At 38.9% G+C, this 137,827-nt stretch overlaps 2 protein-coding genes across 8 annotated transcripts; one reads left to right on the top strand and one right to left on the bottom strand.

The window, feature by feature from the left end:
- The first annotated feature begins 239 nt into the window (after positions 1-239).
- On the top strand, positions 240-64,817 carry ICA1 (islet cell autoantigen 1). 4 transcript variants are annotated; one of them, XM_069859681.1, is made up of 16 exons: positions 240-302; positions 9,586-9,685; positions 11,859-11,896; positions 14,441-14,612; positions 16,589-16,661; positions 18,099-18,222; positions 20,463-20,661; positions 39,804-39,929; positions 40,118-40,216; positions 48,718-48,812; positions 50,676-50,725; positions 54,098-54,160; positions 54,277-54,318; positions 57,207-57,488; positions 62,549-62,644; positions 64,314-64,817. In XM_069859681.1, exons 3-16 carry the CDS (start codon positions 11,880-11,882, stop codon positions 64,433-64,435), a joined length of 1,560 nt encoding a protein of 519 aa, XP_069715782.1. In that variant the 5' UTR covers positions 240-302; positions 9,586-9,685; positions 11,859-11,879; the 3' UTR covers positions 64,436-64,817. The 4 variants fall into 4 exon arrangements, with proteins under 4 accessions (XP_069715782.1, XP_069715781.1, XP_069715784.1 ...); XM_069859680.1 differs by lacking the exons at positions 240-302; positions 9,586-9,685 and adding an exon at positions 10,043-10,097 and having other exon boundaries at positions 11,860-11,896; XM_069859683.1 differs by lacking the exons at positions 240-302; positions 9,586-9,685; positions 54,098-54,160 and adding an exon at positions 10,043-10,097 and having other exon boundaries at positions 11,860-11,896; positions 54,286-54,318.
- A 14,384-nt stretch (positions 64,818-79,201) lies between these two features.
- Positions 79,202-136,002, bottom strand: GLCCI1 (glucocorticoid induced 1). 4 transcript variants are annotated; one of them, XM_069859685.1, is made up of 8 exons: positions 135,404-136,002; positions 116,465-116,616; positions 107,726-107,812; positions 99,033-99,149; positions 95,841-95,993; positions 88,692-88,902; positions 81,999-82,119; positions 79,202-80,933 (listed from the first exon to the last, which is right to left on the bottom strand). In XM_069859685.1, exons 1-8 carry the CDS (start codon positions 135,801-135,803, stop codon positions 80,585-80,587), a joined length of 1,590 nt encoding a protein of 529 aa, XP_069715786.1. In that variant the 5' UTR covers positions 135,804-136,002; the 3' UTR covers positions 79,202-80,584. The 4 variants fall into 4 exon arrangements, with proteins under 4 accessions (XP_069715786.1, XP_069715785.1, XP_069715787.1 ...); XM_069859684.1 differs by having other exon boundaries at positions 99,033-99,146; positions 135,404-135,897; XM_069859686.1 differs by lacking the exon at positions 81,999-82,119 and having other exon boundaries at positions 80,707-80,933; positions 135,404-135,900.
- Between the last annotated feature and the right edge of the window lie 1,825 nt (positions 136,003-137,827).

The raw sequence follows: 137,827 nt of genomic DNA, 5'->3' as shown, positions 1-137,827 counted from the left end.
CCCAGCGGTCCTGCCTGTTCAGATCCCTTCGGAGCCTCCCTGCCCTCCCGCAGATCGTCCCTTCATCCCAGCCTAGTCTCCTCTGCAAACTCGATCAGGCTTCGCCCCTATCGCTGTCCGTGGCAAAGTCACCGGCCGGGGCTGCCACCACACCCAGCCCCGCCCTCCGCGCTCGCTCCCGAGGCGGCTCTCGGCGGGGACGGTGGCGGCTCCGCCCTCCCGGGGGCGGCTCCTCGCAGTGTGACGCCGCCGGCTCCGAGCACCTCGCGGGCGGTGGCGCTTCGGCCCTCTGCCGCGGAGAGGTGAGTGCCGGGCGGCGGGGGGATCCGCGCCGGGCCCCCGCGGGGAACGAACGGGTCCCGCCCGCCCCGCGGTGGGGGGTTGCCGGGCCGGACCCGCCCGGGGCGCCGCTCTGAAGGCGCAAGATGGCATCGGCGCCTCCTCGCCGCGCCGCTGTCTCGCCGTGATCGCTCCCCGCATCCTCCCTGGCTCCCCGCCCGGGCACGGGGCGTCGCGGGCTGCGGTTGGGAATAATAAAAAAAAGCAACCCCATTTAGAGCTTATCGTAGAGTGGTTTGTGTCGGGGGGGTCCTCAAAGATGACCCAGTGCCAACCCCCCTGCCGTGGGCAGGGACACCTCCCACTGGATCGGGCTGCTCGAAGCCCCATCCAGCCCGGCCTGGAAGGGATGGGGCATTCACAGCTTCCCTGGGCAACCGCTGCCAGTGCCTCACCACCGTCGTTCTGAAGAATTTATTCCTACTGGCTGATCTAAATCTTCCCCCTTCCGATTTAAAGCCATTCCCTTCCTCCCCGTGCCCTTGTAATAAGTCTCTCCCCAGCTTTCCTGGAGCCCCCTTCAGGTACTGGAAGACTGCTCTAACGTCTTCCTGGAGCCTTCTCTTCTCCAGGCTGAACAACCCCAACTCTCTCAGTCTGTCTCACAGCAGTGGTGCTCCAACCCTTTGATCATCTTTGTGAGAGGTCGATCTTGATAATCAGATTTGATCTGCACCAGGCACGTGAATATTGTTTATATACTCCAGTCATTCGGAAGAGGGAAAGAAAGAAAATTGCTTCAAAGATCAGGCCAGTTTTAGTAAGAGGAAAGGGTGAAGGGCACCGGGTTCTTTATTCATCGGTTATCATTGTGTGTATTTTCAGTGCCAGATGTAAATAACCTCCTGCTCCGCACTGTTTTGGGTAGCACTGATAGCCTCAAGGTCCAGCATGGACCCTCTTAACACAGCAATTCAGTTCAAATTGATAATTGTGATGCTGAATTGGGTAATCTGGAGTACATAATTTGCGGGTATTTTGGAAGCTTGCTATTGGAGTTGTTCATCTGTTCAGTTGGTTGTTATATTTTGCCCCTGCCTGCAGGCCTTGCTTTAAACCAAGGTGACACTGTATTTCCAGGAAGCACCTGTTTCTTGGGAGTTTTTTTCCCCCTTCATGTTTCATTCCTCTTTCTTTCCATTTCTGGATGGATTTTATTTAATTTGAGCCTTGGAAAGCAGCTGTCACTCTTTTTGCACAGCAGACTTATTGGAAATAAACTGTTCTTGTGTTTCAGTCTAGCAGGGCTGTTGTTATAAGGAAAAAAAACCTTTCTGATCATTCTTCCAAACTGTTGATCAGAGAAAATGGCAGGCTGGGTTTTGGAGTCTGCAGTGCCGGCTGTGTTTGGTGTTACTGTCTTTCGTCTGACTTTTCTAGTAATCTACTCTTTTTCCCCTTTGTGTAGCAAGGGTTCTTGAGGAGTGAGCGGAAGTAGCGCTTCACAGTGCTGTCTGTCTGGCACTGATCTAGGAGTTGCAGTTCTTAGTGGGACTTAGCATGAAGTCCAGGAACATTTAATTTAGACATGAGCAATTTTTTTTTTCCTGCCCTTTGAATAGGTTAGCCTATTGATTTAAACTGACTACCTTTATGATATAAGATTTGTGTTAATGCCATGAAAAAAGGAGTTTAGTGTAAACCCACAGAGATCCTCTCTTGTATAGTGAACTACCTTAACTGGTATAACCAGTCATGCTTTACCAATGGCTTCTTCTGGAAGATGATGTGGCAGTTAAAAGCTGCCAAACCTTGGTCTAAATGAGTTTTTAAAGTTTCTTTAACATAGTGTCTGAAACATTGTTATTTCCAGAAAGGTTCTAACAACAGAATACTTGGGAGTTATATGCGAGTAGTTGGAATTTGCTGCATTCTTAATTGAGAAAGAAATAAGTGCTTTTTAGATAACGGCGATTCCTTCCATCGCGCTCATGGGAGTGGACATTCAAATCTGAGCGTTACTGGAGGCTTGCGGGCTCAAGGCAACCCATTATGACTGTATGGAAGGAGGAAGGTCTTGAACATTTTTCTTCCACAGAATTATCAGGGTGTGGAAGGAATCACATAGTGCAAAGTAAAAATCTTGTGGAACCCTACTATGGGGGGAGGGGTGTGTTTCCCCTTAGTAGAGTTTCAAGCCCACCTGTCTTGCCTATTCTTTCTCTGTTATCTGTACTCTACAGGGCTGGTAAATCGTTCTGACGATTTCCAAGTAATCTTGTCTGGAAGAAATGAATAATAACAGCTCTTTTCACTCTTAAACTAGTGTTGAAAGGTGTTGGTACGAGTTGGCAGAATAAAATGTGCTAATATCTCAGCTAAACTAAGAGTCAAGAAACGGCCTCAAAGGCTCTTTAATACTTTTTTCAAAATCTCCTTCAACAGTTTTGCACTGAAGTAGTTGATTTTGCAAGGTGTTTTGTCACTTCTTAACCATAAAATCACTCTAAAGACAAAATTATGTCACATGATGCAGAAGCATTAAAAATACAACAGCCTGGATAGTCAAGAATATTAAACAAAAGAGCAGTCAAGAACAGTGGAAACATTTGACCTTTTATGTGTTGCTAGCAATAATAGTCTCACGGTAGTTTTTCCTGTGGCTATTGTTAGCCATGGCAAATTGGGGGGCGTTTTGACCGGTTATGCAATCATTTACGTCAACCTTGGGAACTGTTCTGAGTCACTGAAACAGCACTTAGGTACACCTTGTGAGTAGCTTCATGGGGATCACAGCTGCCCTAGGAACACACAGCTGGTGTGCTAGGCTCTGAGAGCAGTAATATAAATTTGAGTGGACTATGCATGTGTCAAGAATATGCAGCCTGTATTGATCATGGTATTTACTAAAATGGCGGTGAGAGATCACCCTGTATTGTTGTTGTTATGCATGCTAAAACTGTTTAGTTAATCTAATATCTTATCCATGGATGTGAAATGATCTCCTGAGGGAATCTATAGACAATTACTTTCCCCTGTTACCTCCCCCAGCATGGTTTCTCCTCTGGTATAATAACACTGCTTACTGGCTTCTGTGTGGATGAAAAGGGAGGCAGAAACTTGAGAGTGTTAATTGTCAGCTAGTAGGGTATCTAAATAAGAGAGTCATTAGTTTGGAGTTCTAAAACCATATTTGTTCATATTTATTATAGTATAAATGTGAAAAGGGTTTCATGATTTTTTTGTGCATTCACTGCTTTTCTCATAGGTTCTACAAAGGGAAAGACTGATTACGGGTAGAGTGTGTCACAAAACCAATCTTCATATTGTCTCTTATAATCTATGCACAGCAGGTGTTCCATCTGGCATTTTCTCTAATAGCATTCAACTGCTAAGTTTAAAAATACTGTTTTTTAAACTTAAGAGAACAAATGTGTATTGCAAAACAATTTGATAGTCATTTCAGGTGAATGAAGCAAGTCTCCATTTAGAATGAGATTCGGTACCGAATTGCATATATCCCCAGCTTTGCCCATTTGCAGAGACAGGTTAGATCTGCTACTTGGGAACTCATTCCAATTGTTCTTCCACAAAACATACACAATACTTATGATATTTACGAGGTTCTTTTGTGAGGACATTCACTGAGTGTTCTTCACAAATAGAAGTGGAAAACTGGTAGTCAAGTAAACAGGCTTGTGTGAGGGCAGACTGATAGTATGTGCTGTTCTTATATTATTTCACAGTAAGCAGCTGAAAAATCAATATAATCTGAAAAAGCAATTTAAAATTAATTTTACATGTAAGTAAATACATGTAAATGATGAAGTTCTACGTTCAAGTTAACTTATCTAGAAAGGGCTATTTTTTGCTCATCAGTCTTCCAACTGTGAATCTACCAGCATTTATTTGAAATATTTTCTTCTGAGACTACATGTACTCTGTCATGACTGCATGTGCCATTCTTACCAGTGTTTTGGAGATAAACCACCTTTTGGGGTGGGGGGAATTTGTCATTCAAACATTTTAAAAATGGGAAAAAAACCCCAAACACAAAAACCAAACTATCTCGAATTGTAATTTCAGTGTGTATTATGTTCTAGAAAGAAGATCACTTATGCCCATAAGTTTATGACTTGTTAGTCTTTGGATTATGACAAGCATATAGTACTGAATAGACAGAAAATTGCTTTTTAGGGAAGAATACTGATGGTTGACTTGGTTCTTGCACTTTGTGGGAGCAAAACCAGGCTTTAAAAATCATCTTGACATAGTGACGAATTTTCAGTTTTTCATGTTGGCTAAAACTTGTCTCTAATTACCCAAGTACTGAAAACAAGTGCAGTTCAGATGGATTGATACTCATTAAGTTCTGGGAGCAAGACGTTGCCAGTGTGCAAATTTATGTTGTTTATCTGCTGCTGTCTTCTGTTAACTTGTACATATCAGAGTTGGGAATAAAAAGCTAAAAGACTAGCATAAGAAACAGGGCTCTGGATATCATCCTCTGTTTATACTACACAACGAAATTAAGCAGAATAATTTCCTAAGTTAATTGTGTATTTCTGAAATAGTTGTTCCACATTAGAAGCATGATAATTGCTTTTGGAGTAAAGTAACTTAACAGTACTCTCTGCAGTTAGCTATCAGTCATCTGGCCTGTGCAAGATAGTACAAATGTGTAAATTTCAGTGAAAGGCAAATAGTTACTCAATGTCATTAGTACTACTCATTTTTGTTGGATTTACTGTTTGCAAGTAGGTCCCTAGGCAGTGCTACAAAAGGACAGGAAGAAGGCCTAAACATCCACATTTCCTCATACCTTGTACATGGTTTCTAATCACACAGTCTTGTATTACTGTGATTTGTTCTCCATGCAATTTACTAACTGGAAGAAGGGAAAAGAAATGTTGTATTGGCTTAAACTATCTCCTTGAAAAGCAAACTCCGATTTCTCCAATACTTCTGCGTTTTTGAGTGCATGGTTGGGGTTTTTCTGCATGTGAAATTCAGGGTAAATAGCAAAGCCGTGGATCTTCCCAAGGCAACGAGATAGATAAAAAGTTTTAGTGGATGGAAGGAACTGCTAATGCAGCACTTGCAGACCAGGTCTACAAACTTTCTGAATTAATAGACAAGTGCATCGATGAGTAGTCAAATAGAGTAAAAATACTCCTGGATTAAAAGCTGTAATTTGTCATATTGATATAACTAAAACTCAAGATTCAGTTTAGCTGAATTTCAGTGTTAGCTGTTCAGGTAGTTAGGGTAGGAATACTTCTAAGTCTGTGTATAATCTTGATGTGAAATGCCTATATGGACACAGACTTCAGTTTTCACTCTGTTGCTGCGTTAGCAACATGAGTAATTCAGACCAATAGGCTGCTGTTCTCTTTTTCTAGGAAAAGGTGAAGTAAAACACAGTTTGTAGCTCCCAATGCTGTGTGTTTATTGACAGACCAGAGAAGATATAACTGGCTTGCCTAATCTTCATCTTTCAGTGAGACTGCTTCTTGCTTTGGAGGCCCATTAACTAGATTCAGTTAGATCACAGCGTCCAGGGACAAGAATGGGGGGAATACAGGTTGTCAGCCAAGAACTGTTGCAGAGGCACAGATGGCATTGAATCCTCACCTAAGCGCATTTTCTTCCCTGCAGAGTATTTTACATAAATGAAACTATCACTTCTACCTTTTCATATAGAACTCTTTAAAATTCTTCTTATTTTTTGTTACTTAGTACCATTCTATTACCATATTAAAAATTCGTTGGAAGCTTATTCATTTTAATAATGCTGTTATACTAAGTAGATCAACAGCAATTCATGATTCTGTCATATTTGAAGTTATAAGTTGCAGAATTTTTAAGGTGCAGAGAGTTTGTTGGGACTCAAAGAACCTCAGAATATACTAGATGGCCCCAAGGGCCCCAAACCATGAGGACAGTGCTGTCGGTGAAAGTGCAGACTCATCTGTGTCTTTTCTGATGAACACGTTACCTTCATATAAGGCTTCCTGAGTTCTGCTCTGCCTCTCAGTCAGTACCCTTTTGTTGTTTCTGGATGCATCTCAGAAGAATGTGTTCAGTCTCCTGCCTTCCTACATAACTATGATCCATCTTTGGATGTCAAATTTGATCTGTAAATCACCATTTATAATGTTTTTTTCAAAGACTTTAGCTCAGGTCTTGGTTCTGAGCAGTTGTGATTAGATCAACAGTTTGTTCTAGATTCACAGTAGTAGAGATTCTTGTTTGCTGTGTCTGGTTGCTTCCTGCTTTATTCTGTAAGATCTGTTGTTTAAGCTGTTAAGAACACAGTAAGAGCTGTGTAACCAGTGTTCAGCCAAAGACAGATATTTTAATTAGGGGAACTGTTTTTTATTTATTTATTTTAATTGTTTTCCCCATAACCGAGGAGAGCATTAAGATCTGAATTTCACCTTACCACATAACACTTCTTATATTTATGGTCACTGTCAAAGAAAAATTATCTGTGACATTGATATACCGAATTATTATCAATTTACCTATTGGACAGAAGGCACTGATAGTGTCTTATAATTAGTATTCAGATACTGCTTGTATGAAGTTGTTCAGCTCTTGGGAAACTAGACAAATTATGTAGCAACAAATTATAATATAATAAACTACAAAAGAGAAGAAAGTATGTACAAATGTTGTACAGAGCATGAGCTAGAAGGTAAGCATAAGTTTTGCTAGAGTTTGAATCAGTCAGAACACCATGACAGCATTTTCCTCTTTGCACAGAAAAGTGTAGTTGGTGTATTTGAATGGTCTTGGAGAATATAGAGAATCAGAGGATTTTCGATAGGCGTAGAAGTGCCATTTGATAATGAGGATGCCTTCCCATCAGGTTTCATTCCAGCATCATGGCTAGTAAAATATCTCAGTAAGAAAACAGGATGACGCAGTATGCCAGAAATATTATGAAGTTCTGTGTGCATTCCAGCTGTTTGGCTACCCATGGGAACAGTTTGTCGGTAAATAGCCTACAACCCAGATGAACTTAGCCACAGATGCAGAGGTGCCACAGTTGGCTGTTTGCAGGTCCGTGTTGGTTCCAGCATGTCTTGTTAGCTGTGGCAGAGCTCTGTGTGAGTGCAGCTGTATCATGCCTGAAGCCAGGCTGAGTCTAGAAGCAGTTCGTCTGTATTTTAGTGTTCCAGGCTGATAGTCTGTGCCAGTCCTCTCTGGTGTAAGTCTGCAAATGGACATTTGTGGAATATGATGCTGAGGCTTCTTGGTGGCACCTCAGAGAGACAGATCGGGTTTTTCAAGGTTACAGCAGGATTATGAACCCACCTGGTTCCATATGGAAACAGGTGTTTCAGCACTCTAGTCCCTTGTGTTCTGGTTAGATTTGTTATGAATTGGGCCAGCTCAGGTGTAATGCTGAAACTGAGATAACACGCATCTGTCTTAAAACACTGGGAAGCATTTGCAAGGTTACTGGAGATGCGTGTGTACTTCTTCAAGAAACATTAGATCCAACCAGCATTGTGTAGCAATAAACATGGATTAGCATACAGTCAGCTATAATGTAGCACTGCTTTCCCTAGCATGCCCCAAAACTGGACACTATTCCAGATGCGGTCCCAGAAGAGACTATAAGGATTCTGTAGGACACCTACGACAAAAGTATTGCTAAAATCAGCATACAATGTCCACTGCTCTCCCCTTATTCACCAGAGGCAGTCATCACATAGTAGAAGGCAGTTGGATTAGTGTGGCATGATTTGTCCTTAATAAATCCGTGATGGCTGTTCCCACTCACCTCTTTGCCTTTTCATTTGGCTGGGAATGGTTTCCAGGAGGGTCTTCTCCATGATCTTTCCAAGAAGTGAGGGGGAATTTGATGGGCCTGAAGTTTTCTGTGCTCCTCTTTTCTGTGTTTTTTTGAAGATGGATATAGTGTTTGTCTTTTTCCAGTCATCAGCCACCTCATTCGATCACCATAACCATCTGGTCTCATGGAGTTGTATATGTCCAAATGGCTTAGGTACCTCTTAATTTAATTTGTGTAATATGGGTAATGATATAAAGTCACTGACCCTGACAGTAGATTCTGGAGAATGAGAGAGCCACAAGGCAGACCTTCCAGTGAAAACCAAGGGGAAATGTACCTCCGTCCTTTCTATATTCTTTGTCATGCAGGGGGCCTGTCTTCCTTAGCCTGCTTTTTGGTGCCAGTGTTCTTACAGACCACTTCTTTTTGCCCTTAGCGTCCCTTGCTAGGTTGAGTTCCAGCATGGCCTTGACTTCCCTAATTCCATCCGTCAATACTTAGGCAATGCTTTTGCATTCTTCTGAGTAACCTGGCCCTGCCTCCATCTTCCATGTGCATTAGTTTTGCATTTGAGTTCATTGAAATCATTGTATCCGGGCCTTATACCACAGGTGCTCAACTTTTTGCCCATAGGAATGGGCTGTTCATGTGCTTTGAGGATGACCTCAAAGATCCAGCTGTTGTCCTGAGCTCTTCCTGAAAAGCCAGTTAAGGATATGAACCTATCTAGTAAGTCTGGATGATTCTTAAAAATAAAATCCTAACATTACAATCTAAAAATTGATACATTTGCAATAGAACTTTTTTAATAACATGAGAATTCCTGTAACAGTGTGTCGACTACGTCCAACTCAAGCAGATATTCACTATGTTCTTTACCTTTGTTCCCAGTTTTAATACCTGTGTTATTATGTACTGTTTGCATTTCAGTAGAGCTTAATTATGATGCTAAAACTTGAAATATGAATTTGTTTACAGTTCTGCAAATATTACATAAGTTTATCTGATGTGAAACAAGGTCTGTGTGAATGAAAATAATTTAGGGTACCCTTGAGATCAGTGGGACCCAAACTAAATGCATGTTTGCAGTCTAAACAAACAGAATGGCATAATAGTACTGGGCATCCAGATTTCCCAAAGTATTCTCAGTCACTGAGAAAGGTGAAACTCAGCTGGCACTTCTGAGGCATAACTGGTTTTCTTGAACATAACTGCTGTTCCTTGAACAGCAGCTGTACTGGATGAGACCCAGGAACATTGCTTGATGGAAATTCTAGGTGAAATACCACAAGCCTTATCAAAAGTCATTTGATTCTTTTTGAGCAACCACAGTTCTGTTTACTCAATGCCAGTGCTTACTAAGCTGTCAGTACAAGCTGAATTTTCATTGGGATCAAATACTAGCTCTGTACTGGAAATAAAATGGTCATGGGATTGAGTTTGATGACTGGGCTGCTTCTTGTTCACGGTGTTTAATGGCAGCAATCTCCTTTGTATAGGTTTTGTCTACACCACCTGGAGCTCTCTGGGACTTTTTTCTCTCCTGGCATGTTTTGGCTGCTACTGCATGTCAAGAGCCATTTCCAGCAGGCAGCATAGGTAAGACTCCACTTTTGTTTCCTTCCACCCTATACAGCCATACACCACTATCCAAACAGACCTTGTAGCCTCAGAAGCCATCATGTCACACAACGGGACATGCCTTCATTTTTATAGCATGAAAAAACTGTCCTAATGGCTGTGATACAGTCCTCACTTTGAACTAAAAAAATCACACGAATAATATCTTGGGCAGTTTAGGGTACTACGTGGGACTCAGAGAAGTGTAACAAAGATGGCTCCAGAATCCAAATATAAGGTCAGATGTTTAGGAAGAAAAAGCGTGAGCTATGCCTGCAAATGAGCTTATTTTCTTTTTTTATTTTATTTATTACTTTTCTTGTTTTCTTTTTTTAAGACAGTGGTTTCTAGGAGATTCCGATGTGTATGTACACATGTACAGTGTGTAAGTTCAGTGCCTCAAACCTGTTCCCCATGTTGGTCGTTTACACTTTGTTCCACATAATATGCATGTTATTCCGTTTAGACAGATTGTTCTTTGCTTCCTGTCAGACCGAGCATGCTGCTGAATAACTGAGTCATGGCTGTGTATACAACCTAAATCCTGTGTTCTTATCTCACTTGCACACACCCACAGTTGACTTAAGGAGGACCAGTATTAAAACAGTGAAGTCAAGCATAAAAGGTGTTAGAAAACTGGAGTTATTGTTGCCTGTGCCTTATGGCTCTAGAAACTACAGCAAAGCCATGAACAATGCTATCCATTCTCTTTATGGTCTGATTCAATGGTGCACACAAAAACCAATCTGAAACAGCCCTTTCTTCCTCTTAGTTTGTCTGGCTGTTGTCCTTTACACTTAAACTCTGCCCTGAAGACAGAGTTACGAATTTTCTTAATGTCTCTCCTGCAGTGCTTATGAGCACTTCACAAAAATTCCAGAAGATTTCATGCTCTGATATAATTTTGCAGCATCTCATGAAACTTTGCCAGGAAGTTTCACGGGGACTGATAGTGGAGAGGTTAGAATCTCAGATCTGGGATTTGGCTCCATGCGGCTCCAAATGGAAGTGCTTGTGCTTCAGTTGCAGGAAGCACTCTGGTTGTTTGTTCAGGTTGCTGCAATCTGTGGCAGTCCCTTTGCTGCTCCAGTGCTCACCTTACTGTCTGTAAGCAGTACCTTGCTAGACACGTTTCCAGTGTCACATCTTCTCATTGCAGGCTCTTTTCTGTTGTCCAGCTTAGTGCCAAAGGTCAGTTTCAGCACCGTTACCTTCCTAGCTGCTTTTCCAGTTACTGTTTTCTCAGTCAATCAGCTTCATATCTTGGTGCAGCCTGCTGTCAGGTTCCTTTTGTGCCTGGTCTTACCAATGGCCATTTCCTGGCAGCACCGTCTGACCATGTTCTATTTGGTCTCACCTGTGATCATGCTGCAGTGCCTCTGTTTACACATCCTGGCTGTATGCTGGCAAAGTCCTCTCTGAAAGCGGTAGAAGAGAAGCCAGGTGCTCATTGTTATTAAGACATGTCTGGCTCTGCTCATATAGTAAATTTGGTCTGGAAGGAGTATGCTCATTTACTGGTGCAAAGTGATGTGCATGCCGTCTGGTCAGCTCAGGGTATAGGGGGAGACTTGAGTATCCAAACTGGAGATATTAACTTTTCAATTTAAAGTCCAAATATATACAAGTCATAATTCTTTCCTCAGAAGCTGAGGTGTCCCTCATAGAAAAACTACCTGGTGGTTAAATTTTTCATCTGTGGTTCAAAACATGATTTAGCTAGTGTTTTTAAAAATAGATCAGTGGGACGTGGGCAGAAAAAGTTGCTGGACTGTGTTGTGGTTCAAACTTCAGAGAAGAAAACTTGACTAAGGCAGATGCCTAGCATGGAAACTTTTGGCTTGTCTTGTCAAAAGTCACTGAATTTATGCCAGGTAAATTTGCTTTTGCATGGAAAATTTGCCGACATAATAATTGCCAGCATCAGTGACACCACTTAAATGTGTTTGTCATGGATTTAAGCAAGAATTGTGTGTTACATGAGGAAAGCATTTGGTCCACAGATTGAAAAGTTTTCTGTTGCAATATAGTAAACAAGGTGCTACAACGTAGTAATTTTCTTTGTGAAAAGGTAGAGGTTTTCTAGTGTCTAACTTGAAAATTGTATTTCGAAGATGTTTGTATTAATTGATAATTTCATGTTTTATTAAAGTGTCTGAAGAAAGCAAGAAACATGGAAGGTCGTAAGTAGTAAGTACTTTGATCATTTTTTCTTATTCTAAAGAGCTAATGGGTTTTGGCGTGTTGATTTGTCACTGCCTGAGTCTATCACACGTGATGTTCTGGCACCTAGTATTTGTATGACTCACTGGTAGACATTCTGTTTAAAAAGAATAAAAAATAAAAATTTTAAAACTGCCCAAGAATGGAAAAACAAGTGAATTGACTAGATAGAAAAATAGCATATGTTATCCATTTCCTGCTTAATGGAAAGAAGTGTATGAACTGTCGTATTTCATGAGGTTTATCTGTGTTCATCAACTTCAGAATAAAGTACATACTTCTTTTAGTTGTGTTTTCTAATTGTTTAACAAAACCTAAATATGTCCACAATTGCTTAACACGCTCCATTTTAAAAGGCATTGACGGGGTTCTACCAGTAAAAATTGTCCAGTGTGTATTTCAGTAATGTGATCATAAATCTTTTATTATTTTCAGCATAAAAAGGAGCCCATAAATTCTCCAAAGTTAGAAACTGAATTTGTCTGTGGTGGTAAAAGATTATATTCCTCTTATACTTTAAAATGGTTTATTAGTCTCTAATTAAGGAATCCATATTAGTCCCAGTGTAGCAGAGGAAAGGATTTGTGACCTCATATTAATAACTCATTTTTGTGCCTTACACCACGCCTCAAGAATTTCTGATGACCCCAAGTGAGGTAGGTTGACATCTGATGAATTATTGTGTTTTCTTCACTTGACCACTGAACTGAGATATCAGTTATTTGCACAGCTGTAGCAGAAGTTAAAGCACACAACAAGCCAGACAGCTGGGGTCTTTATACTGCCTTATGAGTGGTTTGATGTTTTTATTATTACTATTTTTAAAATAATGCTATTTTTTATTAAACACTTATATTCTGTTTTCTCATAATATAGGGGATCTTGTTATTTATTAAAAGCAGAAGCTGTAGACTTTGTCTCTTAAAGGCGCAGCGTGTGTTAGGTTGATACAGGCTTCGCCTAACTTGATAGGCTGTTATCAGAGTGTGTAATGGTTTGTGCAGGATTCCACATGAAATGTGATATGTTGCATGTATTGTTTATTTTGTGCTGCAGCACAAAAAAAGGACTGTATTTTAATTCTAATGAAATTCATAAATTAAACTCTTGGAACTAACACTTTGGTGAAATTAAATGAGTGAAGTTTGGGGAAGTAGCCAAGATCTGCTGTATATAGGTGCATTTTGAGTTTTGTCCTTACTCGCTTCCAGTTTAATTCCTTACCATCTCTTTGGTAGTTCAGGCACTGCCTCCTAACTTGCTTGATTAAAAATAGCTAACGCAAGTAACAGATCGCTGTGAAATGAACTTCCTTTTTAGGTCAGACTGTGTCACTGGTAACCATGTAGGGCAGAAGTGCCACCCTTTTGGGGAACATGCCCCAATTGCTTGTTGTCTCAGAATGGCCGTAGTATTTCATAGCAATCACATATATGTGTGTGTATGTGTGTCATGTGTGTCTCAATACATGACTTGATGGGTATATTGGGTCTGAAAACCTCCTGGGATACCATCCCTGAACTCTGTGTGTTGTGAACAGAACTAGTGGGTAGTGTCTCAGGAGTGAACCACAGTTTGTCTCTCCACAGGTGGAGGATAGCTATTTTCAAAATAAAGGCCAACTCTTTCATTTTCCTGGATTATTTAACGTATAAGTTTTGGCAGCCATTTACTTCTGAAGATCTGCAAAATCACTGCAGCCTTTTATATATGCATATAAGGGAAATGGCATTTTTTGCAGAAATTAATAATGGTTTGACTCTTCCTGATAGAGATCAAGATTCCACTGTGAATTTGTATTTTCTATTAAACCATCTTCATATGGTTTAAATATTGTGGAATATGGAGTTTCTCTTTAGATTGCACTTTTTATTAGGCCTGCAACATGAATGCAGACTCATGTATCAGTAGAAAATAATCCTTGACAAAAAGATTACTTGTTATCTACCCGAAGTTTTCATGTAGTCATTGCATAGAGCAAAATGTGAGCTAGCTGTCTTGCAGACAGCATGCTCAAAAGAGATGAGTGTTCCTCTAATTCTTTCCTATACTGTTGTAAAAATGGGCAGGCAAGTAGTCTTAATTCCATTCATAAAGTGAAACTCGTGAAACCCTGCCACTGTTGAAATTGCATGAAAATTGCCATGTGCTTAAGCAACTCTGGTATTCACTTGGAACTCTGTTATTAGTGATACAAAAGTTTAATTCCATGGGCTATAAATCATTCCATAATGCATTGGGAAGAATTCTTTGCAGCTGCTTGTTTGGCACTATTGCATGCTAAAGACATTCAAATTGAAAACAGTGTATTGTTTTCCTAAGTAGGGAGGGAAATATTTGTGGAAATATTGTGCTATTTTTATTCACTTTGTTCTTAATATATAATGAGGAAGTTCATGTTGTATGCGTGCAAGTGTAATGTTCTTGATGGAATTGTATTCATGTAGCATGTTGCACTTATATTTTAAGCATCTTATTAAAGTTTTATAATTTTGTTTTTTAATACCTTAGCAATTATCCAAGGGAATTTTATGACCAGTATGCTCAAAGCCAAGAAAAATCTGTGGTCAATAAAATGCAACAGAAATACTGGAAAACAAAACAAACCCTTATAAAAGTCACAGGCAAAAAGGAAGATGAACATGTTGTGGCTTCAGATGCAGACCTGGATGCAAAACTAGAGGTTTGTAATATCTACGTAATGTATATTCTTTGTATGTTAGTCTTTAAAGTGTTTTCATTTCCTTCGAGCATCTAGGATGTGTGCACATAGATAATAATGTATGCTCATTTTTATCCTTATTTTCTTATAATATATTTTCCAATTTTTAACAGAAGTGCTTATGTAAATGTGGGCAATATAGTGGCATTTGGTAATACACAATTCCCCCGGTGTCCCTCAAAGTTTGGGAACCTAACATGTCTCCTATGTATTTTCAGGTTTGGGGGGCAAATGTTTTCTTTCTTTTTTTTCAGTGGCAAGAGCAGTAGGTCATCCTTTGTGCTTATATCAGTCATCCTTATCCTTTGCTAATACCAGTTCAAAACATGTTTTTTAAATAGTAGTCCATAGTATATACAAGTGACTTTCTCCCCTATTGTTACAAAATACCACATATAACAGAAAAATATGAAGTATACAAAGAAGGAGAAAGGTGTATGGTGCATTTCCTTCTCTGGAGCTTTTGTGCAGATTAGTGTGTTCTGACATGAGCAAAGACAGCTTCTAAATGTCTGTAAAGTGTAACCGCGAGAGAGGATCCTGCTGTGTAACAAATACAGTCCTGCTGTCAGTATCTTTAACCCCACTGGAAAAAAATAAGGCTGTACAAATGGAAGAGCTTGAGTGCCTTTAACACAAACCTAAATATAGAAAATGGGCTTCTAAAGTGTAATAACCAAGTTAGTGTTGTGCTAAGTTGTATCAGTATTGTTTTGTTTTGTAAGGGTAAATGTTTTGCCTTACTCTTTTTGTTCAGGTTCTTAGAAAACTGTTGAGTTAGGATTTTCAGTTTATTTGTGTTTTAGCTGAAATACAAGAGGCTGGTTTACAACAAACAAATCTTTGGTTCTAGCTATAATAGTGATAATTTTTATAATATGACGATTCTGGCTGTGAGGTCTCCATGATGGGTTATAAATCAAGAGTATGGATGCAAAAAAGCTGTAACGATGACAGCAGTATTTTACAAATACATACCTGAGTTCCCACCATGTTTACTGTGTTGCAGATTCATCAGGAAGGATGCTTTGTTAGCTCAGGTGGGATTGAAAATAGGGAAACTTGCACTTACCAGATAGAAAAGTACAAGCATATTTTCCCTTGGACAACTTCCCAACTGCTAGTCATGCTCTCAATTTAAAAGGCAAGAACTGTGTAAGTGTACAGGAAGTCAGGCAGATGTGAAGGAAGAGAGTGACTGTGCCAGAGGTCCATTTTGCTTATATGTTTGTGTAATGCTTGATACAGTGAAGGTTAGTTTTAAGTTACAGTTTGGAGGGTTTTAGATGGTCAGGCAGAAAGAGTAGTAGTTTCTCTGTTTCTTAGAGACAGCCGCCAAACCTAGTGAAGTGACCTTTTTTTGTTGTCTTCCCTCCCTCTACTTCCTTTGGAAACTGTTGCTTTACAAATTCAGTTAGAAAACCAGAAAAAAATGGTTATGCCAGTAAAAAGCCAGTTTGAATCAGTAACTTTCTATGTTGACATACCTGTGCGAGTTTGTTCCGTTAGACTTTATGGTATTAAAATTCAAAATGCAAATTGCCACTTGACACATGATAAACATGACAGACATTTTGGTAAAGTTTTGCTCTGGCATACAAATATTTGTATATCTTCATATGTATCCAAAGATATAAAGGAGAGAAAAATCATGAATAGTTTAACTATCCAAATATTTCCAAATTATTTTTGTCTTTATTTTTCTTTTTTATGTTATGAATGGTCTGCCTGTAGTTTCCGTCGACAACTTAATTGGAGGAAAAGTGCAATTGATAAGGAAAAATTACTTTCAAGCCAGAAAAATTAGTCATTGGTCAAGAAGGAAATAGTGATTCCTAATGACTTCAGAAAAAATATGAGCTCTTTTTTGCATTTTAATCATCGGTGTTTCTTCCATATGCTTATAAATTTTTGTGTGTGTTCTGTTTCAATACCAGCTCTTCCATTCCATTCAGAGAACATGTATGGAGTTGCTAAAAGCAATTGAACTGTATCAAAAAAGGATTTGTTGTAAGTATGATCAAATACAGTAGTTAAAATAGTAAGAAGGTCTACAATATGGAATTGTTGAACAAGCGAAAAAAGTAAATATGAAAATGGGGAGCCACTAATTTCATTCTCGTTAAAAATAATGATAAAATTCCTTGCAGACAGTTAAAGACAGACTTGCTTGCTAAACTGAAGATCTTCTAGTTTATAAGTTTTATATTTGATATATAATGATTGATAGCTATAAATATGAGTGAAAACTTGATTTTAAGGATTGAATTTGTTTTATGTTACTCATTTGGTCTACATTTGGAAGTGCCTTGTCTTAGAAATCCTAACTCCATTCTGAACTGATTTGGCTTTGTTTTTTTTCAAATGAGGATTAACTGTAAGGAGTACTGGGCTTATTGTTAGTTTTATAATTAAGCAATTCATGCTATTGGTATGAATTTGATAATGCTGATGTGTTTGTACCAGGTGTACAGTGGCTGTTATTAGTGAGAGACAGGAATCACATTTTCGAAGTTTCAAACTGCAGGTTGTATTAAGTGATCTTCAAGTCTTCTCTCCAACCAGCATTGTTTGATTCTCTGCTGCTGTGATCTCTGGAAAAGTGAATCCAGCTTTGGAGACGTCTCTTAATTTACTTTTTTTTTTTGGTGAATATATTGCATATTTTCTTCAGTCTTTCCTTTTTCTTTTGCCTGTCCAAAGAAAATCAGAAGTAATTTTTGAAGATATGGAGATAAAATTATAATACAGAATAGTAGAGTTCAAGAAGTCAAAGATGCAGCCTGTTCTACTAGTGTATGCTATGAGTCTGCATTGGATTTAACTTTCAACATTTGGAAAAAATGACAAAGAGGGCTTCAAAAGAATTTTCATTATATTAGGCCATTCTCCCTATTGCTTGTGGAAAGAAATAGGTTTGTAAGAAAGAGCCACTTTGGAAGACTGGTATATTAGGCCATAATGAAATGTTTTTGTGAGGACGTGAGACTGTGAAGAACCCTGTTCCCAATTTGGAAGTAGTCAACAGGTAAAACACTTATTTTTCTTCATCTTCTTGTTCAGAAAACATTCAGTTAGTCTGAAATAGAAGTATTTCACATATTTGAAATCTAAAGTTAGAGTAGAATGTGTGGTGCTTAGTTGCTAGCTGGGATTAAACCATAACATCAACTTTGTTCTTTTTTTCAAGAAAAAATAGCATCTTTCTCCTCTTGTCTTCTGGTACTGATGGAATTTTTTTACTCTTGTTAATTACAGCAAATTCATCAACACATGTCTCAAGCAAATCAGATCTTCTGTTTAATAAATGCAGGAATTCCACAAAATTTCATTTTTGCTCTGCTCCTTGGATTTGGATTTACTTATCCTGTTTGATATTAGACCAGTTTTATAGCTGTTAGGTATCTGTTAAATAATGTGTTTGACCGCTCATTTATTTTTCATTAGTTCTGTCTCAGGAAGAAAATGAATTGGGGAAATTTCTTCGATCACAGGGTTCTCAAGATAAAACAAGAGCAGGAAAAATGATGCAAGCCACTGGAAAGGCTCTCTGCTTTTCTTCTCAGCAAAGGTACACATGTCAGAACTACTGTCTGATTTATAAAGTACATGGGATAATGGTAGTTGATTCACCATTAGCTTAATTCATGCCATTTGACATGTGCGATGTACCAAATGATATGAAAGTTGTTATTGCCCTAATTGGCAACATTACTAGATTACTCTATGTAGTTTTGCCTGATCCTGTTTTTTTGTCACATGGACCTGCTATGGCTGTGCACCTACAGATCCTCCGCCTGTGCCTCTCCAGCGCAGCAATTCTAAAGTTGTGGAGGTGCATTTGCATGGCCTCTCTAGCAATGGGGTTGTAAAAGAGCTATGTCAGATCCCTCTCCTGCACGGTGGCACTTTCCACTCTGCAGACAAATGCTACTGCAGGCTCAGTGTGGAGATTTCTGGGTCCTGGGAGCGCAGGTAAGGGAATGCCTTTTTCTGAGCTATGGAGTCTCATACTTCAAGCAGACAGAGGAGAAAAGAGTCTGAATGCCATTTTTTGCTTTAACCATGAAGTCTTCCAGAAGATCTAGGTCCCCATTGAGCTCATGTAAGGTGGGTAGGAGCAAATCAGTAAAACATAAGGAATACAGAGGGACACACACACACAGACACATACTGTTACCCAAAGCTCATGATGTCTCACTGACCCTGTGTTTGCTCACAGTTTAGAAGTAACAGTACTTGATGGCATTATGAGTATTATTATGCCTTTTTTAACAGTATCATGACTATGAAAGTTTGAAATTCATCATAATTTGCAAGGGAAAATTCAATTCATTATGTTTTACAGAATTTTGGGGGGCTGTTAATTATTGTAATCCATGCAACTGTTTGGCTCAAAATAAAACATTGCATATAGAGCACAGAGAATTTCATGTGTTTGTCTTGGGCTACAGTTTGATCATTGGCACATCCAGTAACAGCCATAAGTGGGATCTTTACAAGACATGTAAGGCACCTTTGAGTAAAAGCACTGATGATTTGCTTCTTTATAAAGGTTAACTTTTTATAGAAATGCCGCTGTGTGACATGTCTACATAAACTGAACTTTCCTTCACATGGCTGGGTGTAGAATGGAAAAAATGGGGGGGAGGGCAGCAAGGCCACATTAAGAAGTTCACATTTTATTATATTTCTTACTCAATGCATTTTTAAGGCATCTTTTAAAATAAAATGGGAGGAGCTTTGGAACTATGTGATCTCTAAGGTCCCTTCCAAGCTAAACCATTCCCTGATTCTATGATAACAATAAAACCAATTATTTGTTTGTCTTCTCTTGAGCCGTCCTCAAGCTCACCTTGAAGGTGGGACTGCTCTTATTTACATGGCATGGCAATAGCTAGCTCAGTAGCTGGATGTCAAGAAGATACAATTTGCTATCTAGTGGAGCTGAGCTTAGAAATTCTCTTATGCCTGTGAAGTCTCTCAGTAGCACATTAAACCAACTCCACACTGATATGGAACTGATTGAAGCCATTCTGGTGAGGTGGCTGCTGGCAACCAAGAGGAAAGCAGAAGCAGTGGGAGGAAGCAAAGCAAGAAGTTGAGTAACTCTGTCTGTTTCCGAGATCCCATTAGGAGCCAAAATGATGGCATAGGGAAGACAACAGTGTACCCTACTGTCTTACCGAAGTCTATGTAGTTGCTGGAAGAAGCACTTATAAAATGCCTAAATCCTCCCAAAAGGTAAATTTCTTTCAAAGGAATTGTTCAGATTCCTTAAAAAAAAAAAAATCAGATCATTATCTACTTGACAGATAACCTCTTTATTTACATGTACATCTGAAGATTTAAAGGCTAATGAAAGTGCTTTTTCTGAGGTTTAATATGAAAATCCTTATATATATGTGGCATATATAGTAGTAAATTACCTAAGGTCCATATTGAGAGTTGTTAAATGCAACTTGCAAAGAAGAATGTTAATAGCATACAAACAAGCAGCTTGGCTAACTAAATTACATATACGTATTAGAAAAGGTTCCTTTTTGACTCGTGCATTTAAGTGAAAAGTCACTTCTTGAATCGGAAGGTTGCAAACGCAATATTCGGGCAAAATTACCCCATTCATGTGTGCTCCCAACCAAGCAGTAGAACCATCTCAACATGCAGTAGCACTTAAGTGAATTGTTTTGACTGCGTGTGTTTTCTTGGTTGCTAGAAAAGTGTCAGTAATTGTATTAACCAGTCTGCTTTTGTGGAAGAACTTTGTTAAAGTTCCTCTCCTTCCTTTCTTTCTTTGATGCCTTCCCCCAGATTAGCACTGCGTGCTCCTTTGAGCAGATTATATCAAGAAGTGGAGACTTTCAGATATAGGGCCATCTCAGACACATGGCTGACAGTAAACCGAATGGAACAGTATCGGACTGAATACAGAGGAGCTCTGCTCTGGATGAAAGATGTGTCTCAGGAGCTGGATCCAGATCTTTATAAGCAGATGGAAAAGTTCAGGAAGGTATGAAGTTTCCTGTAGTTTCCTAGGAGAGGATGCCTGATGAATGACAATGAAGTGTGGTTTTCATTCTTCTGAGGAAGACATAATTCAGCAGCACTAATGATGCTATTTATCGTAACTAATCTTTTCTGTGTGACAGAACTCCAATTAATCTGATACAGAATACAGCATCGTTCACAGAGTAGGTTATAAGGAAAGATACAGCAGTAAGAAACAGCATTTTTCTGTAGTCCTATTCAACTTCGGCCTAAATCTTCATAATTTAAATAATATATATTTTTAAAGAAGGTTATCAAAATTTACATAATTACCTGTCATTCCTGAATGACTAATGAAAAATGTCTCTGCTGTCTGCTGAGGAAGGAACAATTGATTTTTGCAACTAAAAAGTACAGAATTATAGAAATGGTATAGCATCTGTGCTAAATTTTTGAGTGCAGTTAAAAAACATTTTCAAAATTTGCTGTTGTTGGCTTTTGGGGAATAGTTTTGAATTTGGAATTTGTGTTTTAAGTTCTTCATACAGTCACGTCAGCTTGACTGACAACTTCTAAACACTAAAATTGCTAAGAATGCACTCTCCGCAAATCATCTTCATTCAACATCACTCAAGTTTGCTATACTCCTCCCTTCCCAAAGGGGTGGCAATCTGCAGATTTACTACGAGGTGCGAGTATAGAGTTCACGTGGACTGATCCTGGCCCAGTCGGTTCAGGAATGCTCATGAGATTTTAAGATTTGCTAGTGAGGCTCTAGAACCGATTTTGTTAAAAGACTAACGTTCACAGTTTGCTGTTGATAAATCTTGACTATTATGAAGAGTTAGGATCCTAGATAGAACGTGGTGGCTTGTGCTTTGACTAAAGGCAATACAAAAATTTACAGAAATTGTGTGGTAATTGAAAGCAGAGACCTAATAACAGAAATTGTATTAAAGCACATGTCCATATATTGATATTAGAGATGGGTAATGTACGAAAGAGAATCTCTGTTCATCCATGGCTTAAGCAGTCTGTGACTGAAGGTGTTTGGAGATGAAAGATACTTAATTTGGGGTTTTAAAAGCTTGAATAAACCATCCTAGCAGGAAAGGAGTGGCATGCATTTAGGCTATGTTGCTTTTTGTAAACTGAGGTGGTGACAATAGCAATTAAGGAAGAGTGGAACAAATGAAACCTCAGCTAGTCATCTAATCTTTTCTTAATGCTTCAGTACAGGATATTCCTGAAAGTCTTGTGTCACCAGACATATCTTTTATTATGCCTTATGGGAAATGTTTATAATGGCAAGTGCTTGCAGGTAAAATAATTGGTACAGTCTTGGCCTCAGCCAATTGCTTATGTATAATGTTTGATTTATTAGAAAAACACTTAAAAAATGGAATGTTAGAATGAATAAAGCAGCACTGGTAATGGTCATACAAAACTGATTTATAGCTTTCTTGCAAAACAAATGCTATGGAAGGTAGAAATTATATAAATGGCAAAGTAATTAAAATAATGTATGCTTTGTACAGTGAGCCGCTGTAGTTAGAAAGTTACATGTTAAATTTCAGCCATCCTGGGCTGCTGTGCTTTAAGGTCAGTAAAAATAAGATTTGTTTAAAAAAAAATCTTTCACAAAACTTAGTCATAAAAGTGTGGAAGTACTAAGTCTTTTGAAATATTTCAAGGTCTGAAATAAATTAAGTTGTGACATAGCAAAATAATGAATATAGATTCTAAATTTCTGTAGTGTTACTTCAAATAGTTAAAAAACCCCAAACCCTTGGAAAAGGTCTTTTGAAACTTTCTGTCCTCTGACTGGCAGTCAGCTGAAAACTTTTCAGATCACGTTGTAATGCAGAGAACAAAAAGCTTTGTATTCTGTAGCTAACAAAGAAGTGCCATGGGTATCCACTTCTCTACACATCCCATCTGTGCAACAGGCATATCAAACTAGTCTTTGAAGATATTAACAGTTGCTGAAAGTAAACTTCTTTTATTCATTTTGAAAAAAAAAAATTAAAGAAATAAAATCCTTGAGCTTAATGTACCTATAATGTGCTGAACAAGACACAACAGTTTCTTTTTAGTGCTTTACAAATGCAGTAGGCAAACAAAACTAATGGTGGATCCTATAGTCCTAAATAATTGAAGTAAAGGAGATATTTTTATTGTCTTTTTGTTCTATTCTTGCTTGCAGATCTTAATTGTGCCATAGCGTGGCAGTGTAATGCCAGCTTTTTAGGGCTTATTTTGGATCTGTAACAGCAATTTAAGAAGTCGTGTTAGTTTTGTGTTGAGAAAGATATAATTACTGATGTAAGGTTTGTGGTTCTAAAATCTACCAACACTGGAGAGAAGTGTTTGAGCTGCAGCTGCACGTCTAGCAATACGTCAGCAAGTAGTCAGTGAAGCTGATCCCGTCAGAGCACTTGATGGAAAGTTTTCTTTAGACTTCTAATTGTTAAAAAAACCTAAGTATTACTTCAGTAAACATTTTTTTTTATTTCAAGTAAATAGTGCTGGTTTAGTGATCTTTATTGCACCTAATGCATTAGCAGAATTTATATCACTTGGTTATAGGGCTATTTTTCAAGTATGTAGCCTTCTATAATGTAATCCTAAATGTATCATTATGTATACAGATATGGTACTTGTTTTTGGAGACCAAAGCTTAAATCAATCCAGATGGGGTTTTTCATACTTTCCCTCAGAACAGCTCAGGCTAAAAGATCAGTAGTTGAGTTGGTATTTTCAGAGCTGATAAAATCTGAGTTAAAACTTGGGTGTTTTTGTAGCTCTCTTTGAAAACAATGAGGTGCAAGAAAGAATTTTCTAATGCTGTTCTCAAGGCATCAGTCTAAATACATGAGACCCAGCAATATGCAAGACCTACTTTCAAAGAGTCTTGGAGCACTGCAGAACAGCGTTCTTACGTTGTTATTTGAAGATATCCATGTGATTGTAGCTGCTTGAGTCAAACCAAGGAAACAGGTGAAGTATTTACTTTTCTCTGCAGAGTTCTATAAATGCTATTCACATTCATTCTCCTTTTTCTATTAACAAGTTTTATGGCTTCTTCAGTGCTGTTCTAGATACAGAGCTCTTCCATCCTAAGTTCAGAGTTTGAAGTGTTGTTTAAGAGAATCTAAACAGTGCCTTGACAACGCTGTGATATTTTTAAAAAATTCAGGGAGTTATTACCCCTTTACCATTCTCTCCACCACTGATCAGATTGATCAGATTTTTAAGGTTCTTAAATCCTGTTTTGTCTGTCTGATGACTGCACACTGTAGCATGAGCTCTGCCATGATAATTGTAAAATTATGGACCAAATTGCTTAAATGCTGATAGTCTCCCAGTATCCTTCCTCCAGCTCTGAAAATGTTAAGCTTTTCCATGGATGTCCTGAGAAGGAATGTGCCAATGTGCAGAGTGGTAGGCAATGCTATGGGGCAACCACCCTGACATGTATAGTCTACAGGAACACAGAAGAGGCTCTGCTGCTCCGTTTTACTTGCCAAGCTGTCTCAGGTGCATATACAGCGCAATATAGACTTTCTCATCAAACCTAGACATCACGGTGCTGCCCATAACAAGTAAAAAAGAGCTGAAAAAGTATTTTGCTCGCCTTTAGGCTAACTATAAGAAAAACTTCATCTGTGACATGGTGGGATATATATATCATGGTACATTAGCAGAGCAAATTAATCCTTTCTGTATTTGTTTTTTGCTTCCATGATTTTTCTACTCCTCTGCTTCCCATTCATTCTTGAACCAAAGCTGGAATCGCTTTATAAATATGCAGTGGCCATGCTGGGATCCATGAGATCCCTGCACTGCAGTGGTGTACAGAGGACTGGGTGCCTGGAGGGTTGAACTCTGTTTCTCAATGTTGTCTAGTCCTTTCTGCTTTGCAAAAGCTGCTTCCCTTGGAGCTCAGTTTCTGTGTGAATCAAATGAAGTTCAGATGCAAGAAAGAGGTTGAAGCTGTGTAAGGATAAGGAGTGATGCATTGGCTGGTTGCCACAGAGCTTTGGAAATTCATCTGCTTGGAATACATTACAAGACCTGTATCTCTATGGTACTTGAAGTTTACAGCAATAAATATCTGAGCTTGTAAAACATGTATTAGATGTTATACTGTCTGGGGAAAAGAGAGTTCAGTCTGTGGGATCTGTGGGGGAACAAATAGCATGGTTTGTGCTAGACCTCCTTGTTCTGGAAGATTATAAAAGCCCTACTCCACAGTGCAGAGCCCTGAACTACTTCAGCAGTGTTAAAGAAGTGCAATAGTTCCTGTCACAAAAGAGATTGTTGGAAAATTCCCCAAAAGATCCTAAACAATTTTAGGACCCTTAATGCCTAGCTGTGATTTTGCATGGAGTTGTTGAGAAGCTTGCAGCTGAGTTCTTTGGGCAAAGTTTATCTCCCGTTCTTCCTAGCTGTAGCACTCTATATACTTGAAACAAAATTAATGCCCTTAAATGGCACTTTAAAGATAAATCTCACAAGAGAAAAGGAAAGGCAGTGAGGAAAAAAGGAAAGTTCAACAAGAACTTGTAATGCTATAACAATAGCTTAAATTGTTGTTTTAAGAAACACAGGGAGTGGCTGGCTTATCTATGCAAGTTCTTTGTTAAATATGTTTTAAGAAATTAAAGCTTGTGTAGACAGCTGAGGAATAATGAGGATCTAAATAAATCCATTTATTAAAAGCTCAGAAGGGAAACACTGAAGTATATTTATTTATTGTAATGATCTCAGGAAGCATGGATAACATACATCTGCTACAGACTTATCGGGAAGGCTGAGGACCTCTATCTATGTGTCCCTGCTGCACCCTTGCCTACTGGCACTGCCTAGTATCGGTGCATTTTGGCTTGTGTGATGATGAAGGGGCTGTACCATGTTACAGCATTACCTGTTACTCTCCTTCTACTCACCTATCCATTAACACCCACTGCATACAGCCCTGTAAACCTGGAGGTGCTGTGGAAATGTGCTGGAAGATTTTTTCTTTCTTTTTTTTTTTTTTTTAAATCCTCTTAAATTTGAAAACTCCTGGAGAACTGAGAAAATGCAAAAAGCCTGGGAAAGATAGAAAAACAAATATGATGGCAGTTGCCATAGCTGCAAACTTTATTTCAATTCTGGTGAAAAAATGAAAAGGAAATCTGTAGGCATTTAGAGGCTAACAAACTGTAAGTAAGCCACACAGGTTTGTAAATAAAATTACAAATATTTGTTTTGTTTTGGGGTTTTTACATTTTTTATCAAATTATTAAATTAGTAAGAAAAGAATTGCAAATCTTGATTGTTGCAGTTCCTTATGAGTGATTACTGAAAAACTGAATTCAACTCTGCTAGAAAAATAAAGAGCTCTCAGGAACTGAGAGTTGAGAATATTGGCTGAGGGACACTAAACAAAGTTTCAGGGGATCATAGAACATAAAGATGGAAACTGCCTTAAAGATCTACCAAGCTTTCTTCCTGCCAAGACAAAATTGCACATTTGTAGTATATCTTCCAAGTGTTTTTCTACATCTAATAAATATAATTCAGTTGAGGGTGACACTCCTTAGAAGTTTCATGGATATTGGTGAAGTTCGAGTTCAATTAGTAAAATGTCATCCAAAAGAAAATGTGCTAATGATAATTACATCCGCAGATGATGCTGGGCTGGAAAGTCTTTTGGTTTTCCAAGCAGCGAAGTGTATTGGAGTCTCAAAGAAAAATGTCTTTGGGTGTTGCAGTCAGTGGTGTAATCAATATACTCTCAGCTGCCATAGTTACAAATAGCAGTGTAAGTGATTGATGTTTAGAGCCAGCTATGGCAGTCACTGCTTACCAACTCTGTATTTTAAAAATATATTAAAAAAAAGAAAAAGAAGTTGTCTCTGTTTCTTTTTAGGTGATACTGCCACATTAAATTCCAAGGCTAACTTCATCTGGAAAAGTACGTTTGCCTTTAGGAGAAAAGAATGTAGGCCTTTGCATGTGAGAGGGCAGATGATGATTGTTATGCTCTGGAAATGTCAGAAGGATCTTAACAGTTTTATTATACCACACATAATATGTGTGATGTATGGCATTATAATGTGAAAAATAATGCTGGGTTTCATCATACCTATTAGGAGTGTGAGATGGTAAAAATTTATAAATTTGATAGTCCATCTTTATCACTCTTGCTTCAATATCATCCTTTAAAAAAAGCCACTCCCCCCAAACCCCCCCACTTCCACGATCTGTTTGCTGCTTTGGATTGCTTCTGCTCATTAAATGAGTAGGTGAAATTCCAGCAGATCAGATAATACTAACTGCAAGATAGCTGCATACTCTAAAATTAGTAAGATGATGTCACACTGCACTGAGATCTATATCTTGGTGTAGCAACATGATGGCAGAGATAGAGAGATAACAGCATACTCTTACAATGTGATGATAAGAAATACCTACACATATCAGTTCTTGTGACATGCCTGTGCCACCAAGAATATGTTTGATTTCATTCTGGTAGGGATTAGCAGTAAGAATGTTATTTTCAAGTGATTTTTTTAATATGAAAGCATGTGGAGTTGGAAATGCTAAATTAATTACTTACCTGGAAATTATGATAGTGAAAAACAAAATGCATGAAAAAGTGCTCTTCAGACTTAACTGTAGGTTTTGCTTTGTCATTAGTCTCTCTCCTTGGAAAAACAGATGGCATTTCAGTGCTGAGCATGTTTTCTCTGTGCAGTTTCAGCTGTAATGTTTTTTTCCAGGTTCTCCAATGTCAAATTCAGTAATGTTTAGTGGAGAAATCAAAATGTTCCAACGTACTTTACCTATAAAAAGCTCAAGCATTGTAAAGCAGTTGTGGAAGATCCACCTTTTTTGAAAACATGACCATAAGCTGAAATGTTCTTCAAAATGTAATAATTTTATAGTTTTCCAACTTTAAATTGCCATTTCAAGTACCATTTGTAAGGATCAGGGTAGACAATAAGAGAAAATCAATTTTCTGAATCCATTTAATGTATTTTAAATATCACTGATGATTGTTAGTGGGTTAAAAGCAAAGTAACAATCTGTGATTGGCATCTGTGAGATGCCCTTTTAAAAGCATAGTAAGACTATGCCACTTAAAAATAGAAACAGGCATATTGGAACAGATTACATCACCTTAAGAGTTATTGCTTGTGGAATATAGTTGCACTGAGAGATTGATGCTTGCCCTTGAGAGGCAGTTATCATCTGTTCAGTTATTTTTAAGAAAGGCAAGTCTGAGGTGAGACTCAGGAAAATGGCTGTAAAACAGAATAAAATGAAGTGCTAGGCTGCAGGTACAATATATTTTTAACAACCTTGTTTCATGTAACTTAGCTGAAATCAGAAAAGGTAGACTTAGTTGTGTAGTTTCAGACTTCTCTTTATTTCAAGAAAAGGCAGGCAGACATATTCTAAAAATTTCTTTTCACATAATTAGCAGAACTTGTAATGTTTCAACAGAATACAACAAATATTTAAATCACTGAGGGTTTGTAAATAAGTACTAATGCTAAGTCAAACTCTAATGAAATAATTGTTGCTAGCCCCAGTGTTAAAAAAGGCACTCTCAAATATGTGACAAAATTAAACTCAAAGAATTTTTCTCATGTCTAATAATTATATAAATGTGTAATCATTAAATTCAATATTGGATTTTTTAAAATAAAATAAACAAACAGCACTTTTCACCTTATTATTCTGCTGTGTTCTGTCTTAAAATTAGAAAGAAAAGATGATTGCCTAGACAATTTCTGTTGCTCACATGAAGACTTTAACCCTGCAAACTGGTCTGTGTGGGAAAAGCCCCTAACCCATGTGGATCATGAGTTCAGAACCCATGTGGATGTGAGTTCAGAACCTGAATGAAGTGTAAAAATGTAAACAGAATAGGTTGTGAAAGGAGAAATGAGATTTGGAAAATTCCCTCAGCCTTAATAATCTGAAAAGGCTAGCAAAATAGTTAAAGAAATATTTTTAAAAATAAATTAAATACAGATGTGGCCAAACTGAGAGAATTCTGCAGGAGAGAAGGATAAACAGGAAGGGGAATACAGCTCTGTTTACACAAGAGTACCAAGTTTTTCTATGGTTGCCACTGCCCAGGCATTCTTCTTATACTTCCCCAAAATGCCTGGGCACATACATAATGTAGTCCATCTGCTTTTATTTCATAAGGCCTTTGTTGTTCAGTTATATGCTACATAGTCTCTGAATGATTACAAAGATGCTATATTTGATTTTTTCCTTCAGTTAATGAAACCAAACTGAAGATAGGATTTAAAAAATAAATAAAACCCAAAAGGTACTGTTCTAACTAGAAAAATGGTTAAAATGTCATTTCATCTCTGGTTTAGGGATACTTGACCAGAACCCTGCTTAGCTTTCATATGTTATTTCTGTGATATCACAATGTGAAGTCTGAAGAGCGTGACAGAAAGATTTGGGGTTTTTTTAATAATTGCAGTCATTCTGAGTTTGTATCTGAACAAAATGTAATTCAATTGTTTTGAGGGAAATAAGGCATGCATATTGATGTATTAAATGCCAACCAGTAAACTTAATAATCATCGTGTGTTTATTTTTGTATTTAACAGCATTTTCAGTTCAGGTAATATCATTTATCTTAGTTGTGTTTATCGCTGGCAAACTGGAGCAATAACAATGCACAGAATTATGTATAAAAGACGTTGCCTTATAAATGAATCGGGATTTTTAGTGCTATTTCTTATTCTGTGCTGAAAGAGACTAAATGGAAAACAAAACCCAAACCCTCAACTATAGGAATCCTACTCCTGCACTGTAGACAAAGTGGCTTTGCACTCAGGACAGTGAGAGTGTCTAGGGACTAAATGTTAAAAGCAACTTGGATCTTGTTTCAGGTATCTTTCTTGGAGTGTTCGTGTCACATCCAGATAAGAGCTGCAGTGTGTGTGCTAGTGGCTTTCCCTGGCACTTCATATACTGACCCAACTCACCACCCTTTGCAACGGCCAAGAGAATCTTGCAGGCCAGCTTACTATTTTGTGGTGCTTTCACTGGGGAAAATGGTACCACACCTGAACTTGAGCTTTTCATATCCCTTTACCTAATTCCAGCTTATTCACTCTTCCTTCTGCCTTCTCAGTAGGGACTCAGAATCAAGTAACAATCTTGCTCAGGCCCTAAAGAATTTAATTTGGATGAAAGAAATGAAAGAAATCTTTAAGGCAGTTTCCATCTTTATGTTCTATGATCCCCTGAAACTTTGTTTAGTGTCCCTCAGCCCATATTCTCAACTCTCAGTTCCTGAGAGCTCTTTATTTTTCTAGCAGAGTTGAATTCAGTTTTTCAGTAATCACTCATAAGGAACTGCAACAATCAAGATTTGCAATTCTTTTCTTACTAATTTAATAATTTGATAAAAAATGTAAAAACCCCAAAACAAAACAAATATTTGTAATTTTATTTACAAACCTGTGTGGCTTACTTACAGTTTGTTAGCCTCTAAATGCCTACAGATTTCCTTTTCATTTTTTCACCAGAATTGAAATAAAGTTTGCAGCTATGGCAACTGCCATCATATTTGTTTTTCTATCTTTCCCAGGCTTTTTGCATTTTCTCAGTTCTATCAGTTCAATCTCAGTTCAATCCTAATCTATCACTCTTTTTACAGAAACTTACTTACATCTTTACTCAGACATTTCATTCTCACCTCTTTTTTCTTCCCCATTGCTAAACCTCAACTGATCTGCTTTTAAACTGGAGTTTGGGTCGGGAAAAAATACAGAATAAAAAAAAAAGTCTCCATGTCACTGCATAATATTTATGGAATTGTATGCATAATGTGCAAGGAAGTTCTCATTTTCCCTATCCTTAGAGATGCAAGAGAGTTGGAAAATGTCAGAAAACAGCAGGAATAAACATAGGACTGGGAAGGAAGTGATGCAGCAGGAAAAAAAAAAGTGATGCAGCAGGAAAAAAAAAAGAAAGAGAGAAAGGACTAAGATAAACATGTATCTGTCTGCTTAAAGGAGTGGGAGAAAAATACCAGTTAAGATTCAATTTCTCTGATAGCCATCAGTGAATATATCATAAGATGGTACAAGCAACCTGTTACTGGGGGAGGGAAAAAAGGAAGAATGTTCTAGCCAGCCATAACTGTATATCCTTACAGGGGTCAGAGAATTGCTCACATCTGCTGAATGTCAGTGGTTATGAAGTAAGCAATTTTGACCATGGCTTACTCATTACTGCCAGGCTGGAGTTACGTGGTGTGTGAGCCAACAAGCTCAAGGCAATAAATTTTTTACAGGCCAAGTACTGAAAAACTTAAGAGGGAAATGTGGCATAGATGTGACACAAAAGGCAGATCCTTTTGATTCATTATCCTAATGAATAAAATTCACAAAGAAGTCATGGTGCATGTCCACAACCTGGCTGTTTGTTAAATACAATAGTTGTAAAATATCTTTAAGAAATAAGTCCTCTATTGGGATTTAAAAAGAGCAGATGTTAATTCAGTGTACTTTTTCTTTTTACCTTATATTTTTCTATTGCTAATTAAAAAAAACCAAACATGCAGGAAGACATTCTCCTTTACCCAGTACCATAGACTTGGATTTCAAACTTGGAAGAAAATGGTAAACATCCAACCCAAAATACTGATAGAATAAGGACAAGGCTAGAAATGAGGACAAGGCTAGAAATGAGGACACAGTTACATAGGCAGGAGAAAAGAAAATCAGGAGGGTCAGTAGTCAGAGAAGAAAATAAAATTAGTAGTCTGTGTGGACATACTTGTACCCTGAACATGGTGACCACAATCCCTAGAGGAAATACGAGATCCATTTTGGTGCTTCTAGGAGTTTAAAACTTTGTCAATCACAGATTGCTGAATGTTTCTAATGAAGTGTTTTAACATACCAAGAAATTAAGTAAGATTTTATATTTCATATAGAATAAAAAATTGCTATATTTTTAAAAAGTAGTAATTTAACTAAAAATAATGACATTTGATGTGTTTTTAAAACTGTGAAAACTTAATGTGATAACTTAACCTAAATATAATAAACTTTCTCATTTACATGATTACATTGTTTTCTAAGTGGATGAGGTTTTAAAAGTTATATTTGCTAATAAATTTAAGAATGTTGTGATCCAACATTAAAAGATTTTCAGATTTTTCTGTTCCATTCTGGGAGATAATGCTCCGATTATATATATATATAGATATATATATATGTTAATATATGTATGTATAGCTTAGGTTCTAAGTGCTGGAACTTGGCAAAGTTCCTTCAGTGTAGCTAAGAAGGTAAAAAGGTCCTATATTTTCTCTTTTAAAATTATAATTCATTCAGTGCCTCAGGGCACCGTGGCATATAAGAGGCAGAATTAAGAGCTGTCAGAGTATTATCATTTTCCAGATGAAAAAATAATTAAGCCCCCAGTTGTTATGTAGCATAGTGCAGCAGCACAAGCACAAATAGTAACAGAACACAAAAGTTAACATCTATTAATTTCATGTACTTGGGAAATACTTTTATATTATCATTTCCATGCTGCACACTAATTTAGAGCTGTGTGCTGTATCAAAGCTATCATATGTCAGTGTGAAGTGTCCCTGTGAAATTTACTTCTGTCATATAATCCTTTCTTTGCCTGGAAAGAAATGTTCTCCAGTCTATAGCATCTTTACTAGCCCTTCCCCTTTATATGTGGAACAGAAGGAAAGGGGAGAGAGGAATTTAAAATCCTGTGGCCTTATACATGAGAAACTGCAAAAAAAGCCCCCCACAAAACTTGGGATTTTAAGTAGAAGACTTCAATTTTATCTTCACACCAGTCAGGATATGTTTATATTTTTTATTATAAATCAGTATAAGCAGAAAAAAAACCACCTCCAAGCCCTTCAAACTCTCCAAATTCTTAAATCAAGAGCACAGCTGGAGGCTGAAGTTTTGCTTGAATGTATTATATCCAGGCACCCAGTGGCGAGTCTAATGCTTTTTAGTTGGTAGGTGTTGCATAAAAAAGGTTTGTAGTAGACCTGTCATATGTGTATACTGCAATGGAGGTTTAAGAGCACTGTACCAACTAAACGACAAATGATGCAGGCTGCTCATGGCCATGCTTAAAAGACAGAGGTGTTTAGTCATTTTGTTGCAAAGCAGTGCAAGTGGCTGCTATAACATCATAATGTTCTGGTGGGGTAGCCTCTGCTATCCTGGAGGCAAGAGTCACTCAATCCTGGAGATACACAGTAAGGGCTTGTTTTCCCAGTACAATACTAATTTAGACCCCTGTCTGTCAAACACTTGGGCTTGTGCTTAAGTATTTCATAACTCTGGAGCAGACCTGTAATTTATTCAGTGCTTTTTGGTGTTGAGGACTAATGGGACACAGTCTCATTGAAACCTTCAGGAGCTGCTGTTATGTTATTATGTTCAATAATAATGGGCAATACCATTGAAATCAAAGGGAATAGTCACATATTCAAATGAAAATGTGAATTATCATCAGAGGCTATTGTTCTTGTGTGTGAATTGAAACTATTACATCTGTTATTTTATCTCCCATTCTGATTGCAGAGATAGGTGAAAAAATTGTTTTTCACTGAACTTGTTTAATGAGAAGGAAAACTAAGCGTAAGAATGAAACCATCATGCAAATTCAAACAGGGTAGGATTGTGAAAATAGCTAAAATGCAGCAGGTTTGAATGACAAAGTTTGCATGAAAGCTGTAAGTAATATTTCAGTTATAAGGTGGCTTCTTACTAGTTCTTTTCTCTAAACTGCTCTGTCATCATGCAAGAAGAGTGAAATACCTGTTAAAATCATGGAGATTTACTCTTTCTGACGAGAAAAAAAAAAGATGTTGTGATGAAAGGAAGACAGCTTTTTACCACCATATGAAGGCTTTATAGTCATTCTGTCTGTAGGTAATTGATATTTCAGATTGAGTTGTTTGGCAGAGAAAAATGCTTATTCTTGGTCCCAGTAAATACAGTGAAATGCTACTACTGCTACACTAATCCATGTTAAGCTGCATTTCTCTATTTTATGTTATGGAATGGTGTAAGATTGCTTCTGCCTTCTTTTTTTTTTTTTTTTTCCTTCTGTTTCTGTGCTGTACTTCAACATTCTTCCCCTGTTGCTTAGATTCAGTTACAGGACTCTCAGGAACGTATTGCAGCCTCCAATGAGAAATCTGGACAGGTGAATTAGGTGCTTCAATTAAATCTAAAATCTCTGGCAGGTAATTTGCTGGTATATATTTGCAATTATTTGAATAGGCGTTGATTTCATTGGATTATGTTGTATATCACTCTGTTTCAGTTGAATGTTTGATTTGTTTCTCACTTTAAATGTTTCAGCCCCTAGCAAAAATAATTGCTGGGGGCTGCAAAGCCTCTGTACCATACTGTATCTTGTGATAGACTTGCCTTGATTAAGTCCATATATAATGAGAGTTTTCTACCACTTCAGGATACCAGGAAGTTGTGCTAGTTTCCTTTTCAGAATCTATCTTAATACTCTTTCCACCTAGGGTTAGAACTAGATTATCTTTAAGGTTCCTTCCAACCCAAACTATTCTATGGTTCTGTGATTCTATGAATTTGCTGATACTTTCAAGCTACCTCAACAAAGGACATGTATATTTTCAACAGCATTTTCAAAGCATTATTTTCTTTTACTGCTCTAGTGACTGTGAGTCTGAGTCATAGGTAGCAATTCCATCCTGCTAGTCTTGCATAGGAAAAGAAGAAAAGGCAGTCTGTACAGTAGGCGTTCCTGCAGGTTTTTGTCTCCTCACAGACATAACTTCTCTTTCAAAGCTGATGTGTCTGTAGTTCTTTAGTGGCAGAAAGGCAGACAGTACTCTTGTCACTTTCCAGAGTGAGACAGGTAGATGTGCAATGGTAATTAAGTTCTTTATATGAATTGTAACATGACTGCAAATTCGCTTAGTAGGATGAGTTGCATAGGGATGTGCAGAAGTGCAGGTGATGATAGTTAAGTCTAGAGTGGCAAATGGAAAATTTCAGAAATGTATTATTGGAACTTGTTATGCACTTTAGGTTACTGAAATTCATATCTCAAGAATAGTTTCATTTCTTGGACAAATCTGATGTACATCTGCTCAGGTTCAGACCTAAGATATTATTTGGATCTGTTATACTGTCCAAGTAGGTTTCCTTTTTAGCAAGGCATTTCTTTATAAATTTCATTTGCTGAAATTAAGTTTTATCACTATTTCTCATCAGATCATAAATGAAGATGTTAATAACCAGGGCTAAAGCCGAAAAAGAGAAGTATGCTACCTCTTCTTCTTTAACCATTGTTCTTATGTGTTATTCCTGCAAGTTGATGGACTAGAGATTAATGAATCTGTTAAATACTATTCCAACCCAAGGGAACATTTGAGTTGAGGTATAGTCTTCAAAATGTAGAATATACCAAAACACATGAAATCAAGTTTAGAACTGTGTAAGGTATTAGAAATCCTTACATTGCATATGGAAAAGTGTAATGGGTGTTCCTTGTCATAACACCGCTCAAGCTATGAAGTTGTTACAGTTTTGTGGGAACTGAGAATCCAGTTCCTTAAGCTTTCTGTGCTATATGCAAAAAGGCTGTAAGGTACACTACATGCTAAATACCTTGTGCTCAAAGCAAAGCCTACTTCAATTTGCATTTCATTTAATGTAGTCTTTACAACAATCGGGTATTCCAGAAGGTACTATGCTTATTTAACACAGAGATTTGTATTGATTCCATCTGCTGGTACGGTTTACCCAGAGCCACCAATAGGAAGGTTTGCTATATTCCAGGCATTTTTTCCTCTTGATTTACTTGCTTCCTTCCAGCCTACACACACGCTGTGCGTGCATTTCAGATCGAGTAACTGAGACGTTGGGTGACAAATTAGACTGGAAGCATCTGTTTCTCCTTCTATGATGGAAGTGCTGAGACAAAAATATACTGTATTTAAAGTGAGTTAGTGCATTTATCCAGATACGTTTGGTTTGGTGGTGATGATTCAGTAGCTGAATTGTCCCTGAAACTGGGCTACTACTGAAAATAAATTCTGCATTTATGGTAAAGTAAAAGTAAATAGTAACACAGATGTACTGTGGACATAATGATTCTTTGAAAAATACAAGACAAATGCGCATTTAGTAGCTGAATATACTGAATGGGGGTTTTTAGCTGGGTCTGAATATTTTTTTTAATGTTAACACTCGTGAAGATGAGGAGTTTTCTGTTTAAAGGTTTAGGTACCTGTGCTAGCCAATATTTCCCCTTGCAATTAAGCATTCCAGAATCTGACTTTCAAGCTCCCCAGATTTAGGTTTTTAACATTATATATACTGAACATTTATATGCTCACGTACTTGTTTATTTTAGTCTTTTGAAATTATTTCAGTTTTATTTGGTATCTTATAGTTCATCAAGCTATTGATTTAATAAGATATTGCTTTCCAAATTTATGTTTTCTTATGTGCTCTCTTTAAAGAATTCTATTCCATAAATATTGTACTTAGGTGTTTGCATTGGGAAATCAAAACCAGCTTGCTCCAGGCTACTGCTTAGAAAAAGATAAAGAGTAATAATCTTTTTATGTTAGTAATGCCATAAGATTTTCTTGTACAGTGTAAGCCTCACAACTAGCATCTACAGTTTCAGATGCTTAGGAGCTGTTTCATCATAAAATATCCAAGTTGCATTTGGATCGGTGCTGTTCTCTTACAGTCAGTAAAATCCCCACACTTTTCAGACCAGTAATCTGATGAAATTTTGTATGTTCAACTTTAAAGAAGTTAAATGTGTGAATAAAAATTTGCAGGACTGAGACCACAATAAGGTCCTGTTTCTCATGTCTTGCAAAGTAATTGCAGAGAAAGGAGAAGATTAGTATGTATTACATCAGCTTTCCCTTGAGTAGAAAACCAAAGGTTCATTCTGATAACTTGTGTGGTATTAAGTAGATTATGCTTTGTAAGCACTAGGGTTTTATAGCTAATTCTTGAAGCCACAAGTAATCTTAAAAGATGTATAATAGTAATTTTAATTGTAATAATTATTATAGAATTATGCAATATTAATAATAACAGCTTATATATTAATATTAATAATACATTGAATAATAATTTAAATTTGAAAATGCAATAATTGGCACACATAAAAGGCAACAGGTCATGCCAATGTAGCGTGCGATGTTCTTTATTGGTTGTCCTTCACTGCTGCTGCACAATGTAGAATACTTCTGTTCAATAAACTTTCAGTATATGAAGAAAACTAAAAGCTTCCTTAATTTAATAGTGCTCATAGTATTCCATATTTCTCTTTCGTAGTTGGCAAGAGAAATGTGTGGCATTTGGTAACACAGCATTAAGTATTTTGGATCGTATGTTATGTGCATGTCAAACATATGGATTTGTACTCCACTTTGTGTTGTGGATTACCTTTTTCTCTTTTTTAATGCTCTAAGTTTTAGGGGAGGCACTGATTATATGTTCAGTTAAGATAAATGCTGACATTGTTTCTTGATAAATGTCTGTGATTTAAAGGAATCGGAGACACAAGGTAGACCCAAACACTAGTCTGTTGTATAAAGTCCTAGTGCAGAGTTGCAGTTGTAGAAATTAACCATCACATTTAGCAGTACTTTTTTTCTTATGGCCCTCCATCTGTGATGGACTATTCATATTCCCTAGAACTAACATTCTTTCTCACTTGGACTGTTAGTCTACAAGGCCACAGCTGTGCTTACTGTGTTTTCACCAGTGCTATGATATATGGAATAGTAATGGGATTCTGATCTCAGCTGAACCATTGTAAAGTATAGTTTTATATGTGCTGTGTTTCCACTGACATGAATTGAATTGCTCTGGATTTTCATGGGTGTAATGGAGATCAGAATTTAGTCTCAAGTTTCACTAGGGTTTTTTTCAAAGCCCTACAACATCTCTTACTTAAACACCTTCCTGTTGTAGCAATTCTTGCTGGCATAAGATGTAGGTAATCTCCTGTTTGGCATTCAGTTAGAAGTTTCCTTTTGCACAGGCCCTTGATTTTCTTCACAAATCTCACTCAGGCTTCCACCAGGCAGAGGCTAAAAGAAGTATTGTAGAGTCCCTTGAGGATCTCAAACTAAGAGGCAGTTTCAGCTCATAACAGCGTAGTTCCAGCTGGGTAACGCTTTTCACAAAATACCATGCTTTGCAGGGATGTATCTCGGTAATAGCCGGTCCTTGCTTTTTATATCATAGCTTAGCATTTGTCATATTTGCCTAAGGGGTGGAAGCCATGGAAGCAATTTCCCTCTTCCTGAGGGAATTTGAATCTGTCTCCACCTCACCAAAACATCTTCTAACTACCCAAGAACTCTTCCAGCTCTGGACACCCCTCATTGATTTGGAACTCTTCAATACGCAAAAACAACAAAGCAAGTCATTAATAAGATGTTGTGTTCTTGTGGTTAGAGCACTGATGAATCAGGTCAGAAGTTGGAGATGTAGTTGTTATTACCAGAACTCAAGATTTGTTCATTGTTTGCTCAGTGTAATATGTGATGTTATCCTGGAAGACTTCCCCTTCTAGATGAATGCATTAATGACAAAGATATTTTGTTAAGGTACAGCATCACTGCTGTTTCTTTCTATAAAAAACTTAATTTTATTCTAGGCCTCATCTTTTTCTCTGATTAAAATCTCACTTATGATATGCTGCGTTTACCAGAAATTTTGAATTATGGTGGTTTTATTTATTACAAACCTCTTGTATTACTTACACAGAGCTGATCCAAACAGTGCAAAACAGTTGCCACATATGCAGCGACCAGAGTCCCACAATTTATGGGAGTGGGTCATCTGATGAATTTGTGATGCAGATCTGTTGCTGGTTTTCTGCCTGGTTGAAAGTCTCATATAAATTAAGTGAGTTTTGGAAAATAAGATTGGACATATGGTAACCCTCATGTTTCAAGTTGTGTTCTGAGGTATGTGTTTGTCCTTTATGCACAAGGAGCACAGGCATTTTCTACAAGAGTCTGATTTTCACTTCTGATGGTCAGGATTTGTCAGATCTTGTTTGATTGAGTCTGTGTATTCTGAACAAAATCAGTTTATTCTGAGTTGAGCCAGTACAATAAATGTATTTAATTTGCATTCAGTGGGTTTTTTCCATTGTGAAAGTTTCTTTGGGTAAACATTTTATTGTAATTGTGGAACAGTTACAGAAAAATCATTATGATTTTGGTTTGATTGTTTCCCATTTCCTCGGAAGAAAACTAAATATTTGAATAAAGATTTTGTTATAAACATTTTTTTTTGTTAATATAGTAGTTGGGTAGTGTACGAAGCTGCCATAAAAATGGAGGATCCTGGGTACAAAAAGCATACATCAACTTTCTACCATGAAAGCTGATCAGCAATTCTAGTATTGTTGTCAAACATTTGCGTCTTGTGTAACAGAGGGTGTTCTGTATGTACTTAACAGGTGGTAGAAGAATAATTTGAAAAACTAAAGTCCTATGAAACTGAAACTGTTTGCTCCTAAGAAAGGGAGCCTTGATAATTTTTTTTATAGCAATGAAAAGGAAAAGCTTATGGAGTGAAATTTCTGTAGCAGTTCAAAGTTATTGAAGTGCTACATTGTCAACAAGAGTTACAGATTGACTTTAAAGTTTTTCAGTGTAAATTTGTCTCCTACTACAGGTACATGGAGACCTCTCTGCCTGTGCATCTGTGCGTTGTGTAGTAAACTTTTAGTTCTAAACTTGTTGGTCAGGCTTTAAATTGATATTTCTGTAAAGATACATCAAAATGAGTATGCTTCCCAATTATCTTCTCAGCATGTACTTAATACTAATGTCCATCTTATAAACTGGAGTTAAAACCCAAAATTTCTTCACTGAATATATTAGAAAAATAGTAATGTAGAAGATAGTATGAGCCATCTTTTAGCATGTATCAACTTGCCATATCTTAATTTCAGAGAGGTTGATGCTATAATAAAGTTCTATATAAATTTTAATTGAGTCTGGTTGTTTGATTTCCCTAAAAGTTGTATTGGCTTGCTTTTTCATGAAAAACAGAGAAAAAAAAATCACTACATAAACAATTGTCCCTTTGTTTGAAGGTTCAAGCTCAAGTGCGACATGCAAAACTGAACTTTGATAAACTGAAGACTGATGTCTGTCAGAAAGTGGATCTTCTGGGAGCGAGCAGATGCAACCTCCTTTCTCATGTGTTAACAACATATCAGGTATCCAAAGAAAATGTTGACCTCCGAAAGAAAGGTTTCCTGTTAATATATGGGTTATAAGAGGTTACCATGACAATATTCAACTGTAAGAATATGTAACTAGTATTGAAGGGGAGATGTGAAATTGGCACTGAAAGGAGATTGGTATTAAAGCTAATATTGCATTGAAATTTCATCCTACCTTACAGACAACACTTCTTCATTTTTGGGAAAAAACTTCACATACAATGGCAGCCATCCATGAAAGTTTCAAAGGTTACCAGCCTTATGAGTTCACTATGTTGAAGGTAAGGAATACATAGACATTGTCTGACAATTTTATCCCTGTCCTGTCTTGTTATTTAAATACAGGTTTTCCATTTAATGCACTTCTGGCTAGTAGGATCAAAAGCTGCAGTTAAAGTGCAGTGACTAAAGACTATTTCAAAGGAAGGCGTTATTGAGGGCTGCACTTAAGTATATGTTTAACTACTAACTGGGATTGTGTTTGATTATTCCTAAAGAATCACAAAATCCAGCAGAATTAGGGATTTATGTTGCTTTCCAAAATCCCACAAGTGAATTAATACTGTTTTGCCTTTACAGCTGTTTTTAAAAACTTACTCTTTAAGAACACCTTGTTGGACTGAATATGCATACATGGATGCTCAAGGTTTCCACACCTGTACTCAGACTTTTTAAACCTTAACAGCTTTGGAAATACTCTTTTGCTTGACTAATGGTATTTGCTGACCCTTTGTGACCTTTGAATATGGAATATGTGCAATATCTGACTGAAGTCTGAGTTCAGTTTCACCATTTTCCTGGTCATGCCTGTCCCTGCATATGTTGCTTTGCTTTGTCCATTGCAATTCAAGGTTCAGTAGAGGAACGGGAAGCAGTTAAAAAAAATGTTAACTCTCCATTTATCTCTATAGTTGTCTTTGTCCTGTAGTTATTTTGGGCAAGGTAATAACTACGTGATTGGGTGATCCTATTTGCATGGGAGAAAATTAACATTTATCTGAAGGAGGTCTGTTGGAAGGGTTAGTGTTGGGAGGAAAGTGAGGAGTGAATGGCTTGCAGCAAAGCCATTGCCTGCCTGGAAAGACAGCCCGCTTTGAACCGTGGCAAGTCATAACCTCAGTCCATGAAACACTTGCGCATATGATACATTAAAGTGGAAGTTGAGCTGTATTATGCTACATAGCCTGTGGCTACCCCAGAGCTCCTGGAAAAGAAGCACCTGAAGGTATAAGGTTTAATTCACCCCAGACCACCAAACTTGATTATGCCATATTTAAAGTTGTTTTCTAGAATGTAGGCTGGGATGGAGCAGTTTCTGATCTTTGAAGTGCATAAAGAGCTTGTGGAGACTGTTACTCCTGCAGCTTCAAACATCACAATGGACCAAACAAACAAGCAGATTTCAAGCTCAGTCTCTCTTTACTGATGATGAAAATAAAAAAAGGCTTATAAACTGCTTCAAACCCCCCAAATGCCGGGTCGTGCACTTGGGGCGCAACAACCCTATGCAGTGCTACAGACTAGGAGAAGTCTGGCTAGAAAGCTGCCTGGAGAAGAGGGACCTGGGGGTGTTGGTTGACAGCCGACTGAATATGAGCCAGCAGTGTGTCCAGGTGGCCAAGAAGGCCAATGGCATCTTGGCTTGTATCAGAAACGGTGTGACCAGCAGGTCCAGGGAGGTTATTCTCCCCCTGTACTCGGCACTGGTGAGACCGCTCCTCGAATACTGTGTTCAGTTCTGGGCCCCTCACCACAAGAAGGATGTTGAGGCTCTGGAGCGAGTCCAGAGAAGAGCAACAAAGCTGGTGAGGGGGCTGGAGAGCAGGTCTTACAAGGAGCGGCTGAGAGAGCTGGGGTTGTTTAGCCTGGAGAAGAGGAGGCTGAGGGGAGACCTCATTGCTCTCTACAACTACCTGAAAGGAGGTTGTAGAGAGGAGGGTGCTGGCCTCTTCTCCCAAGTGACGGGGGACAGGACAAGAGGGAATGGCCTCAAGCTCCGCCAGGGGAGGTTTAGGCTGGACATTGGGAAAAAATTCTTCACAGAAAGGGTCATTGGGCGCTGGAACAGGCTGCCCAGGGAGGTGGTTGAGTCACCTTCCCCGGAGGTGTTTAAGGCACGGGTGGACGAGGTACTAAGGGGAATGGTTTAGTGTTTGATAGGAATGGTTGGACTCGATGATCCGGTGGGTCTCTTCCAACCTAATTATTTTATGATTCTATGATTCTGTGATCTTAGCCAGCTTCTGAAGAACCCTGTCTTGCAGAAGTCCCCATTTGATGTGAAGTATCCCTAAGCTTTCTTACATAGTCCATGTCATGGAAGATGGGTTTTAGCCAGAGCTTATGTCCAGATTTCAGCAGGAGACAGCTGGGCATCATTATCTTGACATTGCTAGTAATTGCCTACAGACTCACCAATTAAACTCCAAACCAAAAAAGAAAGGCCACTTTATTTCCCCACCATTGCCTCCAGTTCACAGCCCGGATTTAGCCTGGGTACCATGCTGTTGGGCTGCTCTCATAACTTCCTGGTGTGGAAGGTTTCTGAGGATTTTTTTCTCTTTTCTGTGATATAGACCAATGTCACTCTAATTTGTGTAGGTAGCATGTCTTGTTGCTCAGTATTTATTCTTTATTCTCTTTTATATCTAAAAACGTGATTGTTTGAACAAGGCGTATGTTTCAAAACATGTAGTAACTCTTGGACACCTTGGAGAGAAACTTATACAGAAAATGCACCTGTTCTGGAGTGTGAAGTACCCTTGTGATGGGGAATGAGAGAGGTTTGGGGATGCTTGTTATCATTTGAACTTCTCCTGTGAAAGATTTCAGTGTAATCTAAATTTGACATTAGTTTGGGAATATATGGTGAAGAAATATAGTCTGTATTGAGTCTACATGTGTATAACAAGCCTTGAAGCAAAAAGTAACTGTAAAATGGTAGCGAATATTGTAGTGTGTTTAGAATGCACCTGAACTTTGTTATAAGAATCTTAACCATTTTAATTGCTGGTTTCCTGCACTGAAAATATGTGATGTCCTGGTTTTGCATTGATATTTATGGTGAGAAATTGTGTTAATTGGGAGGTAGTTTAATACTACAGAACTTCATGGAAGTCTCTGCTTTCAAAAGACATCTGCTAGGGAGCAAGACTGTGTTACTGCCTTTTGGTATCAGTTCTTTATTTCTTTTGGTCTCTAAAATGTGGGATTTTTTTTTAATTTTCTATACCAAAGTTGAGTGGCCTCTATCATCTCTTTTCCCCCAGTTAATAGTTTCTGTTTGTTTACATTAAATGATTACTAGGGAGATTACATCAAAATCTAGTGGCTGCCTCAGGTGGTATTCTGTTGCCTAAGAGAATAGATGCTTGATGCAACTTCAGGTGTCACTTCAGCTCTGTTTGTCATCTCTGATGGGTGTGGGTCTCCCACGAGTCCTGTGTCTCCTCTGCTAGACCTGGGTGTGGAATAACAATAGATAATTATGACTAGGGAACTGATCCCTACCAGTCATATCATATGTTCATGCGAGAGTTAACTATATATTCAGAAGGAGCTACAAGCTAATTCTACATTGAGATTACATGGTATCATTTTATGAAGTATAATAAATAGCAATAGCTGATCTAGGCTAGATGTATTTTCTGATGGAGAAACTTACCATCAAAAAATGTACCTGATGAAAATGCCATGTCTGCTGTTGACTTTATGCATTAAAAATATTCAATCAGAATATATGCTTGCTTAAAATGTACGTAAAATATTTCAATGTGCCCATTTCTGTGTTTGTTCAGGCATTAACCTTTTAGAATGTTTTTTCCTGTCATATCTTACAGGGTATCTTTTCTAAAAGAAGATTTTTAATTTGATGCTTGGAAATCATTTTTGTCTTTAATGATTCCAGTTTTGATACTAGCAGCTTAATTTTGCTCATATAAGTGATCATTCTGAACTAAACTAAGCATGTGCATATGCAGGATTAGTGTTCTACTTTAAAACAAGAATTTAAAGAAGCTGTTAATATTTGACTTAGATGTAGATTGCCTTACTGAAAAATCAGAAGGTGCTATGTATGGGAAAATTACTATTTGTATTTTGTAGTATGAATATATTCGTGTACCAGGTTTACCTCAGAAAAGAGACTCTTAACCGCCTCTCAGGATTGTTTCTGGAAAGAAAACGTTGTCTTTAGAGATGTTTGCCAAGCTTCCTTAATGAAAAGCAGCCCATTTGTTTTCTTTGCTTCAGAGTATATGCTGAGAGTAGTATAACTGTGCTATTGCAGCTGTGTTTCCTAACTGTGAGCTTTGTGCTTGATGAAAGATGATTATTAATGTGCTAACAACTCTGTGTATCATGATGTAAAAGTACCAATTCCGGTATCCATTCCTGTAATATTAAAGATGATGGGCTGCTGGTTTGGTAAAGCCTTTAAGGTTTCATTGTCTTGAAATCACTGTATATTAAATGAATTCTAATTAAATTAATTCTAATTTATTTGTTCTAATTTATTTGCCTTAGTTACTTAATGAATATTTAGTTGCATTTTTCTGCTTTAATGCTACGATACCAAACTTCTTGAAGAGTTTGTATGAGCTTAGAAATATTAATAGCCCTGGTAAAGGAGTCAAAAGGAGTAAATCTCAGTGTGTCTGTTTATTTCCATGCTGAGGAAACTCAGCACTCCTTGCCTGTGCTCCTATATGATTTGTAGAACTCTGTCTAAACAGGTACTGCAACACTGTTGCCTTCTGCTGACCTCTTCTGTACTGGTATCCTTTCTTGTTTCTGTTTCTTGTTGCCATGATTTTACTCATAGGCGGGGTTGCGGATAGTTTTAGATCGCTTTCAGCTTTCCTCCCAAATGAAACATATCCCAAGTTTTTTGTCTCTTCAGTGGTGTTGCACTTATCCATATGTGTTGTAATGTCCTGGGATGTATCCCTGGCTCCTGGACCTGCCCTTAGCTTTGCTTCTTAAACAGTCAAGAGGAAGTGCATTAGTTGTTCAAGGCACTTGAGGGGATCTGTGGGGGGAGCCGAGTGTGTTGTCAACACTCTGGTGATTTAACTGCAGAGGTCAGGTTTTGTGTGCAGTCCAGATGAACTTGGCTTGACTTGAAAGCAGCCCAGATGCAAGTGAAGGAATTTTGTGAGTGAGTAGCAGTCAATCTCAGAATGGTGCCTGAGCTGGAAGCACAGTTAACTGCACCAGAGGAACCCTTTGTTGGCTTGGGTGTTTAGTCTGAGTGTTCGGAGCAAGCAAGTTATTACTGGGTGACTTTGGGTTCTAAAGACAGGCAAGATAGGCAGTGAATGACTGTGAACTTGCTCTGCTAATGTGTACAGTCTTGCCCTGATTTTTGTAGTAAAAGAGGAATAACAAAGCTAGGAAGACAGCTTTCTAAACATGCAAGGATCCTACCTTAGGCCACATACTGGTGTAACTCACAAAAAAGTCTGTGTGATTCCACATGAGTGCTCAGAAGAGTACTATGAAGTTACACATTTGTCTGCTCTGAGCCAGCAAAGTCAAGGACACTTACGTACACCCAACTCAAGTGTGCCTGCTTTAGTCTGAACTCCATCTGTGTCTTTACAGCCTTGTTTATTTGACACACTTCCTAGATGATAGAAGTTCTTCCTTTCTTCTTATGTAACCTGAAACAAACGAGAGAATGTCATAGATTTCTACACATGCTAACAGTAGTGGTCACAGTATCTTGGGTTCACATTTAGAAAACAGTTGACAATGGCTTTTTAACACTCAGTTGTATTTCATATTCATTCTATAGCTTTTCTTAATCTTTTTTAAAAAGATATCTAAGTTTGTAGTACACATGCAGACGTGGAATAGAGGGAGGCAAGGGAGAGGAAAATAATTTCATTATTTGCCATCTGATCTTGAGGAAATACTATCTGAATTTAATTGTTATATTGAAATAGTGCATTAAAATACAGCTGCTGATTTTTAACTGTTACCATAATCTCTATTGAAACTAAGGCTATATTTCAGAGCTATGTTTATTTTTTTAATACAGGAAATGGTAACTGCCGTTATTATCATGCAATTTCCTTCCCAATGTACTTCTGAACACCGTTTTTATATGCTGTTTCCGTGGTTCAATCACAGACCTTTAAATATGGATTTCCTGAAGCACTCATGAAGGAAGCATCGTGAAATATAGTTCCTTAAAGAAGGATGGTGATATCTGTCTGTTTTTCTTGGTGAAGATGCAGAAGATTTTACTTCTGATAATTTTCTTTAACTTGTATAGTTAGGCAGTGGTTGCAATAGTTCTGATTGTTCTTCAAAACCAGTACATCGCGGCAGGCTCTGTGCTACTAAACTTAGTGGCAGGCAGAGCACCACATCTGTTGCATCATCACCTCCTGAAGCAGCACTGTCCCCATAATGCAAAGCTCTGCTGTCTTTCTCTGCACTGCATTTTCTTACATTTTTGAACTCTAACCCAGATCCTCTTGGAGTTAATAGAATAATTCCCATAAATTTTAATAGTACAAGAATAGCCATCTAATCAATACTCAGTACTGATGCAGTTGAAGGGCAACGTATTCATAGTATCATAAAGTGGTTTGAATTGGAAGGGACCTTAAAAATCATCCAGTTCCAACACCCCTGATATGGGCAGGAACACCTTCCCTTAGGCCAGGTTGCTCAAAGCCCCATCCAATGTGTCTTTGAACATTTCCAGGGATGGGGCACCCTTAACTTCTCTTGACAATGTGTTCCAGTGCCTCACCACACTCATAGTGAAGATTTTTATTCCTTATATCTAATCTACATCTCCCCTCTTCCAGTGTAGAGCTGTTACCCCTTGTTCTGTCACTGAACACCCTTGTCAAAAGTCCCACTCCAGCTTTCTTGTAGGCCCCCTTTAAGTATTGGAAGGCTGCTATGAGGTCTCCCCAGAGCCTTTTCTTCTCCAGACTGAAAAATCCAAACTGTCTCAGCCTGTCCTTGTGTGGGAGGTGCTCCAGCCCTCTGGATGCTATCCCTTCCCTCCAGCACATCAACTACGCCACACAACTTGGTGTCATCAGCAAGATTGCTGAAGGTGTACTCAATCCCATTGTCCATGTTGCTGACAAAGATGTTGATGCTGGTCCCAATACTGACTCCTTAAGTACATCGTGTATCACTGATCTCCACTTGGACATTGAGCCACTGACTACAACACTTTGAGTGTGGCCATTCAGCCAATTCCTTATCCATCAAGTGGTCCATCTGTCAAATCCATGTCTCCAATTTAGAGACAAGGATGTTGAGAGGGATAGTATTAAATGCTTTGCACCAGTCCAGGTAGAAGACATCAGTTGCTCTATCTTTACCAACCAACACTGTAACCATATTGTAGAAGACCACCAGATTTGTCAGGCATTATCTGCCCTTAGTGAAGCCAAGTTGGCTGTCACCAACCACCTCCTTATTTCCTATGTGCCTTAGTATAGTTTCCAGGAGGATCTACCCCATGATGTTGACAGGGATGGGACTGAATGGCCTGTAGTTTCCCAGGTCTTTCTTTTTCTCATTTTTTTTAAAAAATGGGGGTTATATTTCCCCTTTTCCAGTCAGTGGGAGCATAGTTGTTCGTAGGTGATCCAACTGAAGTGGCTAGTGTCCGTTATTCAGAATCCAAGAAATACACTTATGTATGATTCTGGCTAGCACTGTTACAGCATTACTGACACACACACACACACACACACACAAAACAGTGGCAACCACAGCATAAGGTAAATGTATTTAATGCCTCTATTATTCCCTCTTTTGTGACGCATCTTTTGACAGATGATGTCTGCAGTGCTGAAGGTGCTTATGACAAATTCATCTGCGGTTCTAGATAGAAGAATTAACTTACGGAGAGGGAAAATAATGCTACTACAGTATAGGACAGGTCCATTAGTTTGGTTTCTAAAACACTGAAGCATACGTTTCCTCACACAGTCAAGTTCTAAGCCAAGCAGAAACTGGAATGCCCCTTCTGGGGACTCATCTGTCCTTGTTACAGGGCAGTACAAACAAGGCCTGTGACATGCCTGGGAAAGCTTTTCTTGTAACGTATGGGCTGGGGACTCTAACTTTTATTCAATAGACGAGATGGACTTAGTGGCCACATTTTTTTCTTTGTTTTAGTATTCTGATGAAACATACTACCATTTTGTTAAAACTCCAGATGCAGAACCACTAAGTATTTGTGTGTATGAAGTTTTGCATGAAAGGTGGCTTACTGGTTTTAGCCTCAGCTTTTTGGGGGGTGGGTGAGAAGTTAGGTGAGATGTACTTCTATAAATATCAGAAAGACATAAATAAACTTAATTGCAAGTGTAAAGAGACAGTACGGGAAGAACAACCAGATACGGGTTTTTTTCTTATTTAAAAAAAAAAACAACACAAAAAAAAGAGGGGTAGAAAAGTGGGAAACCCTCAAATGGCAATGAAACATGCTTTTAGTACCTGCTTTGCGCATGGGATAGATGGTTTTACTTAGAGATATTGGAAACAGAGCATGAGTTTAGAAGTAGCCACAAGTCGCCTTCTTATTTAAAGTGTGTTCATGTGACTCAATTTGAATTAGTATCTTTTAACATTTTTTGTTTTGCTTGTTTGAGTCAGATATAATTTTGATACAGCTCAAAACCATTCTTCCTTGATTTATGTACATTGTATAGTCTGATTTGGCCTTAAATGACATACTTATGCTTCCTTGATTCTATGCTGTTTTTTTCTCTCTGCTTATGTTATGGTTATGATTTAGAGCTTACAAGATCCTGTGAATAAGCTAACAGAAAAAACAGAAAAGGAGGACCTGCAGACTGAGAGCACCAAGTCAATACAAGATCAGCAGAGTCAGTAAGTCACGTGGCCTGTATATTAAAATAATACATATTTTTGTCTATAATGTGCTTTCTGGTTGCTAAAGTCACCAAATATTTGTCAATGGAAATATAGATAGAGCTAGTCTGATCACACTAATAGTAAGCTTAATACAGAAATTCATGAAATGTTGTAATGTGCACATGAAAACTGATAAGCTTCATGGTGAAATCAAGAGCTCTACGTAGACCCATTAAACCTTTATATGTTTCTCATCTTTCCTAGCCCTCTTTTTATTTTTCAGCTTTTACTTCATTTTTAGTTTAGTAAAAGAAATGGTAAACATGGGAGAAGATATATGAGCATTGTATTTCTCCTTTCAGCAGCATCTCCTTTCACCTTGGAATAGGATATGAATTCCTGATTGCTTTGAGCAGCAATTAGTTTTTGTAATGTATACAACATCAGTTAGTAATCCAATGAAGCAGTAGGTACTTAGTAAAAAGTACATCTAAGTGAGCTGATGCTATCAAGGTTTGAGTTACCTGTGGCTCTGAGGTGAGAGAGACTTATGAATGGGCTGCTATGGGGAGAGGAAAACAGGAGAACGAGATATGATCCCTGCCCTATGGGACCATCAGGATTCAGTTGTGAGGAGATGCAGTGTTGATAAAATCCTGCTGCCACCTGTTGTTTTGACTGTCCCTGGTTAAATGAAGCACCCAGCAAAGGATCAGTTGTCAAAACACAGAGAACAGCTTGACTGATAATTAGTGGATTTTGCTTGGCTATTCATAATAATAGATTTTTAAAGAGTTCAATTTTCCAGTTCTTTTGCTTGTTTAGATTCAGAACCGCTGACCCAAACCAGTTTACAAATTGGACAGATTTGGTGCTTTTCAGGTTAGAAAGGACTTGGCCAGTTACCATTTGGCAGTTGGTTGTCTCCACAGCAGGTCCTTGGATCTGCTGCATCCTGTGCGACTATAATAATTTCACAAACAATTATTTATCTCAGTGTTGACTATAAAATTCTAAAATGAATGCATGATTTATGCAAGATGTGTGCATTTGCACCTATCAGCATATGCATCAGAGCCATGTCATGGTTGTACTTGTTTTTATTTATGGATTATCTTTTTTTGTCATAGTACTGAGGAAGGGAAAAATACATCACCATTTTGCTGTCTAAAACAAGCCATGAACAAACATCTAAGATTCTAGAAGAATTACACAAACCAAAGCTTTCTAAAGCCTCATGGACTTCCCATTCACAGTAAACATTCATTAGGCTAGAATTTGGCCTGAATCAAATTTTCCTTTGCTCCCCACAAGCCAATCCTCAAGAGCAAGGGAGGTGACTCCTCCTGTCCTATCACTAGAGATGTGTCTACACAGTCATCTTCACCACCACATCAGGCTTATGTCTGCTTCATCCCCTTCTGGTTGAATGGCTTTAAACAATTTGAAGTTTGAAGTTTGAATTTATATATTCTTCACTGAAGAGATTACTTTTGTGTAAGAATTGCATATAAATCACAGCTTTTTTTTTGGTTGGGTATATTTTGAACAGTTGTGCCTCCTTCATGACAGTTATCAAAGACCAAAGCTGAAAAAGCAGAATATAGTCTACCTTTCATTTCAGACATTTTGTCTGATTAATAATGGAAGGGTGATAGGTTTTGATTGTTGGTTTTCAATCTAATCTTCATTTTCTACTGACTTCTGCCAATGAAGCAGTAAAAGCTGAGAAAGAACCAGCATATATATCCAATGCAAGACTCCATCTGAATTACTTTGTTACTGATGTGATTCTGCAATGATGTGGTTAAATATATAACATTATTCTATAGCCTTAGCATTATTTTCTCCATTTTTTTCTTATTTCTTCAAATTAAGGTTGATTTCACTAGATGAGGAGAGCCATACCAAGGAATCAAACTATTCAGGTATTTTATTTCATGTTATTACAACTTCCCAAGTACTGAAATACATGTTTTTTTTCATTTTTGTTTATTTCCTGTGTGTTCAGCTTCACCCAGCACATCCCTACAAATCCGTAAAACTTAAGACCAGAAAAATCTGTTAAACCTACTCTCTTATGTATTATGTACCACTGCATTTCTTTCAGATACTCAGATAGGTCAAATAGCTTGTCTTCCAAAGAATAATTCTTGCGTTGGTCATGTCGTCAAGCCAAGGATCTATAGATTAGTAGGTGTTGAGACACGGAAAGTGTGCCACTTAGCTCACTAGTTTATTACAATAATTAAATATGTACTCTGTTAAAAACTTGATGTATTCAGAGGAGCTTCTGCCTAAAAGCTAGGCAAAGTCATTTTCAGCCACTGCCAATGGCCTGATGGGTTCTTATTACCCAGTGACACAGCCAGGCTCTAATTGGAGGTGCAAAGTGAAAGAATTGGAGGCAACGGACACAAGTGACAGGAAGGGAAATTCTGATTACGTAGCGGGAAGAAAAGTGTTTACAATGAGGATGGTGAAGTGCTGGGAAGAGTGCCTGGAAGAGCCGTGACATCTTCAAGACCTGATAGGACACATCCCTGTGAAACCTCATCTAACTTCATAGCTCTACTCTGACAAGGGACTTAGGCAAGATGACCTCCAGACATCCTACCTGCCTAAATAATGCCATGGCTTGTAATATATATTTGTCTACTAAATTAATGGAGAATCATTTCAGTATGTGGTATTTTATCCTCCATGAAGGTATTTAAGAGGTACTACCTCAAAATCAAGACTTCTCTCCAGTCTTTGTTTGGATAGGCTAGCCATAGTGATGTCTTGAAGACATCTTCTCTACCCTTTTTTACCTTTTGTTTCCATTCCATTTTACAGTGTCCCTCTTAAAATGTGAAATATATAGCTGAACAAGACATTTCTGATGTCTGTCTTTCTTGTCATGTTTCTAGAAGGTAAAGTCACATTCCTGTTTCTATATCTGAAACCACTGTCTCATTTTTTTGCAACATCAAGTTAAGTGTTCATATTTAAATTTGTTGTTTATTAAGACTCAGTTCCTTTTGGCCACAGCTTTCCAGGACTCATTCTTCCGTTCTGCAACATGACTTAGTCCTTAGTCCTACAGATATAATTTACAACTTAGTGATATTAAAGTCTCACAGCTCCGACTACAGAAAGTGAATTACTGGTTTGAATGACCACCTCTGTTAGTTGTTTGCACACTTGTTTTTCAATAGTAACATTGTGTTTACTTCCAGATGACTGCTAAAGCTGTTGAATAGCAATGGTTATAACACTTTTACATTGCAGACCTAAACTAGAAACACTTTTACTTTGCAATTACTTCTCCTAACAACTGGTTTTTGACATGTGTTAGTTGTCGTGTTCCTAATCCATTCAATATGTTCATTATAGATATTATGCAGTGCTAACTTTTTAGTTAGAAGGCTATGCAGTGCAAAGTCAGGTTGTCTCTAAGCAAATATTTTTACCAAAGAAAGCTTGTAGTTTTATCAAAGAATGAAATTACTTGGTTTTGGGTGTTTTTTTAGCGAGGTCTGCTTTTCATAAAAACACCTTTTATTGTAGGAGCATTTATCATGCTCATATTCTTTTGCTGAATCCCATACGGAATGGAATTCAGTTAATGTTTTGTCTAGGAGCAATGGTGAGCTACTAGCCCATAATTACCTAGAATTACTTGAGTCACCCTGTTAATTATTATTATTGTTTGGGTGATTTTTGACATAATGGCATAATATTAGGATTTTTCTAGTGTTTTGACATTTCAATCATTTTGCAATTAATTAGATCAGATATCTCTTTGATGAGATATCTTAATATTCTTGGATCATCTATAGTATCAATACCTTGTTCTGTCTCTTTCTCCATTGCCCCTAAAAGGAGCTGAAGTATTTTGGAACACTTCTGCCTACTCTGCTAAATTTTTCCATCTCCATACACTAGTGTGTCTGTGCCATTGCTAAGATTGTTTTTTTTTTCATGGAAGTACTCTGTACATACTAAAGTAATACAGATGTAGTGCTACTAGTGATGGAGCTCTGTTTCTTCTTAGTTTTCCGCATCCACTACTTCTACTTCATAACTTCCAATTTTTTTATCATTTGCCCTGCATTTTCCCTGGATATAAAATGGATGGTTTTAAGATTTTCTCTATCCCTCATGTTTCCCACTGAACTAAGGCATGCTTTCAGCAACAACTGTACTTTTTTTCATTACAGAGTTGCAGCCATCCCTATGCTACCTTTCATGAGCTTCTCTTTCTGATTTCTCCCCTCATCCACCATCAATCCGTTTAGTGTTGAGTTTTTCCCCTTTAGCTTTGTACATTATCCTTTTGTGGAAGCATCATGTATATTTGTCCCCGTGTATTTGTGCCCCTCCTATCTATATCCTTATAGAGAGTAATCAGATGTCATCATGGGTCCTTAAATGATAGGCTGATGCTAGAGCTAGTAGCAAATTTCTGTCACTGTCCTAGCAAAGCTTTGTTAAAATAGTATGATTCAAACAGCAAGCCAGTCTGTTCCATTTCATTCTGAAATTAGTGGGGAGAGAAAGGTGTGTTCAGCAGGTAACTCATCCCTCCCGTTTTGCTACATAATCTTAAATGAGATTAATCACCTGAGGGGGAGGTATCTTTCTCTTGACTAACAGATGGAATCTAAATGATTGATTTGATTTCACGTCTAATCTAAGAAACTTTCTCAGAACTTAAGGTAGTTACAGTTGGGGTGTGGTGGTGTTTTCTTGCCTCTGATAGCCTATAGTTCTCAGCTATCCATTTACCCACCTATTGGTCTTGGCCCATTTATTCACCTGCAGGAGAAGAGGTGCTATTACTTGTATCCTGACCTAGGCTCTTTGGGGGAAAAATTACTTTTCCCCATTCCAAGACTTATTGTCATGAGGAAGAATATACTGTCAAGATAGCTGATTTAGAGAGTGATGAGGTCCTGGCCACTTTTGTGCTCATTCCTGTGCTGTGAAAGTAAAATCTTCTAAAAGAAGTGTGTCACCTTCTGGAGGACAGCAGAGACTTGTCTGATTCTTGCTGTTGCTTCAAGGGTGCACGAGGCCTGGTGATGCGCTGTTGTGGCAGTGGTGATTCAAAGTAAGATTCCCCCCAGGTTATCATTCAGAAATTTGCCTCACTTTTAGAAATGCTTGTATCTTGGGTATTTCATCTGTTGTGACCAGGATCACTTTAAAGGTGAATAGCAACAACCATTGCATGTTGATATTAAAGTAACATTGTTTATAAGCATGGTCTTGTGCCAAGTGCAGTTTAACATGGTTTTGGATCTTAAATGCAGCTGAGGATGGCAAGGATGTCATATCCACCTTACGAGGAAATTGTAACCACAAGCAGAACTCAGGTGAAGAGACTTAAGAAAACTGCATTTAGATGTGTACATGCTGAATGTCAGTCCACTGCAGACCTTCCTTTGTTGCTTTTCTTTCTTCTTTTTTTTTTCTTTTTCTTTGCTCTTAGGTGCCATAGATGACTTATTAGACCTGCACCCTGAAGAAAATGGTATGAAACATTTATGCATGTCCATTTTATCTGGTTTTCAATTACAAGCACCAAGTACAATTTTAATTGTAGGTCTTAATTGATTTCATAATATAAAAAGTTGAATGAAATTATTCAGCTGCTGTATTTAAATGGTGTTAAAGGAAACACAACTTCATATACGTACCAGAGACACTAAGTAAAGTAAAGGAAATAAAAAAAAAATCTCTTTATGCAGTTTAGTTGGTCAGACTGAAAGTGTAATTAAAATACTCTCTTCATGGCTGCTAAGGAAGAAGGCGTTTGCAAACACATCAATTTAGGATTGCGTGGGCAGTCTCTTGCACTGTGGGAAGATTACCCATGTGGGGAATCACCCACGGAGGCAGAAACAGGGAATGTTCCTCAACTGCCTATGCAGAAGCAGCCCTAATCTGTGGACAGATAAGGTAGTGATGGCTTCTTTTCTGTGGTTAGTAAAAAAGATAAATGCATGGTCTGACAGTGGCCTTTTTTCTTCTGGTTTTCCCCTTACTAAGTTCCATTCTTTGTTGGACCTTTGTAGTGGAGGTACAGATGCATGCAATCATACAAGTTTAGCTAAGCAAGTTAAAAGTCTATTTTTCTTTTCTTTAGTCAAATAGTTAAGTCAATACAAAAGCAGTTGTGGGGTGACTACATCAGATAAGGATGGCTATGTTAATGTTACAATATTTGCCATTTGCCCTAATTTTGCATACTAGCTGGCTTTAGGTCAATGAATATTGTATTATTTTGAGTGCAGCAGTATCTCAATAGGCAAGACTGTTTCAAGATAACCTTATTGCAAACAAGGGTAGAACTTATGCTGCTTACTTGAGACAGCCTGAGCACAATATCCTCCCCTGTCCGGGGTGCGCTGCCCCCACAGGAGGATCAGGAAGACCACTGAGACGAGATCTGTCACTCCACTGATGGTGGTCATACACACTACGGCAAGATCTAACGGCTCTTCAGATGTAAAACTGTATGTTGTACTATCTTTCCCTGTAAAACTGGAACTCCTGCAATGGGATGCTCAGGTGAAGCAGAGCTTTGCTCTGAGTTGTTTTGCTGCAAAGCTTTTGTTCCATTATAGTAAGTGTCATTTGTAGTGAGGTACAGCATTTGCAGTATTTCTTAGCAGGTCTGTTACTAATGATGCTCCCTTTGCATCTCCCCTGCAAGCCTTCCAAACTCACAAAGGGACCTCCTGAAAGCAGTTTTGAGGTGTTGAAGCCCTGTAGAGATCAGAGTTCTTAAGTGCTTTTGAAATGGCAGGCATGTTTCCCAAACAGAAGGATTTACCCCTCTGTCTCACCTGCTGAATGGCTAGGGGGAATTGCATGTGCTTGGACAATGTTAACATTCTTGGCTGTTTTTCTGAAGATGAGAAAGCAGCCTGAAAGTTCAGGAGAGCAAATCCCCTTCTATGCTGTTTTACTTGTTGTCTGGGGAACATCAGGAAAACTGATGTGTTTGTAATGCTTCTGTTTCTAATTTTTGGGCCCTGTCAAGGAGTACAGAGGTATATAAAGATGTGAATTAGAAAGGAGCTGAATCTCAGAGCTGACTTCTGTAATTAATAAAATCCTTAGATTATGTGTTGGTTTATTTGTTTCTTAGTACATTGCTGTGCATGCTGACTCATCAGCATATTTTAAAACACAGTTCTATGCTTTTCTGACTCAACTTCAACCATTCCATTATAAATTATTACAGCTATTAAAAGAGAAACTTTTCAGAGAAGGCTGTTGCATTTAAATAAAATTGCCTGTTGCAACCATTTTGGTATTATAAGTCTTTTATCCCAGCCCAAAAGGGTTAAAAACATTGTTGCAAGTTGTGTGCAACTTGGAGAGCTCAGCCAAAGTTGCTTCTTCAAACTTACCACAAATTTGGAACAAGCATAAGTAAGATAAACTGATCTGGGTTTCAGTAACATAACATTATCAAAGTTGTTAACCACTGTTTTTATCATCTGTGTACTGCCCCAGTGGAGCTCTAAATGTTGCCAAGTAAAATAACACTTAGGGTTCCTTCATAGTTCTTTCACTTTCCATATATTTTATAAGCTTGAGAAATGGATTACGATCCTGGTTTGTGTATTTTATATAACTATTGAACTAAAATAGGAAAAAAAAATTTAAGGAGTAACGGCTCAAGTGATCTAAGAGCTTCTTCAGCTGCAGTCCTGGTGCAAAAAAAAATGAGGAGGAGGAATCAACAAGGGAAGTGGCCTCAGTTATTTCTCAGCAGCCTAAGAGAAGAGGGGAAAAAAATTACTGCAGCATTGAACTGTGTAGAAATCTTACTCTGTGTAGAGTAACTTGTGCTCATGCGGAAATATGCCAAAAATTCAAGCATTGGTCAGGTAGTCATAAAGATGATCTTAAGTATGTTCTCACAAGATTCTAGAATAATCCTCAACTCTTATTTATTTTCAATATATACCAAAACTAATTGATTTTGACAGCTTTATTAGTTTTTACTATTTTGAAGCATATAATGAAACAGACAATGCTTCAAAAAGCAACATAAAAATAGTCGTTTCCAATGTTTTAAATATTTAAATGTTTTAAATAATTAAAATCATTAATATTTAATGATTTTCGTGTGGTGTTTAATAGATTTTAAGTATACTTGTACTAGTGTTTTTAATAAGAAATTAGTCTTAACAGCATGAGGTTATGTAAAATAATCAAGGAATTATTTGTTGCATAAGCTACAAGCCCAGTTGTCCTAGAGAATTGGGTCTAAAAGAGAAAGCAACAAATATTCACTTAAGAATATTCCATCTCACTTCACATACAAAACCTAGATTGGATATTTTAAAAGGTTACTTCTTTTGTGTAAAAAAATTATTTCTCTTGACTGTTGTTCTGAGACAGCTGCAAAGGATCAGTTTGTGAGGTCCTTGGAGCCAGAAGCTAGTGATAAGGATGACATGGTGTTACTGAATGAGATTCTCAACGCCTCCTCCCTGGACGAGGGGGAATTCAGCAAAGAGTGGACAGCTGTTTTTGGGCAGGATACACTTGCTGATCTCACCATGAACTCTTCAGATGGAGATGTGGGGAACACTTCATCATCTGTGACACCAGCATCATCAGGCTACTTACCCTCACAGCTGTTAGACCAAAACATGAATGACCTGCAGTCATCTTTACATGGTGAGACCTTATCTTGTTTTGTTAGTGATTTGGGTTTAGTGTATGGTTTTTAAGAGTATGGCTTTCAGCTATGTAGAAGTGCAGTGGCAGAAGTTAAAGTTATGCCCTGAATTATGAATTATGCAAGGTGTGGCCTGGAGGAAAGTAACAGTGTATTTGTTTTTCTAGCCCTGTTCATTCAGTTTTTGTGAATGAAGTACTCTAAAACCTGAAATCAAAATTACAATCTTGAATGTTTACATTGAGTTTCATGAAGTATTCTGTAGGCCTTTAAGATATTTTTTTTTCTGTTTGAGTAGGTTTTATTATTTAAATCACAATTACTGTCTCTGTTAAGGGGCCAAAGAACCAAGAATGATTACTGTATTTTGTGTGTGAATATGAGTTTTAAACAATGTAGTGAGAATCAATTGCATTCTTTAATTTTGTTTTTTTCCAAAGCATCCCATGCTGTTTTGTGTAGGGATATGAGTGAGAGAATGGGTTGTTCTTACCCTAGCAACCACCTGTATGGGTGGATTCCTCTTATAGCCTGGTTATCTACTGATGCTGCTCTTTCTCTCCCCTTTCTTCTGTGCAATTCCTTTTCTTGTGTTTTCCAAGCTTCTGCTAGAGGGTGAGAAAAAGTAAAAGGGGAACTAGGGCAGAGTTTTCATGCTGTTGCTTTAGCCTTGAGGAAGGGAGGAAGGCAGGCTGGTGTTAACCAGACAACAGCAACTACTTTTGTACTTCCCACAGTCTGCCTAGGTATCTCCCAGGGCTTTGCAAGCTTGAGGAGCTCATTTGGACTTTTTGGGCTCTATCCTAGGTAATTTAAATCTCATTCGGGGAAGAGTGAAGTAGGAAAGATAGCAGACTGATTCCATCCTGAAGACTGCTTCTTGGTACATCTTGGCTAGAGGAAGAAAGTCAAATTTACTTTATAATTAGTACAGTTACCATCACCATCCCTAAAGCAAGGTATTTGGGTTCACTGAATTCAACACTTAGATGGAAACTGGGGGAGTGACATTTGCAATGATGCACAGTTTTGGATGCATCTTTCTGATGAGGTACATGCATATATGAGTGTGAATGACAGAGTGAAGAGGGACTGGAAGAGTGTAGGATCTGACTTCATAAAATATAAGCTAAAAAAATAATGAAGTTTAGTCATGGCATTGTCAAATTAAACTTTGTGACCAAAGGCAGACATGGTATCTACTGGAAGGGGGAAAAAAAGGGACAATGAAAGCCACCTTTCTTGATACAGAGACAAAAATAGATTTTAAGCAAGTTAGTGAAAATAGCAACAGAAATATTATGAGATTGATATTTTTTTTTCAGAATTTTTACATGGTTTTAAATGTAAATGTGTTTGTGAAGGAAATATATTCTTCAAGTGTAAATGGCAAACAGGGCTGAGTATCCTTTCTGAGGGTGTTGATATCACTGTCATCTTCACAAGACGCTGGCACTGGCTGTGCTGTTAGTACTTCATAGTCAGAACTCAGGTATGTTGTATTCAAGCAACACTACAAATGAAAAATCCATTCCAGACAACGTGGTATCCCAAAATAATTTCTTACTATGAAAAAGAATAAGTCTATATTAGAAGAATAAAATACATTGATGCTTTCAAATGGATTTCCAAGGGCTTCGCAGGTCACGGCAATTGATCTGCTGGCATCTGAAAAGTCAGGGCTAATCGCTGAATAGTCAGCATATCTGATAGTCAGCATGTTCCCAGCTGACTAGTTGCCAAGTAAAATGCATTATTTAGACTATTTTTCTTCTAAAGTTTTTTGTTCCTTATTTTTTTAACAGAAGGTGAAATTCTCTCTTTTATATTTTGAGAAATCTTGGCTTTAATCTTAAACTGCATTTCATTTCACTTCACAGCACTCCTTTCATAGTTTGACCTCATCAGTTAATTTAGGAACAGACACTTGTTTATTTTTAAACAAAATACTAACTGCAGTATAAATATACAAGTTGGAAATATTAGATTATATGGATTATGGATATTTTTACTGAGGACTTGTGATACATCTCCTACACTTTCTTTTTCCCTTAACTGGTAGGATTGCCTAATAATTATTGTGTGGGGTGCTATGCTGGAGCCTAAATGTTGCATACTTCCTGTGTGAATTTGGCCTTAAGATCATAAAGATTCTTAAAACTCACATGCTTAACTTTAAGCACATTAACTTTTCTATTAACTTCAGTGGGATTACTTACTTATTTTATGTTAAGCACGCTCATAAATCTTTGGAGCTTTGTTTTCTGTCTGCCTCAGATCTTAATCTGTAAAACAGGCACAATGCTATGTAGGTTATAAACTATTACGGTCAGGAACTCCCAGCTTGGAGTGTTCTCTGGCTGTATTTATAGGCAGGATCTAGCACAATGGGACTTTGAATTGTTATGGGGCTACCAAGTGCTGGTTTAAAATACATAAATGCGTGTCTATACATATATATTAGAAACAAAGCATGCTCCCAAGAAATCTGTTGGGTTTTCCTCCAGATACAGCTTTGTGGTTTGGTTGCCTTTCCACTTTTTCAGACATCCTTGCCTTTCTCTTTCTTTCATGATGTTTATGGCCTCATTTACTTGCTTGTTCATACCACTACGGGCTCCTCTTTATTTTCCCGATGTTCATATGCTCTAGTTGGTAAGAAAAAGTGCAGCTCACTGTTTTAATTTCTGAATTTAATTGTGGTAATGTCTGTGAAGATGCTGGCTGAAAAGTAAGCTGTTTGGTTTCCTTGCTGTCTTGGCAGTATCTTTTGTCTAGTCACGTAACGAAGCCATCCTGTGCACAGGCAAACCAGAAAAGACTCAGGGCAAAAAACTGCTTTCAGATTGCTAGGTTGCAGATTGTTTTTAAAAGCCAAAGTTGTTCTTTGTAGCTCACTGTGAGTGGACACTAAAAACATAATTCATTATAGTATTTAATAAACAGTCTTTCCCAATACCTTCATAGATGAGTGAGTTCATTAGGAAGGCATTACGTGGTTTCTGGAATATTTTTGTTTGGATGTTTTTGTTGCTGTTGTTAGGTTTTTTATGTTTCCTAAGTGGCACTTGAGCTACCTGCATTTCAGTCAACAGAACCAGACCACAGCATCTCTCATGGTTGTGCTACTTACCGAGCCTTAGTCCAGGGAGTCAGAAGGAAGGCTCCAAAGAAGTTAGCTGGTCTGCAGTGTTTTGCTCTCTGGTCTGCCAGTCACATTGGTGTAAACAAACATCAGTGAGGTCTCAGGGAGCCAACTCGTCATCTCACTGAAGTCACAAGACTTGCACAGGAAGTTTCCAGGCAGCATTCCCATTCATTTCTATGAAATTAGGATATGGCCCTATTTGCCTCAGCCACTTAATTTATCCATTGCCATCCACTGAGATATTAAAGCACTTCCGTGCAATGCATCTCCAAACAAACAAAAGTGTTACAGTTTTCTGCAGTGGTGTATGATGTTCTCTGCCATTCTCCTCTTTTGTAACACAGACAGAGAAAATGCCCAGGGAAGTATGGCATTCTGAAGTCTTAATGCCATGCTTTTTATTATTTATGATTCAAATTTGCCTATTTGAAAGGTTGAACTCTAAAATCTCACTTTTAAGGGGCACAGGCTAGATCATAAGCGTTTATCACCTTTGCCTGGAGCAAATATATGAGCACTCTGCTTCCAGATTTTAAAGAAGTTTTAGTTTCTTTCGTTAGAGATACAAATGATGTTTGTGACATTGAATTTCCTTCTGAATTCATGTGATTTTATAGATACACTCTTCTTGCTTCTTTTTAATAACACTGCTTGGTCTTCAGACCTTTTATAGTTAGGCCAAGATCAGGGAGTGACGAGAATAATCTGTTAGACCAAGAGCTTATGTGACTTGCATGGCCATTACACTGTTGGGATGCTGGGTAGCAACATCTGTCAACATCTTTCTCCTCTTGGAAGAGGAGAAAGTAAGGGAAGGAAGCAGAAAGAAAGTAGCAAAGGATGTGAGAGCATAAACTTGTAGATAAAAGAGACTGAATAAGGAAGTGCAAACTGTGTGCACAGATGAATATCTTGTTTATGGTACTGCAAAATTAGATACACTAGATCCACGAGATGGATGGATAGTTGATCAGACCACACTTAAAGAGATATTATTGAAATTAGAAATGCAACCTCTAGTCCTCAAAATGTGATAAAGCATAAGAATTTAAATATCTTAATGAAGGGACATAAATGCTCTGGTTTTTCCTAGCGTGTTTCCATGGTAAGCCACCTCTAGTTCATTTTGCCATCCTAGCTCACCTGTCTCATTAACTGTATTTATCATTACTCTTTTGTGGCTATGGAATATGCCTGTAAGAACAAAGAATTGTGAATACTCAGTTTTACTTTTTCCTGCACAGTTACTCTCTCTCTGCTGAGAAGATCCTTTCAAATGAAGAACAAAAAAAATACTCCCAATTAAAACTTAGTTTTAAGCTAATGTGAAGTAGCACATCCTGAATTTAATTCTTCAAAGTGTTTCACAGGCAAGTTTTTTTCCAGAATTAATAATTTCAAACTTAGCTAAAAAATCTAGTGCCTCTAAATATGTTTTTTTCCGAACAGTTGATGAAATTAAAGTCTTTGGAACTGTGAAAGTAAAGGAAGGTAGGAAAAATTGTTAGTATGTGTGATATTTTAACCCAAATGTAAGTGGTGATGTTCTCCCTACAGTTATGCTTGACGTGATTAATGTACAGGCCTTTCTGTGAACAATCGTTAACTGTAATTGGATTAAAAAAAAATTAAAACAAGAAAAAAAATCTTTTTTAGCCAGTTTAAAGGTCTGAAAAGAGTGCAGTTGCCTGAATCTAGAGATAATGAAACTGATCTACAGATATTCTCTTCTAGAATGCTGCTTGTCTGATTGCTGATTTCTTCTGTGTGAGTAAAGACACAAACAGCTGTAACAGTAAACATAATATTCTGCTTCATCATATGATACATGCATTGTGCTACCAGACAATGGTTTGTCAGAGTTAACAAATTAATTCTTCATGCTAATGCTGCCTTATTATTGAATTTTAGGATGGGCCCCTAACAGTATGAACCCACCACCTATACCACAACCAGCACAGAAACCAAACAGCCTGAATGGGAATGTTAACAAGACACCCATGAAAGGTGATAGAGTCGTGTATTTTTTCAGTTACTTTGCTTTTCCTTTTTGGCTTTGACTCTGGTATCTTTCTCGTCTTCTGGGTTACTCTATTGTAATAAAACCTATTTTTTCAGTAGTTAAGAAATTTGTGCTCACTAAATAATTACTCTGTTTCATCATTGAATTGATATGTATGTGTATTTTTTGGTAGGCTTCAGTGCTAGGAGTACGTCAAAAGAGTAATTTATCATGAGTGAGCTGAAACTACAGTTTCTTTTACTGCTTTAATTTTAAGTCACAGTATAGCATCTGCATGCACTTCTTCCAAGCTAGACAGTGTTTTGAAGCTCTAGGAGGACATTGTGGCTAAAATGCAGGCTGCTGAAAAGGCAGAAAAACCCTAATTGCAAATGTTATTGATAACATACATCATATAAGTAATCATCAGTTTGCAACTGAATTCACTTGTTGCAACTGAGCCAAGAATGCATAGTCCTGCCAGCTACTGAGACAAGCCCTGCTGATTTTTACTAGGGTTTTCTGGATAAGCGAACCAGGAATATGTTGGATCCTTACTGCCAGTCTGTTGCCTATTCTGTGCACTCACATTCGATCAGAAACTATGTCAAAGTTGTTCAGTGCAGAAGAAAGGAGCAGTGCGTATTCCTTGCCCTGCCTCTAGGGATTAAAAGACTGGCATTTTTCAGTTCAGCAATAAAAAGAAAGAGGATTAAGGTGTTCTGGAAACTGTTTTGGAAGTGAGCGTGATACCAGAGCCACGGTACCTTCACCAGAAAAAGGAAAAGGCTTCAACTACTTTGAAATCTGTGTTTATGAAAGTGGCAGATACTCTAGCCTTGCAGACATCTATATGAAAGTCATGCCATGTAGAGTATATTTTGTCTGTACCTCCTTCATAGTAGCCAAAGTTGTCACTCCTTCAACCTGAACATCTGCTCTGTTGGAATAAGAGAAGGAAGGAGGCCTCTATGAAATCTGTATGTCAATACAGGCAACATAGGTGCAATACCTCAACAGTTGTTGGAACATATTCCTAGTTCACATTTTTTTTGTATCCATGAAAAAAATATGCCCTAGTACTAGAAGCTGTACTTGGGACTGGCTGTCACATGTACTCACTCTTTCCAGCCAATACCTTCCCATTTAAAACTTCCTTCCACATAAGTAACAACCTGTGTGGCCGTACACGGGGGTGACAGAACAGTCACATGAACTGGATTTAGGCAGAGGAATTTAGTCCTGCAAAAGAGGTTGAAAGTAAAATTTGCCTTCACTTTTCTTTTACTTCCTTGCAGACATGCAGGTGCACACAGAAGTAAAGTACCTTTTATGAAAAAATGCTAGGCAGGGCAAGATTGTTTCTATTCTCAATTAAAGTGTTCCTGTACTTAGCGTAGTAGGAACCATACGAAATACAAAGGCAAACAGATGTAAAACATTCAGTCTTGCTAAAGTTCCATATTCTGTTAAAGGCAGTGTTTTAAAATGCCATCACTTTTTCATATTTTCTTGTCAGATGTGCCCTTAGTAATAAATTAAAAGATAGCATAGCATTTGTTTGACCTCAGTAAAACATTAAGTCAGTTTTGTTTTAAAATTGCTGACAAGTCTGTACTTCTCTTTTTTTTCTTTCTGTGTTTTTTTTTCGTGTTTTGTTTTATTTTTTGCCAGAATCTACAAAGAATCCTAAAGACTTGACTGCCTGGTTCAGTCTTTTTGCTGACCTTGACCCGTTAGCCAATCCTGATGCTGTCGGGAAAACTGATAAAGAACACGAGTTGCTTAATGCATGAGACAGCTGCCTGTGGTAACTCACATTCTTCTGTTCATCAACACTGTTTTGAGGTTTAAAGAAACTAAATGAAAATTATTATGCTGTTGTGAAACTATAAAGTATGTGCCATGATAATAAAAAAAAAGGGAATGAATCCCCTTTTATAGAGGTACAGTTATTTGCTCTTGTTTTGTATAAAGAGTTCTCATTTATTTTCTATGTGGATTTACAAAAAAAGTGAGGTTGAGAATTAGGGCAGATTTTTTGCCAAATTAGATTATCTGCTGAAACACTGTCTTTGCCTGAGGTGGTGCAGAGCTAACACTGGAGTGAAATACAAATTGCAAACCTATTTTTTTATAATTTTTCTTGAGTAAATAAAAATAAATCATGTAACTGAGGAGGCTGCACGAGTCAAACATCTATCATATATATAATATATATTACTGCTATGTTGAGATGTCAATTAAATCTGTTCTGGTAGTACTCACAGTGAAAAATCTGTGTTGGGGCTCATTATTGAAGAAATAAATTGGAGTCTGTGCAGTGCAGCCATGGAAATTGTGCCCTTTCTGATTTAACTTATTAGACAAACTGCGCTACATAAACCAAAGTCATGCCCAGCAGGCTTCTTTTCTGAGGTTTTTCTCCATTGCACCGACAGAATTTGCACCTGTTGCAGAAGTTTCTTGCAGCTGATTCTTTACCATGCCTTCAGAGAATTCATACTTCTGTTCAGAGTTTTTCATCCAATTTATTTCTGAAGCATGTGTTATTTTGAGCTTGTTGTGACATTAACTCTTTAATAAAATGATTTTGACCAAAAAAAGACCTTTTATTCCTACTAGAATGCTGATGTGCTGTTGAATTGGTACATAACAAGTATCTGAATATAAAACATTCGACCAGTTTTTAGACAGTACCTAATAATTCATATCATTACCTCACACCGTTTCTGAGTAGCAATCCAGCAGGAAAGTAAGAAAATTTGAACTCACTTGGTGTTCTTTCCACCCTCCTTTTACAGCAGGGTAAGGTAAAAAGGATATGATCTTAAGCGACTGCTGGCACAAGTTCTGTGTATTTGCTGTATGTACCATGTAGGACCTGCTTTGCAATGTATTGTATTAGGCTTTTTTTAATTCAGTTAATTTTTGGTTTACATTGGTGAAGTGTTTCAGTACCTGTTAACTGTATACTCAAGTAGATAATCCTTGTCTCACAGTCAGATAACTAAGTACCCACACTGGAAACCTGAAAATTACTATATAAATGTAGAAGTTAACTGAACTGACCTACTGCTTCTCAAACGCAGCAGAACATCATTTAATGGCTGCACAAAGCAACATTAATGTGAATTTGCTACGTCCTAGCAAAAATGCTATCAGTAGGTGGCGGGGGAGGTTGGACTGACTGGAATTTATCTGACTGAATTCACAACAAGTTTTAAATATCTCTGTCCAAAACTGTAATGTTCAAAATCTCACCCCACAGCTTGGCAGTCTCAAAGTACTCCAGTTTTTGCCAGAGAAGTTCTTCAGCTGTTTAGCAGTATATTTTCATATATAATGGGAAAGAACAGTCTGGTGTTCTCCTTGCACAGTACCCAGCCCACCCAGGTCCCCCTCACCATATCTATTGATTAAGACATGAAAGCTGATACAGATGCCTTATCTAAAGATAAAACTTCATTCCATCCACTGCATTTCCTACTGTTTGCTACTGTCAGCTCCTTTCCCGATAAACTGTCTTTTCTAAGAAGTATAACTTTGTTGAGCATTAGAGGGGAGTGTGAACTGACTTTGGAAGGCAGTCTCTGCCCATAAATAAGGCATCTACAAAGTGGATTAACTGGGAAATACCTAAGGTTTATGCCAAGGTTCACTTTGGAGTGCTAGTTTGCACTCGTAACACGGAATGTTTGCCCCAAATCCTCTTCATCTTAAACTGTAATTATTTGCAATGCCAAAAATGTTAGGAGCTGAAGGGGTAGACAGGTTGCTTTTCAGCCCAGCTTGGTTACCACTGAAATCATTAAACAGATTTGTGCAACTTTAGGCAAGTCTGTGGTTGCTAAACTTGCTCTGAATTATGTTCATCTTAATAGTTGCTAAAACAATTGGGGGCAATCCACTCTAGCATTTTCAGTAGCTAAAGCAGTTAGTGAGAATAAAAGCAAAGAGGAGGCCACTGCGACCTCAAAACGGCTAATTCACTGTTCTTTAAGATTCAGAAAAAAATGTTTGTGTTTGGTTTTTAGGTCACAGATTCTGGACTTCCAGGATTAAAAAATTCTGCTGTCTTGATTGGCACAATTAAGTGCATTGCACAAGTTCAGCTAAAGATGTTCTGAATCCTCATCATGTTTTTTAGGTAGAAAACCAGATTTCATCTGTTTTACATAAGGGAAACCACGGCTGCAGGGTTCCTCCCCTGCAAACAATCAATTAGCTCATACTATGCATGAGGTTTTTGTAATACTTAATTTTTGAAATTGACATTAGCTTTGAATTCTAATCTTTACCCTGTATATTTTTTTCACACTTTAAGATGAAAGAAAGGAGGCAGAAGCATTTAAAATAAATACAATTATTTTTTCTTAAAGAAAAGCACTTGAAATCCTGGTGTACAATGCATTATTATCATGAACGTTTATTGAAGCTGAAAACTGGAACAAGCAAGCTAACACCCTGCAAATAGGCATTTTTCAGGGGAAAAAAAATCTTAATTACAGAGTTACAAAAAATGCTTCCCTACTACTACTGACATGTGTGGCATGTGCCTCTTGGCAGCCTGTGCTGCAGTGTAGCTCTGAACCCCAGTGTCCTTAGGAGAGGATTTTCTGTGGTGTGTGTGCAGGCGCAGCAGTAGTTGGGACAACAGGGCAGTTCATCATCCTGGTGCAGTTACAGATTGATTGTTCTAAACACGTAGCATTCATCTTGATTTAATATGCTTCATTCCAGTTGCATATGCTGGTTGACTAGTGGATTGTTTTAAAATAAAAACAGCTGTAGAACCCTTCGTGGCAGATGAAAACTATTAATTGATTAACTGTCCTTATCGGGAAGTTGATCAAAGTTGATGTAATTGATTTTGGTGAGTGGAGGTTTCTACAAATCTGAGAACAGCTGCTTCAGGGGAACTGGAGTGTGCGCCTTGGGAATTGAACAGCTCATGGAGAAAACTAACAAGTAACTTTTCAAAGTAACTTTTCTGGGCTTCTTAAGTGATCAGAATTTACTTCCAACACAACAGAGTATGACTTGCTGACATTGTTCCCTTCTTCCGTTTCCATATCCAACATCGTATTGGCGTGACATTGATGTACTCTGAAGCAAGACCACTTGGTCACAAGCAGCCACCTGCCTTCCCCCAGCACTCTTTGATGGGTGTCCATCAAATATTAGGGGCTGCACGTGCTCGAATAAAAAAGAAAGGACAACCTAAGTAACAAGGTGATTGAGTGAAGAAGCAACACCAGCAGCAGCTTTGCTCCAAGTGGGAATACCAGCAGGCCTACAAGCCCTGACAGCTCCGGACTCTGAGATTGACAGTACAGCATCCAGGTGCATCATCTGTTCTCCTGGGGCCTCTGCTACTACCAGCTGCTATCTACAATGACACCCCAGTGCAGGTAGCAAGGGATACTAGATGAGCACCACTGAGGACTGAATAGTGGTTATGCTGTCCGCACTTTCTGCTGAGTGTGTGTGCATGAAGTAAAATAGCCCCAGGGCAAAGGAAGAAAAGCTGGAAGGTGCAGCTCGCTCTCAGTGCCATTCCCAAAGAGAGTTATTTAGAGTAGAAGCAAGACATTGATGCGGTAAAGGTGCAGCTGCCTGTTTTAGGTCTCTCCTCACGTTTTCAAGCTATTTTCTGCCCAGCATGCAGTGGCTGTTTCCACCCACTCAGTCCAGCATCCAACTGCTTTCTCCTCTTGGCAGGGAGGCACCGAGGAAGACCAGCAAGGATGAGCTAGGCAGCATAGGGAGGTCCTGCCATGCTGCAATCTAGGCAGCCTGCAGCCACTCTCGCTCACCTCATCAGCAAGGAGTAGTTGCAAGAGTTGGACTTCTGCCACAGTAAGCTGTGGCCAGCCAGGGACCCAGCATGTGTCTAGGTTTATACTGCTATGGGTATGTAAGCTACCCGAAATTGAGCCCTCACTGCAACATAGGCACACAATCTCATCTAGCGTGTACTGTACCCCCACTCCAGTTAGCCTTTTTTAACAATTTCTGCTTCTTGTAAATGCCTTATTTTTAAACAAGCTACCATATGGGAAGGCAGGAAGCAGAGCAACAACTAGGCTTGCCAAGAGCCAGGCAGCAGAGGGTTTGCCTCGGCTGAGTAGCAGAAATGCTGAGACAGTCTAGCACTGCATTGGCAAACCAGCTATGAACAAGCTGCTTCCCACTGTTGGGGCTGCCATCCTCGCTCAGCATGTGCTTAGTGCGCAGAGCCAGGCTGCGATGCCATGCACGCACACACACACAGACGGACAGTAAATAGGGCACCACGGGCAAACAGGCCCTGCAGGTTCAGCAAGTTCGGCCTTGGGTACTGTCCAGCCTCCAGCTCCCAGGCAGACTAGCTTTGCAGTCAGACCATTACACAGGTATTCATTAACAGTGCTCTCCTAAGCATAAAATTGACTTTTCCCCTCAGTGATTAATTAGAAACCAGTTCGATATTCCCTTTAAGTAACAGAAGGTACTTTCCTGCACAGGAGACCACCACGATAGACCTGGAGCATGTCCCCAGGAGGGCCATGAAACTGGTCAGAGGGCTGGAACACCTCTGCCGTGAGGACAGGCTGAGACCACTGTGGTTGTTCAGCCTGCAGAAGGCTCTGGGAGACCTTAGCGTGGCTTTTCACTGTATAAGAAAGACAGAGAGACTTTTTACCAGGGCCTGAGGACAAGGCGCAACAGTTTTGAACTGAAAGAGGGTAGGGTTTAGATGGCATATAAGGAAGAAATTTTTTACAATGAGGGTGGGATGCTGGAACTTGGATGCCCAGGGAAGTTGTGGATGCCCTGTCCCTCTAAGTTTTCAAGTTGAGGTTGGATAGGACTCTGAGCAGCCTGATAAACGTAAGATGCACACAGCAGAAAGGTTGGACTATACAACCTTTAAGGGTCCCTTCCTACACAAACTATTTTGTGTCTGTGATGAAGCAAGAAGGCTGCCATTGGCCAGGGAGCAGCATAAACTCCCATCAACTGCATCAACTTTTAAACTCTGTTTTACCCTGGTGAAAGCTTGATGTGCCCAGCCTTGCTATTAATCCATAGCAGAGGGGTGTGAAGTTTTGGCTGCTTTCTAAAAATTACAAAATTTAAAGCATGCCATAGCTTGGAGTTAAAGGTCTGGCTCATTCTACCTGCCTGTTATTTACACTGGTTGCTGTTAGAATATTTATGGGGTAATGAATACAAAAAAAAAAAAAAAAGCAGATAAGGGATTTTAGAAGTGACTGCAGGCCTACCTAAGCTGTTAAAGAAGTTACAGCCAGCTTTCTTTTTAAACAAAAGTCTTTCATCTAGCCCAGAAACCTACTCTATAGGGTGCTCCTTTTATTTTGGACTTGTGACAGTAGGAAAGGCCTCAGGACAGGTGCTGGAGCCATATGCTCGCTTGAGCAACAGGCTGCAGAGAGGAAAAAAACCAAATTTCAAAGTACTACACAATGAAATCATCCACCCTGTCTCCATCTAGGTAGGTGGATAACAGCTGGCTGCAGGAAACAAGTGTGCTGAATGCAACAGAAGAAGGAGAAAGGAGAAAAACCAAACCCCTACTATTACTCTAAGTGCAGTCCTCAGAATAAATCCTTGGCACGTAAAATGCAGAAATTAAAATCACAGGCCACTGAAATAACTACTTTGCTGTTACAGCTGCTTATTTTCCTGGATTGTTCAGGCAGTCCTTTGTGGTCTTCCATGATCATCTCTGCCTTGACCTTGAGTACCGGAGCTCCAAAGCACAAGTCTGACAACAGACAGTGACCCTGACCACGGTCAACAACAGAGATTCTGACGAATGAAACAAGTTTTGGAGGAATCATTCTGATCTACAGTTCAGCTGGGTCTTGGGCTGATCTAACCTGTCCATGAGGCTTTCCCTGGATTTGGTGACAGCAGCCAGGGCTGCAGAGGAGCCACAGGCGCATGAGCAATCCAAGGCTTTTTCCCCAAAATGCTAGTTTACCCTGTTAAGTCACAGCAGGCTGCCTAAGGCTAGAATCCATAAGAACCCCAAACCCACCAAAATGTGGGTCTCCACGCTCCCCCACAGCCCACAGTGCCCTAGTGGGCCCTTTCCAACTGGAGGAAGAGCCTGTAATGGCACTGAACTGGCTGAAAACCTGGCCAAAACAGGTGGAGGGGGGAGTTTGAAGCAGCAGAGGTCACAGAGGCACATGAGCCTGCACAGTGGGGAGACGCTGGCAGCAGCAACAGTGTCACCAGAGCACTTTGGGTAGTGCTTGTCCCCTCTACTTGTCACCACACCACAGCTAAGCTTACCTGCAAGATATACATAGCTGTTACTGGTCTTCATGTGGGGAAATAATAATTACAAAAAAGCATCAAACAAAATCTTCCTATTGTCCACCCTTAAGGCTCCCTCTCCCTCCCACTTTACAGCTTCTGCTTTCATTTTAAGGAACGTGATCTGGGTCTCCTTGGAGGTAGGGGAGCTCTTGGGTTCACCTGGCTTTGCCACATTCAATTAGTTGTTATTATTGCTGTTCTTCAAAGGATGGACAGACCACAGACAGTGCAGATCCACCTCACAGCCCAGTTTTAGCTGTGGGAATGTTGCCAAAGCAAAATACAAAGGGAAACAAGATTAAAAAGCAGAGGCAGGAAGAAAGCCTGCACTGAGACTGTGTTAAGGCCCTCACCCTTACACTCCCCCTCACCCCCCCCCCATTTTAATAGTCCTTCCTGAGACCAAACAATAAATACAATCAGAAAACACTAAAAAAAACCCATAATGGGTCTTTTCCCTACTTGAGATTTGCAGGAGTAGATTGAACTGTCTGTCCTGGGGTGGTTTGTAATGAACAGTACAGCTTGCCTGTAAGTGGTTTGGGTTCCCTCTCCACTCCCCATAAGCACATCCAGTATCTAATGGAGGAGCTTAATTGAGGTTGAGGTACCTAATGGTGTTTTCTTTGATGGTTGTTATGAAAAAAGGGAACGTGTTTTAAGATATAGGAAAATGCTCTTATGGCCCCAAAATAAGTCCTCCTGTTGTACAGCATTGCCAAAACAACTTCCCTTCTGCAGGGAGGACTGCCAAAGAGAAGCAAGTGCCTCTCTGCAGGAAGACTTATGCTGATGGACACACCTTCAGCATTGATAAAATCTCTATCAAGTTGTTCAAGTTCCTGTGCATGGAGGAAAGAAATAAGCACCTGACCCACAGCAACATCAAGTTGCTTGAGGTGAGCCTTAGCGTGACGCAGAGGCATGTAGCCATGGTTCCTTTCCCCAGCTTGCTGTTGGAGCCTGAAACACCACCATGATGCTGCCTGCCTTAAGTCCTGGAGGCTGCAGGAGAACAAGTCATGTCCTCTCCCGGTTATCAAAGGTGGTGGAAAAGAGACTCCAACACAGGAGGGGCAGGCAGAGTTGGGAAACAGACTCCTACCCAACCTGTTATCTAGGGAGCCTTGCAGCTTGCCAGGGACTTCAATCTAGGATGTTATGGAGACACTGCTGTCCAGTCAAGTGACAAAGTGGTGGTCCAGGTTTGGCAAACAGGGTGACACGGTCAAGATAGACCTCAGAGATGATGGAATAGGAGCTCACCTCAGGTGAGCCCGAATAGGTGAAGCGTAAGAAAATAGCACTGTGGGTAGCTCTCACTACTGGGAGATCCAGGTGGCTCCCTGAAGGAGCAAGCAGCCTGGGGAGCAAACAGGAGAAATTAAGAGGCCTGTATACAGTTGCAGGGCTACCATCTCACTGGGATCAGTTGTGGTGAGAGAGTTTACACAACTGGAGCTCTGCCATGGGTGGACATGGGCTCTTTAGGTATGACTGGGCAGGATGGTGAAGAGGGGAAGCAGCCCATGCTGTGGGAAGGCGTGGATGCTTTGGGACGAGTGGTGACCTGGCTGAGAGCTCACAGGTCAGGATTAGAGGACAGACCAGACCAACATGGATGACACTGTGGTGTTTGCTACAAGACAACCTGATCACAAGCGAGTAGATGAGGTCTTCCTCAGAAAATTGGAAGAAGGCCGTGTTCCCTGGGGACCTTGAACCACCTCAAGTTCTGCTGGAGGAAAAACACAGCAGGAGACAAGCAATCCAGCTGTTTTCTGTAACAGCCTAGTAACTTCCCATGACAGCCAAGTCAAGGAACCAATACGAGGAGATGCTCAGCTAGACCTCACGCCTACAAAGAAAAACTGGTTAGGAAGATAAAGGTTGGGGGCAGCCTTGTCGGAAGTTACCATAAGACTGTAAAGTTCAGGATCTTGAGAGGAAGGGGGAAAAAGTAAAAAGCAAGATCACAACCACGAACTTAAGAGCAGACTTTGACCCCTTCAAGGACCTGCCTGAAAAGTCCTGTGGCATACTGTCCTGGAAAGGAGTTCAGGAGACCTGGCTGATTTTCAAGGATCACCTGCTCCAAGCTCAATCCTTCCTCTCTACTCAGCACTGTAGAAGGCTCAGAGGGGAACCTTATCCATGTGGATCGATATTTGAAATGGGAAGAGGACTGGTGTCAAAAATGACAGAGCCAGACTTTCCTCTAGTGATGCTCAGAGACAACGGACACAAACCAAAAGACAGGAAATTCCATTTAAACCTACAAAATTCCTTTTTTTACTGTGAGTATGGTCAAACACTAGAACAGGTTCCCAGAGATGTCATGAGGACTCTGTCCCTAGAGATCCTTCAAACCCAACTGGATACTGCCTGAGCAACCTGCTCGAGCTGACATTTATGACAATTAGAGCATTTTTTACCAAAAGGGTTATATCCACAAATTGACTTTGCACATCCAGAATACCCTTACGTATCTATTCAGGAAGGCACATATAAATTCTTTTAGTTTAGACATTTAGTTTCCCTCAGTGCATTTCCACAGGCAGTATAGGGCAGCTACACCAGTACCAAAGATCCCAGGCTGCTGGGATGCCCCACACAGAAGTATTCACAGGATTCACAAACAAGTTGGGTTCCCCCACCCCCAGTGTCTAATTTGTTGGTCATTCTTCCTCACCCACTGGAAACAAAATCAAACCATGCTGCAGTGCTGCATTCGACAGCCTTTCAATTAGGATGCCACTGAATAGGCATATTGCAATCTGTAGATGATCTGAATTAATGACACTTATCCAGGCTAGTGCTCCTGTGCACTGTTATGGTATCCACTCTTTTCTTAACCCAAAGAAAGTCCTGTACATACAAATATGCACATAAAAGGTTACCCTCCAAATCAGGTACAGGTAGGGCCTAGGCTGCCTTTGCTTTCCCATTGCTTAGGAAGACCTACAACCACTACCACCATCTTCCTCCTCACCCCCAAGGGTTTAGTATACCTTTCTAGAAGAGAGAAGCAGGTGTCTTCGGTACTGAATTCAGAAAGTGTCTAAACTGTCTTCTTGGCATTCCTTACTTGGACAGAAAACACATCCACCATTCTACCCAACTTCATGAACAAGAGCCCCTGAATGAAGTGGCAACCCATAAAATACGTGCACATGCTTCATACAAAATAAAACCATGTTGTGAAAGCCTGTATTATGGTACCACCTCTGTAGTCAGAGATGTAAGGCTACACACGACACTTTTTCTGCAACTGACAGCAAAACGCTGAATGTTTTTCAGCACTCTTGGGCAGTACAGTGAATTAGAACCCAAAAGGAGAATCAGCTATTTTTGTGTCCTATTTTTTAAAAACAATATTTAGTTTATAAAGGCAACACCCTTACTTTTTTAATTTTTCACAAGAATAAGTTCTTCCTTCCCTATGTAACAAACCTGAAGGTGCCACCAGTCTTGCGGAAAGGGAGGCTGTTCCTCCCTGAGAAACCTCTGTATCACAGAGACAGGGCAGGAGTAGAAATTCTTATCTGAAGAGAGATCAGAAAGGAGTAATTGCATTACCCAGCCTTTTGGCACCAAACCTTGAGAGTTGAGTTTCTTCTTTAAGCTTTCTCCTCCTTGGAGATAAAGCCTCCTTCCACAAACATCTCAAGAGCTCTCAGATCTCATCCCCCCTTGCAGGAAGCAGTTAAGACACTCAAAATTAGTCAACATGACTGCTCTGTCTAGCAATCTGGATTTAGATAATGCTATTTACTTACAGCCTATTTGGAGAAGTAAAAGTAAAAACAAGCATATAAGAAATAGATTTCCATAGGTATTACTAAATATACATTGCCCTAAGAAAACCCTATTTCTCAACCGACAGCTGTATAAGTGATTGCAAAGTTTAACCACACACTTCACTATGCATACACAAAAAAGAAAAATTTTAAACCCCCAGAATTTATTTTTCCGCAGGCACAGTTATTAGTCTAATTATGCTTTGTTAACAAGCCCAATCTCTTATTCAAGGGAAAAAAAGATTACACAACTTCCTCATCTCCCAGGCCTCCAGCTCTCTACATTTGAGCTTCCAGGCTACAGCTCAGGCAGCCAATTTAACCGAACTTGTAGCAACCCGAGATAAAATTTCAAATTCTTCTTTAAAAAAGCAGTCATCTCTCTATCCAGCTTCATTTAACTACTATTTTTTCTAACTGTCAACTGAATTATCCATTCAACTTGCATGTTCACTCACTTCCAATGTCATCTTCACTGACGAAACACTACTTTCTCAATCAACCTAATCCTATCAGCCCCACCTGAGTGACCCATTATTTCTGTGACCTGTTGCACTCTAAGTCAAAACTGTCTACTCTCCAGTTTCTTGTCATCTCTCCACAATTACAGTGCTACTGAGGTGACACAAATTAAAGCAACTGTAAAGCTAACCAAGCACATCTGCTTTACTGGAGGCTTTATTCATATGTGACACAAATAAAAAATTTTCAGAGCCAGAAATTATCTTCAAAGAGCTGTTCCAGACAGTTTGGGGGGGAAAAAAACCAAAGAAAAAAGCATCAATTCCCTAGTTAAAAATATTGCAGCACGCTACTTTTTTAGTGAGGCAAGAATACTTGAGGCACTTTAAAAAACCCTACCTCTTTAAAGTCAATTGAAATGTAAAACACTCCAAATAATCATGAGTTTGGAAATTTTATAAAAACATCTTCGAGCGTACCCCTCATAAAATTATGTCATTTTAAACACACCAGTACCTGAAACCCTCCCCACTTTCCAAGCTAGCAGTGTACCTAATTACCCTTAGTGCTACAATAAATCCACATTTCCAGCATGCATTGATCTAGCTTCATCTTCTTATAGCTTGAATTTAATATTCCATGTCTGTTAAATTTATGCAGCCCGTTACTATTTCATATATAGGTATTTACTAATTGGAATTAAGTCACTCCTCAGCCGTTAAGTTAAACATGTTGAGCTCCTACAAAACCTAGCTGTGTTCTTTTTCCAGTACCTCATTCATTCCTATAGCTCTTCCCTGAACCCCCTCCAGCCTTTTACAGTCTCTACTGAACTAGTTTTCCAGGCCCAGTTACACTAATGCAAACAGACGTAAAATACACGTTTTAACTCCATGACAGTCTTTGATCAAACAACTTTTTTTAGCCAAGCACCAACTACAAACGGCCGCACGTGTACACCCCAGAAACTTATGTACTTTACCAGCTTTCACTCACTTTTTCCTTGCATTTAGGTTTTGGAAATATATTGCAGGAACCATGGTTATTTCCTCCCAATTGCATAGCTTCAAATTTGTGTTTGCACAGCTATATTTTGCAAAGCCAGACAGGCTGTTTTACAACAGTAATTGATTTATACTTCTCCTAGTCATCTGTCATCTTGAAGTTGCTTGGATTTTATCTCAAGTAACATATAAAAGCATGAATCCGCTACCATGGAGTAAGGCCAGGAACTAGTTTGCCAAGCCTCAGTGGTCTTCGCTTGCAACTGTGGTATCAGCCGATATTTCTAATCCGTTCAATTCCTTAGATTTACTTCGTATTACTACGGGCTTATGTTTAAATAATGTGAAATATCGAAGCTCTAGCCTTGGGCCAATACCTGGTCCTTCTCAAGAGCTGATTTCTCAGGAAGTCATAAAATATTTTCTTGACAGCACCCAGCTTCCTAAAAGAAGCAGGTCACTATCTGTCACCCTCTACCCCCCAGCATACACATCCAAAGACTCCCCTTACGCCATCCTCCAGCCTCTGAAAAGTCCACTTACGGAGTAATGAATTACTAGAAAATATAACATTCAAGTTGAGGAAGATCTTTTAGTCGCAAAGCAGGAAACTAGGCAAAATTAATTAATCAGCTCCCTACTCTCAGCACTCTTCAGACTGCTTGTCTTGGCTTTTAGGAAGACATACACAGTGACTTACACCAAGCACACAACTTCTAAGTGTGGCTTACATCAAAGCAGCACATTACTGCAACTGCACCTAACCAGGGAAGCATAGGTTCACAGGGATGGTGAAAAGGTTACCCATAGTACAAGCTGCATCACATCTTTCCAGGGCGAGCTACATAGTTTTGTCAAAGTAATTCTTGAGAGACTGCCCTCCCACACAAAGACAGCCAGAGACTGTTGCAGCTAAACCCATCTAGAGGACAAAGTAGTCACAAAGCTTTTCATGGCAATCCATGCAAATTGATGATGAAACGTCTAAAACCGAGCTACTTCTGACTTAAGGACATCAAGCACTTTCCTAGCAGGGTGGGACACTACGCCCTTTAGGACTCCAGACTTTCATCACTTTCAGTTAATGTTTTTACACAGTCACACTGAAAACTTGTAATCTTTGGGATGCCAAAAACTTACATTGCCATTGACTAATAAGCATTAAACCATTCTTGATGGTGACTGCATAGTGCTCTTCAGTAAACACTGACTTTATAAGATTTGCATGAATTTAAATATTATCCTTCTTTCTTCCTCCCCTTCCCCCCATCTGGAAAGAATTATTCTGCAAGTCAAATGACAATCACTTGACTCATACAAAACAACATGAAACCAAGACTGTCAGTAGATTTCTACCACATCCTTTAGGGGTTTAGTTTGGTTTCACATACTAAAACATCGAATGGCTTTCATAATTTTCAACAGATAACTTGACATTAGCCATACCACAAACACAGCAGTGGATAGTTTCCAATAACGCTTAACTGATTTTTTTTTTGTCTGCTCTGAAGAAAGAAAGCCTCCTTTTATGATTTTATGCAGAAATAAAATATGCCATTTTTAAGCCTATTTAGGCATTCAACTATTCTTAGACTTTTTTACCCCTCCTAGAACAGTGTTATGCAAAAATCAATGAAGATTCTATGATTCTAAGACAGCATGCCAGTCAAACAAAAATGGCTGAAACTACTCTACAAGTAAATCTGGAATAATATTAAAGTTTAATCTCATTCTATGGTGTTTCATAGTTTCCAAAACAAATAAATGAATCAATGCTTTTGTGTGTCCCTCCACCACTTCTTGTTTGTTTGTTTTTTAACTATAATTTTTATTTAAATAAGACACAGGAACTTCTATACTGAAAAAATACAAAACAAAAGCCACACATTTCCTTGTGTAAAGCAATATTGTGTGATAGCTTTGAATACTGTTCAGCACAGTGGCTAAAAATAACAGTACAACTATGTACAAAACTTTAAACAATATTTGACAAATTTCTACAGCTGGATGTAGAATACAATTGAGATAACTGCTGGGAAATTTACATGGCAAAGCATTAGCTTTAACACTTTTGGTTTGAAACCTTCAAATCTGCTAAGAACAAATGTGCAATTTAATTAATATTTAGTTTCTCGTGGAAAAAAAATAACAGAACACCTAATTGCATTGCAAATATTGTACAGAGTTCATCACTGATCTAAAAACCACTCATTGTATTCCCTGGCAAACTAACACAAATAACTAAGACTACGATTTCTTATCTGGACATAACCAGAGCATAAAAAGGTCATCATACTGCTATGTTAAATCTAGAAAGAAAAATATTAAAAGGAATCAATACTCATATCACAAGTATTTTCTCCCCTTTATTTTCAGTCTATGAAATATATAGTGTTTTCAACTAGGCCTGAGATTAATAGGGTTAAAGATGGCTGCTGTGTTTCAAGGTTTTTCACATGAAAATAGTTACAGACCTCTCCAATATTTGCAGCAAAGGGAGCCAAAAAATCAGTGACTGTTTTACAGGCTGTAAAATCCACCTTGTAACACAGTATTAACAAAACCTCAGTAATAAAAAGTAAATCCTGATCTCCAAAGAAAGCACATATTTAGTGAGCAGTTATTGGCGGCTCTCACTCCCCCTCCAATCTCATCTTCAAAAGATGAAAAAAACATAATGGGGCAAGTTTAAATGCTCAGTAGCTGCAGGCTACTAATCTCTTCAATTCCTGGAAAAGGTGAACCTTAGGAGCAGACAGCATAAATGCAGTTCCACTGAGCTGAAAGCAATAGAGCAAGAACATAAAGTTTATTTTGCCTGTGGGGTCCTCTTTCTTTGTATCACAGGGAATTATCTCTGAAAGTAATGCTCCTCTTGTTCCAGTACAAAAGAAGAGCACCACTAACCCATTCTTGCCGTGTAATATTTTGAGAAAGTGTCCAGCCTGCAAAACCAGGATTATTCTACAAGGATTTTTTTTCTTTATTCACACTCAAGGAGGGAGAAAACACACGTTTACACACACAACTTAAGTAACTGAAAGTTATGGGAGAAGTTTTGATTAAATAACATGAACTTAAAACTATTGTTTTCCCCACCCCCTCTTAGAACACCCACTTGCTACTTTTGGACTTCAATCCAAACATAGTTACTCACTACATAAATAAAATGCTGTTCATCTAACACTGCCTGACAAAATCTGAAAACCTATTTCCAACCAGCAAGTGAATGAACATTTCCAAAAGAGAAACTAAACATTAATTTGAAATTTAGACGGTAACAGTAGCATTTCACATCCTTAACTGCCAACAAAAGCATGAGAGAAAATCCCCATCACCCCCTGTGAAACCTGAAAGAATTTCTGTCCTAAAACAAAAACATTGTCTTTCAAGATCCTCTCACACAAAACATGGAATGTTTCTCATGTACAGCCTAGTACTGAACACTTTATTTGCAACAGGTTAACAGTCATTAACTAAGCAACACCTGAAACCTTTAAATGCCACATTTTTACATATATTGAAATGACAGTAAATGCAACAGTTGTTTTACTTGTAAGCACATGACAAAGTGATATACATCACAGATTTGCTGGTTCTCCTCATGTTCATCCATGTCCAGGGTTATCATTTGCCTGGATCTGAATGCACTTATTCCAAGAAAGTGGAATGTAATGAGGAAGTATTAATGCATAAAATAAGAAAAGGCAAAAGAGTGATGTTCCCTCTTTAGCTTTGTAGCCATAAAATATTTTATATCCCAATATGATATACATTCCAAGTTACCTGAGTTTTACACTTCTAGAGAAGTACCTGAAGCTAGGCCATAGGGTGGGCTCTGTGCAACTGCTGTGGCCGTTCTTCTTTTTTTTTCCTTTTTTTTTTTTTTGCATTGTGTGTATTATAGAAGTTAGAAACATAAACACCTGGATCAATTGTAAACATAATCCTGAAGTACAGTATTTTCCATAGGACACAACACAGCAAGACATTCTCTATTCAGACAGGCAACTTTTTTTTATATATATATAGAGCTTATTTATACTGTAGAATTTGAAACAGAACACAGGACACAGTACTAATCTGGTCAAACATACTATGAAATGCATAGTCTCCACTTAAAACGCTTAACGATATATGGATTCTGCAGGCATTACTGCTTTCTCACAAAAAAATGCTTAATATGAATTCTGTCCCTGCCAAGAACAGCATCAATATATTTTTCTTCCAAATGCTACTAAGTGTTCTGTGTTGTTCTGAAAGGTCACCACCTCATGCAGATATATCTGAACTATTATCTCCTCAATCCTTGTCTCAGGGCAGAGGCCTGCTCTACCTCGGTCTAGATTAACACATAGCTCTGAGGAGAGGAATGGTCTTCAGTCTGTATTTCTTGCAAAAGCGGTTGCTGCTGTTGGGACGGTTGCTGTACCAGGACCTCTGTAGAGTCCATTGTGCTGGTGTCATCTGACAGAGATGAAAAAGACACTCGAGACGAAAGCTGCTCAACAGTCAGGGTGCTCAAAGCTGTGCTTTGACCAGAGTTTGGAGAGTTCTTCAGTGTCAGGTCTGAAGCAGGAAAGAGGGGGCCCAGAAGTTTTACAGGACAGAAAGCTGATCCAGTTGGGATGAAATTAACCTTGTTTTTGTCAGGGCATGAAAAGAGAGGGGCTGAGACAGGCTGACGAGACCTACAAGAAGAAAAGAAATTATATACCTGGCCAATCAAGATGTTTTATACATCATGAACTTTGTGGTTCTACACGTTGCTAAAATGTGAATGACAAGGAATGGGATTAATTGGACAGAGAAGCAAACATCTTCCATATTGGTAGTCAGCTAACTGATTCACAGCATTAGAAATATTAATAGTACCATCCCAAAAATGACTTGATAGTTACTGGATAAACATGCAACTTAAAGCAAGAAAAATCTGTAGTACATAAGCACATCAAAAAATGCCACAGTAATTTGGTATAGCACAAATCTTCCTTAATAAAAACAATAGAGCAACACCACAGTTCATCTGAGAACCTCCACAAAATAGACCTCTCCGTTCCCATTTTCCGTAATTTGTCTGGAGGCTTCCTCCACAACCCAACACTGCTCCTTCACCATCCAGCAGGCAATGAATGCTGTTAGAGCAAGAAACTTCCCTTCTTTAATTCTTTCATCCACAGGAGCTAAGCATGCAACCTCGACAGCACGTGATCAAACACTGCTGCGTCTAGGGGAAAAAGACATGATGTCCAAGAGTTTAATTTCCAATTTCTTGCTCAGCAAAAATACTGAGCAAAGTATATGCAATAAGTATACTACTGTCTACAAACACTTTACATAGGCTTCATTCCATTTTATATGCATTTTAAATGCATCAAAATGTAACCTATGCTCAAAATAGATGAAGAATCATGACAAGGAGAATTTTTGTTTTATGCCATGAACATTTAAAAAGTTAATAAAATAGTTTATGTAAAGAGTTTTATAAATGCTTATGAAATTAAATGTACCTTATCTTTTCTGCTTGGATTTTTGTTGCCTTTTATAAATGCACAAAAAGAGTTCAAGCATAAAAGACTCCATTTCCTCTTCAAACCAACGTGAACACTTCAACTTCTCTTCTGTACAAACTCTAAGAATAGTTTTCTCCTGAAAAACTCATCAGCTGGAATAGTTTATTCATCTGCAGTTGATTAGGCTCAGTAAACAGGTTTACTGCTTTGCAGATACCAGCTGATATAAAAGGCATTACTTACGACATTTCCTCAAAGACCTTCACTCGCTCACATCCCTCTGGGGGCTCTCGTTTGAACATGTAGCTGTTGTTTGGTTTGGGAGATGAGGCATACTTGGGCAACGGTGAGCTACTCCCACTGTCTGAAAATTTAAAGCAGTTATATTACTAGAGATTGAGAGTGCTTTTTAATTAAATTTGATTTCCAAACAAGATGCCTTTTTTCACAGTTTAGCCATTATGCTGGTTTGCTTCTACCATAATGCTTCCTTTATTGCAGGTTATGTCTAACATTCTTGTATAGCACATTTCTTCTGCATAAAAGCTTCAGTGTGGCAGTAATCTATCACATAACAACATATAACAGGAGGATATTTTTATCCAGAACACTGCAATCGGAACAAAGCAGAGCTGTGACCTTGGAAACAAACACATTCTTTATTATGTATTTCAGAAAACATAGATGAACAAGGTAATATGCATAATACATGAAGAAGAATTATGCGGTAATGATATCATGCCTTCTCACTGTATAAATACAGTTATCAAAAATGTGTGTATACAGCATGTATCTTATTTTAAAAACATAATTCTTCACTGGAATATTGACCTCATTAGTCTCATGAACAGCTCAGCAGTTGCAAAGAAACCAAGCATGTTTGTAACACAGGTACTGATAACTCATCATTACAATGCCCTACCTTACTTGCTTCACAATTGTGAAGCTCTTTCAGTATTCAAAATAAAATGTCCACAATTCAATTGTCTCATCACTACTACCTGTATGATATAGTTACTCTTTATAAGCCTAGCTGTCTGTGTATATTTTATGAGATGCACTTAGGACTACAGGTATAAACATCTTGGACACAGGCAAGAGGCAGATTTTTTTTGTTCTTCCTGAAAACTGAAGACAGAAGGCTCAGCTCTGTTATGGCAGAAGCACAAAGATTTGAAAAATTAAGACTACAAATGGGGTCATTTTAAACACTCATCTTAACACCATGATATTTAAAGTATTAAGGAAATAAAGTAAATAAAAAATAATTACCCACAGAAAATTATCTTTTTGCAGTGACTTCTACTTTTTTCAAAGAGCAACACCTATCTAGGGCTAGTATTAGTGGTTCCCTATTCTCTGCTTGGGCTTACAATTAGAAAAAATGAAATAGCAAGGTTAAAGAGGATCCCTCAACTTACAAACACACCTTATTTGGACGGAAACAATTGCTCTTGTTTCAGCTCCTTTTGACTCTTTCTACCAACGTGGGGTAGCTTACTGTTTTTAGCTCAGATACCTTTGTTTATTCTGCTGCTCTTCACATGTGTCTTTTCAACAACAGTGGAAAAGCACCCAAAGCTTCAAGCACTATAATCTAGATTCAATGAAGCATATAAGGCTGCCTTTAACAGCCTGCAAACAGTAACTACATAAATATTTGTATAACCACGTCTCAAATATAAAGGCTAATCATTAGATGTTTTGAAACATCTCTACTTCCTCTTACAAGACACAAATCTACTCAAATGTCACACTTCCCTTTTGAGATTTACTATGAAAGATATGAGACAAAAAAAAACCAACAAACCAAAAACAGTTGAAGTGAACCTCAGTAGCGTATTGATTCTTCAGCTCTTTCCTGCTGTAGAGTGAACACAGAACTTCTCTTTACAGAATTTTAGGTGTTAACTGTATGAAGGCAGAAAGAGCTAAGAGACAACACATTTGCCAAGCTGAGAGCATGATGGTCCTGTTGGCATCTTTCCACTGTTGGCCCATACAGCTCATTCCAAACACAGAAATCATTAACAGAACGCAGTTTGTTTCCTCATTCTAATATTTAAAATTGAAGATCCAAGTTTCTATTTAAAAAGTTTGAGACAAAATGTGCTACTGTTCATTCCACCAAATAGTGGAAAACCGTGGAAGTACATCCAAGGCAAGAATCAAACTGAATTCAGAGTTAAGTTAGTTCTTGGAAGAGTTAGGGTCTTGTCTAGCCAGTTCAGTTTTCAATCAAGTTTTTGGTTTATTTAGCCCTGTCTGGCTGAAGCTTTCTAGACAAGACAGCTGTTAAACAAGTAAAAAAAAAAAAAAAAATCATCTATAATTTAACCATTCTGCTTCTCTCTTTACTTTCCCTGCTTTTAAAGCTTAGTAACACACCCCACACCAGTATTTGAAAAATATGTGTGGTTATTAGGAGGCTCGCAGATACAAGCTTGGTGTTGGATCCATATGTACAGCAGCAGTGTGAGAACAGATGAAAAATAGGCCATGGGTTTAAGTGGCAAGGGGTGGAATTTACAGCTTAAGTCAGTCTCCACTTGTGTACCCTCCAAGCTCTTAAGTGCTAAATTGTCACATTATGAATCCTTAATGACACTGCAAGTGCATGTTCTCAAACTGAGCTATTCACACTTTTTGATTTTACTTTTTCAGAGGCTGCAATGCACCAGCTGTCAGGTCAAAAAAGCACGCTTGCATCTTCCAGGCTTCCACCAGTAGGGTGTGCTCTGCTGGTGTATTTCGCCCAATTTTGACCAAATTTCATTACAATGACAATGATTGAAGATTAACAGATGTAACCTTTAAAGTGAGTTTTGTTACCATAAACACATAGCAGACAATATGGAGCCTTATTACACAAAACTGCTAAAAAAATATTCCAAATGGCTCTATTCTGTTATCTAGAAAATGCTGAAGATTGTAATTGATTACAATCGATTGTAATAGAAATGCTATTTTAACTAGAAGACTTAATATCACAAAATTTAGCTTGCTTATATTACAGCAACAGAAGAGGCAAACTAAAAAAGAGTCTGTGAAACAGTTTTCTGAGTGACAGAACTTGAAGTAAACAAGAAACTTTGCCAGCAAGCCTTGGGATTTATTTGTATAGGTTCAAAAGTACCTTTGTTTCTTAACTATCCAAAGATTTCCCATAAAATTTTCATTTTAAAAACTATGAAACAGATTCCTAGAAGTTAAAAAGTATCTTCAGTTATTCTTCATAAAGATGTTGCTTGTAACAGCCTGCTAACAACAGTGAGAATACACAATTGCTACACTAAAGGCAGGTCTTGCCAAACTAACCTAATCGCCTTCTATGACAAAGTGACTCAACTACTGGATGAGGGAAAGGCTGTGGATGTGGTCTTCCTGGACTTCAGTAAAGCCTTTGACACAGTTTCTCACAGCATTCTGCCTGAGAAACTGTCAGCCTCTGGCCTGGACAGGCGCACACTCTCCTGGGTGGAAAACTGGTTGGATGGCCGAGCCCAGAGAGTGGTGGTAAATGGTGTGAAATCCACCTGGAGGCCAGTGACAAGTGGGGTTCCCCAGGGCTCAGTGCTGGGTCCAGCCCTGTTCAATGTCTTTATCAATGACCTGGATGACGGCATTGAGTGCACCCTTAGCAAGTTTGTGGACGACACTAAGCTGGGTGCAAGTGTTGATCTGCTGGAGGGTCGGGAGGCTCTGCAAAGGGATCTGAACAGGCTGGACCGCTGGGCTGAGTCCAATGGCATGAGGTTTAACAAGGCCAAATGCCGGGTCCTGCACTTGGAGCACAACAACCCTATGCAGTGCTACAGACTAGGAGAAGTCTGTCTAGAAAGCTGCCGGGAGGAGAGGGACCTGGGGGTGTTGGTTGACAGCCGACTGAACATGAGCCAGCAGTGTGCCCAGGTGGCCAAGAAGGCCAATGGCATCTTGGCTTGTATCAGAAACGGTGTGACCAGCAGGTCCAGGGAGGTTATTCTCCCCCTGTACTCGGCACTGGTGAGACTGCTCCTCGAGTACTGTGTTCAGTTCTGGGCCCCTCACCACAAGAAGGATGTTGAGGCTCTGGAACGAGTCCAGAGAAGAGCAACAAAGCTGTTGAGGGGGCTGGAGAACAGGCCTTATGAGGAACGGCTGAGAGAGCTGGGGTTGTTTAGCCTGGAGAAGAGGAGGCTGAGGGGAGACCTCACTGCTCTCTACAACTACCTGAAAGGAGGTTGTGGAGAGGAGGGTGCTGGCCTCTTCTCCCAAGTGACAGGGGACAGGACAAGAGGGAATGGCCTCAAGCTCCGCCAGGGGAGGTTTAGGCTGGACGTTAGGAAAAAATTTTTCACAGAAAGGGTCATTGGGCACTGGAACAGGCTGCCCAGGGAGGTGGTTGAATCACCTTCCCTGGAGGTGTTTAAGGCACGGGTGGATGAGGTGCTAAGGGGCATGGTTTAGTGTTTGATAGGAATGGTTGGACTCGATGATCCAGAGGGTCTCTTCCAACCTGGTTATTCTATGATTCTATGATTCAAAAGTATCTAAATCAAAATCTGTGAAAAACGGGTTACACTACCTATTTTTGTATGAAAAAATCAAATTTAATCTGCTTATACCTTAGGATGCCTTTGAACTTTACCTCTGTCACAGCTGCTAAGTATGCTGTGTAGCACTCTGAATTATAGTCTCAAGAACCACAGTGTCATAAAACAGATCTAGGTTTAATGCAGCAAGGCAGTAACATACCTTGCAGTAGGTTAATACTTGAAAACAAGATCATAACACCAAGTGCTATTAAAATACCTTCTCTCTACCCTTCCCTCTCTACTCCAGTCAGTGCCATACAGTTTCACAGCTCCATTTAGACCAGTATAGTCAGCCTTTTCTGAAATTTAACTTTCACTTTCTTTTGAAAAATTCAATAGAGCTAGCAGCTTCTAGCAAAAATGTAAAACAAACAGCTGATACAGTCCAAAGAGCAGCTGTGAGTGCCTCAGGCCAAAGCACAGCTTTGCACAAGAAATAGAAGATGCTTTAGAAATGTAAAGCAGTGCTGTGTCTATACAGAGAGGTAGCTCCTCACTACTCGTGTCTCTCAGTCGAACTGCTAACCTTTCTTTCCTATTCAGGGACACAGTCAGGAGCAATCATAAAGCTGATAATTGTATTTTTTAATGGTAAAGCAAACTTATTGCCATAGAGAGAAATATAAAACCTCAACTTGAGGAAAGTAACAGAAAAAATGTCTTGGGTTTAAAATGTCTATATTTCGTCATATAAAGCATTTTTCAAAACTTAATCGGCCTCACAGCAAACTCAAAACAGTTTTGTTCTAGCATCACAAAAACTTTTAAAATGAAGGTATGTAAAACTTTGAGTTTGGTTTTATAGAACTTAACGTGCACAACAGATATTTATACACTGCCTCCCAAAACTTGCTGTTCCCTTATAGTTTCTACCTATGTTCTTCATTTATTTATAATTTAACTGTTTTGAAGATAACACTCTTATTCAGAACAACTGGCCTGTGGGACCTTAATGATAAGAGCAGAAGGCACCTTTCTGACCATACTTTTACAGCCTCTGAGCAAATTACTTTCTGCTGGAAAATATCTGTGTGTTTTCTCATTTCTCGTCTTTAAAGAACAAAGTTGTGATGAGCAGTTCAAGCTTTTATCTTTCCTAAGCACAGTATAAAGTACCTTAAACTAATTTAAAAATGCAATTATATTAACTTTACAAGGCTGGCTGTTTATTATTGTCACCGATAAACTACTACTAAAACAGAATTTTGATAACGAGCATTAAAGCTAGTCTTGAAAACCAACATCCACAATTAAGTATCTACTCATTGTGAAGTTCTGCAAAAATTTTACTGCAATTAGTTGTTCAAAAATCCAGAATGGGAGATAAAAACCCTTGAACAGCATGAAGAAGTTTAGATGCACTATTCCAAACCACCTTCATTTGCTACTACCAATAAAACACCGCTGAAAATTCCAATTACTGCGACAATTGACTACTGACTGGAAAAAGGATTATTCTTTTCATTTCCTTGCTTTGTAATTTAATGTTTATAATCAGTACATATAGGAACAAATATACATTCCAAGACATTTTTCCGTGTGCTAGTACTGTAGTTGATGTCTCTGTTGTGACTTAGTCTTGACAACACATTACAATTTTCATCCCATCGAAGCCCATGTTTCCAGCTGACAAAAGACTTAAGTCTAGCTAAGCAGAAGCCCAAGAACAATTTCATCGATAAACGCTTTGTGAAAAAAATCTGTATTTTTACACTGCTGCCTGTATTTTCATTCTACTTGTTCTGTCAGCAACTCTTAGTTACTGAAACTCCAGCTGACTCCCTCTATGAAACCAAACATTTTTGTTGTCATTGAAAAAAATGCATGATATTGACATACAAACACAGAAATCGTTCAGAAATTTGGGGTTGTTATGCAACATACACAAATAATTACTCTCCATCCAATTGTTCAAACTCATATCTGAGCTCCCCACCAAATAGCTGCAAGTGGAATGTAAGGGTTTAGAAGCAGAATACGTTTAAAACAGTCCAAAACTTCATCGTCACCATTTTAATCGGCAATTAACTCACCCACAATGGATACATAGTCTACCACAAATCTTCCTGAAACCTTTTTTCAACAAACATGTTACAGTGAATTCTTCACATTAAAATCTTCATATTTAAGACTGTTTGCTGTGCTCCTCTGACGTATTTATGGAAGATGTTTGTGAAGTTTCACAAACAAGAGGGAAAAAGATATGTAAACAAACAAAACCAATTTTAAGATAAATCCTTAATCCCTCCACAAGAATCAAACAAAACCAAAAACTGATGTAATGAGTAAAATGAAGGTAGTCGTAAAAGCAGGACATCACATGCCTCCCATAGGTAAAGGCAGGCCATTCTACTCTCACCTTTATCCCGGTCATAGAGTAAATCTTCTGTTGAGCAAGGACTCCCATCCTGAGATTCAGGAGGGCAAAAGGGAGAGACACATGGTGAATGACTGCTGCAGCTGCTGCTGCGTTCCTGGACAGACGGAGTCTGAGTGTCAATGCTTCGTGTACTACTACTACGATAGTGAGCAGGTAATGGGGCCCGTCGACCATCAGGGATATCCAAAGGCTGCAAGAGAAACAAGCAATTCTGGTTACAGAGAAAAGATCAAAACTTTAATCCATGCCAGCCTGTAGCACTTATACCTGAAGAAATGAGGCAAGATCTTTAAGAACAGCAAACAAGCCATTTTTGACAGAACAGCTTTTAGACAAGAAAATAATGCAATACAACTGACAACATACAGTAATTATGCTGAATGCTGCAACAATGTGTAGATGTTCCAAGCCAACTATACTCTCTTACTGCAAAACTAACACCAGAATGCACCTCAACACATGCTAACATAATGTTTGTTGGGGTTTTTTTTTTCTGATATTTTAAAAAACAAACCTCCCCAACAAAAAGAACTCTAATTATACTTAGTAATACAATTTACAGTAAAGGTCACTGTTGCTATGAAGGAAAAACAAGTACCCTGACAGATACCACATTTGGATAAAAGGAAAAGTAGAAAATGTCAAATCCAAGGGCATACCGTTGCCATGATAACCAATGGAATTACAATTTTAAATGAAACAATCCAAGTTTTTGTCAGGAAGTCATAATTCTCTAGCACACCTCTACACCCCATTCTTCACTTCTGTAGGTGGCCTCTGACAAAACAGCAACTAAGCAGATGAGGCACAGACTTATGTAACGTTCACAAGCTTTGTCTTGAACCAAAGCTAGTAAGCACTGCCTGTTCATATCAGCCTCTTTGGCACTGTCCACAGTGATCTTGCATCCAATTTTGCAATATACCGCGTAGACATGTTCTCAGTAGTAGACTGGCATGCTCTACTTACTTGTCCTTCCCAGGGGAAAATTAGGTTTATCATAAAGACAGCAAGAAATCAAATAAGCATTATAGTTCTGCTTAAAAGTGAACGGGACGGGGGGTGAGGTGGGGAATACCTGTAAGATTTAAATATCATTTCTATCCTGATTGCAGTGTGGATTGTATTCAAGCCATAGAGAGTAACTTAAATCATAGAATAACCAGGTTAGAAGAGACCCACCAGATCGTCCAACCATTCCTATCAAACACTAAGCCATGCCCATTAGCACCTCGTCCACCCATGCCTTAAACACCTCCAGGAAAGGTGACTCAATGCTACAAAAAATTAACGTGTTTTTCCTTCTCACCTCAAGTGAACATTTTTATTTTATTGCTTTCCTCTTCCCCATATATTCCAAAACTATAACAGCTTGTTCCACAGCCTAAAATGCAACCCAATGCTCTTTTGCTAGCAATGAAGACATGTAACCTATTGGTCAAGTCCTACATTCTCCCCTGTTCAGCAACAGTCTATTGAAAAATCCACCGCATATTATCCAAAGAGGCAGACATAGCAGAGCAGGAAGATCTTTTTTTTTTTCTACTTGTGAAACTTCCTTTCACATTTCAATTAAGAGCTGAGAAATACACTGTGAAGAGAACACTACAGTTGCTACATCAAATGCCAAGAAGTTTGGACACAGCTGCGTGGCCTGTTCAAACAGCTCAGTACACACTGCATATGCATTACAACATGACTACATGTTGCTATTCCCATCACCCTTAACAGGCCATGACTCATTTAATGCCTAAGATAGACCTGAAGCATTATATCATTTGTTACACAGACAGAAGAGAAGTAGAAAACAAGACTGGAGCTGTAGAAAAAAAACACAGCCTCAAAATTAACCTAAGCAAAAAAAATAACTGCTAAGCAGAATGGTGTTTTTATTTCTGCCTCTCTCTGCCACAAAAACTCTGTGAAATGACAGGAACTCATCTGAATCAACCTCATTCTTTTATGGCATCTTTTCTGGATGCCCATTCGGCATAGAAGTGATCTACAAAAGTCATCGGCCTTCACAGATGCAGGAAGACACTATGGGAGCTGCACTTTTAATCTCCTAAAATGGCATGCAGTATCCTGAGTTACCTTCAGAATCACATTAGACAAGCCTAATGGATTTGTTTTTCTCCATCCATAGAGTGCAGATAACATCATCTTTTTTCTCACATAGGTGTGATAGAAAAAGAACAAAATGTAACACAGTCCTACTATACAGAAGCAAAACCAAGAAATCCAGATGTCTGACCTCAAAGCAAGATTTAATAGTGAGCATTAGGACATGCATCTAATAAGGAGAAAACAAAACTGAGCAGCTACTCATTAAGTGCAAATACTACTCTCTGCATAACAGGTAAAGCAAAGATTCCAGGGCTGGGGGGGAAAAAAAGCACTAAGTGATTACATAATTAAAGACTTCACGATAACACAGATGTTCTTTCATACCTGTTAGAACAACAGTCTCATGCAGGCAGGAAATATATCCCAAATGTTTTAACCTCCACTGAATAAAAATTTTAGGTACAAAAAGTTATCCATGTTTTCAGTCTTGCCTCTAAATATACACACAAGCAGAAAAATCTAAACATTTGTCACTCTTTCAAAGTAAAATAACTTCTAAGGTACAGAAAATGCCTGTGAATATTTCAGATTATCGTGCTTCTGTATCTTTAATTTAGTATCAAATCCAAGTTTTGACAAATGCATAAAACTTCATGAAAATAGCAACTGAACTATTCCACTTTTTAAAACTCTAGTGTATTAAACCTGATCAACGACAAACAATGATAGTTCAGAAGTTTCTCTCCACGAGTCATCCCTCGACTATTTTAAAGACAGAAGTCCTAATAACCTCAGAACATAAAAAATAGGGTAACTGATTTGGTACTGCTGCTATTAGTTTTCATAGTGCTCAATGCATGAAAATGAAATAGAAATTACTGCATCCTATATATTGGGGGGGGTTGTTTGTTTGGTGGTTTGGTTTTGGGGGTTGATTTCTTTTGCAAGAGTGTTCTCTCATGTACTAACCTTATGCCAAATGCATTCTGACATATCATCTGCCAGCCCCTACAGGACAGTATGTTCTCGGACACTGCCACATACAACTCTGATCTCCCTGCAAAGGTATTGAAATGCTCGATTTGACGACAGCATTGTGCTTCTCAATACACCATTAAAATTCTCCACATTGTTTTCAGCATTGATCTTTTCAGTGGAAAAAAACCCAAGAACACCCTTTTTAGTTGCATCAGGAATGCTACTATGACATAATACACCAATGGGAGCCTTAAAAATCATCTATTCTTCACAAGTTTTACATCTACTTGGGAGGGAGCTACTTGACAGCAAAGCATTCAGTGCTTTTCATTAGATTCTGTTCTCTAGATTGGAGAGAGATGCACAAAGGCAGACGTGCTTCTTCTGTCTAGTACCAATTAATTCATCATTAGATAAGGTACAATTGCAAGTAATCACAATGCATTGAAGGTAATATATTGAATGTAATGAAGGAGCGCTTGGGAAAAAACAGACTTTTCAGATGAAGGATACAAAGATTTAAGTAAGGATCCTCTGCATCTGAGCAAATTAGAATCTTAGCAAATCTTGCTATTTACTTTCTATAGCACTGGAAATCAGACAAGAAATACTAGTAATTTCACTTATATTGTGCAACAGTCCCTCAAAATTGGTTCACTTCTAATTACTTCTGCATACTTGAGTGATTTAGTATGTTTTTCACCTAACAGCAGACCTATGATTGTGGCCATGTCCAGCTACAGGGCATGTTTTCACAATGCATTTTCTAAGAGGGAACTTCTTATCCCCCACTCCCTACAGTAACTCCATTATCTTATTGTACTGAAGCCATCAACATTTGTGTTGTGGGGTCACAATGGGACAAAGAACAAAATCCTGCCACAACTTAACAAAAGGCTGATTCCCTATGGCCGGAATGGAGACACACCATCACAATTTCCTGGAAAACTGGTCAAAGTGTTTTATAACAGGGAAGAAAACATATCCAGGATTTTTGAATAAATACATTATAAAATTAAAGTTTATTCATAGATCTAAGGAGAAAGAGGCAACTAAGAAATTACTCAAAAAAGCCAACTTTAATTTAGTATTATGAAAGAAAAATGAGAACACCTTCAACTAACTAAATAAGATCAATGATCTGAAAAAATATACGCATGCATGACTAAGCTGAAAAAAAAAGGAAGTATTTGGAATGTTTTGACCACTTACAATGCAATCCTTCTAAAATTTTATGGTCAATTAGATTATTAAAAGGTATTGACATAATGACATTACCACATCATCAACTATCTATGTGAAAGAAGGAGAGATTCCAAATCAATTTGTACCTTTTTTTTAAGAAGTAGGGTTATGAAAATTCAAATCAGCAAAAGGGAAAAGCCTGTAACATCATACCCTACAAAAATTGAAAACAAGTCTAAAAAATATATTATATTGATTTGTTATCTGAACACTCAGCAAGGAAGTATGAAACTGGGAGGAAAGGCTCACTGGTTGTCCATTTTAATTGGGAGCTAAATTAAAAAAAGTAATTCAAGTAATATTCGTAACACTACTTTAACGTTAAGCTTATTTTTGCCCTATGTATAACCTAGTCTGACTTCAATATATGAACTACGAAGCAGTTTGTTAAAAGAAAAAGAATCACAAGTTTATACTGAAGACATGAGAGACTACGAAAAACATCCAAAACACTAGTCTAAAATTTTAAAAGATAGCAGAACTAAAATGCATTTTATTTCACTTAGGACATCCCAAATGTGGTTACAGACATCACAGAATCACAGAACCACCAGCTTGGAAAAGACCTCTTGGATCATCGAGTCCAACCATTACTATCTGCCACTAAACCATGTCTCTGAGCACCTTGTCTACCCGTCTTTTAAATACCTCCAGGGATGGTGACTCAACCACCTCCCTGGGCAGCCTATTCCAGTGCCCCATGACCCTTTCTGTGAAAAAATTTTTTCACAATGACATGAAAGATGAAGTACCTAAATTTGGAGGAAAAAAATATTAGGTAGTGAGCCGCACCTAAAATAACAGTAATATTCCTTCTCAGTGTTTTTAGTAGGTTGTAATGTTATTCCCCAAATCTTTCCTGACAAATGAATACAGATTCACAATCAGGCTCAAAGCATTTCTTGCAGCTGGATAGATCAATTCATATGAAAATGAAGGCTTGAACAGGCACTGTTAAAACTGTGAAGTAAACATGGAAACAGGTTAAGAGAAACCAGCAGAAAATCTAGATGCACATCAATTTTACAAGCGAGTCTATACAGAATTATTTATCCTTCAGACATCACTCAAAACAATCAACTACCTTTAATTGCTATTTTAAAATACTTCCTAAATATCCAGAACATTACAGCAAGAATGACAGAAATTTGAATAGAAAATTATTGACCCGGCAGTGAAACTTATGAGTTTTGCTTTCGTTGGTTTATCTTTTGTACAGTCATTCTTAATCTTTCACCCAGCTGCCCCAACTACCCCCCCAGGCTAAGAAGAAGCTAAACTGCTTTATTAGGAGAAAGTTCACCAGCAGTAAAATTGACTAAATCACTATTAATATGATCTTCCATAAGTAAACTATGAGAGCTAGTAAGCACAAAGACAGTGCTGGGAGTCCCACTTCACATCCCACTAGACCAGACTTTACAGAAATTAACAGCTACATAACAGGAAACAACCCTCTGCCCACAAAGATGGACTTGACATCAAGGGCAATGTCTAACTTGTAACTTTCTTTAATGTCTGAAGATTGTCTCCAGCTAGGTGTTTGGACGAAGGGTTCACTATTGCTGTGGTTGTGTAAACTTCTGAGCACTTCTGGCCCCAATCCAACAATGCACGTAAGTATGTGCTTAACTGTTTTGCTGGACCAGAGCCAGTACATTCAGTAACTTACTAGACTGAGTTCGGCATCCCAAGTAATAAGCTGTTAAAGCCCAAGGACGACGTTTACGAAGATGATAAATAAATTAAATGTCCTCTAACCATGGGAGATTACAGTCCTAGCAATAGCAACACTGTAATACATACCTTTTTATACTCTCTTTGGAGATGGCGTAACAAGGTTTATTGATCTGGGGTTTCTGTTTCGGTGTGCGTGTTTGTTTTTTAGTTTATTGCTCTATTACAACGCACCCCCCCCCAAAGGGATAAGAAAACCTTCAGAAAGCAAACATAGCACAAAAATTCTACTATTACAGTATTTCATTCTGAAGATTGCTTTATCCACACAACTAAGTCTCTGGAAAAGCCAAGACTATTCCAAAGCTTAAACTTATTGGTGAAATGAAGGGCTACAATTACCAGGTTTTGGAATCTTAAATCTCTGATTAAAGTTTTATATCTTGACTTGTACTTTAATTGCTACTACATAATCATTCACAAGAAAGGAACCTGTATCTTGAAGACGATGAGAACAAGCAGTAGAGTAGTTTATCCCACAGCAGAAAATCTTCATTCTCTATTTTGAAAACAGTGGCTGTAAATCAAGGATCCCACACCATTGGTCTTATCTAAGCACTCCAGGGCTCCTCAATGACAATTTCAATACTCCAGTTCTCCCACATAAGCAAAGCTTGCCTGTTTCTCAGTATTTCCCATATGGAGACCTCCCATGACAGATCACAGCGTTTTCATGGAAGTAAAATGGTTCACATTCAGTTTATGGAAGAAAGGCATTAAAACTAAAAAGCAGAGCATAGCACAGGAAACTTGAGTCTTGCCTAAGAAAAAGATTGCAAAATAGAGCAAATTAATTAATCTCCTGGTCTCTAATTACTTACTATTATAGCCTTAAGTATCCAAATTTTCAAGCACTTGAATTTTATGCAGAATCTTTCAAGTTCTCTACAGAAAGGGCATTCTCAAAAGTATGTTTGGTCAGAAGCTCTCTAAAAAAAACCAAACATCACCTTAGGACTCTGAAACAAATTTTTCAAAGAAAGTTCTTTGAAGAAAAGTATTTGTAATTTCAACCACAAGGAAAGTTACTCATGAGGAAGGTTTCCCATGTGTTCAGAGATTATGAAGGAAAAACAACCATAAATGTCACTATAACCTTACCTTGGATACTTCTTCTTTTCCACTGTTTTCCTTAATGAATACTTTTTCCAGTTCGGGGCTTATTCCTTCTACATTACACGGCACGCGTGAAACAGTTGATTTTGGCACTGAAATGTTTGACAGTGGCATAGGGACTGATCTGGAAATAGAAGCCTAGAAGGTAGAGAGCAATATGATTTGAAGTTGGAAAATAGAAAAAAATTAAATGTAGGAAGAAGCTGTATATTAATTTTGCCATCTAGAAAATCATGCTTACTTGGAAACTTAAAATAAAAAGAAAAGTTTGCATAAATCAAAGGCCACTAGAATCACCTCCTCTTAACTCAAAGAAGTGCTCTATAATGAAAACATTCTACTATTTCACTTGCCAGTACGAAGGCAGGTATATGTACTTTTCAGATGTGCAGATTACAGAATACACTGTGGGTAGATGGGGAGCATATGGGGTGCTGATGCCGATGGTTTAACTGGGATCCAAAAGGCAGTTCCCAATATTGCTAAACCTTAACCACTCAACTGAAATACTCACTTAATGCACTTCTATTCCCTTTTGGTTGGCTTTAGTGAATGAAAAATAAAGCATTCATTCTGAACCTTTGATTTCACTATCTTACAGCTTCTCAGAAATTTGTGTCAAAGGTCTTAAAAGAAATCATTTGGAGTATGATCAAGCATGTAAATAAATACAAGTATGGTTTTCAGAAAAACCTGTTGGACTGGAGCCATTCCAACAGGAACCATTCGGACCAGTTTACATGCATCTTGCACGGCCAACCGTGATCTACCTTGGTTGCAGACACACAGCATAGATGCGCCCACGCTGACAGGCATTAACAGTTTTCACTTTCCAATACATATTTTGCTCTTGTTCACAGAATCACAGGATGCTTAAGACAAAATGTAAAAATCTTTTTGAGTTCTTGTGAAATGAACCTTGCACGATGCCCAGCTCCAAAGGTGCCTGTCACTTGTGTGGAAGCATTCTCTGACTCTCAAAAAACATACTGCCTGCAGGACAGCTTCCCACAGTGGCATCAGAATGGAAAACTTCACTGGCCTTGTCAGAGAACACATTCTTGAGAAACGAAAATGTTGCATAAGCCATGACAAAGTGAGCTCCAAGTACTAAAGAATGTTCCTTCAAAGCACAGGTCCTGGGTATATTTCAGTCTGTGTTGGAGACTGTGACTAAGAAGAGTGTGGCAAAGACACCTACAACAGCTTACTTTGAGATGGAACGCAAAGTCCTTTTCTGTATAAAATGTAGTGGGATCCTTTGTTACAGAGACATAAAAGTTTCACGAAGAATAGCAATTTCTTGTATGTCTTCATCACAAGACTGGGTTTTAACCACCAGATTTTATCAGAACAGAAGGAGAACATAAAGGATCAGCCATCACAGCTCAACCTCTTCTTTCTAAAACACTGCCCATTTAAAAGGCAGTCAGTAAATATAATGACACGACCAACATTTCAGGAGTTCAAACAGTGGCCCGTTAGTAACATGGTGACCAAGCTAAGGATCCATTGTAGGTGAAATTTAATCAGGACTTGAATGTCTGCACTGTCAAATGAGACAAGATTAACTGCTTTCTAGAGGTGGCTTAAGGTTCACAAAGTCATTGACTGAACTTTAAAACTTGTAACTGGGTTTCAGTTTCGCTGGCAATTTGTAATGGCTAGAACAGACACTGCATGGGGCATCCCCCAGTGCACTCTACTGAGATTCTGGTTTATGGTCAGGTTATTTGGCCAAACCTGTTCTTCATATGTGTTAGCATCGTTATAATAGCAGAAATATAGATATACTCAGAGCATAGGCAAATTTTTATAATTTGTGAAACATGAAAATGATCTGAAAACAAAAATTGTCTTAGCCAGGCTAGTGTTAAAATGATCAGCTATATTAAGATTCAGCTAAATTCACACAACACTTTGAAAAACAGGTAAGTTATAAGACAACAGAAAACAGATGTCAGACTAGGATCTTGAGCTTAACCTCTCAGAGAGGAGGATATCAAATCCACAGACCAATGGCCAGAGACAAGTCTTGTCATCACAGTGCCCACTGGTACAGAACACAAGAAAGGTGATCAACATAACCTAGACAGAAGAGTTTGCATCCTAAAGTTTATGTCCGATTTATGTTTCAGAGTAAGTCACAGTGTCTGGAACAAAAACAGGCTGGTGATGACAGCATTTTCTCCAGATAATACAACAGAAAACCTCAAAATATGCTGTAATAACAGTACTGTAACATAGCCACTGCAATCACAAATGCTCACGGTAGAAGACAGGATCCTGTATTGACAACGATTCTGGACTATTATAACAACCAACAGGAACATCCTAGACAAAAGCATGAAGAAAAAGATGCTTAGCCTGTAGTGTGACAGTTCCTCTAGTCACCAGTTATCAGGGATGAGGTATTGCGACAAACATCATGATTTCAGTTGAATTTAAACTGAAGGTGAATTATTACTTTCTTTTTAGAGGTAAACATCATAATACTGTTTTCCTTGATGTCATGTGGAAATTGTCTCCCTGACCAGGAAGCGACCAATAAACAAAGTATCAGAAATATTCTTAAAATAGGACAAGGAAATGAGATTTTCCTTCATATCTCTGGTGATACAGCATTGCTGACTTCTACTGATGAATACGTGGCAAAGTGAATCACAAGGCTGTTTGCAACAGGCCAGTGAGTGTTCTGCTTGCTGCTCATAGACTGATCACTGTTGGGCTGCCAATCCAGACTGCTTTACTTTGGTAGGGTTTGGGTTTTTTTGCTTTATTGCTTTTATTTTATTTTTTAACTAGCTCAGATGAAATTTAGTTCTGAAACTGATAAGCAAACATCATGCGGAGGAACACAGACTTTTGAAAGTGTATCACAAGAATTAGTCTGGGAGGCAAGTATATACTCCTGGAAACGCAGTCCTATCTGGCCATGCTCAGCATTTTTATACCATCTTAATACATTTCAGTTGCTATCCTCCTGCAACACTACTTTCTTTTGTTATATGGTGACTAGCAGATAAATTTCAGTGAAAATGCAATGGTATCAGGTTGTTAAACATTTCAAGTGCACTACATAAGAAAACAAACAGAAGAAAGACAGGAAGAAATATCAGGCTATTCACCGAACCCTGGTAAGGTAGGAGGCAACTATATAAGCAACTATTTACTTACCTGAGTCTGACTGATTGCTATATGGTTGCCATGGAGAGGTGATTGACGTTCTTTCTCTTTACTGTGACGACTACTCTGCTTACTGCGCTGAAGCTGCTGCCTCAGTTTGGCAATCTGCTGGAAAGAAGTTCAAATGAAGCGATGACGAGTTTTTGAATGGGTAACTGCTCAAATTTTCCCATATAAAGTGAATTACAGACATTAAGTGCTCTTTAGAGGATTTTACAAGTACATGGGATTGCCTTCCTTTGAAGAATGATCATTAAAGCTTCTTTCTGCTTATTACATACTTTCTCCAAAGTATCTGTCCTACTCACCAACCTGAATGCGGCAGCAAGCTTAGCTTGATTACTAAGCTTCCTTATTTACAAACAAGAACTACAATAACTGATACAAACAAAAGCAGTCAGAAGGACAATTTGTAGAAATTTCTGGCCTATTACCAGTTTAAACTGGGGGCTATGAAGCCTATAGTTTAATTTAGTTGATCTTAAACCAAACCAAGGTTTTCTAATGATCATTTGTCATAAAAGCAAAGAGCCTTGATAAACAATTGGCAATCAACATGCATTGTTCATTACTCTTCATGACTTATTTAATACATTTAATAGCATTTCTCTACAGGCTGTACTAACACAGATCCCTTCAGGCAGACAGAATTATCTTTCCTGCTGTCTGGTGAAAAGATACCTAATCAAAAGTTACATATTTTAAAAAGGTCAAATGCAACTAAAGTCACTACCTATTTGATCTGCTCCTCAACAAGAAACTGAAGAATTTCATTTGGGGATTCCTCCACTTATTTGTTCTTCTTGGATAGTTTCTACACGAAAGAGAGTATTTATCTCTATAAATTTTGTCTCAGAAATTTAGACTATATGTAAATTTATATATCGGGGATAGGCACTTCCTTAAGAGTGGATTTTTTCCTTTGGGCTCAAGTCCCACTCTTCCTCATGCTCAGCACACTGTCATAAGGCAAAGCATGCACAGCCCCATTTCATTTTTAACTCAGCTAGAGAGTTAAAAACCTGAAGGGCAAGTAAGGAGAATTGAATGCACATGGAATTCATATTCCAAATAATTTTATCAGCTGGAAAGTAACCTCTCTTTCTGAGCGACAGCTTAGAAGTACATGCACTCTGTGGTTAACTCCAAGTAGTTAAATATATCACTAACACTCTTACAAAGCAACTCCGTGGAAGAGAATCACTTCACATCACTCTTCACAGCATCAGAGATGGTAGTGCTTGGTGAAGAGGTTTGGATGGAGCTTTGCTCCAAGTTGTGGACTTTTTTTTGTGATGTTTCTGGTATCACTCACAAACGAAAGATCCACCTTTAAGGCCTCCTATCAAGTCTTACCACAGTTCATCACCCATATTCACAGAACTGCTACTCAGAAATGGCTGAATACTTCAATCTTTCAACAACAGACAAACAGTTCATACGTCCAGAAGAGTCTGCACATAGAATACCCGAAGACAGAGCAAGCCATAATATGACCAAGTTTCTAACACAGAGAAGCTAGATTTTAAGAACTGGGAGAACAATTTCTTGATGAAAGGTCCGAAAAATCAGTCCAGAACTTCCCACTTTCCTTGTAGAAGTAACGGGAATTAGGAAACCCAGCTCCACAGAGAGATCAAAAAGTAAACAACTAGCCAGCCTGGTAAGTACACATACAGCTATAAAGATTTATGTCTTAATTCAAAATGTTGGGGAGTGGGGAGAACAGGCAAATAAGCTCCATCTTCCCCCTTAAAAACATAAATACTGAAGAGGAAGACAGTTGTGGACTGATATGGCTTGCTACAGAAACAATCAGAAAATAGGGAGAGTGCTCTATATAATTTTACATATACTTTCATTACAGCTGCCTGTCCTTGATGCTGTGTGCTTCCTTCTAGGTAAAAAGTTAAATACTCTATTTTTTTTTTAATTTAAATGAAATCTGGGTTTCTGAGCTTTCCTTGGGACCATGATACAAAAAAAATTATCTATGCAATTCCATCTCAGAAATCTGGCTGACTGATTCTGTCACAAACAGCTTGGAAAGCTTTGAGAACATAGCCTCGCACTGTAAAATCTGGACATTGACAGCATTAAGTAGGAGAGCACTGATAAGCTGTCTCTAGTCAGACCAAAACCTTGAAGCTCTGATATTCTGGCAGGGAATCATGGACCCCTGGAATCTGAGGTTCTTTCAGCCACATAGGTTCTTGACAGTAACAGAACGGAAAGGCTTCTTGGGTCACTGCAGAGAAAGAGAAAAGATGAAACCTTGTTGAAGAATCTGGTTGTGTATCTGAAGCTCAATGATCACTTAAGACCAACATACAATGGAGTGAAGGAACAGATATGCCTACTCAGATTATCTGTCCTTTGCCCTAAATTTGAAGGACCCTAGCTTTCAATGAAGTGGTAGCTGCCACCAGACAAAAAAAAATGAGAAAGTACAGATAGGTATAGAAAAAGGAATCTGCTCCTTGAATACTGTGTTCAGTTGTGGGCCCCTCACCACAAGAAGGATGTTGAGGCTCTGGAGCGAGTCCAAAGAAGAGAAACAAAGCTGGTGAGGGGGCTGAAGAACAAGTCTTACGAGGAGCAGTTGAGAGAGCTGGGGTTGTTTAGCCTGGAGAAGAGGAGGCTGAGGGGAGACCTCGTTGCTCTCTACAACTACCTGAAAGGAAGTTGTAGAGAGGGTGCTGGCCTCTTCTCCCAAGTGACAGGGGACAGGACAAGAGGGAATGGCCTCAAGCTCCGCCAGGGGAGGTTCAGGCTGGACATTAGGAAAAAATTTTTCACGGAAAGGGTCACTGGGCACTGGAACAGGGTATCCAGGGAGGTGGCTGAGTCACCTTCCCTGGAGGTGTTTAAGGGATGAGTAAACAAGGTGCTAAGGGACATGGTTTAGTATTTGTAGGAATGGTTGGACTCAGTGATCCAGTGGGTCTTTTCCAACCTGGTGATTCTATGATTTGTTATTCATCCTCCAGACTGGGGAGATAGAAGCTTGCCAGCACAGATAACCCAGCTTCAGAGCAGCCCCACTAAGAAGGCAGTGACACTGAGTACATGGACAGAAGAATCCTGCAAACTAAATGATGCTCCATTTCTTCACCAAAGGGAGTCCACAGTGAATCTACCACTTGCTAAAGCTAATCCTGAAATCCCAATAGCTTTTTTTCTTCTATGAGATTATCTTTTTATTGCCAATTATTTTCCATCTCTAACTCAAATAAAGCTATTACTACTCAGAGGAAGAGGGGGCTATGCTAACTTCCCAGAAGTTTATCTTCGGCTTCTTCCTAAGCAGTAGAGAAGCACAATCAGAGCATCAAACATAACCAAAATGAGCTGCAGACTGTTATGAGGTACATTCATCCTAGGAAAGCAGATATAATTTGTGTAGCCAGGAAGGAGTCTGAAATGTATGCCTTGCTGGCAACTGTTCTACCAAGTATCTGAAAGAAGCAGCAGACTCTGTCTCTTGGACACTTGACTGACACAACTAATATGAGCAAGGGAATTTGCCGTGCAAAGAAAATGGGTGTCAAGTGATTGGTATCAGGAAAGCACATACTTGAAGATCCAGCCACTACACCGTTCTAAATACACTGTCACTGAACTCTATTCTGGGCAGCAAGACAGATACTTCAGTTAGGAAGATGATACAGAGAAGGAATAATGTGCTATGATAGGTAGGGAAAAAAAGGAGTAACGAACCACACCATTTTAACAGGAAAGCTAAGAAAACCAGAAAGGATTTTGGACAGCATTTCCCTCACATGCCCAAATACCAAGCATGAAGGCGACTGGGTTATATGAAATCATAAGGAACACATGCATGTCATCACAAAAGATCTAATGTGCATCCTTTAAACACTCAGTTGCTGAAGACATCAAAGCCTTTGCCTTGCACATATGCGCACTTAAGATTTATAAAATGTGACAATGATTCTAGTGTACCAGTTCAAATGTTCTCCCTAACTTCAAAACGGGCAGAAGTTCTCATTATACAATATAAGCATTTTCTTAGAGGATACAGCTGAAAATAAAAAAGTTAAAGAAGAGAAGTCAAGGAATTCCTCAAGGAATAAATGCAATTTGAACCCTACTTCCAATGTTGAGATACAATTATTTAAAATTATTTTGCTGCTTTACAAAGTGTGAACATATATGGCAGTAAATTTCAAGTTATGTTTTTTAGTTCACATTTGGCAAGTACTCTCACGTGACGGTCCAGGGGAGGGGGCACAAAGCACGTCGCTAAGCACATTTCAAAAATATTAAGAAAGTTTTCAGCCTTTCCTCTTCCAGTGACTGTTCCCTACAATATTGTTGATGTACCAAAAAGACTCTTTTCTTTATGTACTTTGAAGTTAACTTATTAAAAAAACCCCAATTAAACAAAACACAAAAAAAACCCCACATGAAAACACAAAGATCAGTGAATCGTAACAGTAATAAATCTACATCAGGGCATTTAGGACACAAACTTGCAGTTCAGCCTTGATGGTTTGCTGTCTTACAGCAACTATAAGATGACCAAAGATCACAAAACAAACAAGCAGTTAGGAAATAACTCTAAAAATATATTTTTTCCCTTGCTGAATATTCTTACAGCTAGAAGTGCCTTCGAAATAAATATGATTGCCTATACCACTTGTAATACGCATGCAGGCTAATATTACTAATGGCACAAACGTGAGAAATAAGCAAATTAGGTATGTTCTTTACAACGTTGGAACAATATGAATATCCTGACATTTTTTCACTTGAAGAGACCCAGATGCAGACTATTAATATGAAGGAACATGTCACATGTCACCATTCCTATCCAAATACTCTTTAATATTTACCAGCTAATAGGTTGTATTTCTACAAATCAGGCTACACAACAACCTCCTACTGCTGAACAAGCTAAACTCATTAATGAGAGCTAGCTGTAGCTCAGTTATGAGCCATTTGTTCATAAATAAGTAGCCAGTAGGTAAGAGAGTAAAACAAGCATTAGAAATTCACCCTAAACCCTTGAAAAAAAAAAAATCTTTCAACCAGTATATGAAAGCACATAAAAAGTGCAAGTTCTCATACTCAGTTCTGTCTTATTCCAAAGTTCTTTTCAAGTAACCTGCTAGAGCAAAAGGGACCTTCCAGTAGGGGATTGCTGATGTACAGATACAGCATACAGAGGTGCTTAAAGCAAGTGAAAAAATCAGCTGTTAAAGTACTCATGTCTTTAAAAACCTACACAAAAAGAAAACTATTTGTTTTAAATTCCATTTTTCCCAGTTCTATGTATCAAGTTCAAAGTAAGCTTTCACTAAAACTGTCCATATTCAAATCAACAGAATTTCAAATTAACTGTTCTGGTTGAAAGGGGTAAAAAAACCAGTGGTTCAAACTTGGTTTGCGTCCAGTACAAAAACTCTTTGACAGAAACGTTTATCTCCCAGTCAAGATGTATATCTACTAAAATAATGTTAAAGCAGTCTGGTATTACCTTACAATAAGTTATACTCAAGATTTTGTACAAACAAGCAGTAGATCCCTTCAGAATAAAAAAAAAAAGTAAATCTTGTTAGGATGTGATAAAAAAGATACACTCTATCATTAAAAAGTTCATATTGACAGCTGAGGACTTGTAAATGTTTTTTAACAGACCCACTACAAGAAAGCAGGCATTGCTTATTTCACTGCTAGACAGATTGAATTGTGACACCCACATATTTCAATGCAAGGGCAAAATAATTTTCAACTACCCAAAGTGAAAATCTTTTTATGTGGTGGTACAGAATTCAATTGCTTGCTTGGGATCTTAAGTCTCTACATTCTTTACACGTTTAGGTTTTTCAAATGTAAACCTTTTTTTTAACAGAGCTCCCAGCTGTGTTAAATAAATACATTTAATTGTAACAGCTCTCAACTAACCAAGGAAAACAATTTTTTAACTTAAAAGTACATTCCGTTTTGATTATCAAAACCAATTAAAACTATGCACACAAGTACTTTGCTAGTTTACAGTATCAACATTATTAAAAAATACATGCTAGAAATCATTCCATTAATTGTTAGAACAAGAAAACATCAATACAAATTGCTATGACAAGCCAAGGAAACTGTTAACAGCTACCTCCTAGTTCACTGTCAAACGCTATGGGAAACAATTCAAAATGCTGAGCAGAACTACTGTTACCTACGTTACTCATAACAAATGCAGTTGCCCAGGAGAGGTGACACTTTCAGTTCCATTACTTCAGCTCTTGCTTTCAGCTGCCTATAGCTTTGTCAAATTTTCTCTGAAGTCTAACATACAAAATTCAGTTTTCCCATCCCCCTTCCATCAGAGATTTCAGTACAAGTACTAAGAGGTTTTATTAAGAATGAGATTAAAATGAAAGGGGAGTGGAAATCATGTTACCATTTTATGGGCTAAACTACAATCTTAGCTTTTTACCTGGAAAGCTCTGTTGTCCAGTGCTTCGGAAGAAAAAGCCAAACGTTTGTCACATTATGCTGTGAATGTGCCCCTCTATTCCCTTGAGAAAGCATTTACATGTGGTAAAGGTTTAGCAAAAATGTCAGTATACACATATTCAAGAAAGATGTTTGGAACTGGCAGCTACCTTTGCTAGCAATTCTGTCTCTTCTGGGCTTTACAAATCGAACAGAACTGCCCCAGGGAATTTCTCCTTCCAGAAACTGCAGATTACTTGGCACAAAGAAACCGAATGTACTATTGGTATTGAACAAACTTCGGTTTGAATGTACAAATTGAACAACCAAGACACAGATGTTAAGTAGCCAAACTATGACATACATGTGAGGGAAAGGAAAAAGAAAGGGATAAAACAGAAGCCATACAATGGAGAGATAGAATAGGCAAGGAGCTGAAAGATAACTGAACAAGAGCTCAAATAAGGAAAGACAGATGAAAACTGGCTGGCTAAGAGACTCAGAATGACACCAGGACTATGAAAAGGCAAGAAAACTTGTTTGAGAAGCTAGAGAAAGGAAAATAGAGGAAGGGAAAGAACTATAAGCTGGAGAAGACAAGGACAAGTTTCGGGGTGAACAACCATTCTAACATTTGTATAGAAACAACTCCCTTCCACACTCCCCAGTTTTTCCCTTATACTGTCTATCAGAAAGGAACCACGAAATCCAGCAGCCACATGTTTTTTTTAATCTTTCTTTTGTGGTTAGTCCACGAAGAGGATGGCAACCCAGCACTTATCAAATGGCAGAGTTTTGCTTACATGCTGAAGGCTTCACTATCACTGACAGGCACAGCTCTGTGGTGAAGAAAAGCTACTTGCTGCAGAACTTGATAAGGAACTGCCAGAAGATGAAGTATGGTCTCTCAGTAAAAACACGCACAATTCTGGAAATACAGATGCTGTTCCTGTCCTACTACCGTTCCTTTGTGCTGGTAGGTAATGCTTAAGCCGAAACTTTTCAGATACAAAACTCCTTCTACACCAATTTCTTAGTGCTTAATCTGTGGTTCTGAGTACTTGCTCACAGCTGCAGATGAAGTCACCCATGTAACAGAAGACCCATAAATCAGCTATGATAGGTTTCATAACAGATACTCCATAAGACTGGAACAGATAACCCCCTTTGGATCTCTCTTTGGACCAGGTCCTCACTTTTAAAAACAAGGTTACGGTCACAACTGGGATGCAAGATTATTTCATGCTCGTCAAATCTGATTTTAAAATACAAGTCGTTAAACTTACAAAACTCCTTTTGACAACTATCCTTCCTATCAACAGCTTTCCAGAAGAGGACTATATATTGTAATTAATGTCATCTCCTCAGACAACCTATACATTCTTCTCATTTTTTAATGTCCTATTTAACATGGAGCCAGGAGAGAGGATGCAAAAAACCCAGAGTATAAGGGGAAAGTCCCACTCCATAAGAACATGCTGCAAGATTCATTTCTTAAAAACAAAGGTGTAGCTCTTGGAAAGGCTGCATCATTTGTGGCGGGGCATGAGGCTGACTGCAGGACAGTTATTAGGTACTGGACAGAGCTAGAGTTACACAAATTCTAGACAGAATTGAGTTCACTGGGACGAAAACTGACATATTCTCTATTTCAGCTGAGCTGTAGACCATTTTAGTCTATCTAGTTTCTCATGATGCAAAACCACTTCACTTTGGGTCAGTTTTTTTATAGTTGCAATTGTAGCCTTCAGCAAAATACATGACTAAAGAGCATTTCAAGTAACCGTACCACTACTGTATGAACACTTACCCTATTCTTTCACTTGTGAAAGTGATGTCCTCTCTATCTCTACCTTTAAACTTGAATGACATTTCCAAACAATACGCTAGCATACAGACTTATGCTGCCTCTTTCAGGAGAGCAATGTTAAAGAACGGAAGGCTAGCTAAGGTAACTCTGAACAGAAAACTTAGTAAGTAATGATAAGCTGGTTCCTCTGCACTCTAGCCACTCCTTCACAGTCAACAATGTGTATGTAATAGGCCAGGAGGAAACCTAACAGCCATAAAATAACAACCACTCTCAAAAAAACTCTTGTGTTGGAGGTAAAACTTGTTTCAAAAGCACAACAGGGGAGGGAAAGGGTACAGTTTCTTGGAGTCCAGATAAGGATTAAAAATATCTTGGGCATGTCAAAATGCAAAAGGCTCCAACATGCAAAACTTCTCACCTCTTTAAGTTGATCAGCACTTCCCCACGATGCAGAGCGCTGATGTGATCGCTTTTCTGCTCCTTCTTCAGCCCAACAGCTAGGTGTCTAGAGGAGAAGAAAAATACACTGTACTGAATTCTCCAGACAAACTTTTGACACAAATTGCTTCACTCCTTCTGCTTATTTATCTGAAGAAAGTTCAGTCATTATATATGAAGAATAAATTTCAGACCCCTGATACGCATCAGTAATAGCCTCAATACATAAAAAACAATATTGAAAACTAAGGCTTTTTCCTTAAAGGTTGCATTTATAATGGATGAAATCAATGCCCATTACTGAAGAAGGAATCAGAGGCCTGATAATCACAAAAAAAAACTTACCTGGCTATTCCTCATCTGCACTTTGGCATCCATTTCTAGTTTTCACTCAGCAGACAGTTTAGACAACTACAACATTTTAAAAAACATACAAAAACTCAAGAGACCAAAAGCCAGGATTTAATTCTCCAGCCTGCCTTCCTTAATCCCTAGGCCGTATCTTCTTGCTATCTCTGATTTGAAACACGTTTTAATATTTTGGCACCAACCTACATGAGCAGAACAGTGAAGAGCAGGCCTTTTCCAGCCTAGTCTGCAAACCTAGAAGTGGGGGGGACTGTCCTTGGATGTAGGAGCTATGAAGTTAAAACACCTAGTATTGAGTAACTCTAGGAGCTGGATCTCCCAACTCCCCTCTTTTAACTACAAGACTATTATGAAAATTGAGGGTATCCACCAGCACTTCTGAACAAGAGAGTCAGAGAAGCAAAGGAAATACCTAAACTTCAGGGAGAGTTTGGTACATATATAGCACGTATATCAATTCATAAAAAGAAACAAAAAAGGGGGGGTGGGGGAGGGGTGTGTCCCCCAACAAATCTTTCACAACAAGGCCACAAGAAATAGAATTTATATACCACTGCAAATGATAAGAATTTGGCAGTGAGGCTTTCAGGGAGAGGACCACTGCTGAAACTTCTCCAAGGGAGGCAGGACCTCAGCTCAGCAGGGCACATGGAAACCCTGTTCCTCCACAGCTTTCCTTACTCTTGCTTCCTCTCTAGGATCTAGAAATTTCAACATCCAGAAACATAGTGGACACTCTCCTGCACAGGAAGGAGGCCAAGCACTGCTTTGGAGCGCACCACAAAAAAGTCTGCAGCTCCTTGCCCTCATGGCCCCACAAAGGGAGGTGGAACAGCCCTGCACGGCCGAGCCACTCAAGCCAGGCGTGCTGGGCTAGACCAGGCACCATTAAACACTGAACTGTAGTTTCAGAGCACAGGACATACCTTTATAATAACTGCACTCCCACAGCATTATACAGCCTACAAGCCAGCATCTAATTCCGACGTGATAATATTTCATGTGCTAAGTCACTTTGTGTGCACAGACCTGCATATCCCACTTGCGTTTTCTGCCAGCCCTGTACTTCCCATGGTTTTCATGGTGTTTCTTCTCTGTTATTTTTACACCACCAGAAATATTACCACCCAAGTTTGGCAAGCTGTGCACGTAATTTGAAAGCAAAATGGAAAAAAAAAATAAAAATAAATCAGTAACACGGTTTTTGCTGCTTGTTCCCAAGAAAGAAAAAAACAAGTCTTTATATAAAGTTAGGGCTACGTATACTTATTACATGACCCTCCTCATGCAAATCTGGGGAAGAAGCCAGAGGATAGTGTGGGTATGAAAAAACAAAAACAAGAGTAAAGAGATAAAACAGCTATTTAAAACCGAGGTAAACACTGGAGCCTCTCAGCCAGGCAACCCATCACTCTCATCATCCTAAAGTGGAGCCTCTGCCACAGGCACAACTACCTGGGTGTTCACTGACTTACTCTACATTTTAGCCAAAGCTGTGTTCTCAATCATCACTTGTTCTTGCAGACTGGGTATTACCACCTCCCTGAAATTTGTGTGAAAGACACTGTATTGTGTTTATCTATTTTTTTTAAAAACATTGAAGTGGCTTGCAGATTTCTAAGGAACTAGCAAAAAATGGGGGGGAAATGCCTCCTTTTTCAAAATCATATTCTTTCATAATCTATTACAACTTACTTTCCAACTTAAATCACTCTTTGCTTAAGTATTTTACTATACCCCAAGTATAGCTGGAACCATACCCTCATACAAAACCAGAAAAACATTAATGCAAAGTGAATTCTTTGAAAATTTATGTTCCAAAGTGTTTTCTGAATACAACACCACTCCATAGTTTTGTGAACAACTCCACGACAAAGTAGAAACAGGCTTTCAGTTGCTTAAATATCTTCCTGTAGCGCAAGAGGGTGTACAAAGGATCACCACAAGCTCATAGCCTTTCAACTACAGCTTAATAAACATAACAGAAAAGACATTGTGTGTCTAAAAAGCTAAACTGAGTTTCTCAACATAGGGAAGTAATCCGTTAAAAAAAAAGAAAGCAAAAGCTTGATTATCTTTTTTATTAAGCATACACATTTATCCAGGTAATGACAAAAGCAAACTAACAGCAACATCCTGAAGAACTTCAGCAATACTAGTGACTGTTAGAAGAGAGAGGTGGGAATCCTTATATTGCAGTTGATTTAATCAGAAATCAAAAATAACAAATTTAAAATATCCGTTCACTTAATGCTAGATTTTTTTCTTTCTGAAATATGCTTTGACACTCTCTTTCACCTAAATACTATGTCCCTTTAGATAAGAATTACACAGTTGCTTTCAGTCTCTGGTAAGTTCTGTCAAGTTGCAACCTTTCAAAATATACCTATAAGTATCAGTATACAGGGGGCAGACTATTTGTGTCCCTTCCTTTTATTTGTAGTATTACATTACAAATACTATATGACATTGCTAGCACAGTACTGAAGTCAGGCAATGCTTTATTAACGTGCTATTTATATTCAGATAGAAACCCCAAAAAGATTTAAAAAACCCATAACATATGCACTTACTAGAATATTGCATCAAGACAATCTTTTTCAAAGCCTATAAATTACTGCTTATCATCTACTGTAGCCCACATTATATGAAGATAAGTTCAGGGTTCGTAATCAAATCCTTATTTCAAGCAAAAGCTTTTCTTTACAAAAACAAACAAACAAACAAAACAAAAGAACCCCACACTGGTTATATTCAGACAGATATTCTCCTTTCCTAAATTTAGCTCATTCCTCACTTGAATGTTGTAAACTACATCACAAAACACGGGGAGATATAGCACCCTTGATATGCCAGATTTCCTGAAAATTATTTTTGCATAGTTATTTACAACTTCTACAAAACAATTCATGGAAGCCTTCTTCTGAAGCTGCCATGTGTTTCCATGTGTTACACATATAATAAATACCAAAAGTAAAAAAGTAACTCAAAATTGTACTTGAGGAAAAATTTCTGAATCATGATAAATGAAATCAAAGTTGCTGCATCTCAAGTCAGAAATACAGTAAGAGAGGTCAAATTTACAGCATCACTTAAATATGAATTAAACTTCATGTAACTGAAGGATTATTGCTGCTAGTCTATATTCAGAAACTATAATTTAAAACATTTTAGGAGGAGAAACTTGAAAACATAAAGTAACGCATGCTACAGCTTTAAAAGGAGGATTCAATTATTTTTCAAAATGTGAAGGTTCTGGTCCCAGTCTCAGCTGACACAACACTTAAAGCATGCGCGTGAGATAGGACATCGTAGAACACCAGGTTGCTTTCTTCAGTCTTAATGTAAATCACAATTGCCACTGTTCTAACTCACCCAGCCTTGTAGACATTAGCATTTCTTCCAGCATATTTGTTAGTTCTGCCTTGTTTTTCCACCCATGTCAGGGATATACACCTAAATTCTTTCCACTTCATTTAGATCAGAATGACCGCACGAAGTACCAACTTACCTAAACCTAAAATAAGACTGAATTACTCTAAATATCTCACATTCTATTGCCAGCCCTACAGATTAACTATACTGGGGGATGAGTGCAAAGATTAAGAATGCAAGTTTAGGTTTTAAAGTGGAAGCAATGTTTTTGAAGAGCTTCCACATTCGAAAGAAACACAACAACAGCACTAGAAGATAAAGTCTGGTGAGTCTTCATATGTTTTATAAAGTATTCAAAGGCTCTCTAGAAATTTTACAGGAAAAAAGACCTGAAGAATTATAAGTTAACTTGACTGCAAGTGATGACTCCTCTTAAACATCAGATAGGTTAAGAAAAGTTAGAATGATAAATTCATAGTTACATGACATCTCTTCCTCCTTGTCCCTTCCCCCCAAAGTATGTCATTAAAGTATCCCATGAAAGTAATAACTAATACACCAATAAAAAATACTAATGCAATTGAGCCTCCTGGTTTATGATAGTAATTTTTAAGCCACAAAATTTTTACCCAAAACAAAACACTATTCAAGCTCCTAACAAGAGGTAACTACACTGAAGCTGACCCCCACACAAGAACAAAACCATATTTTACCGAAGCACTCCAGTCTAATAATTCTGCATTATTCTTTAGATTAAGAAAGAAGTGAGAATTCTGAAAGGCATTCTGCAAACTTTGTAATTTTCTGTTTGTGTAATATGTAACCACCATATACAAGCAAAGGCAGATCCAGGCATACTGGAATCCAGCTTAAGAAGTCCGGGGGGTGGGGAGGGAAGGCAGTGGCAGGGATGGGAGCAGGAAATCACTGAATCATACCCCACTTGGCCATTTGTCCTTTTCTTTGTATTATTTAAAGTGAGAAAGATCACACAGATGACCTTTAACGGTCAGTATCTTTTGTTGTGACATCCACATCACATGTTTATCTCTAGTATCTCCTTTTTAATTTTACGAAAGTCTTAAATTATTTGCTACTGCCAAATAATTACATTTAATAAACTATGACAATTATACAAACGGTTCTGAAGATTATGAGGATAAGCATAAACATTTCAACATCAAATTATTTCTTATATTAGGAATGGAGAAATTCTCACATGCATAGGATGAAGTATAAAAAACTGCTCAGTGCTCCCAATAGAGACGGAAAAAAATGGAGAAGGAAGCTGCACTGAGTTTTACATGGCTTCACTGAAAGTTTGTACTTTACTGAAAAGGAGAGGGAAGCTGGACAGTGAAGGAAATTGGGAATGGTATCAAGAAGTATATCAACATATATAGCAACTTCCTATAATGGTAAATTTCCTTGTATTTCTGAAATCCTTGAAACACTACTAAATAAAAAGTCATACCTTTGACTATCCAAAACTTGCAGCTCCTTAAAGATCAGCTAGTTGTATACATACGCATACATACACGCACAAGCATAAACACACACAGAATTCTGAGAAATCTGGAATTGTGTAAATGTTATGATGCATAAGTGTCATAGTATATTTTCCCAAAAGCAAACATAACAACCTCACTTCTCTTGAGTGTTTTCAGCCAAAACACTTGAGTGGGTAAGAGAAGTACAGATATATGAACTACAGTTACTGTTTTCCAAGATGCAACAGAAATGAAAACTAAGAAACAAAATTTTCTTTACTCTATTTAAATAATAAGGTATTATTGAACTTTTTTTTAAAATCCTGGTTTAATTTTAGAGAAAGAAGCAACATTTATTCTTGAGCACTATACAGGCTCAAAGAACTTAAGAGGGGGAAAAAGAACTTGCAATAAAAATCATTAAAGTTTCGACTGATGACAATGAAGATCAGGATCTAATTATTTTCTTTTTTTACATACAAGAATTCTAAGAAACTTGTAACAGCTATAATCAACACCTTCAGGAAACTACACAAAATTTTAAATTAATGTTTAATAAGGGATGAAAAGTACCCTTCAAAGAGAAATTATTCTACCTACAATGTAAGTTGTACTGACAGTATTGTTCGTTTAGACATAAAATGAGAAAATTTATTCTCCAATGAACCATGCTCATACAAAAAAAACGGTTTATTGATTTTCATTATCTTGTTTTTATTTATTTTATTTGATACCATCTTCTGCTCTACTAAACTACCAAGTTTTATTATTTTTTGTTTCTGTTAACTATATGATACGAACTCCCACGAGCTATACTGTTACCTAGCCAACAAACAAGAAGTAATAGTAGTACTTGTGCTGGTACTCAAGCAAAAAGCAAGGTTTTAATTTAATTTCACTTTATTTTCATTGCATGCATCCTATCAACAACTTGGAATTCCATCCTTAGTTTTCGAAATCAGACATACTCCACACTACACAGAGCTCAAAGAAAACAAAAACCCCACACAACCAAAACATAAGTTAATACCAAGTTCACCTACAAGCCTCACTCTAGCAAATGTTTTTTTTTAAAAAAAAATTGAATTTTCTGAGCCAATTTTCTGGGCTTGTTCCATTTTACACTTTCACACAGTTCTGAAATGCTTTGCAACTTATACATTGCTAAATGCTTGATTTTTGCATAAGTTGAATAAAAAGACTGCTAATATAACTCCTTGCTAGAAGATACCCACACAAATCCAAACCATGAAACTTCCCTGGTTTTATCCCTTTGAAATAGTACTTTACTTTGTAATGACAACAGTACTGCCTTTCCTTTCCTGCCTTTGATTATGCTGAAAAGGTAAAACTTCACCTTCTGTTGTTTTTTTTTTTTTCCTCCCTGAGCTTTGTTTCTGAATGAGGTAAAGGGTGGCAGCCAATAGGTCAAATAACTTAAACGCTTACTTGAGCACACTAGGAAAGCAATTTTACTGCCAAATACTTTGAGCTCAAATATTTATAGAACAAGTTTGTTTCTCTTTTCTGTAACTAGTCAAAAGTTTTGTTTGTGAATGTTTAAATATTCAGAATTTTCTATTCATAAAGGTATTTGCAAAGTTTGGTATGGATATACGTTTTGAGAGAGGGGTAAAGAAATACAGTAACCACAAAGCATGCTACTGAAAATCTCCTGAATGGAAATTACGGTTTCAAAACAGAAAAGCTTTCAAGGCACAGTATTGTGAAAGGAAGGCATCTTTGAAGTAAATCCAGGATTAAGAGCTTTTTAGGTAAATCTTTCATGACAGTAGAGATGACTGCCTGTTGTTCTTTCTTCTGCTAAAACTGGCTGTCTGGTTTCAAAATGAATGAGTAGCACATTAAGACAACATTTTCTTAAAGGTTCCAGCCACAATTTGTAGAAGTTACCTTGAAAAGTTTTAATCATCAAATTGCCAGATTCATTAAATAGGATCTTCCAGCTCCTTTTTTTTTCTAAGCATTCCACACTTATCTCCCCCCACATCAGAGGACTTCCTGCCCTGTATTACACCAGGTTTTAAAGAAATGTGGAAAATTATTTATACATTCTAACTTGTCCTGAGAAATACAGTATTACAGAAAGGACTAAAACCTAGAGTTGACTTAAAGAGCTGCTGCTTTTGCTCTAAATAATGGTGGCAAAATGGTGACAAGTTTGTTACAAGTCAATGGAAGCTAATCCAAACCTATACATCTACAAGTGAAGTTATGACAGAAAATTCCTTGATATTTTAAAGGTATCACACGCATTGTGACCACATAAGCTTCCTTTAAGAACAATTTTTAAAGGCACAACAGAGATGTAAGCAGAAGGTAGTAGGATGACAGAAGTATCATTTTTCATTGCAGAACACCAATCATACCAATGGGTCAGAATCACAGCACAAAAGGTAGGAAATTGTTACAACAACCATCCCCACGTGGCCCGTAGACTGAAAATACAACCAAATTTAGATGTTCTCTCTAGTTTTTGGTTGAGTTTAGAACAAATTCAGATGACTTCTCTATACCCTAATAACATTACTGAAAAAACAAGAATGCAACTCCTTTGCTAATCGATTCGTGGTTTTTTTAGAATGACATATTTTTTTACCTGTTTGACAGCTATCACCTTTGTGGGCAACAAGCTCCAGCATGAGGAAGAATCAGTAAGAGACAACATTCAGCTTTCTAGCCAAAGAGCACTGGAGCACTATGAATGCCACAGCAGCCTACCCACCAGAGGTTCCTGCAAAGGACAGAGCCCTGAGGAAGATCCAAAGATATCATAAGGGTATCAGGCTATAAATACTTACAGTAGCCTTCCCTTTGTAGCTGGTGGTTAGGCTCTTTCTGATATCTGGCTTCAAGAGGCCAGACTCCTCCACAGAGCATTTTCGTTTGTCTTTCTTGCTACTACAGAGCAGAGGGAACATCTCAAAAACACATTTCATGCTCGCCCATAGCTCTTGACTTCCTCTTTAGCAACAAAGTGACCCATTTTTCTTAACATTAAACTCTCTCCTTCTCCTCTCTCAACACACACATATACTTTGAGATCCACCAGTTTTACTACTACGATTTCATAAAATCTTTACTTTGGCAGCCACTGCTATTATAGAATCTTTTCAATTTTGCATTTATCAGTTTCAAAATAAACCAGATACAAAGCTGAAACTGAAATCCGCTTAGTTAGCCTCAACAGACCTGCCCACACACACAAAATTATTTTTAACAACTGTTTATTTCTAAAAGCATAAAAATATTATCTGTTGCATACCATGTTACTGAACTGACACTGATTAAAAGAACACTACTGCACCCTATTTTTAGGGCTTTACATACATAATAAAATTCAGTGAACCCACATTTCTTCTGAATTAAGTTGCGCTAGGATTCCAGGTCAGGTGATAAAAGTATTATCAGGAAGGCATCCATTATATGAAACATCTCTGTTGTCATGTTTTACAGCTTTTTACCTGAGTAGACTTATCTTTCATACATGAAGGGTAGTGTACGTGGGGATCACGTGGCCACTGTCCTGTGAGGTAAGGTCCTGTTATTGTGTCCAAAGAAGAAGTTCGCCTTATGGTACCAGAAGTTCTGATTTGCTGGGATTTTGGCCTGTCCACTGCAGAAAACCAGAACAAAATCAGCAGAAAAGTCAGGCTAAATTTGATATTAAATGTTAAACACTAGCTATGACACACGATGGCAAGAATACATCAGAAACCTTTGTCCAAACGCCAAGCTGAAAAGAATGCCATCACATCAAGGCAAAAAACACCAGACAAAGGAGAAAGAATACGAAAGGGAAAACAACAGTTACAAAACCCCATCAACGTTTATAGTTCATATCTGCAAAGTACCAGGCTACTTATGCAATATATTTTCATCAACAAAAACCATCAAGCAAATCTACACTGATGATACACTGATGATGCAACTCATGAAAGCCAGACACAAAGAAATAGAAAATGTAACATAGTATCGCATTTAGTTACTATTTTTTCTTTTAAGTCTGCCTACTTAGTTTTCTAAATATTAAAACACAAATCATGATAAAAATTACAATTCCTAAGATGATGCATATCCCATTTCTTGCTCTTGCACACATCGCTCCGTATTATTTAGAAGACCTTAGTACAGGCCTTAGCAAGCTGAGAAGTGTGACTGTATTTCCCTCTGACACACCTCAGGTCAAGGCAACTAACATATTTGTCTACTCATCACAGTGCCTGCAGACTTTGACTCCTCCCTGTACTTCTTTCCTCATATACCTAGATTATGGAACATTTTTTCCTGCATTTCCTTTGGAAAGCAGAGAGTAGAGTGATTCATGAGATTGATGTGGGAAAGAACAGAGTTTTACAGCATGCTCTCTGGATTGTCTCCTTTGTCCTTTAGGCAAAATTACTTCATATACTCATTTTCTAGACTTTACATAAGCCAAATTAAGCCCTACATTACAGCTACTGTCTATCTTGCTCACCCCTACTTAAATAAGTTCGCAAGTGAGATTACATTCAAGCCAGTCACATGCTATGCACTGATCCAACCCAACAAAACCTTACTCTGCTCAGAACTTGTGAGCAGACCTGCTAGCATACTTTGAACACCAAACATGGGCCCTGACCTAACTCCACATGCATTTGCTCTTTGTATATCATCTAGAATTGATGGATCTCAAAAGGCAGACTCCCATCACCTCGGTTTTATATAGCATTCAGCACAATGATTAAGGTACAGGTTGTTGAACTGATGCAGCATTCTTATAGTGTCATATAAGAACATGATAATGTTAAACCAGACCACGCTAGTGAAATGCAGAGCTGCTAAAACACTTCATGAACAGCTAATTTTAGGTAAGAATAATAAATAATGTTATGAATCAGAAGCATAATAGTATATCATACTGCCTTTGTATAATACAATTGTTTTGATTGTAATGTTGTTTGTAAACCAAATCTCTACAATTTCAAACAGATCTATCCTCACAGGATTCCAATTGCGACCAATTTGCATTTTAAGAAAGTTTTTTGAACTAGTAAACATAAGAAAGTCTGAAATCCAAAATAAAGTGACAAATTTTAAATGAAACCAGTATTTAATTTGTGCTGTAATACAGAAGTATCTAAAGGGTGCATACCTACAAAGCATTCTTCCAACCTTCACTTCCATGCTATGGCACTATGCTACTTCCTCAGGTAGCCTGAGTTTTGAAGATCCCTTGAAAAGCTCTGATTATCAAAAATACATTACACGTGAAAATTTACTAATTCCCATTTACTATATACTTATTTCTCTATGGTAATCTTGGAAGGAGACTGCAGGACACTGTCTAACCCTGAAGCTAGAAGGAAAGTTCAAGGCAGTCTAAGTCCCTACTACCCTTCACTATTTTTTTTGAATCACAGGAAACAAACCAAGGACGTCCCTTCTCAACTGCATTAACCAGTCCAAGTAAACCTAACCTATCCCATTCCACTGCTGTCTGCACTCTTTCCATCTATTTCGAGATGGCATGCACAGATGTATAAAGCCATCTAAGTAAGGTGATTCACTAAGTTAAACAAAGAAAACTAAAACCTATCCCCTAAAATATCATAAATACACAGGTTTCCCCATTACAGGCAGGTTAATAATCACAGGAGAGCCAGGAGGAACAAGGATCTAAACCTCCCTTGGAGCAACCTGAAACCATTTCCTTGTGTCCTACTGCTTGCTACCTAAGAGAAGAGACCAACACCAGCCTTGCTACAACCTCCTTTCAGGTGGTTGTGGAGAGCAATATGGTCTCCCTTCCCTTTTCTGGACATGTTCTAGCAGCTCAATGTCTTTCTTATAGTGAGTGGCACACAACACAGTATTTGAGGTGCAGCCTCACCCACACCAAGAACAGGGGCACAATCCCTTCCCTACTCCTGCAGGCCACACTACTTCCAATAGAAGGCAAACAGCATCCTGGCTTCTTGGCCACCTGGGCACATTGCTGGCCCATACACAGCCAACTATTGACCAACACCCTCAGGTCTATTTCCATAGGGCAGCTTTCCAGCCCATCATCCCCAAGCCTGTAATATCACCACAGAAGGGATCTAAAAGCATGAACTTCTACAAATTAGCATTTAACAAACTGTCTTGTATAGTAATAAACTTCAAGATGATCAGATGCCACAAGGAGCAGAGTTGAACTGGACTAGAACAGTGGTGGCTCAGATCAGCTTAAATTGTTTTCTAAATATTAAAACTGCTTGCAGGCTTTATTTCTCAATTTTACTTTTCTCTCCTCATTATAAGTCTGGCTTTCGAGCTACTCTAGGAGCTACTACAGAACTTCCACTTCTCCCCAACCAATCTTTCTCCCATTTCATTACCAACAGGATTCTGATACTCCTATCATGCATATACTTTTCCTGTCACTTTGTCCATGCTTCAGTTTTCTCACAGAAGCAAAAGAGTGCAGCAAGTGCTATCTGATATCAGAAGCATTTCAACAGCTCCTGAATCTACCCAGACTTCAGCATTCAGAAAGGCTTCATCAGTATTCAGAAAATTCTAAAATTACAGAATTTTACCCAAGTTTCAGACTATACCACATCCGACAGTAGAGTGTATGAACAGATTTTACTGCACTAAGTCAGAACAGTTCTGTTCCCTTTCAGCGATATGTGACATATCTCATGAAAGGCTCAGCTCTACCTCCAGAGCAAGTAAACTTTGGAACACAGTATTTAAGAATTGAGCAACCTTACCTGAAAAAGTTAGCTTGAAATTACAAACAAGATATATGCTTACAGGAAAGCAAAATGCCTCATGTGTCATTTAAAATATGTCACAAGTTTTAATGGTATTTAGAAGCTGTTGCTACACATTTCTAATTGTAAATGCTTTTACCTAAAAAGGCACAAGGGTCAATCTGAATACTACAGCTGGTAAAATTCAGTGTGATCCTACCTCCCAGCAGGGATCAACTAAAGTACACTGCACAAAATAATGCAATTATGGTTCTGCACACTGCATTGAGAGCCAAAAGAATTCTAGGTCTACAACCTAGACTGACTGAAAAAAGGTTTCCATTTCTCTGCCAGCAAAATGTAATTTAGTAAGACTAACACGACAGCTCTTTTGTAAAGGACATAGGGCTCAAATAAAATCATCTGCTACAGTTCTAAAATGAAGGGATTGCCTTGCCATCCAACAGAGGCAGTTAACCTGCACATAATCTCAAAACCATGTTCACAGTCCATTTTAGCTTAAATAACGCTTTCTGTCATGCCTGCAAGGAGGAAAATCACCTGCAGCAGAAGACCACAACTGACAGCTAGTATTGGTACCATTATAAAAACTGCTTCAGCTAAATCCACCAGAGCTCATATGTCAGCATCTTTTCTTCCAATCGCTCTTTCAGCAGTTAGCAGATGCAGTTCAAATTTGGCCAAAACTTTTCCACTCAGATCTTTGCATGGATATATCCAGCTTAAAAAGACTAAAATTATCTTAAGAACTTCTCAGATGATGCAGAGTCCTCTCAAGTTGAGTGAAAAACATGAAATAAAAGTAAAATTAATTCTACCCTAAAACTACTACTAATATTGACATCTCATTATCAATGTCAGCTAACTGTAACACTTTCCTGCCAAAAGGCTAGACTACATTCTTGCAGTAATATTTTGATTTCCTTTCCCTCAAAGTGCATCTGTGACTAACCATTTACTCAAGACAGCCAAGTCAGGACACTAAGTATCAGTACTAAGCTCCACAACAAAGTTTCAGTTCACTTGCTCACCCTCTGCAGAGCCCTCTGGTTCACCTTCAGAGCTACTAGTGAAATGAGTCCTAAGCTTAGGTCTCACCTGTTCATAAAGAATTTCAGTTGTTACCTAAGAAATGAATACTAACTTGGAAAGAATTTTCTCCAAAAATACTAAAGATTCTTAGAAGGACTCAGAGTTCAAGTAATCTACCTTGAGGGAGACGCGGAGACCAAATATCATGTTACAAAGGAGTATCAGGTATACCTAGGACACCCCTACTACAAACAACAAAATTTACAACTATCTACAAAACCAATGTTTCAGAAGGGGCTGTATGAATGCCTCTTAAATAATGAAGTATGTGGGAACACAGCATGGGAAATCATAAACTAGAATTGAAAAGCTGAATATTAAGGGATAGTGACTCACAATGACTACTAAGAATGACGGCCCAACAGTCAGGTCATGGTTACCACAGCAGCAGTTGCTGATGACTGGCCCACACATGTCTTATCTCTTCTGTTACACCTTCTACAAGCATGTAAAGTGATACCTCTGTTCTTGCTTGCTTTGGATAACTATTCCTTGAGTACTACAAAAGTAGACTTTCAGACAGGAGGAATATTTTCTGAAGAATCTGATCGAGAAGTTTTTTTGTTCTTTTGTTTGTTTTTATCGAGTATATAGTGAAACTGTACCAACTCCTGAATGTAAATTTGATTGGTCTTTCCTGCTCTGATTAGGTAGGTAGATGGAAAAAAATGGTGCATGTTTATTTATAGAACTTGTCTCGATGACATTGCAAGGAAAGAAATTGAATAATATGAATTTAGAGGCTACTCCAAAAAAAGTATTTCAATCTTCATTCTCAAGAAGGCTTTTCTTTTGTAACTGGAGCCGAAATCTCTCAAGAAAAGGATTAGTGAGGGATTTGGGGTCCCAAGGAGTTTTAACTCCACAGGATATATCTATTGGCTCAAAAAACATCTCCCAGTTGCCAGTGACTGAAATACTTGTTTCTGACCCGATCTGCCAACGAGCTGAATAACTGCATTAGTGGTTCAGAGTGGCACAGGACAACAAAGAGCATACTGTTTGCCATGTACTGTTCGTAATAAGTAACAATGGGATTTTAAATAGTACCCTAAAACACACAGCACCCCAGTATGTAATTAAACACAAAAAAATACTGAATTTTTCTTCTATAATTTCAAATTAAACAGCTTAATCTCTTTAACAGCTTAAAACAAAGCAAAACACTAGCTTTTTGAAACATTTAAATGTGGTACAGTGCTTTGTAACCAAAAGGATACCTCTAAGAGGGCATAATAAGAGACAGTAATTTTAAGTTACCTTCTGATACATCTCTAAAAATACTGTAGGTTCATCTCCGTAAACACCTATCTTCATTATGTGCACCGCATTGGTTTTGATTCAGTTGTATCAACTTTGGAAATCATTCCCAAGTTTGTTTTTAGAAACTGAGACAAAAGATGACTAAAAATGAAGGTGGATGACATTCTGAAGTAACCACTCTGAACAGACTGACACAAGGTACTCTTAATTTCTTCTCATAGCCCATAACGCTGAACCAACAAAAAAAAAAAAGAAGAGCCAGAAGATGACCATAACCAATGGCCAAATGAACAAGGAGAACACAGTACACTTTGTGAGACCTAAGATCTTTTCAGACATTCAGGTCCACAAATTATGTGCTTTCTACATCCAATATGCCTTAGAAGAGGGAAGGAAAAAAAAAAAAAAGAGGTGGAAGAAAAAAATAGGAGAACCAGTTCTCCACATTGGCCATTTTACAGTTTGGTAGTCAGACCAAATTCAGTTTTGAGCCTCATAAGGCTTACAAAAATGCAAACAAACAGCAAGTCTGTCAATACAAAAGGTAGCCTATACTGGGAAAACAAAACAAATGCTTTGCTTTTTTGAAGGAAAATTGTAGACAAAGACCCACAGTCACAACAATATTGAGTTACCTTTTATAGCCATGACTAAGCCATCTAGGAAGGGAAGAGGTCTTCTGATTAGTCACTGAGTCCAACAGGTAGATCAAGTCACTCCCTTCAAGAAAGTTTTGTTCATGGCTCTTCAAGGTCGTACAGGTCTACTCACCTAACTGCACAGGAAGGCACAGTACTCAGAGCTAGGTTACAGATACCGAGAGAAAGAGGGACAGACGGATGAATGTGTAGCCATACAAATTTCACTGGACCCACAGCTGACTCTTAAAGGCTGCCTATGCACGTACGCTGAAACATGGTCTCCACCTCATGTTCCCATCCCACTCAACTACTGGTCAAGTAAAACGTGACTAGGTAGTTCTTTCAGAAGTCAGATACTGTTCACAGCAAAACTCCCCTGTTTAAAATCAACATTATCCTTAAAAAACAAGTATAGATAAATGCTCTAACCTCAGTAAGAAAAGTAAGCAAACTACAAGACAGAACATTTCAGCCCTCTAAAGCCAAGTTATTCATTACCGCTGGCATGTATAGGACTCCTATAAAAAAGGCTAAGCATTTAATGTCACAGAAGACACTTTTCTTCAACTAATATAACCTACACATTCACATTCTAACAGGACACCACGTAGGTACAACACTAATTCAAAATCCTTCTCCTTTTATGTACTGCGCATTTTTAGAATATATTTTTCTTTCTCAGGTTATCACTTAAAACTTCAACACTGTGGAAATACCTAAACTTATAACCAATTAATAAAGTACCTCAAAATATTCCTACTTTTAAATGTTAAACCAAAACTGATTATCGAGCTCAGCAGCAAAGTACTTGGGAAAAAGAACACAATGAAACACACAACCAGTCATTAACCGTTGTGCGCTTCTGCAGGTAGTTCATTAATTTACTTCATTTTAGTTTACTAATTTAGATCTGTTGAATGATAAATTTATCCAGCACTGCAAAGTGGGAACCAAAAAGAGCATTAAAGCTGGTGGGTTGTTTTTTCCTTCCACTGCATTAATAATTAAAATCTTGAAGGAAACTATAAACACGTGTAATTCATTCAATAACTAAAGATAATACCACCTTTCTTGAATAAACTTGATGACTCTGAAGTTGCCTTTTTTTTGTTATAATGATAATACTTACGATTTTTTAAAACGCTGTAGAAAAGAGAGGGGTTTGTATACCTTTAACCTAATTCCACTGTCCATTAAAATCCAGCTGGACATAATTATGAATAAAAAAACTTAAGAAATCAGATGGCATGATTCACCATTTTCACAATCAAAACACACAAGGAATTGTAACTAATCCATGGCAGGATATACAATGCCATCATCATGATCACAAATGATTAGAGATAGAAAGCATTCTCCAAGCTAATTATACTGAACAACATTTTTGGAGGGAAAAATACTGAAAAATAGAAACAGAAAAATATACTAAAACCGATTGCTTAAATGAGGCTACCCAAGCTTGCTGATTAAATAGATTATCTTTTCATTATCAGTTAAGTCATAAAAACAAAGGACTAGTAATAACTTTGTAAATCAGGAGTCCAATTCTCAACAAAATACATTTAGTCACTTAAAAACAGATTAAAAACTCTGTCTTAAAGCACCTGGGTGTTTTGCCTCCATAATTCCTACTTGAAAAATGTTCCAGGAAGATTTTTTTTTTCTCTGATGGTTTCATATCTTCCTACAGCTGTTCCACATACAGATTTTCCACATATACACTGCCAAACCAATCTATCCATTCATGTTCTAGCACTAACTTAAAGTTCTTCTTTCCCACCTCTCCATCACCTTCTCTGGTCACTTGGATTCAGAGGAGATTTTTTTCATTATTGTGTGGTTAAATTCCTAACCTACCACTCCTCTGACTCTACTCCATTTTCATTTTACCTTTCTTAAACTGCAGAGCACCAAATCCATGTGCAGAATCCTAGATGATGTCTCAGCAGGCCCATGTGCAGCAGGGTTGCTCACTTCTGCAAGACCTGACCTATGCACAAGTACTTTTGCAGTCACTTCACACTGGCAGTTTAAGAGAACCCACCATCACCCAACTCCACCCTCCAGCATTTTCAAATTGCATGTTCTCACTTGGGGGAAAAGATATTCCACTCAAGTACAACCTCACATACATAAACCGCCAACTTTTACTTTTAAGGCTCACTTTCAAAAATTATTATTTCAATTCTCAAGGTCTTTCAACTCTTGTTGCATAATCTCCCTGCGTGCTAATTAAACCTCTTAAAATTCATCAATTATTTCATCACTCTAATTTTAAAATTTGCCTAAGCAGATAAGATCTACTTCCTGTCTAGAAAATCAGTTCCTGCATCAGAACCACCAGGTTAGCATGACAACTCGGAAAGCTCATTTTACACTTTAACATTTCTCACTGCTTTCCACTATCTCACATTTCTTCTGAAGTTTCAGCACAGCTGAAGTTAGATCAACAGATCCCTACATTTTAGAACTGGACTTGAAAATGTTCACACTGAAAGCATCAGCATCATCTCTGCTCTACTAAGGTACCTAATCTCAAATGATGCCACCTCCTATTCAATAGGAGATTGCCTTAGAAAGTTGGAAGCAAGCAGGACCTTCTCAGTGGACTTATCTAGAATCCTGCATTGGAGATCACCGAATTGACTTTATTAATATCTACAATCTATATTTATCACAATCTTGGTAATTCCCAATTTTAAATCACCCTCTCTAACTTTTTTTTGTATCGTTCTACATTAAAAATCACTGTCCCTATTGAAGACGATAACTTAGACTTCATCCAGGTGAGCACAAAGCATTTAATAAGTACCTGTGCTATTTCCTCTGAGATTTTTGCTACTCTGAAAACACACATTCTAGCAAATCAATCTCGGATCATCCTTAATCTCCTTTTTCTTGACAAGTGGGGTTCCCCAGGGCTCAGTGCTGGGTCCAGCCCTGTTCAATGTCTTTATCAATGACCTGGATGAAGGCATTGAGTACACCCTTAGCAAGTTTGCGGACAACACTAAGCTGGGTGCAAGTGTTGATCTGCTGGAGGGTAGGGAGGCTCTGCAAAGGGATCTGAACAGGCTGGACCGCTGGGCTGAGTCCAATGGCATGAGGTTTAACAAGGCCAAATGCTGGGTCCTGCACTTGGAGCACAACAACCCTATGCAGTGCTACAGACTAGGAGAAGTCTGTCTAGAAAGCTGCCTGGAGGAGAGGGACCTGGGGGTGTTGGTTGACAGCCGACTGAACATGAGCCAGCAGTGTGCCCAGGTGGCCAAGAAGGCCAATGGCATCTTGGCTTGTATCAGAAACGGTGTGACCAGCAGGTCCAGGGAGGTTATTCTCCCTCTGTACTCGGCACTGGTGAGACCACTCCTCGCATACTGTGTTCAGTTCTGGGCCCCTCACCACAAGAAGGATGCTGAGGCTCTGGAACGAGTCCAGAGAAGAGCAACAAAGCTGGTGAGGGGGCTGGAGAGCAGGTCTTACGAGGAGCAGTGGAGAGAGCTGGGATTGTTTAGCCTGGAGAAGAGGAGGCTGAGGGGAGACCTCATTGCTCTCTACAACTACCTGAAAGGAGGTTGTAGAGAGGAGGGTGCTGGCCTCTTCTCCCAAGTGACAGGGGACAGGACAAGAAGGAATGGCCTCAAGCTCCGCCAGGGGAGGTTTAGGCTGGACATTAGGAAAAAATTTTTCACAGAAAGGGTCATTGGGCACTGGAACAGGCTGCCCAGGGAGGAGGTTGAGTCACCTTCCCTGGAGGTGTTTAAGGCACGGGTGGATGAGGTGCTAAGGGGAATGGTTTAGTGTTTCATAGGAATGGTTGGACTCGATGATCCAGGGGGTCTCTTCCAACCTGGTTATTCTATGGTTATGGCTGCAACCACTTTTTCTGCATGTTTCTACTGCCTGTCTTAAAGCATATGAAGTCTAAGTCTGTACGGGTGTTAACAATTCGCAGCTAAGATTCACTTTTTGATTGATAATGTGACGTTTTTCTCAGTTCTTCCTGCTTTTTTGCATGTTTATTCCTAGCTGCCTTTTTAAGTATTCACGCAATCAGAATTACATCCTTGTGTGGTTTTTTTGAGGTCTGAAAGATTCCAAGAGCGTTAACATTTTTCATTAAAACAGATTCCCTGTCTATTCAAGTCAGAGCAACCCTGTTTAGCTGAATTTTCAAATGATTTCCTCCTGAAATCTGAAACTTTACTGCAGATTTATTAATTTTAGAACACACCTCTACATAGGAGTTTTTGTTTTCCTGAATATGCAAGCAAATTTGCATAATTAAAAAGGCCTAGCTGTAGAAAATATCTAACATTTGCGGTATACACAGAGATAGCACATCTATTTCTTCTGCTCTTCCCAGATTTTGAGTTGTCAGATGTGGCAATTCCTATCTTAAACGCAGCTAAACTGATTTTCTACTAAAATTCTTGCAACCAAAATATCTTCCTGCATCCTGTGACTTTGTATTAAAGATTACACACATCATTAAATAAAATCATGAGACTCCAATAACCTTAATAGGTTAGTTTCTTATTTGGAAGGTAGAAGCATACAACTGTTTCACAGAACTAGTATTTTAAACAATACACAGACTACACACTTCAATCAATACACAACTTGGTTTGAATGTATGAGTCTCCATTTCCCTAACAAAGCCCAAAAGTTATTTGGATCTTCAGTGTGGACTTCCTAAGTTGAACGTGGGCCTGTGATCATTTCCTTGTATGGATGTTTCTCAAATACACGTTACTTCTGAACATGCATGAGTTAATCACATTTCTGCCCATGAGAAATTTTTCTCTACCAGATTAGGACTTCTTGTTCTTGAAAAGAACATCAAGTATTTAAAATGTACTATATTGCTTCTTTTTGGGGCAAAACACTGCAAAAACAATTATTCAGGATGAGCTACTAGGTATAACAAAGGAGCCACTGAAAGTAAAATGTCGAAGAAATTAAGAGCATGACAGAAAGGATATGTAAGGATATCACAATATCAATGCCACAATTAAGCAAACACAGCTATCAGTTAAGAATGAAAATTTGAAGACCTTAACTGAAACTCCTATGAAGACAGCTTCCCAACTACTGTGTAAACCTAATCCTGATTCTGCATTCTTCAGCAGTTAGCTGATATTTCTAGAGGCACACTGCTCAAAGTCTGTTCCAGGACACTCAGCATAAATCTGGGTTTAATTTTTAGTGGGTAAGTCAACTCTCCATTACTTCGAAAAATGGAAAGTTAAGATATCATAAATAACAAAGATTTTGAATTATACACGACATACTGGATAAGGAGGTATAACACCTAACTGCACAGTCAACACAGCAAAGCCACCTGGCTTTTGCAATATCCTTGTCAGCACTCCAGACTCCAGTAAGACTGATTAGCTGACACAAGGCCCTGACTTTAAGCTGACTCTGCATGAGAACCGCATTCACCAAACCCTTCCAGGTCACAGACTGCACCATACTGATACCTGCTGTAACTATCAGTATCTTCTAGTCCTACTGGCATACTGAGCTCTGCTGTGACATACAGAAAGAGTGCTAGTGAGACAGTGTTAAATATCTAGGTGACCCACAGGTCTTGTGGAGCCACTCACTGGCTCCTCCATGCTGTCTATCTCAGTGGCCTTTGTTATGGGAACACAGCACAAAATTGTCAGTTTATCCAGCAACACTTCTGATCATCTAATGAGAGCAACTGTACTGTTACCCCTGGAAGGCAAATGTTCACAAGCTTGGGCACTTCTCTCTCCTCTTAAGTAATCAGCTCCCATATAGTCAATGGCTGACTGCAGGCCACACTTTCAAGAAGTAGGCTTTGTATTTATTGGCTGATTTCTAAGGACTACCATTAACAGAATTAGCCAGTAACCGAGTAATGAATAACCAGAATTTATTTTCTGGCAAGAACTCATATTATTTCCAAATATATTGCCTCCAAAACAGCAATATGTGAAATGGAAAGCTAATTAAAAGATCTACTACAAAAAAAAAAAAAGGAAAACTTCTCCTCAAAACCATCTTCCATTGACCCAGTAAGAACTGGTTAGGTTAATCCCATTAACAAATTGTGCAGAAAACATTCGTGGCTTGAGTGAGTGAAGATACCCACACCTTCTGGGTGGTTTTTTTTATTTGGTTGGTTTTTCCTAGGGTTTGTTTGTTTTGGTTTGGGGTTTTTTGGGGTTTTTTTTTGTTTTGTTTTTTTTTTTTACACACACCACACCCTAACTAACCTGGTTTTAACAGGTTAAAGTCAATACTTTACTAGGATACAGCAGCAGGAGCTAATAAGAAGTAATGCAGGTACCAAAGGAGCAGGGCAAGCGCAGAAAAGAACAGGACTGGAGCAGAGGAAGCATTACAATGCCAGAGACAGTAGGCAAAGTGCACTCCCCAGCATTGCCCCACTGGGTTCCCCTTCCCAAGATATACTCCCAATAGCTATGTGCCCTCCTCTGTCTTACTGACAGCAGAAGGCAATAGTCTGAGCAGAGTCACCACCAGACAGTCCAAGGGACTATGTACGAAGAGCACTGGCCCAAGCCCATTCATACACAACTGCGAAAGGATGAAAGGATCCCGGGAGAACATGTATTTCAGTTTCAATCACGGGTGAGCATTTCCATGGATGAGATCCCAGATCTGGAGAAATAAAAGAGTTGAATATTGGCTCATTCTTCAAAAGGATTGATATTACACTGTATCATGATACTTTGTGCAGTACCCATACCGCAGTAGTCTCAAACTGTGATCCCTTTTAGTACCCATCAGATATGTTCAAGCTTTAGTAATAATATATATTAGTGGTGGGGAACTTGAAAGCCAAATCAGGAGTGGAAAAATTAAAGCCTAACTGCAGAAGAATCCAATTTTAGGGAAGAAGTAAACACACAGACAAAACATATAAATTGGAGTATTAAGTAAACGCCCATTTTCCTTCACTCTAATCTCTCATTCTTTGTTCTGCAATTGCCCACACCTTAAAAATAGTGACATGAAGGAAGAGTGGATAATCTCAAGCTAACAAGTTGCTGTGGACGTATCCACAGCACATAAATACTATTTTACTTGCCCAAAAATGCCTTAAGCCATTGTTTAGGCACTACAGCTTTACATGGGAGGTGGGAATGAGAGAGAGAACTCAAGCATTTAAATACTAACATAAAAATGAAGATAATTAACACAGTTAACTATCTCAAGTCTTGAGCAAAATTTTCCACTTAAGTATCTTCACTACAAGGTCCTTTTTTTATTAATACTAGATAGTTTTTGAAAACACTAGTCACATTTAAACCCTAGTACATTAACAACTTCATTTGAACATAACTAAATCCACAGAGAACTAACTATTGTGCGAAGTGTTGGCAATGTTTTTCCTCTACTGAAGATACTGCCAACTGATTTAAACAGAAACTTTGATTGTTCACTGTGGAAGAAAACCTATTACCTTCTTCAGATGGTGGTAATTACTCAGCTGATTACGTCCATAAAAAAAAAGTATTTCAAATATTCACTAAAACATTAAGGAGCATACGCTTTATTTCCAATAGAGTTTGCATTGTTAGAACTATTGCTTCCAAGTCCAGGTTGAACTGAGACTTGAGCATTACTGCATTGCTTTTGTTTTTCCAAATGATGGTATCTAGAGTAACAGCATAAGCCCCATTTCGAAAAATAACTAGTTTTCCCACTGTGCGTTTTAGCAACAAAACAAATCTCAACAACTTATTATGTGTCAGTCTATATTTGGGAAACACTGACCTTTTCATAAGATTCTGCAATACATTCACTTGATATACACTCCCTACATATTAAGAATCTCCATTCACCCCACCACTTATGGTAAAGAAAAGAACAAGTAACAGGAACCAAATTTCAGTATTAGCCACTGTTTTACTATGTGTGGATGATGGCAAGTAACTGCAGTTTGGCCATATGCAACATGCTAATACTTGCTTACATCCAAAGAACGAGAATTAAATCTCAGGTAGTGATTTAAAAATAGATAAAGTGCATGCATACATGTTATGTTTTCCATGGGGAAGGAGGCACTTTCTTAATAGCTAATGCCTACAATATCACTCAAGTTCAATGGAGGAAAATACCTTTCTGTTTTTCCTGAAGTTGTTTTAACACCTGAAATAAGACAAATTTAGCTTATGAAATATTAAGGACACCTAATACACTAGTCTTGTTTAGCGTTGTAATGTTAAAACATGTAACTAAAAAGACCTTGCATTCAGGACAACTGGTTCTGATTTAGCCAGTGTCTTCATTTCACCAGATTATATTCCAATGAAAGCTATTTTGAGAAAAGAGAAGGACAAAGCTGAAGTAAAACTGTTTTGACTATACAATTATGGAAATACTGCTATTATTCAGGCATCAGGAAATAGGAAGCGTCACAAAAATTACTTCCTTACCTACATTTGTTAGAAATAAAGGAAATATCTTCTTGATCTCTGGTATAAATGCTCATGATGCCAAAATGTTGCATGGCTTGAATCCAAGGTATTAAAACAGTTCTGCCTTTTGAAGCCTGAATTTGTTTTTTTTTTAACAGTGATATCCTTTACAAGTCTAGGGATCAGCAATACTGTCTTTCTTCACTCTTTCACTACACTAGTCTTTTATCTACCAGCATAACAACAGATACACATACTGATTATTTAGAACTAGGTTATGCAGTTGTTTTGTAGCTTCTTAAAACCCTTTCTCTTACTGATGTTGATGATGCTTCAGGAGTTATTTTGGGAAGTATAAGATACTGGGAATCCTTACAGCCAAACTGATTAAGTTTTTTATATGTCCTTAAAAATAACCTTTGCCTCCAAAATTTGATACAGAAAAAAGTTTATGGGATAAACTAGGTAAGTGAAAGTTAGAAAAATATGAAACATTAATATTAGATTTTACTCTAGTGGTCCTGTAAACATCTGATAAAAGCACTATTGAGCTTGAATCATAGAGAAGTCATTTACACCCTCCTTGTATACAAAACATCACATACTATGTGAAAAAAACAGACTAAACAGTAAACCCCCCTCATATTTATACAGACTACTTTACATAATAACAGAAAGTACTGATTCTATCCAGGTAAGGCAAGAAAGAAAACAATTTGCTTTTTTTCCCTGTAGAATGCAAGTGTTCACAAGCAAGCAATACATTTTGTTTGACCAGTTCAAAGGATTTTCTTGCTTTATTATTGAAATGTCCTTTGCCATAAACCATGCTGCTTCACATCCCGTTGACGTTAGTTATGTGATCAGGGATGTACCAGATACGCTCAAGAATGTAGAAAAGAAAACTGGGTGTTTCATTCAGTCAGACCCTTTTTACACTGTCAACTCTCCAAAACATGAAAACTGGCTATAAAAACATATCCATTGGTAAGGAAAAAACATGTTAAAGAAAAGAGGAAAGCAGCAGACTCGCACATTGCAGGCTTTTATCCTACAAGATCCAAAGATTTTTCCCCTCTTTTCTTCCTTTTTTTTAGCACCTTCAAATTAGTTCATAGCATTCATGATTCCTCATCCATTCAGTATCAATACTAAGCAAATACAAATACTGGCATGGATGGTTTACAAAGAACTACAAATCCCCAAATCTGCTTAAAGAAAACATCATCAAATTCTTAGTTTCAGTTCTAAACACAGAGGGGTTTGCAACAGAGCAAAAAACATTTACAGCATCCTAGGAAGAAGAGTGAAAAAAGATGATAGGAGAAGAAACAGAAGATGCAGCTTGCTTCCATTCATGTAGTAGTGATGTCAACGCCTGCAATGGTAGTTGCTATGACCTGTAGAAGCTCAAAGCTGGAGTGTTTTAACACAAATCTCCTTTATAAAAAGAACCTCTGGCAAATCACTAAAATATCCACAACAAAATGCCTTAGTGGGGCTGCCAGTTCAAGGAATCTATACTGGAAAGGCTGAAAGGAGGTGGGGAAGGGGCAGGTGTCGCAAGAAGAGGAAAACATCTATCCATAAGAATCACAAGCAGTCTCCAGCAGGAGCATATTTGTGAAACAACCTAAATCAGACTGCAGAGTCAGAGACAAACAGATCTCCTGTGCCGGTGAGAAAAACAACAGGATTATACTGGAGCCTAAGCTCACATTTTACAGCAGTGGGAAATGGTTTTCAAAAACTGACAAAATACTTAACCAAGTTGCTTCCCCAAGACTTGCATACTGATAAGAACTATAAATAGCTGGAGGAGCACGCTGTTTAACAAGCCGCAGCAAGACAGTCCACATTTGAAAACAGAACATTTTTTTCTTCCAAGTCCTCCATTACTACTGCAGCAGTCCTCTGGTTCAGCAATCAATTTTCTATACACTACTATGACCATACAGACTACAAACACAATTTTTGGTATCCATAGATCATATACTAAAATGCTGTAAACAAGCAGGGAAACAAAGACCAAATCCTGACCCATAGTACGCAGCTATGCTCCAGATTGTGTAAAAACAGTTTTAGGGTTTGGTTTGGTTTTTGTTTTTTTTCCTTTAGAGGGGCTAGGGGGGGAAGATGGGCAAGGGGTAACCTTTTTTCATTTGCAAGACCGAAGAAACAGAGTATCTTATTACCCTGCCTGCTAGAAAATGGTGCCTGTATTTCAGTAAAATAAAGCTGTTGACGTTGTGCAATTGTGGTCATTATTAGGGCGATCACGTTGTTTTCATTCATTCATTCACGATTTGCTAAAGAATGTCAGCTTCTGCAGCAGCAGTTGGCTTGACCTGGAGGAGGGGGAACAAATTCCTTGCAGTGCATGCAGATTACAGGGTACATTTCTTGACGGACCATTTATGATTTTATACATTGCACTCATTAAACTGAATCAAGCAGTGTAAGCCACTAACACGGTTCACTGTGAAGCAAGCTCAAACAAGTTTAATGATGGAAAAGTCATTCACTACTAATTTACAGACTGATTTATTAAGGCTAAAATAGCCCACAGATGAAGAAGAATGAAACCACTTTCTAAAATTAAAATCTCCCCTCCAACAAAAAATTCACACGTAACAATGAAACGCTTCACAGCCTTGCAGTATTTTTCCTTACTTGCTGGTAAATACCCACATTCCTCCCTCTTCTCTACACCTTAAGCGTAGACCTTTATACACTGCACCACTACAATGTTTTCCACCAGGTTCCCATAATTAAATAATTTACAGTATTCATCAGCAGCACCATCACTATGAATAAGTACAGATTTTTTTTGTTTGTTTTGCTGAGTTTCCCATTAACATTCTCCAAAGGTTAAAGAAGGAAAAAATGAAATCTACATTTAGTATTTCAGAAAGTAGAAAAAATAAGATCTTGAAAATTTTTCAGTAGAGCGTGAATGAAGAAAAAGCACAGAAGCTCAATTCCGTTTTGAAACATGCAAAAACTTCTGCATAAACAGATGATCTTTCCGAGAAGTTAGTTATGAAGCATCTCTGTTCAGACTGTAATATAACCAACTTGGTCATCTGCATATGCATGAATATTCTACAGGGTAAGTTAACCCCATGCATAACTGGCAGTGACATTTTCCTTATTTGTAAAACACTGCCCACGTCTTCGGACTGTTCCGATGACATAGATTTGCCAAAGTTACAAATACTACACATAGTAAGGTCTTACTACACATGAAAACTGAAAGGGTGGGGGGCAGGGGGTAGGTAACAGATTCCACTGCTACAAAGCACACTTACAACCAAGACAGACCACGGTTGGACACCGAAATGGAACACAGTAAGACTCGGGCAAAGGACAAACCAAGCGAGGGGAACTGAACTACATAAAACGCTCTCAGAAAGAGATGATGCGCGATATGTGATAGCTACAGCAGGATAACATAAAAAGTGCATTTAGTCCGATTCATTCGGCTGCTGAAATGATGGGGGAAAGGAGAGGGGTGGGGGGGAGGTAAGATGGCCACTGCTACTTTAACACATTCAATAATTTAACAGACAACCTGACGCAAGTTAAGTTAGACTTACTGGGAATCAATTTTGCATATTAAACTACACAGGCCTATTGAGGCTACGGTGGGGTTTGGGTGTTTTTTGTTTTCTTTACAGCCTCAAGGATTTAGTATTAAATACCGCAAAAAGACAAACGGCGTTATTTGTTTCCAAGTCTCTTGAGAAGCGAATCAGCTTTCCGTTTGGGGGGTCTACGTATGAAAACATGCGGTATTTTAACCCGTTATAAAAACCCAAGTCTTAAAGACGCCAAGGGTAAAGTTAAGAGCGTTCGAGGCTCGGTTTTAACATATTTAAAAGCCGGGCTGCGACACCGCAGCCGGACTTCTGCCCCATTACCAGCCCGTACTAGCACTCGCACCTGTGGCCGGGGGAGCGGGCAGGCTCTGGGTTCGCCCCGGCGCGGCAGCAGCCCCGCTCCCCGCGGAGGGGCCGGGACGGGGACCCGCCGGGGAGGCGCTTCCTCCGAGCCCGCCGCGGGGGTAGGACCGGGCTGTTGGCTTTTTTCCCCCAAGCGGGATCGCCTCGCCTCGCCCGAGGAGGACACCGAAGGGCTAGCTCCCGGGACCAGGCGCTTCGCCGGCAGGGCAGACCCCCCGCCCGCCCGAGGCGCCGGGGGCAGAGCGACCCCGTCTCGACTTCGCATCAGTGCTTTACCTCTGTACCCCGGGGAGCCGGGGCTCCGTCTCTCGGGCGAGCCGCTCCTCCTGCTGCCGCCGCCGCTCTCTGGCGAGCGCCGCTGCCTGCCCTTCGCCCTGCCCGGCTCCGCCAGCGGCGGCGTCGCGCAGGGGGGCGGGGGGCTGCCTCCGCCGCGACCCCCGCCCGGCCCCGTGTTGCTGCCCACCGAGGCGGAGGGCGACCGGGTCGGGCTGCGCTGACTGCCCCGCAGCAGCTGGTACGGGACGGTCGCTCGGATGGGCTGGAGCAGCCGGCTGGTCCCCGCCGCGCCGCCCCCGTTCCCGGCGGCGCCGGCCGTGGGGGACCCGGCGGCGCCACGCCTCATCCTCTGCGGCGGCGGGTGGGACGGAGCGGTCTGCGAGGAGCTGGACGAGGACATGGCGGGGGCCGTCGGGTCACGCTTTCCGGCGGCCGCCGGCACCCTGCACGCACCGGGCGGAGGAAGGGGAGGAAAAAGGAGAAGGGGTGGCGGGGCGGGACGAACGCTTCGCGGCCCGAGAGAGGCTCCTCGCCGCCCGCGCGGCGGCCCCCGGCCCTTCCTATCGGCGGCGGCAGCTGCTCCCGCGCCAGGCTCCGGCCATCGCCCCGCCCGTCCCAGCGTCGCGGGCACCGGGGGCGGCGCCGCCGCTCACATCGTGCGGCGCCGCCGGAGCGGGAGGCGACGAGAGCGTTAGGGAGCGCGACGGGGAAGGGATGAGGCGCCCGCGGCCAGCTCCTGCTCCTGCCCCCGCCGGGAGCCGGTGCCACCACCATCCGCTCCACGCACCGCCCCGCCGCCGAATGGCAGCGCGCGGCCCCACCGCCCGGCCGGGACGGGCGGGGGGGCGGGCGCGCGAGCCCATTGGGCGCCGCTGCCGCGCCAGCTCGTCCCCCGTTGGCCGGCGGAGCCGTCGCTTCGGGCTCTCGACCGACGGGAGGGCGGCGGGGCGGGGCGAGGGAAGCGGGATGTGGCGGCCAGCGGGGCGGACGCGGGTGGCACGTGGCCCGCGGGGTGGTGGCGGGGAGGGTGGCGGCCCCTCGGGGCTGCGAGAGGGCGGGGCAGCGCGGCACCGACCGGGCGGGCGGCTGGGCGGGGACGCCGGGTCGGTACTGACAGGGCTGGGGAGGCGGGTCTGTGAGAACCTCGAGGGGCTCGACAAGGCCGAGTGCAAGGTCCTGCACCTGAGTCGGGGCGATCGCCGGTGTCAGTACAGGATGGGGGATGATGTGATTGAGAGCTGCCCTGCGGAGAAGGGCTTGGGGGTGCTGGTCCATGAGAAGCTCGACATGAGCCGGCAATGTGCACTTACAGCCCAGAAGGCCAACCCTATCCTGGGCCGCATCAAAAGAAGCGTGGCCAGCAGGTCGAGGGAGGTGATTATGCACCTCTATTCCTGTCTTGTGAGACCTCAGCTGTAGTATTGTGTACAGTTCTAGAGTCCTCAACATAAAAACGATATGGAACTGTTGGAACGGGTCCAGAGGAGGCTACAAAGATGATCCGAGGGCTGGAGCACCTCCTATATGAGGACAGGCTGAGAGAGTTGGGGTTGTTTGACTCAGAGAAGAGAAGGCTCTGAAGTGATTTTATAGCAACCTTCCAATACCTGAAAGGGCTACAAGGAAACTGGTGAGGGACTGCTGACAAAGGCTTGTAGTGATAGGCCTGGGGGCAATGGCTACCCAAGAGGGCTAGATTTAGACTAGGCATAAAGAAGAATCTCTTCAGTATGAGAGTGATGACGCATTGGAACAGGTTGCCCAGGGAAGCTGTGGCTGCTCCATCCATGGAGGTGTTCAGGGCCAGGTTGGATGGTCCTTGAGAAGCCTGATGTCACTGGGAGGTGTCCCTGCCCATGGCAGGGGGGTTGGAACTGGGTGATCTTGAAGGTCCCTTCCAACCCAAGCTACTCTCTGATTCTAAAGAGAGTAGGGGCTTTGAAGCAAGCCTGGCTCTGCCCCTGATCTCAGAAGACTCTGCCTCTAACCCACCTCCTCCACTCCCGTGCAGGGAAGACTCAGGAACAGAGCCAAACCTGCCCAAAATTACCTGCAACAAAGTTTATTGTCACCCATTGCATATGACTGTCAAGCCTTTACAATAATTTCCCTTTTGCTAAAAGATAAAGATGTTCTTGATTCTAATTAAGCATAGTTTCATCATTTCATATAAGCGTGTAGGAAATGGATTTTTTTTCTTAATGTACACCAAAAAAAAACACTTTTCAGAGAATGTCAAGAGGAAAATAGAAAGTTTTACAGTGATGCTAAGGAAAGTGCATTTGTTCTAGGAGAAAGAGCTCCCACTAGATGAATCAATAACACAAGACAATGGGACAGAAGGAAAATAAAGATTAGGATGAGTAGCTTAATAGCTAAGAAAATAAATGCCTATAAGATCAGAAAGATAAGTTGAGCTGAGCC

This window comes from Phaenicophaeus curvirostris, chromosome 6 (assembly GCF_032191515.1).
Source record: "Phaenicophaeus curvirostris isolate KB17595 chromosome 6, BPBGC_Pcur_1.0, whole genome shotgun sequence".
Taxonomy (NCBI): domain Eukaryota; kingdom Metazoa; phylum Chordata; class Aves; order Cuculiformes; family Cuculidae; genus Phaenicophaeus; species Phaenicophaeus curvirostris.
This window is presented reverse-complemented; position numbering and strand designations above follow the sequence as displayed.

Excerpts from the sequence above, each read along its gene's own strand:
- ICA1 (XM_069859680.1), top strand. The coding sequence starts at position 10,067 with ATGTGTATGTACACATGTACAGTGTGTAAGT. Across the intron at positions 50,726-54,097 it reads CAAGGAATCAAACTATTCAG|CTGAGGATGGCAAGGATGTC; the intron begins GTATTTTATTTC and ends TCTTAAATGCAG. Across the intron at positions 54,161-54,276 it reads TAACCACAAGCAGAACTCAG|GTGCCATAGATGACTTATTA; the intron begins GTGAAGAGACTT and ends CTTTGCTCTTAG.
- GLCCI1 (XM_069859685.1), bottom strand. The coding sequence starts at position 135,803 with ATGTCCTCGTCCAGCTCCTCGCAGACCGCTCCGTCCCACCCGCCGCCG. Across the intron at positions 88,903-95,840 it reads GAAAAGAAGAAGTATCCAAG|CCTTTGGATATCCCTGATGG; the intron begins GTAAGGTTATAG and ends TTTCTCTTGCAG. Across the intron at positions 80,934-81,998 it reads AAGGTCTTTGAGGAAATGTC|GTCTCGTCAGCCTGTCTCAG; the intron begins GTAAGTAATGCC and ends TTCTTCTTGTAG.